The sequence below is a fragment of the Centroberyx gerrardi genome, chromosome 2 (genome assembly GCF_048128805.1).
Source record: "Centroberyx gerrardi isolate f3 chromosome 2, fCenGer3.hap1.cur.20231027, whole genome shotgun sequence".
NCBI lineage: Eukaryota > Metazoa > Chordata > Actinopteri > Beryciformes > Berycidae > Centroberyx > Centroberyx gerrardi.
Genome location: NC_135998.1, coordinates 23,622,140 through 23,766,318, shown reverse-complemented (window position 1 = coordinate 23,766,318; position 144,179 = coordinate 23,622,140). Strand labels below are relative to the sequence as shown.

The 144,179-nt window shown below is 41.1% G+C and overlaps 1 protein-coding gene across 3 annotated transcripts; it reads right to left on the bottom strand.

Annotated features, from left to right (window-relative positions):
- Window positions 1–26,926: 26,926 nt before the first annotated feature.
- Window positions 26,927–125,850, bottom strand: fibcd1b (fibrinogen C domain containing 1b). 3 transcript variants are annotated; one of them, XM_071924039.2, is made up of 8 exons: window positions 125,779–125,850; window positions 96,958–97,047; window positions 91,988–92,467; window positions 80,648–80,807; window positions 75,722–75,858; window positions 55,693–55,789; window positions 30,050–30,229; window positions 26,927–27,192 (listed from the first exon to the last, which is right to left on the bottom strand). In XM_071924039.2, exons 1-8 carry the CDS (start codon window positions 125,848–125,850, stop codon window positions 26,927–26,929), a joined length of 1,482 nt encoding a protein of 493 aa, XP_071780140.1. The 3 variants fall into 3 exon arrangements, with proteins under 3 accessions (XP_071780140.1, XP_071780141.1, XP_071780142.1); XM_071924040.2 differs by having other exon boundaries at window positions 96,964–97,047; XM_071924041.2 differs by lacking the exon at window positions 96,958–97,047.
- Between the last annotated feature and the right edge of the window lie 18,329 nt (window positions 125,851–144,179).

Here is a 144,179-nt window from a genome sequence, read left to right as displayed (position 1 = left end):
AGTTGTTTCAAAACCACCTCAGGTTTTGTTTCTTCATGATGATAATTTTCACAGCAAAAAAACAAGAGCTCCTGTAAAACAAATACCACAGTTCCATTATGAAGAACAAAATTATTCAAGTTCCATCAGCCAGATTCCTGGGAGTCATGAGTGATGCAAGAAAGTGCAATAAAGTGACAAACTCTCTAGGTATCATGCGCAAAATCAGCAGTGTGGCTCATCAGAAATTCCTATTATAGTTTGGGATCCAAAGGTGTGTGTGTGTGCGCCCTGTGCACAGCTGTGCAATCAAGGTGCTGGCAAGTCCATTCAAGAAAGGACAAGTTTTGCCACACACTTATTAGACCGTAATTTCTTCAATTCTATTTTTTATTCATGTTTCATTTGAAAAAAGAAGTATCAAGCGTCCCTTTCTTTAACTACTATAGTTTGATTTACCCTTATCTCACATACTGCAATATTGCTTCGGCTATCAATCTACTCAAAATACATTCTTTACAGAAGGGATATACTTTGAGCAACAGGACTGTCAATTACATATTCTGTCCTCAACATAAACGCATATTAAACCTGCATTTTTATTTACAAATACAACCAGAATTCCTTCCAATGCCTTTCAAAATGTACTTTTGATTGAATGAACAAGTTCACTTTTAACACTCATAGTTATTACACTGTAATAACCTTAACCCTCCCAAATTCCAGACTCAGTTCTCCATAAGCTTTATATACGATCCTGATTGAGGAAAACTTAGATTCACATTGCCAGTGAATCTACATCTCAACAATTTCAAATATGATGAACCAGACCGCTCAAAGACTGCACTCATTATCACACTCACTTCCCCTATGATTTCATCTCCTGCAATCTGGGCTATTTTAATTTGGTTTTATTTTATTTCCCTTGTCATTTTACGCATCTTCTTGTTGCTCTACCATTTTCCAACATATAGTATTCGACTGCCATTTGTGCCTGCTTCTCAGCTTTATTTTTTTGTTTATTTCTTTTGTTTATCTTGAGATGTTTTATAAACCCCATGGGTTTTTTAGTTCACCTGCACAAATTAATATGAATTGCATCTCTCTTTCTGAGTTAATTAAACTGAACTAAACTAAACTAAACTAAACTAAACTAAACTAAACTAAACATGATATCATAGATTAGAGTCTTGCTTCTCGGGAAATTATATTAGAACATTGTTTATCTGAGACAGAAATTAAACCTCGCTAAAGCAACAAAATATCTCTGAAACAAGCAGCTTCTTTGTAAAAAACAAAAACCAAAAAAACAACAATATTATATATTACATATACATATTGCTGTTGATGCTGCCAACATCGCACATTACGCAAAAGCATGAATTAGCTATAAGAATGCGCACAGCTACTCTGCTGTCTGCAAGCTGGTCAACTTCAGTGGGAATTTCAAGCGGCTGTTAAATTAACAAGTGAGCATAGACTTTGCAGCTATAGACCTATAGCAATTTTGGAATACTTGATCAAAAAAGTTTCCATGACATCATCCTAATTCTGTTTTTATACAGTATATATGCTCTGACGAGGATGCAGAGGCGATCACTACTGGTGATGAGAGGAACTGAGAGGTACAGTGCAAATTGACTCAATTGCCAAGCCTATGATGGGGCAAGCTGCATGAGTGGGGAGTGAGGTTGAGTACAGGCTTTTGTGATATCACACTGTGCCTATGCAGAGTTTATTCACTCTTATGCCCACAAACTAAATTTAGTTTTGGTACAAAGTACAAGTGACAGAACGCAAAAGCAATGTTAGTCAGATCGAAGTTAAAAAGTGTGAATGCTGTTTGCGAGGGACATACATCACTATGCATTGCTTTTGACAGGATTATCACAGAGCCTGGATGGGACAAAGATGCAATTGCACAGACCACTGCCTTAAAACTGGATCAAATTGACTTTGTTTTCCTGCTCAGGATATTTCAGCTCACTTTTGGCCTCACTGAACGTCTCTCCCAGGTCTTACAGAGCGAGACAGTTGACATCATGAGCAAATAGACAGCACCCTGCACGCTCTGAAGTCCACTTGTAGTGACAGAAGATTCCAAAGAATATTAGGAAGCAGTGAGGACAGTGGGAAACCACCAACAGATGCAAATGCCACCATGACTGGGAGGACTTTGAGCAGGGAGTCAAGCAGCAAGAAGGTGAAGAGGAACCAGGATCCCTGGTTTCCTACTGACACCTGTGCTGTTGATACGCAGACATGAGGAAGCTGTTTTGGTATGATTTTTGGTAGCTGCTCCATAAGCCACTAGGAGAGCTGCTGGAGCTGCTTATCAAAGATTAATTAAAAAGCATATTTCTCACTGTCTACAAGCTGTTGCAACTTATGCTCTCCTACTTATCAGAGAATCAACGGAGCGGTCTTTTTCCTATCTGAAAAGGATTAAAACTTACCTGAGAAACACCTGTTGGCAAGTCTCAATTAATCCTCTATTGTGGAAGTCCTGAAGTCTAGTGGGCAACTATATCAGGAGGTCACAGAGCATTTTGCTTCCTTGGAGAGGAGATTTGCCTTCCTCCTCAAACAGGATACAAGTCAAATGTTTTCCTTCTGCAAATCTCTTTCTCGTTTTGTTGCACACACACACGCACACACACACTCTCTCTCTCTCTCACACACACACACACACACACACAGACACACGCACACATGCACTCAGCATCCAGAGGTGCAAGTGAATTCAGAATTTTCACAAGGCAGTTTTATTTCTCAGCAGTCAAACTAGTTTAAAGAATCAAAACGGCTGAGTGAATAAAGGTTGAATTACCAATCTGGTCTGCAGAACTGACAGACTTATTAGCCACAGCAAGGTAGTTGTGTTTCATTGTACCAGTTGCTATTACTTGCTATTACACATCAGGGGAGCATTCAGTACAAATGTTTGCTTTAAGCTGTGTATGTTTCTGCAAATAGTTTGGTAACCTGTGTCTAATAACTTATCGCATTGATCAAATAATAATAACATATTGTCAGCCATTAGTCATTGCTCCACATTGTCCCTAGAAATTCCGTCGATTTAAGCAGTTTTGGGCATTTGGCAGCGTTAGTGATTAGTGAATTGATGCCCCTGCCTGGGTTTGCATTTAATCATCAGCTTGGAAACAGCTAATGATTAAACAGATTATATACTTTTTTTATATAACTGATAGGCAATCCAAGTTCACAAAGGTAATTTTTAGTTTTTTTGTTCATCAATATTCCTTTGTGATATTGATTGAAAAGCTTTCTTCATCTCTTTCGCTGTGCTTAAATAAAATAGTTGTATAGTTGTAAATAAAATAATATAGTTGTAAATAGTAAAAAGGTTGAAATTACGTCACATGTAAAGCTTTTTAAAACAAAATGTGGTCTTGGCTTTGAATACAATGTAGTCCTTAGTATTGCCTGTTTTAGTTGGTTCAGTTAGTTATAGACATCTTTATTTTCATATGAGATACACGACATTTCATGAGATATATGTAGGCAATTTTAATCGATGACTAGGCCAAGACCACCCGAGAGTAGCTTGTGTTTTCATGTCATGCATCATTAATGTTAACTGCAGTTGCAATCATTGAGTATTGTCTCACAGTATGTTTTACATATAACTAGTGTGTTGGCCACAAAACAATAACATTATTTTTCCAAATAGACTGTATAGGTTATGTCCATTGCAAAGGTTGATGTCAATCTCCTACTAAATGTCTAAACTTTGCAAGCATGTATTCAGAATTATGATCAAAGAGTTGCATTAGAGCTGTCCAATTATACTGTAGGCTACTAAATAAATTTAATGTACAGCCTTTGCAGCCAATCAGAATCAATTGTTTTCCAAGGCCATATTACAAAATTATAGGAAAACAGTTATCAGATGTTGGGCTATGAGTCCTGTGATAGCTGGCGTGCAAATTCTAAAGAAATTTAGGATGACCTTTTTGTCAGATTAGCATATTATGTCAACTAGATTGTGACCCCAGCAAGTTGTGACATTTCGTAATGACCCTGAGGCATTACACATGGTGTGAACAGATGTCAAAGATACACTTCTAAGGCTAAATGTTTCCCTCAACATGAAATGCAAAAGCTCTAATATCACAGATGCAAAGTTGCCTGCAAAAATAAATGTCATCTGTTTCGCCAACACTCGTGTAGAAATTTAACTAAAATAGATTCACATGCCAACACATGGTCTCACCTGTCAACTAGACACTGTTGACAATCAAACACAAACATACACAGATACAAGCACATACACGCACACATACAGATGTGACAGACAGTGACTCAAAATTAATTCTTTGAAGTGCCTGAAATGAAGTTCGAGAAGAGGCCCACTAAGCTGATGATCGTGAAATAGAAGAAGAAAGTTCAAAATGTTAAAGATGAACCACAAAGGACAGAACGATAGAGATGGAGGAAGACAGAAATCTGAAGATAAAAGCTAAGATTAAAGGGCTCTATTGAAGACAGACACTTTCCCTCCCTCTAAGAAAGGTGCAACCACCTCATTGATCTCTTTCCTTCCCCTCGACCGTGTTTGTATGTTGATTAAATGAAAAAATAATCTCCATTACTCCCATGGTGCTCAGGCAAGGAGGTCAGGCAAAATTCCTTCTGCTTTGCTTCTCATTTCTCTTTAAGTGTGAGTGATCGCTCCTTTCTGATCCCAGGGCAAAAACTTTGGGTAGAGTTTGGGTAGGGCAAGAAACTGTAGGAAAACCCAGGTCTAATGTGATCTGACTGCTGTGCTTGAGCTTTACTGGCCTTCATGTATTTTGGATGATTCCACATAGAGTGTGGCACAGACAGGCTGTGTGATTTAAGAGATCGGCACAGTGCCTCTTTGGTGCCAATATGGAGGACACATGGAACAGATCTGAGAGAGAGAGAGAGAGAGAGAGAGAGAGAGAGAGAGAGAGAGGTCCCCAAGATAGTGGTGTGAGACAGGGCTGCAATTTAAGTCCAACTTTGTTAAACATACAGTATATGGAAATGGATTAGCAGAGCAGTTGGATGAGTCAACAGCCCCTGGTTTTACACTACTAGACACCAAGGTCAGATATTTATAGTATGCAGATGATCTAATTATCCAGTCAAAAACCAAGGATAGTCATCAGCTTAACCTTAATATCTTATAACATTACTGTTGAAATTGGGCATTGGCAATAAACATACAAAAAAACACATATCATGATCTTTCAAAAAAGACCCAGATATCAGGGGAAAACATATATTTTTATATTGAACAGCACCCCTATTGAGCCCCAAAAATATGCAAATTTAAGCCTGACCATATCCGCAACAGGAAGCTTCAGTGAAGCTGTAAAAGGTTTAAAGGAAAAAGCAAGGAGGGCTCTATATGCCATCAGAAAGAAACTTTCAAATATAGACATTCCTGTAAGGATTTGGTTGAAAATATTCTATAGTGTAATGCAACCTATCGTTTTCTATGGGAGTGAAGTTTGGAGCCCTCTACACTACCTTGACCACCATCTATTGGATGAGAACCCAGTTGAGAAAGAAATTAGTTGCAGCTGCAAAGAAAAAAACCAAGCAATATATGTAGAGCAGAACAGGTTCCCTTTAAACCCGGCAGTTAAAAAGAGAGTTGTGGATGAATCTCAAAGTCCCAAAGACTCCAATACAAATCACTGCTGACCCAAGAGCTGAACTTGGAAAAGAGTCAATCAGTCAGTCAATGCTTTATTCAAACAAAACCCTGTTGTAATAAACTAAATTATGAAACAAGAAAAAATTGAACCATTGGCATGAAGAGACAAAAACTCAAAGTAGCCTGAATTGTAAGCTGGTCCCAAATAGAGCAAATAAATTGGCTGTTCATCTCCTCTCCGTCAGAGATGTTAAGCCATAGAGGAACATGCATTATGGTCGCTGTTGGGGGAGGTTGAGACAGAGATACACTTCCTCCTCAAATGTGAAAAATACTCCTCATTAAGAGTCTTTCCGTGCCAAAATTGTGAATATAATGCCAGAATACCTTCATCTTAATGATGAGGAAAATTCTAAATCTTCATGGGTGAAGGAGAAACAGCCGCTCTCGCATCCAAATATATCTCAGACTGCCACAAAAAGAGAGGGGATACTGAGTGATGGCATTCTGAGTGTCTTTTATACTGATGTCTTACTTTTGATCTAGCTCATTTATCTCTTTTTCTTTTTCTTTTTCTTTTTGTAATCACTTAAGTCATTTGGGGTGTTTTTTAAATACACAAACACTAGCTGCATCCACCACTAGCTACTGATTCTCACTCTGCAGTGGAGGTTCTGCGTATAAGAGCTGAGTATGCAGCAACCCAGATCCACTATTGACATAGACACAAACACACACACACACGCTCGCGCGCGCACACACACGCACACACACACACACCCACACAAAAGGAAGAGAAAGCATTGCAATTGCAATTGAAGCTTTGGCAATATTGTTAATTTTAACATTCATGCCAATAAAGCGTATTGAATTGAGAGAGAGAGAGAGTGAGAGAGAGAGAGAGAGAGAGAGAGAGAGAGAGAGAGAGAGAGAGACATAGAGACAATTAGAGAGAGAGAGCAAAGACAAAGGGGAACCCATTAATGGCCCATTTGCTACGAACAGTAACATATTCAAATGTTACTCATAATCAATTAGGCGTGAGCCTAATCTACTGTGCTAAATCTTTAATTCATCGTTTTATAAAGGAATTAACTTGTAATCACTGTGAGCATAAATCAGACCAGCGATGCAGAGCAGAGAGACATTTCACATGCCGAATATCGGGTGATTGAAGTGATTGGAGGAATGTGAAATCACACATTGGAAAGAGTCAAAGTCGCTCTCGCAACAAGACCCTCAAGAGGAATAAAATGGCCTTTTGAATTTGTTATTAGTTGTGGTAAATGTCAGTCAATAGAGTGTGCTTTATTTCAGTAGAAAGACTTAAGTTGCTGAGTGCACTTTAACTGATCCCCTTTCTCTCTCAAGTGTAATCAGAGAAAGACTCTCAGTATGGTGACAATCTGTCAGATTAGTCTTCCATTCTACTAAAGAAAGACCAAAGAGGGAACATCTGCAATTGTGGAAATCAAAGACGAATAAACAAAAAAACAAGAGAACAATTCCAATCAAACGAGGAGGTAATCTAACTTCTTTTCAGGTGCCTGATTTGCATCTGATTCCCCTGCAAACATTTAGCGTAATACAGTAAGTCAAAACTTAAAAAAATGTCTCATGTCCTAGTTCTCCTGACTATGTGAGGTAAAAGCAGCATGAAACACTTCAAAATAACATATCAAAGTAAACAAGGTTGTTGATACAAAAAGTGGAGCTTTTGTCTGTGTTAAACATCCCGTGTTGGGTTCACAGCCATAAGTGTTGTTGTTATTGTTATTGTTATTTTTAGTGTGTATGTGTATGCAAAAGAGAGAAGAGAATTAATAAGAAAGTGAATAAGTGACACAGAGAGAAAGAGGAAGAGAGAAAGAGAGGGGCACATGTGGACAGAGAGTATATACACATGAAACTATGAGCTTGGAGGGTGCAGAGATGAAACTGTACACGTATGTACACTGCAGCAGCACTTATACAGAAATTTGTCACTTAAACAGCAGCAGCAGAGTCTTATATTGGGGCTGAGCTGGCTGGTAATGCTGTTATAATGGCGTTTAGTTGAACTGTGGGGGAATGAGCCGAGAGTTACAAGGTGCTAGTATAAAGATTGTATGTGTCAACTTGAAGCGTTTGTGAGGCTTGTAAAGTACAAAGAACTCATCTCTGGTGCCGAGTTCACAACACAGTTTTCTCCCTTGTGCTACTTTAATGTTCCCCGGCTGAAGCTGTATCCCACCATCAAGCTGTGCACTATTATGTCCACAGTTGAGAAGGTTGAATGCGTTGGGGAGAAAAAAGGTAAAGATGGAATGCAATCTGGGCAAGCAAAATATGAACCAGTGAGTCACCAGAACTGCCACAGAGTGAGAAAAGTTCAGTATAATGGGGGAGAGGGGGGGTGGTGGTTCATTCTCCTTACTCTGTTAGCAGCCAGCAGCCAATACACAAAGAATTTAAACACTGCAATGAATCATCGGCACATCATTTATAGCATAAGCTGTCAAAAGCAAAGAGGAACTTGGAACTCCAAGCGCGTGCACAGCCAGTTAACGTCTCCAGCGTTTACCATACTGTGATGGCTGCCAGCAAATTATTGCGCACATAAGCGAAAATCACTCACATTGATAAAGCTTCTTTTTCAGCAGGAAAATTGTGAGCAGAGACACAAGTGTAATTAATGAGATCATTAGCTCATCAGATCTGATGGGTTTGTCACAGAAAGTGATTTCTGGTGAGTGTTGATGTCGTAAGCTGTTTGCCGTCGGCTATAACAACGTAACATATGCTGTGGCAATGCCCAAATATGCAGCGTGTTGCAAAACTAATAGAAACTGAAGTAGCTTAGCGTAGTCCAGTCTCATTTCCCTGTCGTTTAAGTAGCTCCCCACCCTTTTTTAAGTAAACATTTTGCATATATCACACTTAATCATGGACTGACATATTTTGCACCCTGTAGGCCATGTATCAATCATAATGGATGACACATGTTTTCTGCTATGGGCTATATGTAACAATTTACCCTTTGTTCAGTTCATCCAAAGCAGATGATGTAGATGACAACAAACATGCAGCCTTGGATCTGTTTGATAACACCTTACTGCTATTACCCCAGGTAAAGTTATGACTTACTGTAGATCCACTTAACATTATGATCAGCATAAAAAAAAATAAAACATCAAATCATCGCTGAAGCTTGAATCCTCATCTGGAAACTTAATTCTGGAATATTTGGGTTGATTAGCTCTGTGTGTGTGTGTATCTGTGTCCAAAAATAAAGCAGTAGCAAGCAAAACATAAAAAGAAAGCATCCACAACAATAGGAGAATATTGCAGGACTCCATGGCTAAGTATTTCTTGTTGAGTTGGAGAGTCTCCAGCTACACTGCTTTTCAACATTTCTTTGGTGAGTCGAGGTTGCATGCACAGAATACACACCTGTACACACACTTGATCTCCATTGTCGACTGCAATCCAACAACACAAGGCTGCGCCCATCTATAGTCTCCAATATCCGATTACCAAAATATATGGACCTTTGCTTCAATTCATCCCTTGTATCCCAAAGCAGCAGTGAAAGCCCTTTGTGTAATTTCAATAAAAGCCTGCTGGCTGAAACCACACTTTCCTCCCAACGTCCCTCCATCACAGGCTCTCACGGGGGTCTGCTTAGTTATTAGCCGCTGTTCCATATTTGTGTGGTGTCACCAGTAATAAGCAGGTTCCAGGTTACCTGTGCCTGTGTCTGTCAGACAGAATATTGGATCCACAGCTCACACAAGGCCCCGCTGGGACCTTCTACCTGCCAGCGGCATCAATTAGCCTAACGCACAATAACGCCACATGCCACAGGCGGAGAAGGGGCTCCTGGGTAGGAGCCCACAGACACCACTGCCTGGCCTGGGACATTTTCACACACATCTCCTTAAAGAATAGAACCAGTGTCATTTTATTTTTTTCCTATCACCATTAATGCCTAAGAAGAGTCTAAGCCCATTGATGTATTTGCCACATGAAGCTACTACTGACTGTTCTACTGCAGGCTTGCCTTACCTCCGGAAATCATAGGCCCATTATTTTCAAAAATCCATTAAAAACAGCTGAGAGACACACTGCTACCTTGACTAACATAATCCATCTTTTTAAATTATACGACTATTGTAATTTTTCTTAACATGACTGCCACGCAGAAAACGCAGAAAATACTGCATTTAATGGGGACTATTTTCACTTTTTCCATTAGGGCGCACTGTTACGTACTTCTGACGGCAGTGAAGAGGAAAAACTAAACTTAAGGCAGAGTGGGAGTCTATGTGGAGAGGCGCAATGATCTCTTCACATTCAGTACTGGCAGAATGGAACTACTTTTGACAGGATTGCAGCTGCAATGATTGTGGTGTTATAAAGGCATATTAGGAAAAAATACAGTAGTCGTGCAATTTAAAATGATGGATTACATTAGTCAAGGCAGCAGTGTGTCTCTGCAAGATGTTTTTAATAGATTTTTTGAAAACAGCGGGAGCCTATGACTTCTGGAGTAACCTGCAGTAAAACAGAAAGTAATAGTTTCTGACTGCCGTAAATACATTGGTGGGTTAAGACTCTTCATAGGCATTGATGGCGATAGGAAAAAAAAAGTAAAATCATACTGGTGTTATCCTTATCCTTTAACGGAAGAGAGGGAAAGCTACATATTATGATGCACATGCACACATACCAGAGCATGTGAGCAGACTGGAGCAGGAGCAGAGTGACAGTAACGAGGAATCCATTTGAACATTTACCACTCAAGTCCACTCTGGTTCCACTTCAAAATAAACAACTCGCACATCACCATAATAGGCTTCCAGTGGCAGAATGGATTTTGTATACATTTTACAAAAAGACACAGAAGTCAGAAGAAGTTACAGATGTAAGATCAAATTTGGTAAAATAAAAAAAATGATGAACAGGAGGAAGGCAAGTGTGTCAACAGAAAAGAATCTAAAAAGGCCTGATGGATGCCATGCAAACATGCCATGACTTGCCATGAAGTGCCATGTAGGACATAGTTCATACTCTTCCTTGTATATACACACATTTTACCTCTCACATACGGGATGCTTACCCATTCAAATGTAGTAAAAACCTTTGATATACACTACTGAATAACTGTGTATTAAACTCATATACACCACTGAGACCCCCACATATACACTATTGAAAACCTCTCACATACACTTTTGAAACTCTCATAACACTACTGAAATGCTCTTACATATACTATTGAAAACCTCTTACACGCACTACTGAAAGATTCTCATAAACACTATTGAAATGCTTTCATGTACACTATTGAAAACCTCTTGCATTCACTATTGAAGCATACACTAGTGAAATGCTGTCATACACCCTCTCTTAGATTATGGGGCAGCAGATTTCTTGGGGGTTATATAGTTATAACGTTTGTATGCTGCTGATTATATAGTTAGATTGTTTCAAATTCCATGATCAGGAGAGCAAGAAATCATTGCAGTATGGTAAATGCAAAAATACATTTGCATTACATTGCAATACATTTTGATTGTTCAATAACAAGGATCAGAGTTTGCATACTCTTTGAAGAGAAACAGCATATAAAGCTTCCTAAAGTCTTCCTTTTATTTAGTTTATCAAATCTGTTCCATCAGGTCACTTGTACATCTTAGATGTAACCTGAGCTTCTCATTTTGACCTTACATTTTACAAGGACCGCATTTTTCAAGGACTAATAAGATACAAAAGTAAGATGTTCTCATAGTAAAACATTTGAAAGCCTCTTGACATCAAATCCAAGGCAGACAGAGCACAGAAAAGGAGACAATTTCTAAAAGATCTATTCTAAGTGATAAAAAAAAACACTGAATTAAAATTTTAATTTGATTTATTTGTCTTCCTTCAGTTCAGAAGTAGAAGTGGAGCAAAGTCCTGTGTATGCTCAGTAAATCAATTTAACTTGCCATTTATATTCCTTTTGATTTTGAATAGAAGTGCAATACATACAAAACAATACAAATATTTGTAAACACCCATAAACACAGAGCTATCAATCAATGGAATAGACAATCCCACTGAAATACTTCATTGAATACATACATAATAATACATTGAATACAATAATTCTTCAGCAGTAATTTAAGTAATACACTTACGCAATATGCAAATTATTAATTTCACTGAGTTGAAGAATATTATTCCATTATTTCCAGCGGCTGAAGACAGTATAGTCCTCTGGCTGGAAAAACTGAAGCTTCCTCATAGACAATTAATAGGATACTGACTTTGTGGACTCATACATTTGTCATTTGAGCTCTTACAACCCAATGGGCTTTATGTGTTGGTTCATAACAGCACAGCTCCAGGTTTTCCAGTCAGATGACATGGACTAAACTGTCCTATAGTCCATTGGAAGAGCGTGGTGTTCCCCTTTCATTTGTCTACCAGAGAAATGTTGATAATGTTGACATAGAAAATTAAACAGTGATACTGTGGATGAGACTGTTAATGTGTTACACCAATCTGTAACATTATGCATAACTGCAACTCCCTGGAGTGTCGTTGGAAACATATACAAATGAATCTCTGATCTCCTGTACACTTCCACCCTATCTCACTCACATAGATCAATTTTTGATTCTTACATGCATATTTCTAAAAGAGTTATAGTCAAAGCCATTATGAGAACCGTAGGGTGGTTTATCGTCAGACAAGGTAAAAATGAAGCTTAGGTCTGACTACAGGACAGTTCCAATCTTGCCCAATGAGGGCAGTTCAGACTAAATGACTGGTCTACTTGTCATCCTGTTGGGAAGCTGTTCACCTGACAGGACAAAGGTGGCATTCACACACATGAAGAACTTAAATGAACTTAAATGAATGAACTTAAAAATGGATTTAGAGTTATTTTAATATTTCCTATATTTTCAACATAGTTAGTACATGTGTATAATTAGTACTTTTGTACTTTAACATTTATCTCTTTTATGGTTTCCATGGTTTCCTCTGGGGTAAATAACTGAGCACTAGGGGAACAAGCCAGACTGGACTTGTAGCCCCCAGATGAGTCTGTAGTAGTATTATAATATATTATATATTATAATATTATAAACATTAACAGTTGAATTCTATCCATAGTCACTATAAATCTATTTAAAATCATCATCTATATATAATGTGTATTGTGTGTTTGTGAATTACGTAAATAGCATAATATGTTTACTTTTGATCGAGGATCAGCTGTTAGCTACTGCAACATTTGTTACCATTATTTATTTTCAAATGTCCATTTGTATATGATGTGATATAATTTGTAATCTATGAGTTGCTAGTTGCAAGTTTATTTGATTGAATATTTATTTGAGACCGGGCTTGTATCCCCCTGGCCCCGAAGTGCTTGACGAATGAGTAATGAATCAATTTATTTGTGTGAAATCACCAAGCCTGTCTGTGTCTATCTTCTATGGAAGCGTATCGCATGCATAATTCAAATGGAAATGTAATATGTAAAATGGCCATGTAATCCTACATTTGAATTTAAATTTGCCACTTGTATGTGCAGTTTTTGGCTCAAAATGAAAATTCAAATTCAATAATGTCATTTGCATTTGACATTTCCTATACCAGTATTGACATTTCATTTAAACAGAGATTTGCACGCTTTATTTTTAGCTTTATTCAAATGATGATGCAAATTGGAAAATTAAAATGTATTTCCCAAACTGCATAGATATGTTTCATGTGGTTATACAATAATGGTATCAAAATTATAATTGATATGTAATTTACCTTATATGGTTTTGCACTCTCTAATAGGGCATTTTACATTTCATTATCAAAGACAATATTATGCTGTAAAGGTGGCAAAATGTAAATGGTTATCCAAATGTAAAAAGCGAAACAGCGCCTCCTGTCTTTGCCATTTAATACACTCGCCACTGCGCTGATTCCCTGGCAAAACCCATTAATGCGGGTCTTGCGTTGCGCAATCAGAAGTAGTTCACAACGTGGGAAAGGAGAGAAGGCGGGGAGTTCCGTGAAGCTGGCCACAATATAATTTCCAGTTCTGTCGCCGAAGTGCATAAGTGAGAGATGGACATGTTGGCAGTGAGATGTGTTACGCACTGGCCAGAATAACCAGAAAATTAGACTTCAATCAGAGTCACCTTGGAGCATTTGTTTCTCCTCCTTGGACTGGGGAGCCTACCCAAGTGGAGCAGAGATGAGGAAGGGCAATAACGGAGTGTAGCACAAGACTGTGCTTACACACACACACACACACACGCAAATATATACATATATATAACCAATGTAAACACTGTACAACAAAGAAACCGTGATAAAGATAATGAGCTGTCAGGATTGGAGCAACTGAGCAAAAAAGGGAGACTCACCATCTCCTGTCTCTGTCAGTTTACCTGTGAAGCAGCAGACATGGCTGACAAACACAACTGTCCCTTTTTTGGACAACTCTGCCACACTTACAGAAATGTGGATTAATGCCACTGTTGAGAAATATATAAGATTGCTCTCCCCCACAACCGCAGGCACAAAGATGAATAAGTAGTTTAAATCAAAACAAAAACACCTCCGCCGCCATATTGATTGAGCCCAAATGTTTATAAGGATTGGGATGGGTTCAGCTATTCACTTTATGCTGCTCCGCCCACTTTGCTATCTTCCGGTTTGAATGCAATTGTAATCATCCTTCTGGTTAAACGCCGGCTAGCTTGTCTACTTGCTTGACAATATGGAAACAATGAATGAAATATGGGAACAGACATCATCTAAACTGCGGTGATTGGATGGCGTAACAGTACAGCATCCATCTACTGGGTGGATGAGATACGAAAGTGTCCAGAAATAACCTACAGGGCCATTTTTAATTACTTTGTACTGTCCCATGGAGTGGGTGGAGCCGCTGTGAGGAACTGCTAAAGTGAATTGATTTGATCTAACTAATTCTAGCAAATTAACAAGTAGTGTGTTTTTTAGGGATGGGAGAGTTTAACTGTTTAAACTCAAGTGCGGTGCTAGTCGATGTCAAAACACACTAGTCGTTTAAAGTAAAATCATTGTCTATTAGGCTCATATTTTCATATTTAAAAGTTATGTAACTTTCAGTGAAAAGTTGTGGTTATATTTTCATCATAAACAAGATAAAAATACAAACAATATTTGTCTCTTGGGAGAGGATCATGGTGAAGATGAACTGGAGTTTCACTAATGAGCTGTGTCTGTCTTACCATTAGAGGATCTGCTCATGTTGTTATTGTGTTGATGAGAGCAGCTCTGTAAATTTGGCCCGCCGTTAGGCTTCCCCTCTGCAGGTCTCACTGTTAACAAAATCAATCGGATCAATTGATTCATGTTTCAATTCAAGCAGGCAAAACTACAAATATTAACGGAAACATCTTGAATCCGGACATATGAACTGCCTTGTTTATTGCTGCAATAGATCCAGTGGTTCCTCCGGATCCCCCTCCCACAGTGTAAATATATTGCCCCGGGTAAAAAGTGGATAAATAAGCTTGTGGAAATTGATCAAGATTAATTCTATCCCTGCTGTACTCCCAGTCAGCTGCGTAAAGACGGCACAAGATGGTAAAATGTAGGATAAACCTAATGACAAGCCTATACCATTAATAAGCCATGAGTTAGTTTCCATGAGTTTTTGTGATTGAGTGTATAGGCCTACGTTCAGTTTTGTGAATGGGATCTTAGCACAAAAACATCAAATCCAAAAACTTAACTCTTTGAAGCAAAGAGGACCATTCCTTATATTGTCAAAGTGGTGTTGAGGGTGGGACCGCTACAGTGAAACACTTACTGTCTAGCCTCAAAAAGCATTCCAGGGATCAGATTTCCCTCTTTAAATATTCAATACCAGATATTAAATAATATCTGCCTTGATTAATACAATACTAGATTGCAAAGACTTTTTGGATTGTCTGAAGTTGAAATTTCCTCGCCAAGAATTCACAGTGCTGCTTTAAAGTTATCAAGAGATGAAAATATAGGCAGTAAAAGAAAAAGAGGGATTGAACTTTCTTGATTCTGATATATAAAGAAAGATATGTCTGTCAGGAGGTAGGCCCGAGTAAAAAAGAAAGACTCACTATTGCCTCAGTATTTCCTCACCCATCTCCTTTCTCTCCATGGATTATTATGCTAATCAAGGTGCCGACATGTCAAGAGTTGGCACAAGCAGCAGTATGGTATGATACAAGGTGTAATAAAATCTCTGTGGTTTATCCCTGACATTTCCAGTTTGATATGACACCCCTGCAGAGCTCGGGAAGGAAAAGGAATTACCATAAAGCCAACTATTACTCTAAGAACCAAATTCATGCAAAAGCCTTGCCAAAACACAAGGTGATCTCTGTAAAGGACAAAAGACCACTATTAAGTTTGTAAATAGCTGCTGCTAAATTCCGTTGCACCCAAAAATGCTGAAGCTGCTATGACCATTGTGCTACCTGTGATACACACATTGGGCCTCATTTATCAATACATTTGTACATTTGTTTGTACATTTACGCATAAAATAATACAAACTAAAAAGGAGACATTCATCAAACGTTCAGAAGCACCTGTTTTCAGCTGTATTCATGTGTCTATTTTGATGAATCCCAATCATTCGGAAATTGGAAGGAGCGTTTACAGGACCTTAATTATCATAAATGAACATAATGGCACCGCATCAGACATGCCATATAAGCCACCCATAAACATAATTATTCCTGACCGAGATGGCATTGAAGAAAGTGAAAAAGAATAACTTGAGTGATGCAGAAATTGAGGTAATAGTGCTGCTGAAAAAAGAAAACAACAAATAAATACTCCTCCTGCAGCAGCAGTGGGATTATGCCCCACAAAAAGCTGACATATGGAAGGAGATCAAGGAGCAGATGAACGCCGTTACATCTTCGCAGAGAACCGTGCAAGAAGTTAAAACAAAGTGGTTTGATTTAAAACTGTTCACTAAAAAGCACACCGCAGCCTGCCAGAGGAATATCAAGGCAACGGGGAGGAGGCCACGGATCAACTGCTGCTGCGCTTCCCCAAACCAATGAGCACATCGATGCCATTACTGGGGATGTGTTGGTCCTCTGGCATTGTTCCAGATGGGGACAGTGACATCATGCCCAGCGCTGAAACTATTCACTGTGCAACTTGCTCAAGAGAAAAAGCCTAGGTAAAAGGTAGGCAAATGTCTCTCCATCTCTTTTCTTTCTTTTCTTCTTTCTTTCTTTCTTTCTTTCTTTCTTTCTTTACTATATTGCCTTCTGTATGCTGTGTAATAATTTGAGAAAAAGTGGGACATGTTCTCAAAGCAGCCTATTTAATGTCCAGTTTCATCAATAAATGTGAAAGACTTGACGTAAAAGACCAACTGTGGAGTTCACATACGCTTTACAGATGTAAACATACAAACAATTCAAACGTACAAAAACTTGAGTTTCTCGTGGATTAAAAAGGACTAAATCGCTTGATAAATGAGTCCCATTCTGTGCAGTTTAAATAGCATATTATGCCAGGCTGGACCTCTAAAGATACCTGTTTTTGTAAGTAGCTAGTCAGCATTTACTCCAGACCTACTGCAGATCTCAGCTAGCTGTCTGGCGGTGCCGATGTGTCAAATGACAGCATCTCTCAGAGACACATGCAGACAGCATCTCTGCTGCATAATTGTCAGGCCCTCTGAGAGGATCAAAAAACCCTTTGTGTGCTCACGGTGGATCATGCCCTTTGTTAACATCATCAGCTGTCTAAGCAACACGGGTGACAGAATGAAGGTGACACATCAAGGGATACTAAAGAGAGATCTCTGCGGCCTGAAATGCAAACAACCCATCAATGACGCACTATAATTCCATATACACATGCAAAAATACATGAACATACTGTTACTGTTGTTGTTGTTGTTGTTACTGTCATGGTGAGGAATTTGATAATGCCGAACAGACTTCAGATGTTTTCTCACATACACAGACACACACCAAGGCTCGGTCTCATGAAGAACAATTAGTGGGTAACAAGCTAACTTTCAGCGTAACCGTGGCTTTTTGGTCTCACAATGGTGGCTCACCTGCTCCAGAGCAGGTTTTGTTCAGCCTATCGGAGCCAAACATATAAAAAGGCTGCCTCCTCATCAATCAACTCCCTGGAAAAATGGCATCACCGCTCTAGAGAATCCTGTGGACAGATAGTACGGAGGGTCCTTCTCAGGGAATCCCTTTACTTTCCCCGATGATTTATTAGGCGCTCGGGAGGAGCACCTCTATAAGAGCTGGGCTTCATTCGTGCGATCCTTTGTTTGTTCATGTGTAACGCTTTTCGCAATGTGCACTGCTTAGTGGAATTACTGTATGCGCTGTTTAGGCCTCGCAGAGCCCCAACAGCCCTGCGTAAAGGAAATACAGTGTGAGCTAGTACACAACCAACTCAAGGCTGGTGTGCTGTACATCCAACCAGGAAGTAGCTTGGTGATTTTCTAACTATAGCAATGCATGTCGTCAATGCATGAATTAAATTATTTTGTTGAGTGATTCTCTTAGTTACAACAACACTGTGCTGACACTGCACTTTGGTGTTAACAGGTGAAGTTTCAAAGTCAACGCAGTTGTTTCCTGGCAATTTGCCTACATTGGCTGTAGAGGGCTTCTATCAAATACCAGGTAACTTACAGGAGTTGACTGTAGTTATCAATAATGAATGAAATTTAAAGTTGCATATTAAGTGTGCTGAAATTATTTAATAGGATTCTTGAGTGATTGGTCCAATATATGCAGTTTTACTATTGCTCAAATTTATTCATTATAATAGTTTATTCTTCTTGAGAGAAGAACATAAATGTTAAGTCCCATTCACATCTAGAATGCTAACTATAAAGTTAACTATAAACTATACATTGTTGCTCAGGAAATGAAGCATCACCGCAGTGAGCTTCCAAATTCTCCCGTCCCCTTCTTTCTTAGAACTTACATTTGATTGGTTGAAAATGTTTTATCATTGTCTCTGCGGCATCCAAAAAATTGAGAGATTGAAACCAAAATATAATTATAGTTATTGTTTTAAATGTTTTTATAGTTATCAGTATAGTAGGAACACAGACATTCTATTTACTTAAATCTTTTTATAGTTAAAGTTATCTTTATAGTTATTGTTCTATATGTGGATGGGCCTTTAGTAATCTATATCTTTCCCATACTTCCCGTGTGTGCGCATGTACAAGCACAAGAGGGTTTGATGAATATGATAACATGCTTGCATTTAAGTTATGGCGTATGGGGGAAAGACAGTTGGAAAAATAAACAAAAGAGAGGAGGAGAAAATGGTCATGGGAGATGAGTAATTGTAAGGAACCAGTGTTTGGTTGGTCCTGTCATCTGTGGAGGACTGAAGTGAATGATACTCTCTGTCCGAGGCTTTTTGTTCTCTACATGACAGGATAGAGGGCACAGTGTTTGTGCCCTCTATCATGTCACTCCCCATCATATTGCTCAGGTTTATCAGCTTTATGTCTCCCTTTATTCTGAGATTGTAACACAATAAGGTGTGACTTGCCTTCACAAACAGCCTTTGTGAGAGTTGACTTGACAACATTAGATATTTTGCACTGCTGCATTGTCTCTAAGGTTGTGCAATTTCCCCTTTCAGAGGTATAGAATTTAATATCATCAGTATCATCCCATTGAAAATCATCCCACTGTACGCGCACACACACACACACACACACATTCTACATCTGCCTCGCACACTGCCTGCATCAATTCCAACCCACTGAGTTATGCACAGGGTTACGCGGCCTCGTGAAGGACGCCTATTGGTGATGAATATGTAAATCATGTTTGATTGACAAGTTGACCACAGGAAGCCAAAGGTGTTCTGTCATGTTAGTAACACTGTGAACTTTCTCTGTAACATCTAGCTGTGAGCTCTCTGAACGAGAGAAAGGTTGACATCAAATGCAGGGTATTTAACAAGGTATGAAAGTCAAAATATATTCTTTACTGAAGTTGCTGGTAAAGCTGTGTGCTTAGTTTGCAAGGAACATGTCACTGTATTCAAAGACATGCAGAAAAATACAGACACATGTCTGCCTATGAGAAGGCAAAGATCACAATAATTGCTTGCCAAATTGCAAAAGCAGCAAGGAGTTTTTACAGAGCTATTCATGCAACAAATGATGGACTTATCAAATCCAGTTATGTGCTGGCTCACAAAATCGCCAAAAATTCATCAAAGAATGCTTAGTGGACTCAGTGGTAATAGTCTGCCCCAGCAAGGAGACTTTTGAAAAGGTTTCCCTCTCAACAGTGACAGGGTGTATTGAGGACATTGCGGAAAATCTGGAGCTGCAGCCAAAATGCAAGGTGGAAGATTTCACCCACCTGTCTTTGGCCCTCGACCAGAGCTGTGATGTGTGGGACACAGGCCAGCTACTGATCTTTATAAGAGAGATGACAAAAGACTTTGAAATTACAGAGGAACTTTTTTCAGTGCAGTCAATGAAAGGCACGGCGACATGGCGATACGAGGAGGTGAATGCATGCATACACAATTTGGGACTGAACTGGGAGAAAAAATAGTTGGTGTTGCAACTGATCAGTCTCCTAATTTGACAGGGAAAGTGTCTGCCTTTTAAAGAGGATTTAGAATAAAGTCACTGTAATTAATCCAAGAACAGAAATAATTTTTTCTGCATTGTATAATTCATCATGGAAGTGCTTTGTAAATCAGTGCTGAAAACGATGTGGTTGATGTAACAAAAATAGTCAACTTCATCTGGGTGAGAGCATTAAATCACAGGCAGTTTGTTCCACTGTTGGAGTGCCAGCATGCCAACCTGGGTTACCACACTGCTGTCAGACGGCTCAGCTTGGGCAAAGTGCTGAAAAGAGTGTGGGACCTGAAAATGGAGATTCAGGAGTTTTGTCAGATGGAACGAGAAGGCCTGAACTAAGCAATGACAACTATCTGGCTAATTTGGCATTTGCTGTTGACGTGACTGGCCTCATGAATGAACTCAAGTCGAGATGCACAGCCTAGTGAAGGCCTTCATGAGAAAGCTGCGGCTTCTCTCTCGGCAAGTGGAAAGCGACACATTCACCCTCCTCCCCACACTGAGAGAAAGGACCATATCAGCTGATCAGCGCAACAGATAAGCATCTCTGCTGCGTTTTCCCAACGATTTGAAGATTTTAAAGCATTGGAAAGTGACATCCTCTTGATCTCCTCTCCTTTCACGTGAAATGTGGATAATGCTCCCAGTGACACACAGCTCCAACTTATTGATCTGCAGTCTGATGCACTGCTGGCAGAGCACTTCAAATCAGTGCCACTATTCTATTCATCCCTCAAAGCAGAGAACTTTCGATCAACATACATGTGAACAGGTAGTATCGGTGATGAAATTCAACAGGTCAAGATACAGATCCTCTCTCACAGTTGATCACCTGTCAGCTGTGCTACGCATAGTGACATCAGAAAGTACACCTGACATCTCTCCTGGTGTTACCTTCTGTTAAGTCAATTTGTCGGGTCGTTTCCTCACGCACCCACAACCCTGCAATATGTCTAGCACTCCTATTGGTTTCCTAATGTAAAATATATCTGAATATTAACAAAATCCAAATACATCAAGTAGGATATTAAGTGTTAAGAGTCACAAAAAACAAAATTTACAATCTTGGAAAAATTTGACAAAGAAGCAATTTTTTTCCAAACCATGTCAATATTGGTGCCAATACAACAAAAGATTACTTGTGCTAAATACAAACAAAGATGTGGCATGACAAGACAATAGTCACCCAATGGTACAGGGCACGCATTACATGGGACAAGACAGAAGTGGACAAGACAGGATAGAAAACAGACATTACAAGAAGACATTCATTACACAGGACAAGACACTAAATTAGGACAAGACAATGTACAGGACAGGACGCAAAATGATCCAACCCTCTCTTCTTGATTGACCTCTGTCTGAGCAATTGGAGTGGTATTTAAACCAACTTGACAACACTCCACAAATAAGCAATCAAAATGTGCCCTGCCATTTCTGCACTCAGGTTTTAGGGGATCATCAAAGGAGACGGCACTACTAGAGCACACAGAGAGTGCCAAGAAATAATTTACATGCCCTTTGCATCTAGTGTTTCTGCACGGATAGAAACTCAATCATTGAGTTGTCATCTTTTTAACTATGATTTACAGAGCTAGATCACACAGGCGACACCACTCCCATGTTTCTCCAGGCAACATGCACCCTTTCCATCCTGGCTCCCATGAACATTAAATTGGTATGTAATGCAGACATTGCCATAACAAGTGCTTGTTTCAAACGGGCAACACATTAAGAGTGGCCAACGGGCCAAAATTGGCCTTGGTTTTGAAGCCAATGTGGAAGTCCTGGGAGACAGGGACCTCCACCCACCTAAAGTCACTAAATTTGTTTTTTTTCTCAATCTACAAGGAGTTATAGTTGCAAAAGCTAATTTAAATTCTAATTCTAATGTCTCCACTCATGTTGATTTAAAAAAAAAAGTGCCATTCAGAAGATATTTGTGTAAATTTCAGTGCAGCTGATCTGCATTATACTGTTCTTGGCAATGGCTCCGCACATTGCTTCACATGGGCCTCACCTTGACTCCACCTGCTCCACCCTTTTACTCTATTACACAGTCTCTAGCTTCAAAAATACATGTTGGCGCACAAAAATCCCACTTCCCAGGCTCCAACCAGGCAGAAAGGGAATTATTACAGTCTGTGAGAGTGGCTTGTCAGTGAGCTGAGGAGAAACAATTGTCATTAAGGAACTCATCTTTTTATCTGTTATTTTTTTCCAATTAATGTACCAACAGCATGTAGCCAATTCAATCTCCATTTGCCATTGTCCTACATAAAACTGAAATAAGGGCACAATATTTAAAGGTGCTGTAAACTCCATGGCCAGATTTTACACCACATTAATGGGAAGGACAAAGCCAACGTTTTGAATAAACCCATGGATAAGCAAAGGCACACCCAAAATCCTCAGTGCACAAATCGAATAGGCCAAGTCTGAATAGACAGCTCAAAAGTGCACATCTTAATCCGTGGCAGACCCGTGTAATTGATTCTGAATCGGCCCCATAGTGTCTTTACTTTTCACACCAAGCTTTTTGTCTAATTGGCACTTTATAGTCTTTGATGTTCCAAAACATTAACTGGGTTTTCATTCGATGGGTAGGAGGCTGTTAAGTGTTCACTGTGTTATTAAGCTTTATCAAATCGGCATTTTCAGATTAAACACAAACTCACACAACCAACATCGCTCCCATCAGCATGCATGGCTGCACAGAGAAAAAAACAAACATCAGGGGGTTCCCACTTATAAAATGTGAATGTTTATTAAATGTCGACAAGAACATTAAAACACAGTATCAAGATTCAGCAAAACAATCTATAGTACTTCACCAAGAAAAAAAAAAAAAAATGAAAACAGAGTTAGTTCTGCGCCTGAAGGACTGAGGGAATGGAATGATGAAGGGATGGGGGAAAAGTGGGAGGGGGAGGATGGAGAAGGCAGGAGTAGGGAGGGAAGCGGAGCAGTAGGGAGGCAGAGAGGTTGGGAGCAGGAAAGAGAAAAGGGGGAGCCAGAGATTTGGAGCTATGGAGCGAGGAGGAATTGCAGCAGAGGCTGAGGCGATTAAGGAGGTACACAGTAAGAAAGATAGAAGGGTTTGGGGACCTGGGGGGATCGATCAGGAGTGTGCTGATGCACTGTAATGAGAGGGATAACTCGGAATGATTAGAGCCTCTGATTTCACTCTTTTATCATCTCTTCCGTTGGAACTGCAGCAGAGAGAGCCACTGTAAAAGAATTCAGAGAGTCAACCAAAACAGGGGCGGGGCATGGCTAATCATATTTCTACACCTAAAGAACAGAGGAATATATGGCAGCAACATATACAGTGAGCACAACGCTGTGTTCAAGTGAATATTTCATAAGAAGGACAACATGTGGGAGTGTGTTTAGAGGGTTAAGGGGGTATGAGCGCAGTTCAACACAGTACCAGAAGGTGGTGATCCACTCTAATGGATTCACAATCACATTAAGTAATAGTTCATTATAATTATTTAAATCTCTCTGTTATCAACACAAATAGCAGGGAGGCAAATTGTACATAAGCATCACATTACTTCAAAATCCCAACAGAGAGACATACTCAGCCTCCCTTTCCCTCGTCTCGCTCATGCACATGGCACGTACAAACCGAAGCATGTGCATATATACGTACACACAGACACACGGACACACATACACACACGCACGCAAACACACACACACACACACACACACACACACACACTCACACAGCCACACGCACACATCTGCATGCGCTCTGACATACAGTCCAATTCCTTCTCCCTGTTGCTCAGGGAATCCATCTACCTCACACCAGTAGTTAATCCACTTCATACATTTCCCACTTATATCAATTTGCAACCACGTGTAAAATTTGCTGTATTCTCCCAAATTTTTATGTCCGATCTGTGCCATGGCAACATGATAAGTATTAATAACATACTGTGTCTGTGCTTTGATGTAGGAGGGCGGTGGCCGTAGTCCACCAAGACAGGGATTGTGTCTGTGGATCTCTATGTCCTCTTGTTATGTACAACTTCAAGAGTCCCTCAATATCTGGTCATGGATAGGTGTGTGTAGCCGAGGTGCTGCAGACTCCTGCAGCCTACACATACACACACACACACACACACAGGCACACAGCGATGGGAGACCCTTCCAAGCATCAGTGATGAAAAAAACATCACCGCTCATCCAGTGTCAGAGGTGTTCAGTGGAGCATTGTTCACCGCTCCACATGTTTACTCACTGTCAGCTGGGGCAATACCCTTTAGTACAGATTCAGAGTCTCCCAGTGCCACGGGGTTTTCCACAGCCAAGACGTCAGAAAGATCATATGTCCAGAAAAGCAGCCATAGCGCCCAGGGGTGCAAAATCTCTCCCACGTTGTGCCATTATCGTAGCTTGTCTTTGTGCTAAAGAATTGATTGGGAACGTGCTTTTGTAGTAATCACATCCCTTCCTCTTCACTGATGCTCGGCCTTCAGAGCAGCACAAGCCCCTCCCTCCTGTCATTCAGGCGGCAAAGGGAAAAACTCCAGTTCCGAATAGACATCTCTCCTCTCTTCTTTTTACCAGTGAATATGTCTGTGTGCTTGAGTTCTCATTGTCTTTTAGCATAGTATGAAAACAGCTTCACATGCTCTAAAAGTCATACACACTGTACAATAAAATCTACAGATATTTTTTTTTAAAGCTTTCAGTACATCTAAAGAAACTCGATGAAACTGACAAATGAAAAAAAGTTGATTCACCAACTGGAAAAATATTCAGAATTGCACTATTTTCATCCCACAGGTTACCTTTGTGTTTTCCTTTTTTTCTTCATAATACTGTACAGACAAACATTTTTTTTTTTTTTGTTGTTTTTGTCAATTTTCGTTGTTGTCGTGTCATGACACATTGTAGAGTTCCTATTCAGAAGAAAATGACGGCGGTTGAGAGCGTCAAACATTATTTTACAGCGACTTTTGCTCTGTTAGCGTAAGAAGAAGAAACTTTGTGTTACACAAAAAACAAAAACCCATGATAACCAGCTGGAAAGGAGAAGATTACAAAACAGAAGACCGAATCAGAGGTGGATGGGGGGGGCGGGGGGAGTGATGGCAAAAAATGAAACAGGTCCTCAACAGGTCCACAAAAATAAGATTAAGGGAGTAGGGATGGCAAAACAAGAAGTTTTTGATTCCCCATTCATTCCACAGGTTTCCTTGATAATCTCCACAATGTCTCCTCCTGCCCGGCACATAGGCATTACAGGCTTTGTTGTTTCGTATTAACTTTTCAGATGGAGTGAGTGATGGCCTGTGAACCATGCATCATGTTGTTTTGTCTGTCGAAGCTGCACATTCTAGTCAACTGAGTCTCTTTACTGAACTTATGAGGGAATTAGTAGTGTTTAGAGAACTCTCTCTCTCTGTCTGTCTGTCTCTCTCTCTCTGTCTCACACACACACACACACACACACACACACACACACACACACACACACACACGTAAACAGAGTGCTGGGTTACCATCTGTGAGTGCTGCATCAGTTGGCCAGTGCTCAGCTGGCAGGCAGATCAGACAAAGTGCCCAATATGCTCCCTAATGGCCCAAGTCAGATGAATGAGATCCTCCACTGTCTCTTTCTTTCTCTCATCTCTCTCTTTCGTCCTCTTTTTGGACTCTTATTCTTCCACTTTCTCCCTCCCTCCTTTGATTTATGCTGCCCCCTTTCCTTCTACTTCAACTCTTGTCAAATTGTTTCCTCTTTCTCTCTGTCTCTCTCTCATTATCGGAGGCACTGCACTGCCCTGTCACTGCTCTGCTGGGTCTCATTCACACAGATCAAGCATGTAAATGTGACACGTACCACTGTGTTGTCCCTTCTCACAGAATAATGCTCTTGTTCCAGTGAAACTCTATCCTTGCTGTGCAGAGGGGGAGGAGGGAGGATTTGTATCTCCTGGTTATATTTTGTTAAGGTTTTTGTCTCATTCTATAACACTCTACAAAGCTCTACAAAGCACCCCATGACTCAGCCACTGGACTTAAGGTCGCTCAGCCAACCCTCACTTCATTCACTGATTATACAACAATGGCCAGTGAGACTGGACCACAATCCAAGTGCCATTTCAACCACAGATGAGAGGTCAAAGTCACAAGTCAGGAGGAAGTCACCGGTGTGTGATTCTGTAGGGGATGATTGGACCTCGGTGTCGGATGGATGGAAAGTGAGTAAAGCTAGAAAAAAAATGTGATCCTCTTAGGAGCGGGCTGTGGGCTCGGCGCTCAGGTATGCGGTTATTGGGGTCATTGTGGAGAGAATGATCAAAAACAAGGGCATCGCCCTTAAGTCTCTTCCAGGAGGTGGCACAGAATAAGAGAGGGACCGGGGGAAGGATAATGAGAGCCAGCATGACACTAGTAGCCTAGAAGAGCCAAATGATGGAGGGACGGGAGCACAAGAGACATCAGGGGACAAGAGGGACAGCAGGGGACAGCAGGAAACAGCAGAGTCAACTAAACTCAAAGAGATATGTTTCAGTCAATAAACAATATCAAGACAAGTAACTACAGCCTAGCTGTCAGAATTTGTGGTTTTTCGTGTGTTTTAAAATTTTTGAACATTTTCTTCTTTTTTTATTTTCCCTCCTGTAACTTCCTCATTTGCCCTCAGGGTCGCGGGTGGGCCGTATCTTCATCTCGGAGAACTTGAGGGAGTACTGCCAGCCGGTCCAGGAGGACCACTCGATACCGTCGGCGTAGGAGGTGTGCTGACCGCGCAAGTACTGGCCGTTAAGGTTGGAGGTGTGGCAGTTACGGTACCACCAGGCGCCGTGGTAGAAGGAGGCGCAGTTGTTCTCCGAGTGGTCGTTATCCCTGTCTTTGGTAGTGAACTTCATTCCATTGTGCTTCAGCAGGGAGTCGCCTGGAGTAGGAAAGGATGGGCATTGGGGGATGGGATGGAGGTGTATGTATCAAGATATGAGATAGGGAGAACGTGTTTTTGTGTGTTTATGTGAAAAAAAGTGCAGTTAATCACATGGTTGTATGTACAGACATGCGCGGGCACACACACACACACACACACACACACACACACACACACACACACACACAGACACACACAGTGGATTGGTATTAGAGGGGTGAAAGAGGAAGAGAAATAGGAGTGGAAAGATAGGGAGACATCAAGAAATCATTAAGAGCAGTTGAGAGATTAAAGAAAAAAAAAAAAAAACTTCACAGAGCAACGTTTATTCCATCTCCTGGGCTTAGCTTAAGTTAATGTCTTTCACCAACATTCTCTTGCATCATATAACAGAAACCAAGAATTAAGCAGCAGACAAATCCACAACTGCTTTCTGATTCATTTCCAAATGGCAGAGGAATTTGCAATCAATCATTTCCATAAATAGAGGGAGATCAGAGAGAGGGAAATAAACCTCCACACTTCTCCACAGAGTATCGCTCTTCATTACCTAAGCATGGGGTCGAAATGCTTTGTAGCCAATTTATCAAAGGTTCAGTGGTGACATTTTCATCTTGCTCTTTTTAATAACACGTCCCTAATGATGCCATCAAGATGTCTGTGTCAGTTGACAGACAGAAACTTAATAGAAATGGAAAAAAAACATACCGAATGGTCTTAATCAGAGATGTTGATTTGACTCTTGCAGGTGGCGTCTAAGAATGATGTGATTTAGCTATCAAGGATGTTCACCTATTAAGTATTTTTGAGACTAGTGGGGAACTAATGAAGGGGTTTTTGAATTTTCAGTTAAAAATGTATATAACAAAAATACCCAAGACGGCATTCTTTACTGTGATCACTAGTATGACGGTTATACAATACTCCTGCAGGTATGAGGCACAGCTGAGCACTGCTGGTATCCATAATCATGACTAGTCATGCTTTATGGGAACCATCTGCATGGTTGAAACATGTCTTTGACCAATCAGATTGCTTGGCTGAAACTACCCATTGTATAAAGATTCCTTACTGTGCCTTCATTTAGCATAGATAATTCATGTGCTAATATATCTATAATTGATTTGCAAATTACTACTAAAATTTTTTTTACTGAGACAACACTACGGTTTCCTATGCAGTGGGTACAGGATTTGAAGAGGCTAACAAGTAAAATAAAGCGATCTACTAGCTGACAAAGTTTTCAGTAAATGGATGTTCAAAGAGCTCATGATGTTCAGTAAACTCCCTACACCCTCATTTCACCCTCTCTCCTGTTCTTTCTCTCTAAAATAGACGTCACACTGTGACCAGAGGTGGAGAGAGGGATGATGCTGAGAGCAGAATGAAAGTCTGCACACCAGCCACCAGGTGATGGCTAACAGCTCGTCAGGGCATCAAAAAGCCCTTAATTGCCCGGGATGCGGCCGTCCAGCTCCTTACCCTCTTACTCTATTCCTACCCTGCTCTCCATTTGGCATTACCATGGTAACGCACCAGCAGAAAAAATAAAAAATCTGACAGGCATGTCTGATGTTCATGTTACATGCCGCTGGAAATTAGGGGAGACGAGAGATAGTGGAGAAAAAAAAGAAAAAAAGAAACGGGCTAATGGTCTTGACAATGTGATGATGTCCAGCGGATGTAGAAGAGATGAGAGAAAGAAAACAGGGGCACTTAGAGGCTCATTTGCAAGGCGCTGGATGTCACCTTGGTGGCTAGGGGGAGCCGGCAGACTCCACTGATGCCCATTAAGATCCAGCTGCTCCCAGCCTAAATGAGCACCTGTCGGCTGATCGGAGATCAGCCACAGCAGAGAAAAATAACAATAATAACACTGCCTAGAGGGAAGCGGGGATGAGAGGAGGGAGGGCAGTTGAGAGAGGATGAGCATCCTGAATTTGACTGGATTCAAATGTCCAACAGGCAGATCAGTTCAAGGTCGGGTCCACTGAGGACAGGTCAGGAGCATTACAGGCCTTTTAGCAGACACCAGATCTGGGCAAAAACCTGTTTATGCGCACCATACATTTTCTCCCTCCTCTCTCCCTCCACTCCTTTTCCTTTTTAACTTTTCGACTTCTCTTCCACCTGTCCCCTAGATACCTCGATCCTCATTTTTGTTTACCGCTTCCTCTCTTCCCTTCCTCTCCTCTTCTCCATCTCTCACACCTGTCCCCTTGGTTCCTGCATCCTATTTTCCTCTACCCCTTCCCCCTTCTTTCCACTCCTCTTCCCCGCTCCATCTCTCATATCTGTCCCCATTCTCTCTGTGTTCTCGGAGCAGCACTCCCCAAAGGTTCTTTAAATTGCTTCTTCATTTCAACGGCAGGTTTTTGTTTATGCTGCAGGTCAAGCAGAGCAATTAATTGGGAGTAATTTAATCAAGGTGACAGGTAGCTGGCTTGGATCTGATGTTTGGGGAGCAGAGACACAGATGCTAGCAATCCCTCTGTCTGTGCAGCTGTCTGGATGGTTTAAGTGGACGCAAACGCTTCACTGTAAGAACTAGACACTCCCCACATCGTTTTACTGGGGGCAGCACAGTGGGGGTTCTACAATAGAGTCCAGGGTGGCCACTGTTGTCAGACTTGGTGTGTTAAACAGTTGCTCATTTTTATGCTGTTTTGTGCATGGACAAGCTGTGTTTTATCAGTTTGATGACATCTAGGCTGTGAGGATATTTCATTTTAAATGTTATTAGTTACATAGATAGTGTTCTCAAGCAGATGAATGATCCTCAAAGAGCAAACATAATGGTGCAAACGCAAGAATTCAAATAAAAGAATCTTGCTAACCAAATTCAACACTATACCTGCATTGCCAGAATAGTCTCCCACAGTCAAAGGGTATCCATCATCATCAGCGTCCACTGAGAATAGGCCCACTCCAAAGGTGCCATACTGGGCATACGCTGTGCTATTTTCAAAGTCCTCCAAGTCAATACGCAGCTCATAGTTCCCTTGGATGGACAGGGCATGGATCTGCTTCAGCCCTGCAGGGGGAGGGAGGGAGGGAGAGAGAGAGAGAGAGAGAGAGAGAGAGAGAGAGAGGGAGAGAGGAAGAGAGAGAGAAAGCGAGATAACCCATTAGAAAACGCTATTGCTGTTCCCAGTGAACAATTCAAGGCTATTTCAGCAGCCTCTCAGCCCCATACATTTTCTGGAAACAAGATCTAACACGTTTCCTGTCTCATTTACAGTCTCCCCTGCATATGTAGAATTTCTTTCCAAAACCAGATTTCCAAAAGTGTGTCGAGTGTCTGCTGCTTGCTGGGCTGAGTCTGTGCCAAGGAGCTGGAGGTCCAGCTGAATCCACAGTGAAAATTCATAGCCATTTGGAAAAAAAAGGTAACACCAACAATTACAAAATAACAGATATATAATAGCACAAAAGTCAAACATGGTACTATCTGTCCTGACACCATGGTACATGGTGGACACTAACTCAAGAACAACACACACTATCATACACCACACACACACACTGGGCTGGATTATCCATATATGGCATCGGGCGAGTGCCCGGGGACACCAGCCAATTTGTCTTGTTGGGGGGCATCACAGCATTCAAACCACAATTATACCTTTAAAAGTTTTGTCATATTTTCTTTATATATTACTCTCTGGCGGCCAAAATTAAACTTTGATACTACCCCCCCCCTCTTTTTTGTTTTATTTTTTTAGTCATGCTCTGTAATGGTTTGGCATTTAGTTTGAAAATTTGAAAATTTATGTTGGAAACAATGATTTTTAACATGATGTCTTTGATTTGAGTTCAAATTGAATTCAAATTTGATACAGTATAGCTCTGTGTGTAAAGCCTAAATTGGCATTTGTAGTCAATCTATGGTGTAAAGTAATTTGTTGGTTAGTACATTGTCTTATATTTGTCTGTAGTATGTGTGTTAAGCCTGTATAGTTTAAGTTAATGTAAATGTATGATCTTTATTGCCATAGTAAATTTAACTTTTTTGCGTGTAAAGTGGAAGGAGGGGGGCACTTCAAGTGAGGTCACCCTAGGGCACCACACTGTGTTAATCCGGGCCTGCACACACACCATAGGTACCCTCGATAGAGTAGATGATCTGATTACATTTCGGGGCACCCTGCTGCATAAACTTGCATATTAATGAGGAAAACCTGATTGAAACTACTGTAACTCAGTTTCATACTAATACCACCCATGTGTTATGTGAGGACAAGTTATTTTAATATATCATGGTGATTATGGCGGGACATTAGGCAGCTCAAGTCCATACAGCCTTGGTTGACAGTGATACTATACAACTGCTGTTTCCTGTGTTACCACTATCATATAATGAGATAGGGAATGATGAAGGTAAATATTTTTTATGATTACTTACTATCATACTGTCAACTGTATGAACATCAGCCATAATGTTAGTTCATGTTAGTTAACTTTTATTTTGAAAACATGCAAAATAATCAAAGCTATGCTGGCTGTCGGCAGCATTAAAGCTCTCTACAAGATGATCATGAATCTGGGTGTTTTTTGGACGATATTGACAAGATATTTTTCCACAATCTAGTATGTGGAGTCCATTTCCACAAATAATTTGCCTGACAGCAATTGTCTTTGGTTTGAAACAAGGTTTAACCAGAGAGGCTGAATAGCGGATGGCAAAGTAGCATGAGCTAGACGGTCATCCAAGAGACGCTTAGTGAATCTTAGTTGATTCCTCTAGTCTTCCAAGTCAGAAGTCCATTTGGCATTTATACCCCCTGAAAAAGCAACATCTAGATGAAACCTCCTTTTCTGTCACAAAGCAGACAAGCCTGTAACACTTAAGTAACCCTGAAGAGTCCATAGGGACTTCATGCTACCATTACAGAGAGTCAAGACATGTTGAGAAAATCAGCAATCAAATAACGAATGTAGGGCAAACAGGGCATGTTGTTGTTAGATAGAGTAGATTGTTGAAGAAATCTAAGATCTAAGAACGACCAAGAGATTCACCTGTGGCCTTCTGGTGGTCAAAATATGCCTCTAAAGTGGAGTCAGCGCTCACAGTATACATATGTTTTGTGTTCTGAATTAAGATAGCATTCATTCAAAACACACAGAACCACTGATAAATGTGGCCCGTTTAAGTTCACACCGCAGTAATGAAGTTGTGATCATCTCAATTCCCTTCAGGTCAGTAGCGTACTCTGTGAAACTTTTCTGACTGCGTCTAGAGGCAGTCCTGACAGAAGCTCAATAAAACAGACACCTCTGTAGGTCAGTTCTGGGGAGACACGGTTGCTGAACTCTCACAGGCCAAATTTACTGGCACACTGAGAGAGGTTCAACAGGCTAATTTAAAGTGATGCTGGCAGAAGCATTACCAAACAAGCACGTAATTCGTGATAAGCTGCGACCAGCTTGGCGCTTTGAGAAAGCATGGCGGCCACGTCATATTTTTTCTCTGTGGCTTCAACCAGGAAACTGAACTCCTGGTACAATATTAGGCTATTCATTTATAGGCACAGAGCAGACAGGAAACAAATCAATCAAATGAAGAGAAAAAAAGTAGGTTAAAATACAGCCTAAAAACATCAAGCAAAAAATCTATATAAGATTCCTATAGTATTACCATAGGGACATACATGTGTTTATAGTACTCTATAGTGAGTGACTGGGTATCATCATTCATTCATTGGTTTTAATCAGTAAACTGACATTTTGGCACAATAAATAAAGACATAATATGATATATTGATTTTCTATGTCTTCATTGTGTATAGATATGCCAAAATAGTGTATTAAGTCAAAGTAGTGCATTTCCACACTTCACAGATTCAAACAGCTCCGGCAAAAATAGACAAGAAGCACATGTGAAGTAATGTTTTTTGACATTTTTGGGACCGATCGACCAACTGGCCGACTAACCAACCAACACAGTAAATTATACTTGCAGCTATTAGGTCGCAGCTAAAAAGAGGTATTATAAAATATGAGTTGAGTCTCATTACTGAAATCACTCTACAGACACATATCTGACTTAAAAGTAGACTTGGAAGATGGTATTATTAGAACTGAATATTTCTCCAAATCCATCGCTTTGTAAAAATCACGTTTTTCCTAAAATGATCCAGCTAGGTCCTGAAGCCCCTGTGGACCACCGGGCAATCCCACAACTGCTTACAATATCTCACACAGAGACACAAACAAGCAAACCAATCAAAACAAAGGCATCAACAAAGATGTGAAACACAGAAACACAGCCAGATTGGAGGCTTGTCATCATTCCGTCAGACGCCCCAGATGGACTTTAATTAAGTTGCTCAGTCCTTTAGAAATTAAGAGAGAGTCAGGGAGAGTGTGAAATAGAAAGTGCCAGGGTTTCCATCCCTCCTTCCACACATCCGTGCCCCCTCCTGCTCCATGTTTTCCCCTGCTGCGTTCGACTGATAGCACTTCCAGGGCAAGTTTTCCTCTCCTGGGTTGATCAAAGATACAAGAGGAACGGAGTGACAGGCGGAGAGGAGCGGGAGGAACTCAACCTGGGACCTGACTCAGAGCTGGGTTTCATCACAAAATACAGGGCAGGAAGACAAACAAAAGTGAACTCAGCCTCAAGTCTCAGTTATACAGCCTTCTCCGATGCTTAGAAATGCATTCTATACAGTTGGAGTGTTTACATGGGGGGGAAAAAAAGAAAGAAATTTGAAAGAGTGCACTGATGGAAAAGCTTCAAAGGCTTTACGGTTTAGAATGAGGGTTGTGTTTAGAACTCGTAGAGGAAGTTGTAGGTTGGAATTGCTGGTTTAGGGATTGTTTTACTGTCTCTCCTCTAACGTGACAAGGAAGCAGCATGAAAGCAGGTGAACCACAGGAAGGAAGATGTTTGTTATGAACTACAACATTTTTTTTTTTTTTTACCTCCTGCAGCAATCATCGCCTGCACAAATAAAACACATACTCCTTTTTTAAAGCTTTCAAAACTCAAACTTACTTTGCCTAATTTGAATTCTGTCTTTGTCGAGAATTGCACTCTGAGAGCGCCTCGTCTGAAGTAGAGGGCTAATTTGACGACAAACACAGCTGAAACAGCCCATTATTATTCAGAGACAGAAGCTTGCAGTCTGGGCCCAGGCACTTAGTTTGGATTTAATCTAGCCCAATGGGAGGTTGATCCCTTTCTTTTCATTTTCACAGTGGATCAGCAAATTGAAGGTGGAGAATCAGTCATTCATACATTCATAGGCAGGTAAATTCATGCATGTCAGTTTCCAGTGCCCACATATACAAAAACACAAATACACAAGCATATATACAGGCATGCATGCACATATAAACACATACATACAGAAAAATCTCAACACATGTTCACACATGCATTCAGAGAAGCACAAATGGCTCATTTGCAGAAATAGTTTTTGTGTCACAGCCCTTTGCTGAGAAACTGGCAATCTACGCAAACACCTAAGGGAAAAGTACCCAGGAGAGATTTGACAAACTTCAAAAGAAAGACTTAGGATGTTTTCTCTTTGGAAAAAAAAAATGGAAATAAAATACCAGATGCGACACAACTCTATTTAAAAACTCTTTGTCTTCCAACTGCATTTACATAACTTTAATTCAGTCCCTAATTAAAGCCCTGGAGAATCTCTTCCAGAGTCTAACTCAGAATAATTAAAGAGGAAGACAATCGGAATAACAACAGAGACTTCCATGGTTAAAATCTAAATGCTCAGGTGTGGTTGTTTGTTAATTAAATGCTATTGTTAGGTTATTTAAACTGGGTTCTAATACAATTGAGGATTTTGAGGTGTTTTGCTTCAGTATTAACATACTGATTGCTCTGTCGGGAAGATACCCTTCTCTTCTCTCTCTGATTTACCATCTAAAGGAAGCTGAGCTGAGACTCAAATAACTCCTGTCCTCCTATGGTTTAGGTGAGCAATCAGACTCGGTATGAAACATTTAAAAAGGTGCACTTCTTTTATTCCCCTTATTCCCAGATCTGAGCCAAATTAATGCACATCTGAGAGTTATTATACTCTATTTGCTCATGTAACATGCATATCCTAATTTCAAAAAAGATAAAAAGATAAAAAATGTGGGACTTGAAAGTATTGGAGAAATATAATAGTAATGTGAGGATTGCTGTACAGTTGCAATGCCTCTGTCTGCATTCACTGTAACAGTTGCTATTGGTATTGGTAAAACCTCTGTCTGTTTCATGTGCGTGGCACCACCAGAATCTGAGCTGTGTTGTATTGTACATTCAGAATTCTAGCTGTGTTTTTTCTGATTTAAAATAGTCAAACTCATGATGGAAGAAGAAGCATTTCTATATCATCATTTCATTTCTGTATCTGGTGTGAAGTCTTCATGTTACGGTAAATGTGGGAAAATGATGGAAGTATACACTGACCAACTCAGTGGTGAATGTGCACACTAACAGGCTGATGTGAGTGAAAACACTATACTCTGTGACATCATAGTAGACTTTATAGTCCTGTTGTACATTTCCTGCGCCCCGATGACACAGCGGTTGCACATTTGGCCACCACAGTGCCATAGTCCAGCACTTGAAAGTCTGAACAAATCAAATAATGAATAATGAATGGGCGGCAATCTTCCTTGAACTTCATTATACAGAGAAAAGTCCATATGATACAAGCTATCCTATACAGGTACAATCACTCAATGTCCCCTAAAAAAGAAGGTAATCAAATAATAGCAGTAATTTCAGCATCTCATTTTGAACAATCAATGTGTTTACTGATTAGGAATCTCATTTGGAGTAGGCCTGATTAAAAAGCGGATCGATAGGGCAAAATCTTTAAGCATTCTCTACCATTAAATCATCCATGTCATTATAGTCTCTTTTACAATGTCAGCTAACAACAGTGTCAGGGTTGTTAGCCAGAGAAGAACAAGCAGCCTTCCATGAGTGTTAAAAATAGGTTTGAGGATGTCCAGTGAAGCTCAACATTATCCTCAGGTCCATCATTATGAATATTAGCACCTCAGCAGGCTACAACACAGAGAGTAGTCCACTTTACAGACAGATCAAAAACAGGCTGATTTTAAATTTAGAACACACTAATACATGTGGGAGCAAACTGTGGTTCGTTCCATGGTAATGAATTTCTGAAAAATGACGCAATAAAAATGATATATATCTGCAATTACCTTATTAAAATTGGGTCATGGTAATCCATAACTCATTTTTGGAGCTGTGAGGTTTATAGAGCAGGGGACAAATTTAGCTTGTTTAGAATATAAAGAGAGTAATTTGTCAGGTTTTTTTTTTTTTCTGAGGGCATGTTGTTTGGTGCCCAGAACTAAAACAAAAAAACTAAGCTCAAGCCTTCTTGACATTGATTAAACCATTACCACCAGAGATTTGTGTTGCTCAAATGTGATTTAACAGCTAATGAGACTGACATCAATGACTTGCGATTAAAAATGTAGAAGACCTCGGTGGGATGTCTCTGTGATGTCACTAAAAGGCCCAAATATTAATGATTTATTTGCTGTTATTTGAAAAGTATGTAGGGAAACGTATTGGATGCTTTTAGGGGATGGGCTGCAATCCTGTGCCCCCAGTCTCAGCATAGCACAGCACTACGGGGCATAAAGGAATAGAATAAAAAACAGATCTCTAAACCCAACAGAGAAATGATTACACTTCTCTCTGCCGCTTGTGACATTTTTCTCAGTTAATTATTCATCATGCTTTTCTCCCTCCGTGGCTGGGGGGCAGCTCCTGAGACTGTTTCAGCTGAAAAGAAAAAAAGAAAAACGAAACACTCTTCCATCTCCTCCCTCTCTTTTCCTTTCTCCCCCTTCCACGATGAGTCAGCCCCTCCCTTATTTTGTCCTTCTTTTTCTCTTTTCTTCTTGTCCCTCCCTCTCGCTCGATCGTTGCCATGCTGTTTTACTCTGCAGAGATTGTGGATGGGGAGGAGTTGATCCAACAAGGGGACGTGCCATCTCCATAGACAAGATAGGAACAGTTGCGGCGCCCTGTGCTACTGGGGCAGGCTGGTCGAGGGGGGTCTTTCAACACATGTCTACTGAAAGGCTGGCTGTCGTCGGCTCTCTCACTGTCATCAAAGGAGAGGCACACTGGGGGAAAAACAGAGACAGGTGTGCGCTGAACTCTCTTGCTTGCTGCTCCCCCGGAGCCAACTGTGACACTCGGTGGAGAGAAAAAGGGAAGAATTTTAAGATTAACTGTCACACCTTTGACATGTTTGTGCCTGTTTGGAAACTTCCTTTTGTCAATTACTATTCAAGGCAGTCAGTTTCCTTTACTCATCCCAGAGTCACTCATTTATGTGCATGTGGTGTGTATGTGTATACATGTGTGACAGATCAAAAGGGACATACAGTGACAAGGAAAAGTGAATCTTCAGAGGCTGTTTCCAAAATTGAGACGCTTTCAAAATAAGAGCTGCGTCTGTAAATTCAGGACCCAATTGGAAATGAGGGAATAAGTTTATGGATTCATATTCCAAAATTTCCCATTGAAAACTTGGGCCTTTTTGGCTGGGAATCTTCTTAACTGGAAGAATATCAGTTTCCATCCTTCACTGCATTTAGAAACAGCCATTAAGGTGCATGCAAACTATGTGCTGCTTTTTCAGAGATGTGTGGCACGTGGGTGGTTTAGTATCTATAAAGTGTAGAGATGAATATATATATATGAATATATATCTTTTAAACTCTAATTAGTGTTTCAGAAAACATATTTTGCAACAGTAACACTAATTACACTGAGGGATCCCAGGTGCTTATTGTGTGTCTGCCTTAATTATACCTCTCTTGACAAACACACGTAAATACACAATTGCAAGTATCAGCACAGGAATGACACTGCAAAATGGAGTTTGGAGTTTGTAACCTGGAAACAAGGGAATTTCATGTTTTGGAGCCTAAATCTGGCTTGGGAAACAGATAATGTGATCAGACTACTAATGTAGTAGTCACAGTTTTTTTTTTTTTTTAATATAACATAATGTTGACTAAGGATGATGTGATATAACAAGTATTACTGTTTTTATGCTTAGTTTTCATATTTATATAGGCTAACTTAAAGATTTAAGAATTCAGCATTGTTTATTGTGCATTGTTAACATCCATTTTCTAACATAAAGCATCACATGCAAACCACAAACACTCTGGAATCACCCTTTTTGTGGCTCGGCATAGTTAAAGCTATCCTCCTTTGAATGACAGGCAGCTAACATGTTTGTTTCCGAGGGATAATGTAATTTGCTTGCCTATTAAATATAGACCAACCCAACAAATGAATGGAGATATGATCATTTTCGTCGGCAAAAGATGGCTTCAACAACATGGTAACATATAAAGGAAGCCAATTGGTAACAAAGAATTTGGTATAGTTTCTAACCCATGGCTGACACAATGATTGACTCAGTGTCCCCATCATTAGCAAGCAAATAGCCAAAAAACATCAAGAGACATCATGACCTTTGAGGGTGCATGGCCTCAAGACAAAAAAGGACACCCTGCACAAATGTACTGTACTGTGTGTGTGTGTGTGTGTGTGTGTTTGTGTGTGTGTGTTTGTGAGAGAGAGAGAGAGAGAGGGAGAGAGAGAGAGAGAGAGAAAGAGAGAGAGAGAGAGAGACGCAGACACACACACACACACACACACACACACCAGTATACTACATATATAAAAGAGCGACAGAACATGTGAGAGCGAGAGAACATGTGAGACCTGAGACCGATTCAACTATATTCAAAAGCATTTCAGGAGTGAATATAGAATATGCTTTAGCTTGAGGAACATTTCAATGGTACTATTTGTTCAGTCGCAAACACCCAGTGCCATTCCCCAGGCTGAGTCTAACTTGGGAATAATGATCTTGGGAATGTTTGTTCACTGTTTGCCCACAGCTCCCTCATTACTGCTCTCAGGAGCCCCTTGCTTCATCCTTGAAGACAGAGGAATTTTGCAATGTATTATTAATACATATTGTTTCCTTTTAATCCTCTTGGGTTTCTGAAAAGACATAAGAGATGCTGAGCTGCATATTTCAGACCTCAAGCAATTTCACTGAATTAAATGCAGTTGCTTTAATGGGAGTTCTCTCCGAGTGTCTGAGATGGAGGTGGTTCAGGATGACTGCAGGTGCAGCAGTTTCCACTGTGGAAGATCTGTCTGTGTGCATCTGATGAATGGTGTGCAGGACTCCAGAAACAATATGAGCCTCAAAGAGATCCAAACCTAAGCTGCAATTCTGCCAGTGTGCTTCCACTAAAAACATCTACCAAAAATCTTCAAATTTCACAACCTCAAGTGTTGCTACATCCTCTCTGGTTGTCAGTTTGTACAGACAAAGTAAGATAGGAACACCAGGATCACAAATACTGCAGTTCAAAGTAAAGCAGTTTTTGTTGCAGTCCAGCAGAGCCATTAGAGTAAAGAGTGATTGAGAGAGAGGGAGAGAGAGAGAGAGGGGGGGAGGGGTGGTTATTATGATGATGTTTTATTGTAAAGTACTAAGTGTTGTTCCACCATGGAAAACACCTACGCTGTACTCCAAAAGACCATTTCAGCACCAGGGACAGCTCCCACTGCAATAATGTTGTTATTAATGACAGACAATATTTGTTTAATTCTTAATTGCTTAATTATACTGATTGTAGAGATAAGAAAGGTGAGCATAATGACTAGTTGCAATGAACAAAATTGTGCAATGAAGAAAGTATATTTGCAGGATGGAGCTTATAATGTAGCTTGGGCAATTTAATCTCATTTTATATAGGATCAACAACTGCTAGTGAGCTTGATTTGGAGCAATTCCAAAGGTCTACTCCCACTCAGACATACTGTTTTGCATTACCTGTGCATCTCTGCAATCCCTGTTGAATTCTGAGCATTTTCCCTTGTGACTATTGTAATGATAGTGTGTATTATGTTAATAGATGTTTTTAATATGTAACAATGCCTAAGCTGTGTATGCATCCTGTGCACAGCTGTGCATTTGTTTTTAAGGTGCTGGTGACCACAGGAGTGAACAATGTCCATAGGTAGGTATGTTCACTGCACACTAAATAATAGCATTATTTTTCGTACTTTTAGCATTCTTTTTTTTATTCTCATTTTCATTAGGCTATCAGCAAGTAAAGTTCGCAGAGCAAGGTTTGCTACAAAGCTAATAGGTGACAACGATGTGTAGTAGTGACAGTTCTGATTTACAATAGTGTCATGCATTTACCCCGCCAATCTACCACAGCTTACACAAGCACAGTGGGGGCACAAGCATGACAGTCATGAATACAGTGGCCACATGCATATGCACACATGCACGCACACATACACACACACTAGTTTCATATACTGGTTGCCACGCACATACAGATTTATGTTTTAGTCACTGATATGCAATAATTGTTATTTATTTCTCACACTTAATCATCTCTCTGCATGTTTCTTTCTTCCCCACCATCTCAGTGTCTCACAGGTAACACCCACGTAGACGTCCCCGTGTAAATTATTGAGGTGCTGTTATGATATCTTATGCATAAACCATGACCTTTGTTCTGAGAATTATTCATGCAGGCATAATTGATCACAGAAAAGGCAGTTAAAAGGGCTGCTATAAAGTGTGGAGTTGCAGTGATTGCTGATGGTAACAACGTATAGATGCACATACAGTTTGGGGTCTTATGTTGACAAGGGCAGAGAAACAGAGAGAGTATTTGAGAAGGACAGTGTGTGACAGAGAGTGTGTGTATTATTGGGCCTGGATCTGCTCATCCCAGTCAACTCCAGACCTTGTTTAAAGGCAGCAGTGTCCCAAACAGATCGATCCCACAGTCACTGCCGGGGCCCCAGCCCCAAGCCAGCCAACTAGCTCATCTAATTGGAGTCAATTGTTTGTGATAAGAGGGGCAGGGGAGACATGGTCAACAATATAACAAATTTATATCATCTCAGAAAACATACACACACACGCACACAGAGAAAATGTGAGCTAACCTCACTTAAGATTAATTTGTCTCATGCGAGATCGCTCCGATGTCAGTATTAGATTTCAGGTTTGCTTTCAACCTCATGCTTTTGTGTAACTAAATACTTCCCAATGCCATCCACCTGGCAAAATAAAGGGGGTGATTTTGCTCAAGTGGCAGTATCAAAGACATAAAATCAAATTAGATGAAAAAATGAGAGCCAACAACCCATCACATCTGATATAGTCAGAAATTAACCTTTGGGGTGGAAAGATTGAGTGAAGAGTGGCGAAGGGAGAGATGGGGGAAAGGAAGGGAGAGAGAGGCAGGTAGATAAATATTGAGAGATGGCAGGCCTTTTAGGTGGTAATTCAGGGAGAAGGCCACATTAATATTCAGAGGTGCTCTCAGGTAAAACAAAATGAGTAGAGCAGCTCCAGCATGATGGGAAGGACTGGCAATAGACTGAGCATAAAGATCCACTTGGCATGCACACACACACACACACACACACACACACGCACACACACACACACACACACACACACACACACACACACACACACACACACACACACTAATAGACAAAGGTTACAGTGTTAGCATGTAAGAGCACACAATAGGCTTAGAAAGCAGTAAGCCAATTCACATCAGATAATGTCAGCCTCATTAACAATAGGGGCAGAGTATAATGCATATAACACACGTGCACACATACACACATGCACACACAATATACACACAAGCACACCCACATACTCTCAAAAGTTTCAATTTTGGCATTACCCAATTCTTATTCTGCTCTGATGGGTTCAAGGCTTAGGGGAGAAAATGGAAAAGTGTGAAGTGAACTTAAAGAAGTGTTGAGCAGAAAATCTAACTAAGCACATAGAATGTGTGAGAAAGAGAGACAGAGAGAGGGTGGAAAAGAACCAGAGAGAGAGAAAGCCGCCATGGAGCAGGGCAACAAGGGGATGGAGGGGAATGTGGAAATGCCCCGAAGCCTTTGATCAGTGGCGCAGGCTGTGACATCATCAAAGCTGGTCAAGGGCAGCGTGATGGTCTCAGAGTTATTGCTAAGCCCCTCCCCTGATTCCAGGGTCAACATAATGAGTAGTAAGTGAGAGAAAGAGTGTCCAAAGAGAGAGCTCATCCTCAGCCCCTCTGGCACTTTTTGCTTATAATGAGGTTCCTAAGAGTTCATCTCTAATTATCCACCAGGCATCATTAGAATTCTATGGTTTTCTCCAAAGTCAGGCCACTCTCCTGCAAATATCAATACAGTCAATAGCAAAGCTTTTTCAAAGACTAGCCTTAGAATTTATTCACCTAACAACATGCACAAATGCCCTGGTTGATGAAATGAGATAGGTTGACATAAAAGCCAGATTGCAATAAGTAAAGAATACTGTACTCCATAACATTACGGCCTACAGCACTATTTGTGGGTACACAAGATGGAAAAATGTCCAGGAGAGTCTAGGTTTTCTCAAGGGTGGCCTGACCAAGGAAACCTAAGTGTTGTTCAGTCCACAGAGCTCTAGTGATGAATAAGGAGAAGACTGGTGTGTCTCCACCAGAGAGCCCATCCCAACAAGCTAGGAACCATTACTAACAGTGTAAAGGAGCAGTGGGGTGTCAGACCCATGTTTAATTCAGCAGGAGAAACATGCTCTTCATGGTTACCATTGCCTCTTCCAGCCCAAATCAGACAAAATGGAGCCTTATTCACCATGCAGCAGCACACAGCAGGGACCCCATGCTGCAGAAACGTGTGCTTATCTTATCTTAGTGCAAAAGACGAGGAGAGGAGACAAGGTGTTGTTAGATGTTATGAATTGTTGATCTATATGCTGCTTTTTTTTATAATGTGTGATCATGCATGAGCAATGTGGCGCTATTGTGTGCAGAGGAGCACCTTGTCGTCAAAACGTATAGTTACATGTTTTAGTGATTGAAAACCCTTCTCAGCAAGAAAGCCCCATTGAGGTTAATAGAGTAATTATGTGAATGAAGTGATTATGTGAAACAAAAGAGAAAGGAAATTACACAGAGGTATGATTGTGGTCAGAAGTGAGGTCCTTGGTGCAAAGTCCTTTCTCCCTCTGTCATTAGCAGATCCATTCAATCATCCCTCAATCAAATTTTCAATCACCCCATCTGTGCTCGTTCAACATTCCTTTATGAGCAGAATCTGCCCATAAATTTTTATACCTTCTGGAAAATAAAACTCCCTTCCCCTTAAAGAGCCTCTCTGCAGCATGAGCCAAACCCGACTTTGGTACCAGCACAAGTAGAGAGGTGGGGGAATATACCTGTAGGCTGGTGGATGAGAGGCATCAAATAAAGTGCCCGGGCCTTGTAGAGAGGGCTGAGAATTGCTCTGGTCCTCATACATATCGGAATTACTAGCGAATTGCTGCAAATTGCAGCTATCTCCACTCCAGCAGTGCAATCTCGTGCAGATGGAGTGTCTGCCAGGGTAGAGCAGCACCAATCAGAGCAAGCATAGCCTCCTGAAGGAAGCAGAGGCAGAGGCAGAGTTGGAAGCTGAAGCTGGGCTGTGTAAAAATTGTCAGGGCTGATTGGCAAGGCCTCAGCTGGCTGGCCGACTGGATCCCTGGCCAGCCAACATCAGTGTGTCAGACTCACTGAGGAGGCATCGCACTCCTGAATAATTGATTGGATATGAATGCGGTATTGGAGGGCCTTTAACTGAAAACACTTACATGTCCTCTAAATAATAGATTGCAGGGGATTGTAGTTTATATTTCTCTTTGTCATGCGGGATATGGTATCATATCATATCTTTCTGCTTTGCCTGGAAGCTGGTTTTCACTCTCAGCCCAATCAGTTGCCCGGCATGCTTTTCATTGAATTGCACTTCAGCTGGTGCTGGCATTTATATTAACATATGAGATGCATTGAATGTGCATCTACACATTTATCCACACTTGCATACAGTCTGAATACCCATATAGTTTCTTTAACAAGGCTTCCAGTTAGAGTGAGAGAGTTCAGCTGCCTGGCCCTATGAGCAGGGACTGAGTACACAAACATGTGGTCACACATGCATGCACACATACACATACTTGAAAAATCTCAAAAGCATATGCTTACACAGTACACCAGTATCATGGGCTCAAAAAGAGGTCCGATCTTGTCCCCATAAGGTCAGTGGAATGGACATACATGCGACAACACATGCATGCCATACAACCATGAGCAACCTTAGAAAGACTGCATTTACCTATTACTGCTGCATTTACATGGTATTTTATTTCTCCAAGGATTCTACTACTCTTTCAAAATATAAAGTGGATAGTTGGGACTAACATAATACATAACCAACATAAAGCACTATTCAAGTGGAGCCAATTATTATGGCAGTAATAGCATGAAACCTCACAGATGTTAAATAATACCGTTTCTTGCTGAAACACTCTTTTTAAAAGGGTCCAGGTTACACTGTGTAGTGGTAGGGGATTAGGCATGGTGTTAGCAAGCTGCTGTGATTGTAAAATCCCATGAAATAGTTTCTGGAATGGATTGTAAATCTGGAGGTAAGACTGGAGGGAGGCGATCTGCAGGGTACAAGCCCATAGGCAGCATAAACCACATGGACACGTGTGTGGGCAGAGACTGACCATCGAGAGCTGCCCAAGCCAAAATAAAACCATTTGTACCCACTTTCCTCATGCTAGGGTTGCCTGCAGGCCAGCCCAGTAAGTTCTGGATAACACTTGGCTTTACAATGGCCTTATTCCAGTGTATTGACTTGTGCATTAACCTAAGGGAAAGCATTGTAAGTACACAATATTACTGTGTAGGTACGTGATTAAAATCGCCTTAACACATAATGTACTTACAACTATGTAACAACACCGTTTTAATGAAGCCATTTGATTATTTTGCTATTCTATTTTGTTAATTGCTAACTGTTACATTATTGTCCTCAATACATTTATTTTTATTATGTGGGGAGTTAGTTAGTACATTATATGTGTTACACAGGATATTATGTCCTAATGATTATAGGTTATTGGCTGCTACACAGCATGTTGATATCCTACTTAAACATCAGATAATGGAGATAAAAAGAAAACTACTGTAAAATCATCTTTTTTAAATTATTTTTAGTAAAAGTGTGAAAGAATTGCATGATGCATGATGTATCTAGCTTCTTGTTTGAGAAGAGATTGTGTATATCAAAAGTGATTCCATCAACGCTTTGTGAAGCCTGCAGTGCAACGGAGACATGAAGACATGTGAGCGTTGAATGAATCATAAAGCAGATACTAGCTAACTACCACACAGTTGCGCTCAAAGAGCACACTGATATGTCGTGGGGTATTTAAACTGACAATTTCTTTCTCTTGGGGATGAGTCTGATGGCACCTGTCGCCAACAACTGACAAATTCATTGTTTGCTCCCTCAGCCAGAACAAAGCATTCTACACTCCTTCCACAACATATAATTGACAAGCGCTAAATTATACAGAAATAGCTGTTTGTGAGAATAATAACCAATGATTCTTACAGTACCATACAGCCAAAGGAATATGGGGACTGCTTAGGAGAAGCACAGAATTAAGATTTTCCCAACAAAATGATAGGAGTTTTTCAGGAGCAATGGAAGAGACAAACAGGATGGATGGTGAGAGACTGCGGGAATAATGGGGCTATTTATTCCCCTAACAGGAACAGAGAGAGTTCAAGGGAGACTGTGTAGAGCATTCTTGAGTGTTCCTCTAAGCTATGACCTTCCTGCAAGGTAGCAGCCTTTATTGTCTCCACGGCAGTTTTAAATCACCATCTTATGCACAAGCGGTAGGTGTGCATGTACTGTATATGAGCTTGTGCATACTTGCTTGTGTGTGTAGGCAAGGTGGTGTGTACATGCAGGCATGCAGGAGTGTGTTTGTGTGTGTGTGTGTGTGTGTGTGTGTGTGTGTGTGTGTGTGTGTGTGTGTTTGTGTAAGTGTAATAAAATACTACAGCCATGAGTATGGATTTCATACACTCTTGGTGCAATTGCAAAATTTTATTTACAATATTCTAAAAAAAAATGGTACTTGAAGTATTATTATTTGTTCAACAAATTCGTATGACTTCACCTGCAGAAATGCTGACATTTGCTAAGCAAACACCTTTAGTTAAGAGCTTTACTAATTCCAAACAGTCCTTTATTTTTATAAATTCTTGCAAAAGATCTCAGAACCAAACTCTTCATGGTTAATTAAGAAGTATATTTGTATAAGTGGCAACAGAATGTCTAATGGCTGGATTTAAAATTCACAAGGTTGAGTTTCATGGTCCTTGGGCCTCTGAAACTTACTGAAAACCTGTATTATAAATTCAGTAAAATTTTTGTTTTCAATTGTTGATCCCCTGAAAGAAAAATTCATCATTTCACTTTTCCCCTTCACCAGAGGGATCAACTGTAAAATACGCTACAGAACGATGCTACTAGAGCTGGTGAGGATTCAATGTCCTGCTCAAGGACACTTCAGCAGGACGGGTGCTTGCTGTGTCCAGGCCCTCTGGTTGAAGGGCGGTCTCCCAAACCAAATGACTGTTACCCTGCAATTTATCAGTGTCAATGAGAAAATAGGCATTGTTCTCTCAATTCTCTATGGCGTATAAGTGTGTGTGTGTGTGGGGTGGAGGTCAGGGTGTGTGTATATCAAGCACTCCATCTACAAATCTAGTCAAATAATCTTCCATATAATGTCTGCCCCTCTTCAATATTGACAGTGCATATCTTGGTGCTGTCTCCTCTCTTTACCTTTATCCCCCCTTTATTTCCATGCTTCTCTCTATTCTTCTCCCTAACAGCCTAATGGATTTTCTCCCTCCTTAACCACTGCTCTCCCTTTCTCCCACTCCAGTGTGCACTGGCTTAATCACTCAGACTTCCCTCCTAACATCCCCCATCTGTCACCCCTTCCAACTGCCTCACCGCTTTTTTCTGCACTCATCATCTCTCCCATTTTTTCCACCAATGCTCTCTCTCTAACTTTCTTAATGTCTCCGTGTCTTTCCTATTCTCTCTATGTGTATGTATGTACATGGAGACTGACACTGATATGTGCTGTGCATCCGAAGCCATTGCCCTTTGATGAGGCAGAACACTTATCCATTAAAGACTGGAGAAATAAAACTCCCACAGCACAATCGATCAGCGCTCCATCCCTCTCACTCCCCTCACCTGTAATTGGCGGCACTGACCCTTGACCTTGCTGCTGTCAGAGGCTGCTGCCAACCTGGGAGCAGATGCCAGGCACATATGATTGGCAGATTTTTACAGATGAACCTGTGGTGGGATCAGGCTTTGAGCAACATGCTCAAATGATATGGAGAGTGGAGGTGGTGGTTGGGAAAGGGGCATTAAGACTCCAGGACCAGGGAGAGAAAAAGGCAGAAGAGACAGAAGGGAGGCCTATGAATAAGCCTGTCAATAATGATAAGATGTTTATTCAGAGGCCCTTGCCTGGCTGTGCCGACCTTCCCTGGCCTGTTTCAACCACATAAAAATAAGTGTCCGTGGGAAAAAAAACCTGTGGAAATAAACAAAGAAAGACAATAGGCCCTCATCCTCACAGGAATTGGGATGTTCTTTGATTTGTGCTCTCCTCTGTAGATACAGACCTCTCTAGATTTCCACTGCGTGACAGGAATACAGATCCGCCCTCCAGTACACTGCAGTGTGGTAGAGGCATGCTGTGAAGGAGAAATGTGTTTATGAATGCGTTTATGTATGTATGTGTGAATGCGTGCGTGAGAGAGGGAGTGAGAGGGAGAACGGGAGAGCGAGAGAAAGTGAGAAAAAGACAGAGAGATAGAGGCATGAGGTAAACTCGTGGAGTGGCTCTGCGCAGTATGGCTGCACTGCTCAGTGTTTTTTCTATGTGTGTGAATCAGATGTTGTTTTGATGCTACTGGGTGCTGGCGAGGAGCACCTCTGTAAGAGCTGGACTCTGTGTGTGCGTTAGTGCGTGTGTTTGTTTGTGTGTAACACTTTATGTAATGCTCACTGTTTAGGGGAATTACTGTATGCACTGTTTATGCCCCAAGAGCCCTACATGAGGGAAAAACAGTGTGCGCTCGTACACCAGGCAGCACGGTAGAAGTCGAACAAGCATCAACCAACTCAAGGCTGGTGGCTGTACATCCACATACCAGGAAGGTGATTTTCTAACTGCAGTGTCATTGAAGTCAATGTGTGTAGTAAATATTTTGTTCAGCAGTTCCCTCAGTTACACACCTGTGCTACCACAGCACTTTGGTGTTAACAGGTGGAGGTCAGCATAGTTTCACTCCCACCCCGCTCCTGAGCGCCTAAAAAGCGCAATCGCACTTGTAAAAAAAAAAAAAATAGAGGGAAAAGAATCCAATACAAACAAAGGTTTATGCGAGTTTTTCTTTTTTCTAGGGACACCAACTATCGGACAGAATAATAGCCTACGTTAATCGATATGGGGATGTGGCTTCAGATACATCACACACATAAAGAGAACATTACTTCACGCATAATTTGTTTCCTACGTGAGATTAAAATGAATAAATGCTCGCTTTAAGCCTCCGTGGCCCCTTTTCATCACATCTATCCTTTCAATTCCATTGTGTGTGTGTTTGTGTGTGTGTCTGTGTGTGTGTGTGTGTGTGTGTGTGTGTATAGAGTGTGTTCTCTCCAGACTGAAGATGAATGGGCTCCCCTGCTGTGTGTGGCTCCTCTGCTTCTCTAAGCTCTGAGAGTAGCTCTACAGGCTGAGGAGTTAATTGCCACAGACTCTGGGCTGTTTTGCATTGATCTGAGAAACATGGGTAGAACTCCTGCCATGGAAAAGGAGATAAAGATACCGAGGGAAAGGGATAGGAGAGAGACAGGGAGAGATGGGGGCGAATGAACGATCGCGCAAGAGAGAGAGAGAGAGAGGCTGCTTGACAAGGCGTGTGTATGCGTGCAGGTGTGTGTGTGTGTGTCGATGTGTGTCTGTCTCCCTGGCTTCAGCGTTGCTCAGTGAGCATAGATCAGCAAAGTAAGTTAACAGGAAAGATATGCTTACATTCTTTATTTATCGCTTCGCTCCAACGTTTCTCTTGACACTACTACGCACTGATTTCTCTCTCTCCATCCATCCTTTCATCCCTCACTCTTTTCAGCCTGCCCTCTTGACGCGAAGAGCCCCTCTGTCGCTTAGGACTGACACAGACCGACAGACCGACAAGCCTGTCATCACAAAACGCCCATCTCCAAATTATAGTCATCCCGGCCGCCTCAGCCCCCACCCTCGCCCTCGCTCTTGTATCAACACACATAAACACACAAATCTCCCATTCTTTGTGGTTCACTTGCCTATAATCACATGTGCGTACACCACTCAGGGCAGGCTAAGAGCTCAATTATAGCACTCACATATATCCCACTTGTCAAAGGTGGATGGTATGTAAAGCGGTAAACACTGCAATTTCCAGCAGGATTTTATAGTATTTGAGTGACAGATGAGCAAAAAAAGACTGGAGGATCAAAAAAAAAGAGGGTTTACTTTTCTATTTCTTTTCAGTGGCAGTTGTTAGTGTGCCTTTAATGAGGCAGTCAGCCAGTGAACTTTCTGCCGCAACGAGACACTCATCACAGAGAGGACGACTTCCAGGCATGGCGGAAAAGACACATGGGTCCTATTACTCTGTTACCCTTCACAATGCAAGGGACCACCGCAAAATCTTGGTGATAGAACACACTCTGGGCGTCCTCGGCAGAAAGAGAATGATTGGACACTTGATGGAAGTAATTTGACTTTGTTGTACTTTATTTGTTGGTGCTGTTATTGGAATGGAACGATGAAAAGAGAAATAACGTCAGCTGTTGTTCCTATGTTATTGGGCTACCACTTTTCCTTCCTTTTTTTTTTTTTTTTAAATCCATTGGTTAATCACTAGGAAATTAGTTGGAGTGAACAAAAAAAATCAAGAGGGAGGGAAGGACAGAGTATTGGTGTTAATTGACAATTCAAACATTCAAAGTAAAAGCCCACTGGGAAATAACAATAGGGTTGCCTAGCAAAAAATAGACAAGAGGGAAGTACAGGGCAAGAAAACATGGACATCATATTCTAATGCACAACATCCCTCCCTAGTTCCATTGCTATTGCATCTTTAAAACAAACACTGAATGGATGTGATGCAGACATGACACTTTGAACCAACTGATATCTTCACAATAGTCTATTCTGGTGCAAGACTAAACAATCAAGGTATATACTCCAACAGAACCAGGACTAGGAAGGTTCTGGAAACTGGATTAAGTTCAGCGTGGCCTCTGATCTACTCAGTGGGCCTGAGTCAGCATTATCAGCAGTATCAGTCTTTCCTTTGACTTCAACAGAATTCTAATTAATCATAAGCCTGATCATTCAGATTAGGATCCACCTCTTAACGCCAAGCTCGGGCTTCTCAGTTTTGTTCGAAATGAATCTTTTAGCTGCAGTGACTTCATGTGATGTCCCATGTGATTACCTCTACCACTGCAAGTTGAACAAGTTTTTAATAAACTCTGCTCCAATTCTATTACAAAAAAGTTGTCTGTGGTACAATGACTGTGCTATGAAAAAGAATGTAGAAAAGCTGAATGAAAATGAAAGAATGGTGAACGTTGTTTTTTCATTGTGTATAAATAAACGGATGAGAGAGTTCAATTCAGCAGTTGGTGTTACAAGAGAAGAGTATTCAATTCCTATTACTGGGAGCTACCAAACACCCAGAGTTATATTTAATGCCATTGATTGAGTTGTTAACGCTCCATTGATTAATGAAATTGAACAGTGGCCAAGAAAAGAAAAAAGAGAATGTAAAAAAAAATCAGATTACACCTGAACTTCTTTTAAATGTTATTCATTAACTGAACTGTCTATTGGTTCTTTCAACCAAGCTTCAGTGCAAACACTTCTGGAGTTTCTACCTCATCTGAAAAGCTTGTCAAATATACTTGATTTAATAGACTCCCGTAAGAAATTTTGGTAATTATTTAAGTAATATTCTCTATATCATAAACAGTTCAGTGTCCACTGGTTCAGTTTCATCATGTTTCATCATGCACTTCTCTAACTTCCTCTAAAAAAGCCAAGTCTAATCCCTTCTCAATATAGACCCATTTCTAAACTCCCATTTTTACTTTAAGCACTAGAGAGGTTTGTTTATATAACTGATTACATGAACAAAAATAATTTATTTGAAAAATTCCAGTTTGTTGTCCATTCTAAAATGACTACAGAAACTTTACTGCTCTAGTAAATAAGCATCTTCTTTTAGCAAGAGATGATGGAGAATGATCTATTCTAGTTTTACCTGAGCTAAACGCTCCTCTTGACACTGTTGATCACATGTTAATTGTATTCATCTTAAAGATTTTGTGGAATTTAAGACACTGGACTTAATTGGTTGTATACCTCTCAGATAAGTAGTTATGTTTTACAACTTTAATGCAGTGTATTGAAGTCACAGGTCTGCAAATAACTTTTACACCAAATGCTCCACAATAATTGTAGCAAAAGTGAGTGTGCAGATTCTCCATTTGTGGCATGTAAGACACCATCTGATAGGCTGCGATGGCAGATTCGAGAAGTTGTAATCACTGAGTTGTACTTGTACTAGAAATATATATTATATATAAGAACAATTTCGACACAAGTTTGCATATTGTAAGTTTCATTCCAATAATGACTTGCACATTTGTAAATCTTTTCTGTGAATGCGAATTTATAGTAAGACACAGGCGTGTGAATTCTAACATACAAGTTCTCAGGTGTTTTGCTAAAATAATAACTTCATATTCCCTACTGTGTGAGCTATGATGAACATCATCTACATTGAGATGAATTATCCTCCTAACTGTATTTGGGACAAATAGCCCAGAAACAGAGTTGCTAAAATGTTTCCTCTGAATGTTACTTTGCTAATGATAGGTCTCATGAAAAAGAAAGGTCAAAAGGTCAGTGGAACTTTGGTTTTTTATTACAAAGGTAAAAGGCGGTGTCATTTTTAGGCAAGATTATACCACTGCTAGCATAAGAAAGCCATGGACAGAATAGAATATAACAGAGTAACAACCAATGTCATTATTTCAATAATATTTCATAATTCTGAAATACATGCAATACAACGCCAGCTAAAATGATACCTTTGACTTTTGGTTACAGTATTTTGTATTTTTGGTTTTCTGAAGCACTCAGCTAGAAAATAGGATACATAATTGTGTGCTAGGGTGCATGGTTGGAGCTGCAAATAATATAGACTAGCTGCAGATAATATAGACTTTAGGCCAGGAGAAGTGGGTTCTATTCCAGTGTCAGGTGTAACTAATCTAAGCCCTCACCTTAACCTCAAACTTTCTGAGCTAACCACTGCTAACCACATTCATACTTAACACTAAGCAATAAGCTAACCACCTTGCAACATGCAACCTAAGCTAATCATTTGACATCTCATCCACATACAACATAAACTCTGAAACTCAGCCTCATTAAATTTTAGTGAATTGCTTTTCCATATACAGCTAGGACATAAAGGTTACAACTTAAGTAATGTAAACGGAAATTACAACAATAAAGATAAATCACCAAACACCAAACAACAACACCACATTCTCCTCAAGAAGATGCTGGACACAAACATGTTCTAGTAAACAAACACATTGAGGTCTTAAATGACTTTAGACACAGTAGCGGTAGTAACAACATATCATCCTATTTCTGCTGGACTTAAATGCTGCTTTCAACACTACAGACCGTGATATTCTAATATGCCATCTGGAAAACTAGGCTGGTCTCTTTGGGATGGTATTAAACTGGTTCAGGACCTATATCACAGGCAGACAAGTCTGTATGAGCCTAGGAGACCAGGTGTCTAACAGATTTGACAGCAACTGTGGGATTGCCCTGCCCCAGTTTTATTCTCTTTAAACATACTCCTTTGGGACAGAATATTTGTCACTATAATGTCAGTTTTTGCAGTTATACACAAACCATGCAGAAATCCTGTTGAGCCATGGACACCTAATGCCCTCAATTCCCTATCTGCCTGCCTATTGGACATACATAAATGAATGTGATGAACTGATGATAATGAATGATGAATAACTTACTAAAATTAAAAGAGGAAAACAAAGAGACAGGAAATTTGAATCATTTTGGACACCTTGATTAACTCATCAAGACTGCCTTCTTTCACCTGAGAAACAAAACCAACAGTGCCAGTCTTAACACAGAAAGAAGTAGAAAAAATTATTAATGCCTTCCCACGTGGAAAAGATTAGTGTAATGCCCTTTTTACTCTCAATAGATTTCTTGATATTCCCAAGAAATCTACTGACAGTTCAATTAATTGAAAGCACTGCTGTCAGAATCTTAAACAAGAAATGAAAAGATTATCACTTATCACTACTGTCTCATTTGGCGAGCACTGGCTCCTTGTCTGTTTTTGAATTGACTTTATGGTGCTTTTCATTATGTATAGTGTGTCAGCACCTTTGTGATTGTTCCATCTTGCACACTAGTCTTATGAACTTTTAAATGTAGCAAAGGGGGCCAATTAAAAATAAAAAATAAATGAATGTTAACTCTCTCTGTCTCTCTCTCCCTCTCTAATTTTTCTTCTTCTTCTTCTTCATCTTCATCCTATTATTATTATTATTATTGTTATTAGTTTAGAAACTCTATAAATATAGCAAATATCCTAAAACGAAAGCAGAATTCAGAGGCACATTAAGATGGCGAGGAATGTACATATCTTCAGAGTTGGAGGGTGGCATTAGGGAGAGAAATAGGTCTGGACCAGGCAGATGCAATGAAATTCTTTCTAGGCTGCAGGCAAGCATGAATCCATTTTTCATTTTTGCCCTGAGGGTAATCGATGATGGGGGTGACGAGACAACAGCACCCTCTGAATAAGCAAGGGTACTCTGAAAGGTTCAAAGTGTCCTGCCGGCTCATTCAAATGCAGTCTGCTAAATCCTGAGCTTTCCATATTCCTGCCATGTTCCTATAGTGTACCATAGGGAGATCCAGGCAGCACTCTAAACACGTCTTCTATTATCGGCTGCACTCCGCAGTGGTTCAGGTCAGGCAGAAAGATGTAGAGGCCATTAATTCACATAAACACTACACAGCCTATATATACAAAGATTCCCATGTGTAAAAAATCATGTACTTGCGCTTAAGTTTAAGTTTCAAGTGTCCTTAATTTGTCATTATATTATGAGAGTGCATAAACGGAAGTTTGTCTTGGTATGAGTGTGATACAGTTATACAAATAGAAAAAAGAGACACCTTTCGTATACAGTATGTACAACATGCAACGTGCATGCAAGCTGAGCTACAACAGCTTATACAGATAGTTAATACGGTGTAATGCGCTGTTCCTAAAGCATTGTGTATGTGCTATAATGACCACAATGCTGATAGGAGAGTAATTCAGCTTTGGTATATTTGATGTGGAACTTCTATAACCTGCAAAGCACAAGAGTTTTTGAAGATACTCACAGAGGTGCAGCAGTGATAGTTCATTAACACACTGCCGCTCAGTCCAAACCTGTTTAATTTCCTCAGGAACCAGTATTTTCTGCTGTTTTTCTGGTGTTTTTATGTAAGCAGACCAGATTTGATCATCAGACATGCACCATAAGAATATGAAATAGCTTATTACCCCGATATTTTCCCCATGAATGCTGATTGGGCAATGAACTTTCTTGTTTAATGGCAGTTTTATTAAAGTTTATGAGCTAAGTTGTTCTCACAGCAATGAAAACTTTGTTTTGCATGATAATTCGTCATCGTTCGCCTTCTTGCCTCCTGCATCATTACATTTCACTGCCTCAATAAGCCATGAATGACAGTATTGTCATGTGAAGAGGAAATAGAGTACACCTGAAGAGCTCCTGGGCTCACGACTAAAAGGGAGCATCCATTTGTAAGTGGATCTGTCCAGACCAAGGTCAAATAGTTTCAACAGCAACATTTATGGAACAATCGAAGTGGAACCTTCACCCACAAAAAGCTTCCTTTCATGGCTCTTGCATGTTTTGTTTGCAGCTGCTCATTTGCTCTGTGTAGTGGCCGAGTTCTGGTTTGCTCTATACGGAGACTTTAAGGAAATGTGGTGTCACGATGGATCTAATGTTTAATTCATTAAGATGGAGGTCAGAATAGTAGGCCTACAGGGAAAATAGTAGACGTTATGAAGACATTAGAGACTGAGACCCTAGAGAAGTTGAATATGTCCATGAAGACAGCGATGAGTTTTCGCCCCGACTGGAATCCTTTCTGGTTTAGCCACCTTCCTCGGGTTCAACCTCACATGTGCTCTTTTGCAAAACTACTTTCTAGGGTTTGGCTCGCCATTGTATTGTGGGCCACTTTAATGGCACATGTGAGTCACACATTAACAAAAACACACGCACACACACATACACAACCCCCACCCCCCTTACCCCATACAGCCTGAGACACTTACCGAGCCAGTGTTCACCAGTGATCTTGCCAAATCCCTCACGGTAGGAGTCCCATCCTCGGAAGAAGTTGACTGAGCCATCCTCCCTGCGCTGGATCACCTACACAGCCAAGACAGCAAGGCCAGAGGTCATGGGTCAGATGAGATTCACCTCTAAGCCAGTGTCCCATCTTCTTCACTGATGAGTCATGCTAAGTCACTCTGCTGGGCGCTCAGCTCATCTAGAACTAAACTAACCGAACTCATAAACGCTTACTCCTTCACAAATGAATAATGCAGATGCTCTTCCCACTAAAAAGGCAATTTGTCGGAAGCTCATAAAAGGAATCCATTAAATCTTGACTGACTTTGAATGAAATCGCCATGGAATCTGCATACCTAATTGAAAGCCCAGAAAGGAGATGATATTCGTAATACAATAATCCTAAATATACGGAGAGGGAGATGAAATTATCCTTCTTTTTCTGTACCGTGAATCATGAAATTCTATCAAGCTAAGTGATGTGTGGAGAAATTGTGTGGAAGGTTTTTATAGCAACCCTTTCAATGTGAGAAACAAAATAAATATTTGTACATAGCTGATATTTGGCAGCAGTGTGTGTGTGTGTGTGTGTGTGTGCGTGTGTGTGTGATGACTGTGGTATCTATATCACCCAATGAAATACTCTATCCATGAAAAGTGCTGACATTCCAAGTGTCAAGCTAAGGATGAAGTGAAATTGGAAATGTGCTCCTGCAGAGGAAATGCATGCAAATGGAAAATAGAGTCTGGGGGTTGCAATGGTAAAGTTGTGTTTGTGTTGAAATGACAAAGGCAATTCCCTGAGACAGTTTATGTTCAGCATGACTGATCCCCTAACATACCGAAAGGATCCACATGGCACCAACAACCAGATTTGCTTTTAACATCCACTCAAAGAACAAAATCCAGCAGAGCAATGTCATCATCTTCATCCTCATTGTCTTCATCATCATTGCCATCAACATCACCATCATCATCATTATACCCCTTCACTCTCTTCCCTGAGATGTTAGGGATTCTCCTCCTTATCTTCCAAGAAGCCAGATTCCTCCTCCTCCCCTTATTCAGAGTTCCCAAATTCCTCCACCCCAAAGACGTCTTCCACCCTAATTTCGAGATTAGAGATTCCAGGTTCCTTTCCCGACCTAAATCCGGCCGTCAGATTCCTCCACCAACTTTCCAGAATTTTCAAGTCCCTCCCTCACACCAAGGTCCCTCCACTCAAGATCCAAAGTTGCCAGGTTTCTCCACCCAACGTCCAGAGGGATTAGGGATCCCTTCCTCTTCCTATTCAGATTTTCCAAGATTCCATGTCCCTTGCATGAGTCCTATCCCAAGCCAGCAACCAAACCCTATTCAGAGAAGACAGCAGCTCCCACTACTCATTTATCAATACACAGGATATGATGTTAATATCCTTTGTGCCATAATCCAAGGTGAGCATTCCTATGGAGGAATTCAGAGTCTAACAGAATGATATACTACCATACCAATGAGTACCACAGACTTAACCTCACTTGACCCCATTTCACTCTCATGCCACTGCATCTGTTTTCAATGCATCCTGGACATGAAATCAACCATACTGTATCACACCCAATCCAAACCCACCTGTCCTCACAGCTGTCCCAGTGACTTCTTTCAGTGAAGCTTATGCAGAGGTTGCAGCCAGCGGAGTGTTGCCTGAAGTTGTCAACTATCCATAACATCAAAGAAGCAAAGGGATATGCTTCAGCTGCTGCACATTCTTACCCCCGGTGCATTAAACCATCAGGCTAGTGGCCCAGTTATTCCTGTAAAGCCTGGAGCATCAGTCTATCACTTCCACAGAACTTTAATGAAGTATTCAGTTGTAACCCTGATCATTTAGATTCTTAACTCCTGACGTCAAGTCTAGTTTTCTTAAAGTTAGATCACTGAATGATAAGTCGTTTACCTGTAATGGCTTCATTTATTCTACTTGTCTTAACCTCCTTATGTTGACAGGCATATGGATGAATTGTATTCATCCATGTGCCTGCTTTTTACTCCCTACATAAAATCTGAATTTTCTTCCTTATAAGAAATACAGTCTCACTGGTAGTGGCTGTGTGGCTGCTATACAAAGGAATAATATTCAGTGTAACCCTGTGAGATTTGGGGAATTTGCTACTTTTGAGTCTAATAATTTCCAAAAAGAAACTATTCTATAGTTTCTGTCTAATAAGAAATGATGTGGTTTGATATTTGACCTCATAATCATTTTTTTCTCTGATATGTCAGATTGCTTAACTTTGAAGCTGGATGTTATTTGTGGAGATTTCAATATTCATGTATGTTACACATTGTATACAAATAATGTTATAAAATATTCATGTACAGGGCTGGAGTGGGACTCATTTTCACCCTGTGAGTGTCATGCTGCAGATCACTCCAGTGGATGGAGGGTTAGGGACAACTATGACTTATTGTGATTTTAATTGTGTTTAATTGTGATTTTTTACATACAGTACTGAAATAAGGGATTGACTTTATTTTCCCTCTAGCCATATTCCCTTTACATTGTTTTTCCTCCCATATCCGTTTAAATCTATCCAATAATAGTACAAATAATAACACTGGTGATGGTAGTAGTAGTAGCAACAGTTTTAAAATATGTCTTTGCAGTTTGCAAACTGCATTGCACTTCTAACTACACTTGGCAGAGCTGTAGCTGTCCTGTCCTCAGGGATCTGCCTGGCACTGCCTCATCAATAACTTGGCCAAATGGCAGACTGAAAAAACAACATCAACAAATGAGATTCTTACAGAGCATAACAGAACATTAATGATTTTTCACATTCAGTGCACTGTTGCATATCACTTAGATGGCCATAATATAACCATTTTGCACTTCAGAATGCAATAATTTATACATAGGCCAACAAATCCTTTCATGGCTCAGCACTACTAACATTGTCCAAGGCACATCACACGCCATCACACGCCATCACATGCTGCTACCTGTCTCATCATCATCATCATCATCATCATCTTCTGGGACCGCCAGCTGACAGCTTGTTTGCAAATGAAACATGTCAGTTTGACACATTTTGCTGTATCCTCTCACAGTGTTTTTTTTTTTTTCTGTTTTAAATCCATGCTTTCTCAGTTCCCCCTTTCTCGTTCTATTCTCCATTTCATTTACGATTCAACCTAAATTCTGCCATTAGTTGACGAACAGGAGAGCCTGCCACACAGACACCACTGGTCGCTTCACGCAGCAAGTTATCTTGAACAGTTTATTCCAGTTTATTAACAGGATTCTTCTTCTGGTTATGGGTATGGGTATGTTGTGTGTATGTGTGTGTGTATGTGTATGTTATATATTGTGTACAAATAATACATTGGCCCACTTTTTAAAATCTAACTAAATCTTTTTAATCTTATACAATGTTATATATTTAATATTGTAATGAGCTTTGACCTTATTTTACAGTCTGAAAAAAAAAAGGATTTATTTGTTGTTTATTTGTTTGTATTTATTTGTGCATCTTATGTTTTTGTTTTACATCCCTTGTTTTACATTCCTCATTTTCCATCTACCAAGATCTCATCTAAATAGAATCAGTCCTGTATGAACTCAGCAAAAAAAATGCTCAATTAATACATGCTATACTCGAATTATATTACAGAAATGTAAAGATATTTATGATTATACTTCTGCTGTTAAAAGAGAGTGCACAAATGAAGAGTTAAGTGTTTTTGTTTGTTTATTTACATATAAAGGAATCAATAATAGATTGAGAGAAAAGAAGAAAATAATATAAGTAGTTTTGAGTTTCTTTACCAGGAAAATTGAAAATGCTAAGATATCCTGATTTGAATGTCATTCACCAGTTGAACGCTTCATTAGATTCCTTTGAGCAAATGTTAGATACAATCGCTCTTTTGGAGATTGTATCTCATATGAAATGCTCATCATGTCCCCCATATTACACCAGCTAGACTCCTAAAAGAGGTCACGGTAGCTATTTCCCTAAATATTCTATCATAAACAATTCACTGGCTAATGGCTGTTCCATTACATTTCAAAGGGGCACTTTTCCAGCCTTTTCATAAAAAGCCTAATCTGGACTTTTCTACTCTCAATAATTGTAGATCTAGTTTAAACTCTCATTTATGTTTAAAGCTTTATCGAAAGATGTTTCTAAACAATTAACTGATTTCATACACAGAAATTACATATTTTAAAAAAAATCCATTCAAAACTGGCTTTCCTCAGAAATAAAATGTTATTCTTTTGCTGTCCAATGTTGTCATTCCACTTGACCTCAGTACCGTCCTTGCCAGTTGATCTCAATATTTTAGCTGATCATCTTAGAAATTTGAGTTTGCCTTAATGAGCCAATGATATCAGCTTTCCTTCTGAGTTTAATTTGATGGCGTAGCAGCCACTGTTGAGTGGACATTTATTTGTATTCTTACTCCTATCGTCAGCATCAAAAATAAAACAGCACTGACAACAATATAGAATCTCTCTGTATTTCTGTCTAAATATATGAAAGAGTGTGCATGTGCGTGTCTGTGTGTGTGTGTGTGTGTGTGCGAGAGAGTGTGTGCGAGAGTGTGTGTGTGCATGTACATTTGCGTGCATGTGTACAAAAAAGGGCCATAGCACTGCTCAAGTCATATTGATCCTCTATTGATCACAATCACTCCCACTCCTCTACACTTTCATGTTGTGAATATGAACCAGATTATACCTGTTTCATGGTAAATGTCACCTACCTGTATTTTGTTAAGGGCAACAAAACATCATGCAGTGGCTATGCTTACTGCACATGTGCGGATGATTACAATTTTAACCTGGTTACTCATGTAACCAAGTGTTGGGTCAACCCATGTATATGTCATAACTCTGTTAGAGTAATCCAGGTAAGATCAAACTCAAATTATGAGAAACCTGGTTTAGATCTGGCTTGCTCCCCATATTAAACAGGTTCCTGTGGTAAAGATCTTTCCCCTTTCAATTTAGTTTTTTGCCATTTGCGCAAACTCAGACTCACTAGTTGACACACAAATAAACTGTTTTATCACTGAGTCGCACATGCCTCTGCAGAACACACAGACCCGCGTTTTGACTGTGGAGTCGTGCACACTAAATTGGCTGCTGACAACATAATCCTCCTCACAGGTCGCTAATAATGTGAGACAAGTGTGACTCTTATATAAAGTGGTATAGGTGTGAACACAGTGTTTGCAAGGATTCAATATACTGTAGGTGCCATTAATGCTGCACAGCTTGACAGATTAGGCCGTGTGAAAGTTTTCTTTCCATTCTACATCTGTAAAGTCAAGCATAACCGCCCTCTCCCACCAATCCTGATTCTCTATCATCCATAATTGTTGGGTATTCTGTGCTGGCATCATCATTAAATTTCTAGGGCTGAGTGTATTTCCAGCAGCAACCGTAGCATGGCATTCTTGACGTCTATGATTCATTATGGTGAAGGTATAATTGCCTGTAACAGGTTATTTGTATCTAGAAGCGTCTAGAAAATCACACTGATTAGTGTTGGGATCATCTTTCCCTTCCCATGTATCAGAAGTAACCTGCTATTGTTCAATGAAAGAGAGAGGGGCTAGCTGGTGGGTGACAGGAATATTCTGTTAATTGGTTTATTCATGAAAACAGGTTATAAAAGCTGTATGTATACAGCTTAACCCGAATAAGACCTTAACTAGAGTCAATAGCTGGGTTACTCCAAAAATAGCTGTTGTGATTTTCAGTCATTTGTATCTTCATAAGCTGTTTCATATACTATCATATTGCCATTTGCACAGATCACCAGCTCCACAAAGCATATTTCACAACCTTTACAACATAATATCTTCATAATATCTATGGTTTGCAAAATACAGATATAAAGTGTAAACAATAAATAAACCTCTGTCTAGTCATGTCTTGATGAAACACATTGTTTTAGCTACAGTAAGATCTATGCCAGTGAAAACTGACCATTTACAAAGAACATTTGGAATTGTGTTCCAAAGAATATATTTAACTAATTAGCTAGCTCACTGAAGAAAAACACCATTCGATATCTTATATCAATTATTTTCCATTGTAGCTTGGCGTGTTTAATAAGTGATAGTCTCATGTGTAACAAACTAAATTAAATTGCATGACAATGAGGGTGCAAACTACTGGCCTGTAGCTTCGGGACCGATAAATATGTAATACTTTACAGTGAGAAAAGGGAAGAAAATCCAAACATTTAACAAGCAATACCATTACCATTGTTTGTGCTCTATCATTTATATAATAAAGCTAATAGATTTATTGTACCCAATGTAGCGCATACAATCATAATCACACCACACTGCACACTGCATCTCCCATCCTGTCAACTATGACCACTGCATGTCTTTCTCAACTTTTATCCCAAATTCATGACATTTTGTTCTGTTGGAGTCATTATATCTCTTATGGTAAATGTAGGAAAATGGTAAAAGTGTACAACATCAGAAAATTGAGAGCCACACCCTGCCTTAGTGTTTGGGAGGTTTTCATGCAGGCTGTCCCGGTTGAGCCGCATCACAGAGTGAGGAAAGAGCATCTGATGCCAATTTTTTTTCCACCAAACTGGTGTGTGCCTCTTTACTTTTGGAAGGCAGATAAGACAGTGCTGTGTCAATAGCCCATGTATTCAATGTAGATGTAGTTTGGCCAAGAAATTGATGCTTGATTGATTTTATATTTTAGTCCAGTAGTGGATACATCATAGCTTACACAACTCATTTCCATCCATGAGTAAAACAATGTGGATGTGCTAAAACACGTTTGCCTCAATCATCATGCTACAGATATGTATTCAGCAGGGAACTCAAGGACTGTGAGAGAGCCTAGCGCTACTGTGACTAGAGTTTTCCTCTCACATTAGCTGGGAAATGCACACATTTACCAACTCTGTGGAAAATGTATACATTTACCATTTTCCCACATTTACAGTAACATATGTTTCATAGCTTCTTACATACTGAGGGAGATTCCAGTTAGCTTGGCATGCTTATGTGTCCTTGTGTGATTGCTGGAAAACATTTTACTTTTGATATTGGTTACCTATTTATGTTTATGTGTTATGTGTTTATGTGCACCAGTTTGTGTCACTGTACATCTTCAGTTTTCCATTCAAAGCATAGTATTTAGTTAGTGATATCTAGTCTACATATTAATAACTGTAGCAATATCTCTGTGTTGTGTTGCATGGAATAAGAAGGAAATGTACTGCAGTAACGCATGACTCTGGAATTTAGACAGCCTCTGCAGGTTGACAGAAAGATGGTATTTATGCCAGTAAATTCTCATTGCAATAATAACCTTCCATCTATATAACTCACCCTACTTATCTTCCCCTTCTTCCCCTTCCTTATACTCCTCTTCTTCCCTACCCTCCATTTAGCTGAAATGGAGAAGACTGCAAATTGATAATGTTGTGTTAGAACATAATGTAGAGGTTTTCCTTTTCACCCACCCCTCTTTCACTTTCTGTCTCCTCTGTCTCTCCGTATATTAGTAGTAGCCCAGGATGCAGATGGATGCATAAAATGCTACCACAACCAAACTCCTCTCCTAGTAAATCACCTTTTTCATTCACACCAAAGGAACTCAGATGCAGATGTGGCTGACAGCAGCCAATTTTGACTCTTTATGAAATGATCTCAATCCTCTCGTTTTTGTTCAAATTGTCTGTGGCCTTTGAGAACAATGTCTCGCTCACATCATCACAGCTCCAAAAAAGTCAGAGTCTGTCTGGCTGCATAGATAGAGCCACCTGACATATGACAAATATGTCTGATAGGCTAGTGATGTGCTCTTTGGTAAGGATAGGGAATGAATGGCAGGATTGTTCCATTCACAGTCAAACTCCATCTACTCGTCTACAAAGAATGAAGCATCGCGTTAGTTCATGCAGGACACGAAAGTCATACGCCCCAGCTGTAATCAGCTGACAGCCCGCTGATCGAATCAGTGCTTCTAATCAGTCATACACCAATCACAGCCCATTCTCACATCAAGGCGGTCCATTTAAATATGACTCCCTTCTACACTGATCCTTGCTACACCAATGCTGCCTCACTCACCGCTGCTGCTGCTGGCAAAGCTTTGCCTCCACCACCCCAGCCTCCACCTTTCTAGTTCAGAGTCTTAACATGGCTCAAAGGTTAAAATTGTATTCACATGTCTTGCTTTGGGCCCACTCTTGTATACCCTGGGGGATTTTCTGCATTGCACTCCCTGTTTTGGCTTAGCATGCTGCTTGGCTAATCCAGGGAGCATCTAAAGAGCGGAGCCATCAGCGCCAAGCATAACTGTATTTCTATTTGTTGCAATAAATGGTTAAATCTATGACTACAGTGTTCCTGACTGAAATGCCATTAGGAGGAAAAACTCCTCATGTTAAATGTAGGTATACTTTTTATCTTCATTTCATTCACTCCAATATTTACAGGCATTAGAGCTATTTGAAGTTTGCCTTAGTGCCTCAGCTAGCCTTTCTCACATTGTAGGACTGGTCTTGATTCAACACAAATATAATTGGAGCCAGTGTTCAGTACAGCAGGCCTGTAATATTCTATTTATGTCTGCCAGCCTGAGATACCAGTGGTAGTCCAGCTACCTGCTACTGCGGATCACTGTGGCAGTGTGAAGGTGGTCACTGGTCAGACAAAGCAGAGCTTCAGAGCAGCATATTAGCCAGCAAGCAGGACCCAGATTAGAGTTAACACCGCTTGTGCTAGTTGCCCTGCCTACCTCCCCATCTAGCTTCCTTGTAAGACTGCAGAACCCCTCTCAGGTTTAATTGCCTATTGACCCTGGAGGTCAAAATGTGTATGTTCCCCGGAGACATGGACCAGCAGCCCACAGAGACACTTATCAATTCCTTTCACACACCATTTGTATCTCAAGATTGGAAGGCAGTGGTCTTGGCTTGGGAGGCGGAGGGAGATGGAGGATTTGGAGAATGGCTGACTATGCCGAATGTGTGTAAGTGTGTGAGAGGGGTATGTTTTTATGTGTGTATTGATGTGCATGTCCATGGTGTGTATTCATATAAGTCTACTCCCTACTCAGGTGGATCATCCCTGCTATCAACAGTTGGTACACTCTACGTTGTGAGGATAGGTAATGTAGGTTATAGCTCTCCTCCGTTACGAAGTAGTTCTTTATGTTTTTATGCCTGAAATAACGGAAACGTGCAAATCATCTAAGAACTTATAGGCCTACTACGTAGTGTGCCGAGAGGTGAATCCCAACACCATTCATTGCTTTGTTTAGTTGCAGACGACGTAATACTACCAAGTCAACCACAGGAAGGGTTCAGCCTACACTTCCGCTTTGGCTCCCTATTCTGTATATGTGCATGTTTGTATCTTCATATGTTTGTGTGTGTGTGTGTGTGCATGTGTTTGTGCGTGCATGTGTGCATGTGTGCGTGTGGGCGTGCATGTGTAATTATGTGTCTGTGCGGCATATGTGGGTTGGTATAAGTGAGTGGGTGTTAATTTTAATGCAAAGTTGGTGGGTACTACGAAAGGGAGGACTGTGCTGTTTCTGCTTCAGGCCCATTTTCACTGATGCGTGAAGAACATGCAAAAATATGCAGCCATGAGGCAGATAAGCGGGCAGTAACGCCAGCTCTTGCATTATGGTTACTCAGAGACTACATGCTCCCAACACTGGTCGGCACTGTGGCAGGACGAGAGGGGCAGGAAACAAGTAAGAAGGCTTCGACAGACACTAGCTCCACAGAGCGACATCCATCCGATTTCATCTGTAAAGATACAGAAGTCAGCCGCCCAGTCAAGGGTACCATGTAGAGAGTATCTGTGTGTTTATGTGTGTGTGCATCCGTGCACATGTGTACACTTGCATTTGCGTGTTCATACATGCATATGTGTGTGAATGCTCCCATGTAGGTTATGCCTGTGTGTTTATTGAAGCGTGGGTTTGAGAGTAATATCAAGCTTTGGCTAACACCTCACCAGGACTCTCTGCTGCCTATCTGCAGAAAGGCCAGCTGTCCACCCACACCCACACACAGAGACACACACACACACACACACACACACAGCTTCCACTGGGACCCAGCTCAACATCCCAGCTGACCAAACCTAACACCCACTGTCTGGCTAGAGGGCAGTAACTGATCTCTGTCAAGGTCACAGGTTGACAGACCAGTTCTATCTGGGTGTGGGGCAGGTGATGCTCCGCAGAGAGACACATGCTGTCCAGCTGAGGATAGCAGCTTTAACACAGCAGCCATTTTATTTAAGGCTTGAGCAAGGTCTGAGTATTTCAGAACACAAAGCGCAGAACCGTCCTCAAATTGAGCGACAGAATCAATAACTACAGCCTGTGTGTTTCCATGTTGATACACAGTATAGGATAGAGGGTAGTAATGATTCTGGGGTAGTTTCATTTTTCCTTTCATTTTTCTCTCGCCCTCCATTTTTCTCTCTTTCTCTCTGTCTTTCTTCCCAGTGTACGTGTTCTGACTTGATCCAGTTTCCCATTGCAGAACCTAGGCAATGAATTCTTTATACAGGCTGTTCTACATGCTCCACAAAGCCTAAACAACCCATCTCTCAGAGGCAACTCTTGCAGAATTAAGTCAGTATCACTACCATTTCTACAGCAGTCACTGAAGACAAACTTTTTTTTTCTTTAAAGGATTGCAAGATAAATAAAATAGACAGTGAGGAATAGGAAACTTGGTTAATTGTGCCAGCTCACGATATGGTGAGTGCTGTCATTCATTAGTTACTCGACTGTGTGCTGTCATCTATCCAAAGGAGGCACTTCACCGCAAATTGCTATTCTCTATTGCTATTCGCTGTTGCTATTTCTATACAGATTACAGTGAAGACCACTATTATAAAGCCATGTTTGATGCTGATGGATTCTGATAATTTACTTGGGGGAGAGTTGTTGATTTGAGCTTTTTTTTTTTTTACTAATTAAGATCGGCCTGGCATTTCCATCTCAACGTATACCGATCAAGATGGAAATGTCAACCAAACCTAACCGGTCATTAAACTGACAAACTCCCAATTTAACCTCAGAAAACAAATTATGAAGCGGAACAGAAGAGAACATACAGTCTCACGTTCACAGTGTTTCATCTCTCCACACGCCTTAATTCAGCATGCAAGCTTAAGCATAAACATTATGCTGTGTTACCTTCGGTTTATTTTTCTGAGATGGTGTTAAGGACGAATGCGAAATTATCTCCAGTCATCCAAAAAATAGAGCATCTTTAATCGATGAGATGCAAGTTGTCAAATTTACACCTAACGTTGTGCAACAGAATAGTTTGGTCTATCTCACCACCACACCTACTGTACCAACCTTTTCATTGGTAACATACTACAGCACAAGGCCAGACAGACCGTACAGAGAAAGGAAAACACCTTTGAGGGAGTGAGTGCTTGCTATAAGAGGTTTTGACAGAGTGTCAGCACAGGTCCATAAAGTAAGTATTGACAGTTAACAGTCTCTCCTACTTCCCCCCCCCCCCAGCCATGGGAACTCTCTGACAGGTCGTCAAAGCAGTGCACAATAAGTTTCATGACTATAACCCTCTGGTCATCTGTCAAAAAACTAATTCTCTATAAAGGAGAAGCCACAAAATACAGAAATTACTCAGCCACAATATGCATCCCCACATTGTGCAAACCTGCTAGCATAAAAACATGGAAGTATAGTCAAAGAAAACACATTTCATTATAAGCAGAAAACATCTATCATATTCTTGGGTAAAGGTGGAATGATGGAACGGTGAATCTGAGAAGTGGATGAACCAATTCAAGCCACAAACACAACAAGTAATTTCACATAATCTGGCTGTTCAGCCCAGCATCAACTGGACAAAAACAGCAAAAGAATTCCATACAGTTAGCTCAAGCTGGCCAAATAGTGTTAAACAAGCAAATCTCCGATCCTTAATGACCATCTCACCCAACACTTGCTAAAGGGCTATTCCACTGGCATGATCACATTAAGCTTCCTGTAATCTCTGCATTAGATGAAGGCTACTTAACAAACTGCTTTAAGCTCTTCAGCAGGCTTTCTGTCAACTACTGGGAGCCCACAGCCTGCAGAGACTGACACACTGACTGACAAAACACAACGCGAGGAAGCAGCAACATAGGCAGTCCAAAGCTGATTGGGGGAGATTTACAATCTGGCATGTGACTGAATGGAAAATAGTAAATGTGCCAAATAGCTTGTTAGCTCCTGGCATGTAAGCACTGTGAGCACACTGTGTTTATATGTTTTGTGTTTTGGCAGCAGATGTCACTCTGTACCATTAGGACTAATTGGAGATGATTGATAACACCTTCACAGTATGATTAATAGATCAGAGAGAGAGACAGAGAGAAAGAAAGAAAGAAAGAAAGAAAGAAAGAAAGAAAGAAAGAAAGTACTTAGGCTAATAGAAAGCTGCCACACACCTCCTTTAATGTGTTTATGATCACATTAAAGGAGGTTTAAGATAAAAACAGAGTGATGTGGAATTAAGATCTTGCTTTTTCTCTATTATATCTTTATAGATAGATAGCTAGATAGACATTGTTTGAGTAAATGCAAAAAATTTTATTACATTGTTACATTGTAATATTGATGATAGGGTGACAAATTTAACATTGACTGATAAAATCACTCATAAATCCAAGGCAGCCCACGGAATTGCTATCTTTAAAGAGAACTGCAAACATCTGTTTGTGAATATGTTTTATAATGAATATGTTTTATAATCCTATCAGAAAAAGACAGATGTGTTCTCAACACAGCAGCAGCGAAAGAGAACAGACGGAAAAACACAATCACCCACGCACTCCTTGACACACACACACACACACACACACACACACACACACACACACACACAGCTTACTTCATTCTCCCCATTCCTCCCAAATCCTAGCCACGCCCCTAGTGAATTTCTCAATTCTGGACAGTGTGGTAGAAAAGCGAAACTTCCATGTTTGATGTTTAATCTAGAGATTAAGGCATTAGCATACTGTACTTGAGAGCATGCATGAGCCTGCATACATATTGGGGAGGGGAACAGGTAAAGAGGAGATAGGCAAGGAGGAATGGGAGAGAGGAAGAACGAGATAAAGACATCCAAAAGAGTTTGAGCTGGGGGAGAAAGAGAAAGAAATGATAGTAGGAAAGAAAAAAATATAGTAGTTGGAGTGAGAGAGAGAAATACAAAACGAGGGTTGGAAGGAGAGAGAATTACAGGGACATAAAACGATGAGAGGCAGACAAGTAGTCTGCAGCACTGTTGCTGGGAGTCCTATTTGTGTGTCCCCCCCTGTGGCAGAGAGGGCTAATAAATACAGTGAATGTTGCTGCAACAGCCCTCGAACTGCTGCCTCACCTTCCCTCACACAGCCTCCACACAGCTCCGGCTAATGGTGCTCATGTCCTAAAGGTCATGACTGACACTACCTGTGACAACGCTACCACCAGACAGCTCATGCTGTCTGTCATCACCACGCTTATCTGTCTCCTCACGCCTGTTAGGATGCCCTAAGGACACACAAACACACACACACACACACACACACACATCTACACACACAGAGGACATACTGTACATGCACTGTGCAAACATAAATGTTGGACATGAACATAGACAGAAAGGCAAAGACCTTTTTGGCAAATTTACACTTGCCAAAGATGGCCAAACAATTTTGTTCCATCTTCCATTGAAATGTGTATGTGGGAACGATTGAGGGGTGTAGGATTGGTTTGCTGCTGAGCCTGGACCTGGAGTATTTCCTTATTGAAATCTAACCTTATCTGGCCTTTCCACTGCCACCTTGGAGCGGTCAGCAGAACATGGAAGATAGCGGAGCGATGACACAAATATCTGTAAGCATCTTTGTCCAGAACAGTGACAGAAGACAGTGAACATTTAAATAAACTCGAGCTCAAACACACTAAATCTGGTCGTTAGGAAAGCCGAGCTATGAACAAAACTCATAGATTGCAGTCTGAAGTTTTCAATTTTCCTGCCTTACATAACATTTACAGATAAGCCAACTGCAGAAACATCCAGGAAGTTTTTTTTTTTTTCAAACCAATAAACTAACAGGGAGTATGAAATATTGAAGAGGCTGTGAGGCGGACAGAGATACTGAAAAGCATATACAGTACTCTGGAAGGCTCAAAAGGCACTCCGGGCCTCTAAAGGGGCGATACAACATGCACACAATCGTACATTCAATCTCAAACTTTTACATTTCAGTTCTTAGCTGAATTTAATATTTGAGAGTGATTGCAGTACTTCTGATAAAAGCACCATTTGATAATGCAGTCCCACGCTGCACTCTGATATATCTACTCCCATTCATTATTTATACCTCAGTCATTTTTAGTCCCTTCCTTTTAACAAATAAAATAGTAATAATAGAAGACATTACCCTAAGCCGTAAGCCTGTATTCAAATGGAATTTGAAATCTTCCTTTCCTGAAACAGGTACAGGACCGCGGGCCCTAAGGATTACTTTATTTGAGTGAGGGGCTGTGTGTGTATACATATTTCAGTGTGTGTGTGATTGGGAGAGCCTGCAAACACACATGACTGCACATTTATATACGCATCGCACACTGTCACATATGCTTGTTGAGGTTATTTGGTACAGTACAATATATTCACCTCTGTAGAATGCACAAGAGTTAGGTAGAGTGTGTGAAGTGTGTGTGTTTGCATGTGTGTGTGTGTGTGTGTGTGTGTGTGTGTGTGTGTATTGGCTGGACAGGGATAGTAATAGCAGTTCTTTTCTTTTATTTTCTTTTGTTTAATGGAGAAATACTAGGCAACTGCCACTCAAAACCATCCACATCCACTGTTCTTTTTTGCTTATCTTCTCTTCTTGCCTTTCGGCTTTTCTTGCCCTCTTTCCTCCTCTTGTCTCTGTGTATATTGTCTCAATGTTTATATAATGGGCAGTTACATAAAGCCACCAATTTCACCAATTTCACAACTTTATGAAGCTGTAAGGCACACCTGGCCATGCATTATCAGTAGTCTAACTTGGGGTAACCAGAGAGCTTGTTAGTAACCACTTCTAGCTTCCTCCTGTTTATTTTTTTTACTTTTCTATGCACATCACATCAAAAGGAAAAAAACACGACAACTTTGTAGACATACATACGTATGTGATGGTAAGCATTGTATGAGTCATACTGCCCTGGAGGATGTTCTTTCCGGTGATTATGTGATTTCAGCGATGCCAGCAGTACTCAGTGCAAGCACCTCATACTCTGCCTTGCCATCTTACCCATAATCACAGCAAAGCACACCCTCTTAGTTATTATAGCTATGATCATGAATACATTTGTCTTTCCCCTCTCGAGTTTTGTTCTATTCACACAGACATCAGATTTGTCACACTGCAACTCTCGTCTGAGCTGTTTCAACTGCACATTTGCCTCTTACATCCTCTGCCTCTCTTCTTCTTCTTCTCTCTCTGTCTCTCTCTCTCTCTCTCTCTTTCCCTCTCTCTCTTTCTGTAAGAACCTGAGGAACCTGAGGGTTGGGGGTTGAGGGTCAAACCATTTTTATTTCTTCCTTTAAAACCCAGTGGACAAAATTGTCTTTTACTGTCTTATCCTCCTGAGAGAGAGTAGTTTTTGTCATTTGAATCTAAATACAGCATAGAGTAATATGCAGTATGAACAATCAGGGGGAAAAAAAATCTGCAGCCCATTCAGTTTTCAGTTTATATTGAGGAAACAAAATGATAGGCAGTCATTAAAAACAGACTTCTTATTTTAGAAACTGTGGGATTCCAGCAATTTCTTTGTGGGTGTTTGCTGGCTGTGCAGGTTGGGGCAGTTTGATGGTGCATCATACAAAGCATTATGGAAAACAGCTTATTTTCCTTTGGGAAATGGTGGAGAAAACGGATGCTTTTTGTGATGGCTGATGGCTTCTTCTTTTTTTCTTTTCTTTGTTTTTACATTTTCCGGGAAGTCAAGCAAACTTAGTTGGGTATCGCAACCGTGAAGCATAGATCATCTGCTCGTCTGTCACATAAAGGGAGCGCGCACACACACACACACACACACACAGACACACAGGGGCTATGCTGAACTTAGATATATAGACGTCAGCTAGGATATGATTTAGGGTTTGTGTGGCTTTACAGAACATGCCCAACACACTAAACATCCCACAAATGATCATACTGATGCTACAGCTCTGCTGATCGACAACTAAATCTACAGCACTGGCCTCCTCATGCCACCATTACTTAAGACAGCTGAATTATCCCTGAGGCTCCAAGGTCTACCATTTTACAGCAAAAACAATAGGACAGAGAGATCATATCACAGACTGCTATTCCAGGAAGGGGTTATTGGAAAATTCAAGCAAACACTGTATAGGATTTGAATCTCTGAATTATTGCATTCCTGTATTAGGGAAATAATGAAATTGCCATTCCCTTATTGCCCCTTCCCTTCTGTCTATCTGCCTCACTCGTTTCTCTCTCTTTCCTCTCTCCCTCTCTGTCTCTCTCCACGTCTGATTATAGTTATTTCATCAACCTTTCTCCTTTGTTTGTCTCTTCTGAGTCCCTTCTCTCCTCTCTCCTCCCCACCTCTTCTTAGTTATCCGCTCTTCTCTCGGTCTCGGTGCAGCGATCTCTGAAGCGGCGCCCCGTCAAAGTGTGCTTATGAGGCGCCAGCATATGGCTCATTCCTTATTTAAGCCCAGCAGTCAGCCAGACAGTGAGCCACTCAGCTAACCAACCATCCCTTCTCCCTACCTGCCCCTGGTGGATCACACCGTGCTGATCCCTTAATGAGGCTCAGGCATTATCACAGCGCAGCACAACACAGCAGCCAGGATCAGTTACGGCTGCATTATCACTCCAATCTGAGCTGCTATGCAAATCTTTTCATAGGATAATGTGTGAGTAGTGTGCATGAAAGCAGTTATGCTTACTTAGCACTGGTGCATAGTGCAAAAAGAGAGGGAAACACAGGCATAAATTCATTCTCATACTCACAAACCTTTCCTTCCCACGCACACACTTAAAGGATAAGGCTGGTGTTTTTTAATGCATTGCTTACCGTCAACAAATCCTATGAAAATAACAAAATTAGCGATTATTTTGTTTTGCCAACAAGTCTCGTCCATGTAGCCGGAGCCCAATGCAGCCATGTCTCAGTAGACATAGAACTCCATTGTATTAAAAAAACGATTAAAAACACGTCACAGAGCCATGCTGTTGCTCTGGGCAACATATTTCATCATCACGATGCACCGGGCCGGCCGACTTTTTCCTCAAACAACTTAATAAGCCGGCTGTAAACACGTTTGCGATCTCAGGAAAGTAGTTCCGTAGCACCGAAAATAGTCCCCGGCGTAATGAAGAATTTGTTCCCATTTGAATTTGATTTGGTAATAACTACAACAGCCTGACTTTTCGTGGTAACAGTTAGAGATTTTTAAAATTGAAACTATGTCTTTGTGAGCTGTGTTTCAAGGTTTTTAGCTTACAATTGGAGCCAATTACTTCTGGTTTGACGGCTAAAAACGATACGTGGGAAGTCAGAAAGTAACAGGAGTAGAGCAAACGCATTGTTGATTTTGTTATTTTCATAGGATTTGTTGACGGTAAGCAATGCATTAAAAAACACCAGCCTTATCCTTTAGCACACTTATTAACTCATGAGTGAGCACAAACATTTGCGTGCGCACATACACACACACACATACACACGCGGGCTTTTGCCCACTGACAGGCTGGTAGGTAGCTCTATTCCATCATGCTGTGCCAAGCACTCTGTCACTCTGTCGGTCTTACTTTATTTGATGATAGGAGGGTGTGACCTTGCCTATCTCACACAGTTACTGACAGTGATTGACACACACACACACACACACACGCACGCACGCACGCACGCACGCACGCACACACACACACATACTTTAAATTAATGATTCATGCCATTGTGACTGTATGTGTTTGTACTGGAGGCGGAACATTATCTGTGCAGAATGGGATGATCACACTGATATCAGCTATGGACATGAAGTGGTATTTAAGGTGTGTGTGTGTGTGTGTGTGTGTGTGTGTGTGTGTGTGTGTACTGCAGCAAAAGAATGCTGTATAAAGTTGCTTACCTATTAGGTTTTAAACACGCTGACAGGTTTGAAAAGAATTTTCTTTTTTCTTTTTGGGGAAATATGAAGAGATTTTCACACATTTAAGGAAGGAAAACTTAGAATGTGCATAATCAGAATGTTTAAAATATTGATTGTATAACCATCAAAATTATGTCATTTGAAACACTGAATCATTTTTTCACTGTTCAAAGGTTTCCTAAAGTGCAAGCGTGATTTGATAGCTTGTTAAAATAAACTAAAAACATACATTTATTTATTCTCTGTGTGGAACATTTTGCATGCAGCCTGCACCAGTTTGCATGACATGATGGACAGATGAACATTTCCTTAACAGTTCCTTGTGCGCACTCTGCAGCTCAATCCCAGAATAGTTTTTGAACCGTTTCCAAAACCAAGTCCTGGGTGCTTAACTAAAATGTTGTCACAACCTGTGAAAGTGGGGATTTGATGGATTTAAGTAGTTGAAACATTTCAAACTCTTTAAGTGTACAAGGCCTTCGTTCTCTATTAAGAACCGCACTGCTATCCCAAAGGACTGCTACACACACTACAAAGAGAAATAAATGGTTCTAACCAGCAAGATGCATGCATACACACTTACACTTACACTTACACACACACACACACACACACGCACACACACACACACAGACACACCAAAATACATCTCAACCACACTTCCAAATATAGATCAAATGGTTCTGTGTCAGAGTGTTTGTTCACCTCCCTGTCTTTCATTCCCAGCGGACACAGTTCTCCCAGTATACAATTTCCCTAAAACAACCATGTTTACTTTAGCAAGTGACAGATGTTTGATCAAGTAATAGAAAAAACACTCACTTAAACAAACTCTAAATATTATTTTCCATCACTGCTAATAATAATCAGATGCTGCTGGATTAGAAAGCCAAAATCCTATTGAAAATCCTACTGCACAAACACAAGATGTTACAGTACCGGAAAAACAATCATGTTAGACTTTCAGCACCTCTAATGAAAACAGCTCCTCTAGGTTTGATATGTGGGACAGTGACAAATTGGTTTGTACATTTAAATTGGAGCCGGTACTGTTATGAGCTGGTTGCATGTTTCTTCTGATCTATCTATCACACCAACTTTATCCAGGGAAAGACAACTCTACAGCATATACAGTCTGGTCATAAGCCTGCTAACCCCAACTCACATCCCCAACTATCTGATCAATTGCCATGGAAACTAAAGATGCACGCTGTCCTTTGAATCTCTATCTTCATTGTTATATCACTGTTGGTATTTCTGTTGTGTTGTGTCTCTCATTGTCTTTCACTCACTGTATTATAATAACATCCATTAAAACTTAGATTAGACCTCGTCAGATTGCTAAGTGAGTTTCCTAACATCATAAGTACAATTGTAATCACAGCAGGCGCTCTGGATAACAGTGTGCTTTGCAGAGCCTCGCGTATGGATGATCCTGACCTTTCAGTGAAATTGATGTTGCATTTGGGTGCAGTTTTCATAAGAGAGAAATGTTCAGTGAATCAGTCTTATTTTAGTGCTGTTTAGTAGATAGAAACAAATTTGTACAAGTAGACATAGTGAAAAAAGCCTTTCATTGCCTTCCACTTCTCCTGTTTTTCATTTTCATTAAAAGCCTGGTGAAAATGTAGCGGCTGAGTGAATGTCTGTATTTTAGATGAATACAGATATTACTGAAGAGCTTTGTGTGTGTGTGTGCCTGTGTGTGTGTGTGTGTGTGCGTGTGCCTGTGTGTGTGTGTGTGTGTGTGCGTGCACTGCTCTGCATGTGAGAGGAACACTGTGTGCGTGATTGTGTGGCTCTGACTCACAGTCCAGCCTCCTCCATCTGTGGTCATGTCACAGTAGACCTGGAAGCCTGCGGGGTGGTGAACGGGAAACACAGAGTAGATGCCGTCCTCCCTCTGACCACTGGCATACAGATCACCGCAGTCACGGGGACGCGAGCCTAGGGAGAGGTGAAAGTAGGGAGACATGGAGGTAGAGAGTAAATTAGATCCAATCTGGCTGCAAAAGAAAAAACAGAGCGCTTGGAGCTCCAAGCTGAAATGAGTAATAAACGGAAGATGAGGAGAACATGAGATTACACTTGTCAGACTCCCACTCCATCTCCCCAACTTCCACTTGCACCCCCTCTCCTCCTGCCTACAGCGTATCCCCGGAGAGGCGCACAGGTAAACATGAAGGAATAGTATTGGCCCAGTGCTGCAAAGTCACCCTGTCAAAATGAATCCCCAATGTGTGTGCTAAAACTATTTCCCGAATTGTTTCCCAAAAGGGTTGCTCTTGAGAAGAAAATGGAGGCAAAGAGAGAAAGACATAAGAGGGGAGAGGAAGAGCAGAGACTAAGCAGAGCATGTTTGTGTTGAGAGAGAAAAGAAACTAAAAAAAAGATATATTATAGAGGATGAGGTGGATAAGGGGGTGATAGATGACACGGCGGGACAAAGGACACTAAGTGCAACAAAGATTAAAAAAAAGTGAAAAATAGAGAGAATGCAAGCAGACTGAAATGAAGACGGAGAGGCACAAGGGTGGAGCAGAGACAGGATGCCACAGAGACAAAGTGAACACATATACGGCACAAAGAAATAGACCCGAGATAAGACCAGCTGCAGGGAAAAAAAGAGAAATGGAGAAAGACATGAAAGTGAGGGAGAAAGAGACGTACGGCCAGGTGAAAGAATACATAAATTTGAGAGATACAAGATGGACACAGAGAGAGAGAGAGTGGAGAGAGCATGTAACAGACTGAGTGACAGAAACAGAATGCAGGAAGAGCTGGTGCAGTGAAGGAGAGACAGAGGCAGAGGGCTTGTAAGCTACAGTAGGGCAAAGCAGCAGCACCCATGTCTACGACTGGGTAACTACAGTCTTACACCAGGGATACAAAATATTCCCCAGGAGGCGGGGAGAGAAAGTCTGTGATGAGGACAGGGTCATGGATTATGCATGCCGGCCTTCATTGGGTCAAACTCCTGAATTTAAAACAGCCAAGAAAGTTCTTGAAAAGGCCATATGAGACTTTTTTATAGTCCCTATCCGGTATAGAGTGTCTGCTGTCTATGAAGCACTTCCCTTTCCCCGGGTAAGTCTGAGCTACTGAGCTCCGACATTCATCATTATCATCATCACCCTTAAACGGCAGCATGTCCCCGTGTTTTTTTTTTTTTTTACATTTTTTTTCCTCATTACAGTAAACTGAACCTGTCTAGCTTCCTTGTGACAAATACTAAAACAAGAGGCTATCAGCAACCTAACAGCAATTAGTAACTACAGCAGGGCTGCCCCCAACTAGGCACCCCAGCCGAAATGTGGTGTTGCACACAAAATTATCATTCCAGACTACTCTATTTATATTTCCCCTTAGATTTTGATACAGTTTAATTTGGTTTGGTTTACGACATCCCGCTCCTAATGAGGTATGTGTATAGAGTGTGTATATTGTGTGTGTGTGTGTGTGGAACTTTTGAGGAGAGTATCAGCTCTGAAGGGTTTAAGCGATTGAGTATTCTGCAGCCACAACGTCTGAGATTCAGAGTAAGTCACCCTGACATTGTAGGCGCTGCACAGTAAGAGGGCCATTACGAACTGGATTCATTTAAACGCACACCTGTGTCCTCTCCTCCCCAGCTAACACTGCTCATTCAGTGGCAGCCATTGTAGTTGTCTCCAACCATGTCCTGCATCTATCCTTCGTTTGTAGTTTTGCTTGCTCTCCTTTGTTTTCAAATGTACTATGGTAGAACTGAATAATGTATATTTTTGCAAAAAAAAACAACCCACATCTCTCAAAGACCAAGCCAATAGTTTGCATTCTGACCGCTGAAAACAGACCAAACTTGGATTTTCATATGAAAATCGTCCATGTAGCTGGTGCCCAATGCAGCCATGTCCCAGCAGCCATAGAACTCCATTGTATTAAAAAAATGATTAAAAACACGTCACAGAGCCATGCCGTTGCCCTGGGCAGAATATTTCATCATCGCGATGCACCGGGCCAGCCGACTTTTTCCTCAAACAACTTAATAAGCCGGCTGTAAACACTTTGTGATCTCAGGAAAGTAGTTCCGTAGCACCGAAAATAGTCCCCGGCGTAATGAAAAATTTGTTCCCATTTGAATTTTGAACTACAACAGCCTGACTTTTCATGGTAACAGTTAGCGATTTTTAAAATTGAAACTATGTCTTTGTAAGCTGTATTTCAAGGTTTTTAGCTTACAGTTGGAGCCAATGACTTCCGGGTTGACGGCTAAAAACGTGGAGCCACATTGCAACAGTAGTGCAAAGTTGTATGCAACGCATGGACTAAAAAGTGGGACTCCAACAGTGGTTTCATCCAACTCAGGAACCCTGCAGTCACCGCTGAGAGGGGCCTCACTACAGTCAGCATGGACTTCAAATAACTTCTAAAATCTAATATTTTCTTAAGGGAATTCAATGCAAACAGTACAGGGACGAATACTTTAAATATTTACACACAGGCACCACTGGGACAGACAGGCAGTCAAAAAAAATATATATATATATTTAGTCATGCTTGTGTCCCATTCCTAAACACATATGCACTTTACATAGATTTAAGAATTCGATAATGTGAAATGTGAAAGGTATGCATGTGTGTTTGTATGTATGCATGTATCTATGTATGTGTGTGTGTGTGTGTGTGTTCGTGTGCGGGTATGTTTGTGTGCTTTGGTGTGTCAGTGTGATGAGGCAGACCAGTCAATATTCTACATAACCAGAACCTGGAATGCCTACCAAATGCCAGATCAAGACCTGTAAGATCAGACCAAATCTCCAAGATTATGCCAAGAATATACAGACTTATAATAGAGGCAGAGGCATTAGACCGATGTAGCGTAGGTGTAGTGTTGGCATAATGTCTTTCATTTAGGTGTAGTGCAGACGTCATATTCACATAGCACATGTCGGCGTGTAAAAGCACTACACCCACACCACACTAGATTTATTTAGTACATGTTCATGCATTTACCCATGAGGATGTCACCACATTGATAGTCATTTCCTTAGTAATGCCTGCTGCATATGTAACCTGCCTTAAAAATATACAAACCCAGGCAGAGTTCCACATAAAACAAGACATGACAAATAATAAATAATAAAAAAAAACATAAATAAATACATATATCATTTTTAAGCAGTGCATCCCACTGTCACCATCGGCTCTGACCAGAAGAAAGGAAAAGTAACGGACACAGCACTAAGATATGTAAAATACATAACAATAATATACTGTATATAAATGTGTACATTTTTAAAGGTGTGTACATTGCATTTTGCTCATTTACAATCAATTGATGTTTCCATTATGTTTGTTGTTCTTCTTTAAGTCGGTATAGCTGTGTTTGACCAAAAGGTAAGGCTGTGTGCTATAAAAGCATCAACTCGCCACTGGCCAGTTTTATAACATCCTCGACTCAATACTGTGTACTTGTACTCTGTCTGGTGTGTTTGGTGTGTTTCTTATTGTATTGACGTGTCTTACCGTATTGGAGTGTTTCCTATTGTTTTCATTTATTGACTGTGACGCCTTAAATGTACCACATTGCACCCACGTTTTCCCACAGGGGATGAATAAAGTTTCCTACTACAATACACAATTTTTATTCAAACAATGCCTGGATGGGACAGAGAGCAGGAGAGACTTTATCATGGACCCTGCATGGGGGGATAAAACGGAGTAAAAGCGCATTCCAAGATGGATGTAGTGGACTGAGCTCACTGAATACACACACACACACACACACACACACACATATACATACATACATATATATATACTGTATATACACTGTGTATGTATACATATATATATATATATATACACTGTGTATATATATATACTGTGTATATATATACTATATATATATAGTATATATATACATACAAGTCTTGATGGCTACATTAGGTAGGCGTTTCAATTACTGGTTTCTCTAGAATATTGACTGGTCTCCCTCATCGTAAATACCGCACCATATGTCTGTGTCTCTGTACACATGTGTGTGTGTGTGTGTGTGTGTGTGTGTTTGCACGCATGCTCATGTGTGTGTGGGTTTGTGACATTCACAGGAATCTACTAGCTGCCTCTCACACAAAGACTTGCACACTCTCCCTTTCACAGTCTCCCATTATTGTTTGCTGCATGCGGTACATGAGCAGCCTTCAGCCTGCACTCCATGGCTGCCTATGCAAAACAGAATCCACCAGGAGAATACTGTCAAGTGTATTCTGTCTGGTCAGAGGCCTTCCAAGGGGATGATGCCTCGGGCCCTTCCCTTTCAGCAACACGGCCCAGTGCGAGTCATTTCTCATAGACTGTGAAGAATTACACATTTCTACCAAGGACACTGGATAATGTGGACGAGATGTCGCCCAAGGAAACACACTGCTATGACCAGGACAGGCTGAGGTGAATGAGTGGGTGGAAAGATAGATAGACAGTCAGACAGTAGATCACACTGGAATATAATTTTACAGAAGAGTGGAGTCAGGCCAATAGATGGAGAGATTGCTATACAGAGAATACAGTGGCGGGAAGGCAAAGATATGGGTAGACAGTGATGTACGAATACATGTATATATGGATAGATGGATAGATGGAAGGACAAATAGACTGTCAAACAGAAAGATGGACATAGAAAGATACAGACCAGAATCTCGCCAGACTGGTACATGTAGTCAAGCTAAGCGTTTTCATCTATCATCTCTCTTACCATTGGAGCAGCCCTTGAAGCGGGCCCCTCTGACTGGCGCCCTCTGCAAGTCGGCCTTGACACGAGCCTTCAGTCCCACATTCTCCTTCTGCATGGCGTTAAGAGCATCGCTCACTGAGTTCACTACTTTCACCATGTTGATCTGGCTGTCTGACAGGAGCTGCAACACACACACACACACACACACACGCACAAACGCACAGTGGGAGAGAAGAATACACATGAAAATTCCAGTTACAGCTATTGATACTGCAGTTACAGTTAAGGACCATTACAAGTACACACAAGAAGAAACTGGCCTGTGTAGCAAATACACCGCATGGCGCCCCGATACCATTATGCACCATGGTGAATGTTGTGAAAAGGAGAGAGCAGTGTGGGAAAGTTGGTGATGAATGCGCGTGCCGGGACAAGGAGAGAGCAGAGTAACCTCTCTGCTCTGCTGTGCTCAGTTCCTTACCTCCAGCCCTTTACTTGGTGCTCCTCACTGCAAAAAGGTTATTCTCTAGTATTGCCCTAGTTGGCCAATGTCTATACACAGCAAGGCGTTGTCTCCACATGTGCACATACACTTGTGCACATGTCTGCACTTCTCTCTCTCTCTCTCTCTCTCTCTCTCTCTCTCTCTCTCTCTCTCTCTCTCTCACACACACACACACACACACACCAACGCACACACTCAGAAACACACACACACACCTGCATTGCTCAAAGTCATAGATATGGGGTTCAGAGTCTTCTCTCCAATGCACGGCTGTGCAGCTATATTCAGGTGTTAAAACTGCATTAGGCAGAAGCCCCAGCGGCCTTTCACTGGCCTCAATAAGTATGCAACACACCGCTGAGACATAGTGGGCACCACTGCAATCATATTACATGGGCACTGGGGCCTTTACACACACACACACACACACACACACACACACACACACACACACACACACACACACACATTCACATACACGTACGCATGCAAGTACATATGCAGGCCCACACAAACAGACACACACACACACACACACACACACACACACACCAAGGGAATGACCCATTTTGCACAGGAGCTGGGGAGGATGCACCAGAGACAATGGGGTTTTCTGCGCTGTGGATGTGCCATTGTGTAGGAAGACTACACGTTTATGTTTGTGTGTGCATGTGTGTGTGTGTGTGTGTGTGTGCATGTGTGACAGAGAGAGAGCAAGAGAGAGAGAGAGAGAGAACGACAAAGAGAGTTAGAGACAGAGGGAAACAGAGACAGTACGTATGTTTGTGTGTGTGTGTGTATGCGTGTGTTTGTGCGTGTGTTTGTTTGTGAGAGAGAGTGTGTGAGAGTGTATCTAACACAAGATGAGATTGAGTCAGTGGAAGTTCAAGTGCTCTGTATCTTCTTGTGTGCAAGTATGACATAGTGAGTCATCAGTGTTTTGATTTCATTGGGTGAGCATATGTGTGTGTGTGTGTGTGTGTGTGTGTGTGTGTGTGTGTGCCTACATACAGTAGGTTTGATGTGGGGTGCAAAGGGAGGGACAGAAGAAGGGGAATGCTGTCCGCAGGCTTATCACTAAGCCAAGACTGACACATCAATTAGGATCAAAATGTAATTAGCTCTCATTAGACAGCCTTTCCAGTGGCTCTCACAGTCAGTTACACCACTATACTTAACATGATGGGCCCTATTTTAGTGAATAAAGGTGCAAGCAAGGCGCTGCCGCACTTGGGTGTGACCAATGGATTTTTAGTAAAAAGAAAAAGAAAATTGCAGCAGTGCCGCACCTGTGGCGCAGTTGTAAAAAAGGTTGCATTAGGAGAAATCAGTAGGTGTAGTAGGTGCTGGCGTCTATTACAGCCAATCAAATCAGCTCCTCTCATTTCCTTTCAAAGCAGCGCTCTCTCTGCCATGGCACACTGACAGACCGGCTGCGCCAAGCTTCTCCCAAGAGGAATCTGGGAGGTGCAGAGTTGCAAGGTGCACCCCAATTATGCCGCCAGTGGCAAGATGATGTCCCTTTTGAAGTTGAATTCATATTTCTGGAGATTGGAATAGCTGTCTCCATGTTTTCTGTGCATAATGATGCACATCAACAGTTTTATGTTGGAACACACATACATGATTCATACACACACACACACACACACACAAAAGAACAGGCTTCTTGCTGGTTGAGTTTCACTTTTTCAAATTAATTTTTTCTAGTCCAGTATTTATTTCATGTTTTGTGTTTAAACATAATTGTATTTCAAAGAATTTACTTCAATCACAGCTTTGGAGTAGTAGATTAATTTATGCTGAAACAATAATGTGTGCTCTCCTTGGCCTGAACCAGATGTTCAACGTGTGGAATCTAGAGATGTGTGTCCTGTGCTGGTGCAGTGGCGCAGAACTGACAGGAGTCGCAAGGCTGGAGCTGGTATGTAAACAAAGTAAATCCTTCACCATCTATCTAATGCAACAGATTTGTTAAGTGCACTTTTGCAGTGCTGCTGTCAAGCAATTTGATGCTGGGTTGCAATATTAGTTTTCATTTTCTTTGTTTGATGCAATGCCATGCTAGCAAATCCTACATGCCACTGTTGCTAACTTTTCACCCCCCACTCCCCATGTCAACAGCGATTAACAAATCTAGCAACTTTTTGGGAATGGTATTATGTTGACCCTCAAAGCAGTTGGTTTAGCTGATGCCAGTGAGGTCTGATCACAGCATAACCCCTTCCTCCGCTTTGAGCCTGTCAACGTGATCCTTGGTCTCATAGTGACACACAGGCTTCCAGCGCACTGAGAGCCACTGTCCAGTCAAGTGGAGCCCGGGGGAGGGAATGGGAGAAGAGAGAGGAGCCGTCAAAAAGCTCTCCCTGTCTTTCCTCTCCCTGTCTTTCCTCCCCCTGTCTTTCCTCTCCCTGTCTTTCCTCTCCATCGGTGTAGCACCAGCACAACACAAACCCTGAAGCACAGTAGTAGTATTCCATCACTTCACTAATTAACTCCATGTCACCAATATGTTTTGAAATGCAATGAGAAAAATGACACTAGAGCCCGTATACAAAATGTAATATTTAAAAACAAGATTTTATCAATATTAATTAGGATATAAGCAACATTATACTTTTAAATAATTTAACTAAATTAACTATTTATTTCGTGAAGACAACAAAAGCACCAGAACTCAGTGTGATCTTCTCCTCCCAATCCAGGCATAGCCATGTCAGATTTAAGAGATGAAAGGTCAAGTTGATGAGATAATAATAGAATAAATCTAGTTAAATTAATTTGATAAACCGTGATAAAACATGACACATCCTTTTTTTCTGCAGATATCGAGAGCTTGCTGATATTGATCTCCATAGGCTCTTAAATACTGGTAAGTTTATGGATTTACTCTTCCAGTTCATTTCAAATATACCACCTGTGGTTGACCATATAAATATTTCTTCTGAATTTATTTTAGTTTATTTTATTAAACTGTGTTACACAGTGAGAATACTTAGTGGGTGGTACATGGAACATTTCCAAGCCTTTGAGTGCATGTCCAACCAGAGAAACAGTCTTGTTGGAGCTTTTTGAACTGGCTGGCTGGATGACAACCCTTTGGCAGACTACTTTGTTGAAACTCTATGAATGGGTTGACTTTGAAAAGACTGCTACACATATCAGGTTAGTATTCATTCAGGCTAATTAGCAGATGGTTCTTGTTCCCTCAGATATGTCCCGTTACTCTGCTGAAACTCACATTTACCCATGATGTTAAAACACAGAATCTAATTCCTCATTGCTCATTCAGAGACTGACCTGTTGTGAAAAGGCTACTCCCAGTTGAGCTCAGAATCATCCTAGGAGAGGACAGTTCCCAGAAATTGATCCTTCCAGATGGGATGTCACAGTCTGTCAATGAACTTTCACAGGAGATTAAGAGGCAGTAGGCTGGAGGGGAACTCAGGTTTCAATTCATGGATCCTGAGTTCGGAAATGAATTCATGAACTTGATCTCAACATCAGATGTCCAGGGTGAGGATACAATCAAGGTAATCTTTCTGATGGCTACGACCAGTCCTTGTAATCCTGTTGCACCCTCCCTGCTCAGATGTTGCCACCTCCTGCCTCTTAGCTGACTCCCCATCCTTTTCATCTTTTGGTAGCTGTGATAGTCTTCTCCTGAGTCCTTCTCCTCTTCAAGATCCTCTGAATGGCCAATTGTCTTTCCTGTGAACGGTTTCTCCTATGATACTGAGCTACAGCTGGACAGAGCTAACTCTGCTCAGAAAATAGTACTTTCTGGAATCCCGACAATAAACTCAAGTCTTGATGGCTTGTCAGAACAGATCATCCAGCACAAAGTGTAGTTCTCTATCTCTAAGTTTGAGGATGTGGCAGAAGCTCTTGTGTCATGACATCTGTGTTTAGGAGAGCCCGCTTCAGCCACTGGATACCCTGGATGGAAGGCAAGCTTGAAGTATAAACTTGGTAACTACCAAACAAAGCTTATGCAACGTGGATGCCCAGACATGACAGTGAATGCCCTAAAGCACAAACCAGATGGCAAATGCAGTCCTGCGTACGGTGTTAAGAAGCCAAAAAAAGCTGAAGTGAGCTACTGCCCCACTTCTCCCTCACCTGAAACAGTAGAGACTCTAGACAACATATGAGTGGCGCTCCTCTCCAAAGTAAAGTGAAGAAACAGTGAAACAAGAAAAGGTGACATCGATGATGGACAGGAGCTTTGCACAAAGAAGGTAAGAGGTAGTTCGAGACTCACCCATGATTGTGGATTTCAAACTAGGGGGCCAGCTCTCTTTTGAGTGAGTGAAGTAGGTGAATGCATGTATGAAGGAACACCCCACTTTTCCTCATGTTTGCACATCAAATCTGTCTCATATCATACCGACAGCTATGATAACAATGGAAAAGCGGCAAAGAAACCCTATATCGCATGTCATATTGCATCACAATATCTATTCACATATTGTTTATTTCTCCCATAGTGTGCAGCCCTAATCATTATGTTGCATGTTCTTCCTGGTCTGCTCTCCCTTTGAATGCATTAATGTCAAGCAAGAATTCATCCTACCTGAATGAAGACCCTGAGGGAATAGCTGGTAAGTTAATTTGCCTTTTATATTTACTAAGAGGATGATCTCAGTTGAAAGTAATGGAATTTCCCGTGTGGCTTCTGTTCTACAGTGGCAGTAGTTTGCCTAGATCCTTAGCAGTTACATAACATTTTGAGAGGTTGTGGGTGTCACTTTTCCACAAAAGTAATATTATACAAACACTCACCGCGCCTCATGTGAAGAGGAAAAACACCTGGTGCTCTGTGCGTGGTAACCATAGCGACAATGCACAGCAGTGTAGTCTACAAGATGCTGCTATAACAATAGCCAACTAGCTAATGTTTGCATATGTTTTACATAGCCATATATAACCACTGGATTGTAAGGTACGTGCCTGATACACCCACTCTTGCACTGACACTTTGCCATAAAGTTTGGGGAAATCACAGACCACAAGAATTAACTGTTCCTACATTTTTCAAACTTAGTGACAACAGAACAAACTCTCATTTCACTAGCCAGGCAACATAGCGTCCATTGATTAATCAACTGTGTGGTGAAACTGCGCTGCGGTGTCAAAAAGTTCTGGACAATTCAACTCTATCTGAGCAGGCGGGCGGGTGGGTGTGTGCATGATAGGAGCACAAACGTGACATTTTCACGAGAGCGAGCCCGCGTCCCGCTCCACCTGCCAATCCACCCGCTCCTCCGCATCTCTCTACGCACCTTTCATTAAAAAAGGTTGAGCACCAGGCGACTATTGCATCCCGTGTAAAAAGCCCTCAAGACTCCAAACTGTGATGTCATCTGTATGTAAAATTGGGGGTGCTCCATAGAGAATCAATGGGAGACTGATATTGTAGATGACAGAATGTTTGAGGTTTTATACCCACATGAGCTTTATTTGACAGTATTGCTATCAGCTCTGGTTGTTCTCTATCAACTGATTCTCTATTGAGCAGCTTCAAATTTAACATCCAGATGACATTACAGTTTTGGGGTCATAGTTTCCTAGTTTCTGGCTTTGGCAGAGAGTTTCTGATGTGTAGAAGTAGTAGGCGACAAGATGGACTCAGGCGAAACTGAAATTGAGGCCACTTCATCGAGTTTGAAGTCTGCTGTGTGGCAGCATTTGGGGTTTCCAATTAAGGAAGAAAATGGCAACAAAACTGTTTGTGAGCATTGTATGAGAGCCTTGCCTTGCAGGTAATACTAGCAACATGCTGCACCCTGTGCAACATCACAGTGAAAAACTCCAGTCACGTATTTGGTTAAATGTTGTGTTTGAGTCTAAATAGTCTAATAGTCTGGTTTCAGAGGTCGTAAAAATGTATGTTTCTTCAGGCTTACTTGGAGATGAATGAATTTTATTTGAACTGCCATTAAAAAGTTTTACATTTAGCTTACATAAACCTGTAGTCACCCTGTTTATGTTTTGCACCTGCTTTTGTTTTGCCTCAGAAGTGCAAGGGGATTTTTTCATAATGATCATCCTTCAGATTTTGCTCAAAATATTGTGCTATCATCGAAATGTAAACCCTGTATTCTGTATTATTGTGAACCGAACCATTAACTGAACGCATTGTTCCATTCCTACATTTTACTGTTCTACAGCATCACTGTATGTAAATGTATGTGCAAGAGTGGACCTTCTTATTTGAGATTGTGAACAGAAACTGTGAAAAATGAATGTGTCCATCACCGGAGAATCAAAACAGATTGGTCCTAAACCCACTCCAATCAGATTCCTCCTGCTCCACACCTCAGGGGCATGGGGAACAGTTCCTCTCTGAGTTGCGGGGTGAAACTGTTCTCCAGGGGGCTGCGCTGCACACAGAACCATTACTAACAGTGGCATAGTCAGCTCTGTGTCATCGTATAAATCAGAAGCCCTGGCCACAGGCGGCCAATAGATCACACAGTCACACTGGGGTGTCAGGGAGAAACAGCGGCTGCGCATACTGCACGCCTCGCCTCCAAAGAGGAAATCAATCACCTGAAGTCTCTATGCTGCCAGCACCATCTCCACTTAGCCTTGCTGCCTGCTGCGCTATGCCACCAACACCACAATAGACAGCAGTTAGGGGGCCGGCCTCTTTGGTCAACCAATCAGCACTCCGCTACCTAAGGCCACAGAAGCAAAACAGACCAATACCGTGAGTGTTTGAGTGATTTCTTTAACAATATTGAACCTGAGCTGAGGAGCTCTGGCTAAAAGAAGGGACTGGCAGAAGGGGAATGTGTTTCATTGAGTGAGCTGTATGGCTGCCAGCTATGAAATCTATTCAATATAGACTAGAGAGACTGAGTGTGATGGGCCTAAATAAAAACAGCATGTAGTGTGAACAATTTCATGCACATTTACAGTATGTGTAGTCAATAAATCAATGTGGACAGTGCGAAACTGAATGGGTGTCTAATTATGTTTTCATCCAAACATGCACTCCGTCTTACACATACAGGCAAACATTCTGTTATCTCTCAGAATGAATGTGCAAATTGTTGTCAATTTCTTGCATTATGATGGGCATTCCTTCCCCCCACAGCCTAATCAGCAACAGTCTTCTTTAGACACCGTGCTAGATATATACAACAGTGTGTTTTCTCACCTACCCTCCTCACAGCTGGCACATATTTAGAATTCAAAATCACCATCGGCACTATTTGCAGGTAAATCTAGGTATTACTAGGTTCATGCAGTATAAAGTCAAATTAACGTGGTCGAGCTGGCATTGGATAATGAATGAAAGTGTTTTGATTTTGCTGGAACACTCTTATTTTTGTGATATCTTTAACGAATGCCATCAATTTGCATCCTTTGGCCTTGAATTTCAACACAATCTGAATTCATAAATTACTTGCAATGGTCAAACCGTGGCTCCATCTCTGCCTGGTGCACAGAGCAATAATTTGAAATAGCATATCAAGTCTTTCTCTACACCCTAAAAGTAAAAGTTCTAGTCCTGAGAAGATCTGGAGTCTTGGAGCAGTACCCCTTTTGGATTTGTGAGAGGAATACAATAACCCTAGAATATGAAATTCTTTTTCCCTCCTCATCTAATAATCAATTCCAACTACAACTGCAGCAGCGAAGGAGAAGAGAATCATACGCAACAATCCTCTCCTAGTTTACAAACATTGTATTCCCTCTCTCTCCATGCTCTGTAGCCGAAAACAATGCGCTAACAAAACAAGTATGTCATTTGTGATAATTCATGACCTATTTGGCTCTAGGAAACCAAATATAAAAGCCTAATACACTTTATTGATTATTTCAAACAATGCATCGTGCTCCCATCACATAAATGTTAGATCTTATTTTTTTTTCATACAGATGGAGGAGATGTTTATCCTGCATACTGGGTTTACTTATCATAATGCAACTTTGTCATCAATAGATGTAGACAATGAAAAACAGCCAATCTGGAAAGAAGGATTATCATTAACGACATCACCAATCTGGGAAACTCTGTCCTGAGTCCGACGAGCCAGCACTGATCTCAATATGATTTTGAGATAGACATAGGTGATCGAAAAACAGCCAATAGGGCAAGGGGCCTAAATTACATCAACACAAAACTCCTGAGTCCAACAAACCCTCATTCATGCTATGCAATTTTGGGATCAACAGATATAAACAATCAAACATCTCAAACATCGTAAGACAACTAAATACGCTCATATGCTTTGGGATGGGACGGCATCACAGATGAATAGGAAACTCTCTCCTGAGTCTGATGAGTCATCACTCTTATCAGCGCAACTTTGGGATCAATAGATATAGACAATACAAAGGGCAGGGGCATAAATGACATCAACACAAAACTCCTGAGTCCAACAAACCATCATTCATGCTATGCAATTTTGGGATCAACAGATATAAATAATCAAACATCTCAAAGTGACTTGGGGATCAATAGATATACAGTAAGATGATCAAAATAAAGCCAATCAGGAAAAGGGGGGGGCTAAAATGACATTACTAATCAATAGGAATCTCGAACCATCACTCATATCAATGTGACTTTGGGATCAATAGATATAGATGATGAAAAGCAACACGATTTTGTTTTTTTTTCAAATTTCTGGGACAGACTGAAAGATTGGGAAAGAGGGAAGGGCTTAAATGACATCACCAATCAATAGGAAACCCTCCTGAGTCCGATAAGGTATCACTCATGACAGTGAAACTTCGGGATCAATAGATAATGTCTAAAAAACAGACAATCAGGAAAGGGGGAGGAACTTAAATCATCAATCGATAGGACACACTCTCCAGTCCGACGAGCCATAACAAATCTCAATGCAGCTTGAGGATTGCTCTCCTGAAGGTGACAATCTGTCACTCATGTAAATGCGACTTTGGGATCAAGACAGCCTATCAGGAAAGTGGGAGGGGCTTGAATGACATAACCAATCGATAGGAAAGTCTCTCCCGAGTCCATCACTCCTGTAAATGCAAGATTTTTTTAAATTTCTGGGACAAACAGACGGACGGACAAACCAACCTGTACTAGCTGCTGGTTGCAGATACAAATAAGGAGATCAGAGGGATACTAATATAAAAGAATGGAAAACATTAATTACATTTTAGATGCAAACTTGTAGACAAGGAGTCAAATGAACATTGCTGAGTATAAAGCTGGGAGGAGTAATGATGGCTATATTAATAATTTCTTCTCTGTGTGATGAGCTTTGTTTTACACACAGGCAAGCACACATTATCAAAGTGGGTTTACACACAATTGAATTGCCTGTATTGGGTAAGGGGAAATTTTAACATTAGAAAGGCAATGGGCTAATGACACTAGCCGTTTTTAAATTAAATGTCTCCAACACTGTAAATGCAATGGTCTCGTCCTTCCTTTTACTTTACTTTACTCCTTTTACTTTCCTTTTACTTTTCCTAAATATTTGGACTTTAAAGGCCTGCATTTTCAGAATTCTAATATACAATTTGAAAAATAAATACAAACAGGTTTTGCAATATCACAATTTACACCAGAACAACAGTTTACAGGATGTTGGCACCCCGGTGTGAATGTCTCTCCCTCTCCTCCTCCAGACAATATTCAACACTTGAATGACCGGCGCAAAACTCATCTAAACCATTTTCACACATCTGATTATTCATATGCCTTTAGATCAATAGCCTTATGAATATGATGAAGACTTTGGTGAGAGATCAATAATTGTGGCTGTTGTAACTATGGAAAGGTAAAGCTCTCACCTGAAGTAAAGCTCACAGACAGAGTTTTACAGCCGAGTTAAGTAAATTACAGCATGGCAACAACAAGCAAATGGATGCGGAGGAAGCACTTGCTCTACTACTAAATCCTGACCCGATAGAGTCTGATGGGGGTTGCGACATTTAATTGGATTTGGATGATGGCACACGATGGCACAGTTTGGATAGAACAGACAGGCAATGCACAATCCGGTAGACTGCCTTCACATAATGTCCTAATGGAGACAGAAGGGCCGACTCGTTACACAAGAATGAAAATCACCGGTAGAAACAACAGTTGTCTTTGTCTTTGCAATTTGAATGTGTTGACACGCGTCACGCTGCCCTCACTCCAGGGAGAAGCCGCAGTGCCGGGCCGATGTAAAAGGAAAAAGCCCGTGGACAACTGCTTGAAATTCAACCAATTTGTGTGTGAGATTTGGTCATAAAAACATCCGAGGTGTGTGGGTTGGAGAATAGGAGGACTTTTTTTTTACATTTAGTTCATCTTAAACATAGTGGTTATTGCTTATTATATTACACTATAAGGAATAAGAGGAGAGGAGAGATATGTGAAAAAGTGCATTCCAGGCATTTAATTCGCTATGAATCAAGAAATGCTTCTATAAACCTTTTATTTTGTTAATGTTAATCTTTTTTTTGTGTTTTTGCTTGCCTGTAATATGTAATGTGTGCAAGTAATAGGTGTAATAGGTGTATATATTTCCCCTGTATCAGCTGTAATGTCAGGGGTTCTGGGTGCAGTTGACTGGCCATGGAACAACGTCCAGAAGTTCTTAGGCGACTGTGTTCTTATATGCACTGTGACATGCTGTTACAGTGCATATAATATGCTGTGTATGCTTGTGCATCTGACAGTGTGAGCAACCGTTGCCTATGTCCTACATTATTGGTCATTATCATTGGTCATTATCATCATCATCTTCCTGGTGTAATATTGTGCGTCAGAAGAGAGAGCTCTGACCTTGGTGTTTTTTTCTCTGTGACCGTACAATAATGTGATTGTGTCCCATTGTGTCTTGTGGCATTTGTGTCATTTTGTGTCTCACCTGTATGAGGCGTCCCTGCTCAGTCTGCAGTGTGTTTAGGTCTTGCCCCAGGCTTCCCTGCCCCCTGCGTAGAGACTCATAGTCCATTTTCAGTTGCCCGGCGTGGGCTGACAGCTTGGCCACCTCCTCAGCCAGGCTGACGAGCAGCGCCCGGTCCTGGCCCTTCACCGACTTCAGGTCGGAGTCGTGGTCGGTCAGTGAGTGCAGCAGTGACGTCTGCACGCCCTCCAAGCGCAAGAAGTTGCTGTTGTAGTCGGGACAGTTAGGATCGATGAAGATGTTGATGCGTGAGCCATCGCCCCTCTCCACAGTGACCAGGGCGTTGGCTTCGTCCTGATTGGTCGAGATGTGTGGTAGGCCATCAGACATGGGCGGGGCCTGGTAGTGGTTCATAAAGAGGATGGTGCCAGTTACGGTGACAGCCAGCAGCACAGCCACAAAGAGCAGGATAGTGCAGAGCAGGTAGCTGCAGCTCATCCTCTAGAAGCAGGAACAGAAGGCGAAGGAAGGAAGGAAGGAAGGAAGGAAGGAAGGAAGGAAGGAAGGAAGGGAAAAATAGACAGTTGTTAGAACATCACAATTGCTAGAACATCAAAAATGTTGGAAAAACACCTGGCCTATTGCTAAATGAAATGAATTTCACCCTAAATTCATCACTGTGGATATGTTTACAGTGCCAGATGCTTCCTACCTCAATGATATAACCATATCCCCATCTGTCAAATCACAGTTTCAAATGATTTACTCAGCAACAGAATGCAGATTCCTTCAACTGTCAGACTTGTTTAACATCAATATTCTCCAAAACTAAAGCAAACGAGACAATTTCTGTCTAAACATTCGCTATGTCATTTGAGTTTCCGTAGTGAGGGGTGTGTGTGTGTGTGTGTGTGTGGGTGTGGGTGGGGGTGGTGGGGGGGTGCTGGGGCTCCTAGCCTGAGACTCAAGTGGGAAGAGCTAGCTTCCCTCTCCCCACTTCAGAGAGAGGAAGAAAGACAACAAGAACTCAGAAAAGAGAAAGAGAAATGAAAATGACAGACAGCCAAAACAAGTGAGAGTAGGATGCAAATGAATGAACAGAGCAGCGTTCTCTCAGAGAAAAAGGCAAAACTCCACCAGTGTTATAGTGTCATTAACTGTGTGCTATAAAAGGCCTGCATGCCTTTATAATCCAGCGCCATCTTGCCACTCAGGACAGGAGAAGCAGCAGTGGATAGCAGAGAGCAATATGGCCTACCTATGCATGATTAACGATGCCTAGCTCCCCTGTATCTTCCTTCAAATGAATCAGCCACTGCTCCTGTTTTTCGCTGGATGATGTGCTCTCTGAGAGAATGTGTGAGCAGATGTGTGTGTGTGTGTGTGTGTTTCTGTAAATGTCTTGGAGTGAACTTAAAAATCCTGCACTTTCAAAGGATAGCTTGTTGGTTTGTGTGTTTGTGTGTGTGCGCACGCGTGTGTGTGCATGTGTTATCTGTTAGTATGTGAAAGCGTGTGTGAGAGCAAGCTAATTAATATGTAAATTGGCCGCACAAGCACAGTGAACCATACTAATAGACAGCTAATGGTCTGCTTTATGATAGAGTTTTATGGCTGCTTTAATCTCTGGGAAATCAATTGTGTCTTCCAGGAAGCACTCGTGTCCACTGTGTTTACCACACTCTTTGGGCAGATGAAAAAAGGTCACAGCAATGAGCTGTGTGGGTGTGGGCCATTACGTGCCTTTGAAGCAAAAATCCACCATATAACAGAAAACCTACCTTACTCATATAACCTTAGATGGTTCTGTACTACACAACAAACCTAGACATCTGTGGAACCATCAAGAGGCAAATCCTTCCACTGCCAGTAAATTAATATTGTCGACTGATAGAATGTGAACTAGAAAATGTTGCCAAATCCACATAAATTCATCCTGGGTACAGTCACTGTCTCCACAAAGAATCACTGTCATTTCAGTCATTGAAAGACATTTAGGCTGTCTTCCTCTCAAATGAGTTGGAATCTGTGTACACCTGTTCACACACACACACACACACACACACACACACACACACGCATTCACAATTTGTCTCCGGTATTGTGATTCTAGTTTGAAGAACTAGCCCAGGTTCACAAGTCTAAAATAATAGAAATAGGATATTTGAATTGTATATGAGCCTGGATTGTGTTTACTGGAATTGTGAGAGTATGTTTGTGTTTGTGTGTGTGTGTGTGTGTATGTGTGTGTCTGTGTGTGTGTGGCTGTGTGTGTGTGCGTACATGTGTACACAGTTTCCAACTCATTTGAGAGAAACAGAGCCTAGAGGCAGATTGCAGTGACAGTGGTTCTATGCATGCCAGCGGTGTCCAGAACACAGGGGCCGCAGTAAATTTGGCTGCCAAGAAAATAACACTGGGGGTTACGGAAAGAATCGCACCCCCCAGAGAGCACAATCTGGCACTGCCACTGCCATACACATACACACACACACACACACACACACACATATGTATATGTACTGTATGTATACATAGAGTACATACACAGACACCACCATGTTTCTTCCTTAGCTGCAACAGAAAAGCATGACCTTAATTTCTGATGCACATGCAACCAAAACATGGTAACTTGGATACATACATACACACACAATTTGCCCACAGACCTTTCCTGCCAAATACTGGCTACAGACGTGCAAACACATGAGTGCATTGCACATGAAAAATTATGAACATTGCTTCTAACAGCACCATTCCATTTCCTCCAGTTTTTTTTTTTTTCACCCAAATGCATCATCACAGAAAACAGCTCCAGGGGTGTATTGTCACAAATAACAATTTTTTTTGTCTCCTTGCTTAAACTCAACATGTAGACACTGACTGCACTATAAAATCTCTCTCTGCATGCCAAGCAGTGTTTTTTCCTGTACGTGTTGAGTGCAGGTGCAACTGAGTGATTGTGTGAGTGTGTGTGTGAATGTATGTGTGTGTGTGTCTATGTGTAGGTGTGTGCGCATCTGCTGTACATAAAGTGTGTATAATGGCCTCACCCTGCAGAGTCGCAGCAGTGAAACATTAAAACAGTTTCATTGAGCTCTGTCGCCAGCGGGCCAAGACGTCGGTGAAAGCCATCTCCAGCACCACACTAAATATTCATAGCTAGGATCCTGATCATTGACTTAATATGGAGAGGATTTATGATGGCCCGGTTATGCTGACAAAGGGACACACAGAGCTAACACATACCTAACTCGTACAGACAGGGAGACAGAGAGAATGGACTGGAAGAAGAAAGCGATACACATAGTGTGACAGTGAAGAGAGGAGGTGTAGTGGCTGCCTTGTTTAATTCTTAGATGGTGAATAAACCTAAACTACAACATCAACTCCCTTGTCCCAGCATAATACATGATCTCTCTCTCTCTCTCTCTCTCTCTCTCTCTCTCTCTCTCTCTCTCTCTGTCCCCCCCCCCCCTCTCTCTCTCTCTCTGTCCCTCTCTCTCTCTCTCTCTCCCTCTCTCTTTCTCTCTCCAACTCTGTAGTAGTGTTATGACACTACGAATGGAACACACACACACAGCCTCTTAACGCTGTTTTTGTAAATGAAGCTCTCAATCTCGCACTGGGAGTCCAGTCTGTAATTAGTAGCTGAGTTTCAAATCCTCTCCTGTCTCCACACATGCCACACCATGGGATTTGAGGGGACAACGGGGGTATTGGGATAGATAGATGGATAGAGAGAGAGAGAGAGAGAGAGAGAGAGAGAGAGAGAGAGAGAGAGGGATCCTCCCTATGGAAATGATGTTGTCCTCCCACGCAGCAGCGTTGGCAGACAGATCTTGGACGAAAGGCTTTGTCTGCTCATTAGATAAGCAGGGAAACAGCAGGAGTCTCACAATCTCTCTCTCTCGCACTCACACACACACACACACACACACACACATATGCTCACACACACAGACATACAGTATATAGCCTATATATGCACACAAGCACACGCAAAAACTTATTCAAACACAAGATGAAGAATTCATGTTGACGCCACTCCAACCAACACACACACACACACACACACACAAAGACACAAACACATACTTCAACTGTCCACCAAACCCACAGTCAGTTCATCCAACTGGAGCTTCAGTAACAGATTCACATCAGTATTCAATATATAGCTTCTTCCAAAATTCTGCTCTTCTATCCTGCTCTTCTTGCAGTCGCAGCCACGATCACTCTGCTCCGTTCAAAGAATCCGGGGGCCTTAATCCCATCTAAAGCTCGCGTGTTTGGGCCCTTGAGTCGAGGTTGTGCCATCACCGCTGCTCGGTGGCAAAATGTGATGTGTAATATGCAATAATCCCTCACACTGCCATCACCAAAGCAGTGAAGAAAGCGGATTGTGATGAGAATCGTCAATGATACCTAATCCCCCATGCAGGTGAGCAACTCATTATTCATAATGTGCTCCTGTTTTTTTCATTGAAAGGACGGCGGAGGAATGTATAAGAAGAGCGAGAGATATATAAAGATGGAGAGAGGTAGGGATGGTGTATACACTGCAGTAGGTGTGGGGCTCTGAATCACTCTCTGTTATTTGTTCCAGGAAACTCAAACTCAAACTCTGATTCGGGGAGATCAAATATCCCGGTGTAGGTATTGGGTTTCAGATAGCGAAGAACTCAATAAACTGTATTGTCGGTATATGGAAAAAAAAAAATGGGGATCTAATATCTCTCTCTCCTAACAACTCTAAATTCTCCTAACTTCATTTTTGTTCTGGGGATCAGACATTAAGATACATCAATAATTGGATTACAATAAAGCTGCTAATGCAATTATTACTGACAAAAATGAAATGCATTGTAATGAAAAGTTATTCTGTTATTGTGATATCAGCCATGCAACAAAAGCGTATGTGTGTTTGCGTGTGCCTGCATGTGTGTGTGTGTGTGTGTGTGTGTGTGTGTGTGTACGTCATGGTGACAAGCCCTTACCTTGGGTGGGGTCTCTCTGGCAGTTTCTGAGTCTGACCAGCGGTGTTTGAGCTGGGAGGAGCTCGGCACACACTCACAGAACGTCTGCATGGAACAAACAAACAGGGCCACCAATGTTGGCGTTTGCTCACAAATTCAATCTAGCACACACACACACACGCACACGCATACAAACACATAGGCTTTTGGGTCTGAGTTCAAATAAATGAAATGAGTATTGCTCCCAACCCATTTTGTACAGTCTATAGTCCCAACCCTCAAATCTAATATCGAATCGTTGTTAATGTCTTAAATCAAAACTAAGAGATAAATGGTACTGTCACTGATAAACAGAAAATAACTGCAACCACCTACACACATAACAGCACATTGACATAGATGGATATGAACAGACATCTGTACATCTCAAAGGTATTATTGAATTCAATAGTTTATGACAGGCTCAATGTGTCTTCCCAGACATGGCTTTGTGAGATTCTCAGTACACATTTTCCACTGGAAATTATAAATGAAAAAGGCCATTTCAATGAAGTGAGTGGGTACAGCATGTGTATGGAAGCAAGTATTTTTCTTCTCACATACAGGTGAGTGTGGGTGTTTGTATACAATATTCAAACATTATATTTTGCAATACGTGTGCTTCTGGGTGTTTGTGCGTGTGTGTGTGTGTACGTGTGTGTGTATGTACTTCTAGCTGTGGCATAGATAAAAGCAGGGCAATTATGAAAGTGTTGGCTTTTTAACTGCTCTAGGAGAATACATATCGTCCCTGACCTTAAACACCACTGCTCCCATCGTGAGCAGTGGTGTTCAATTGCTCAATTAGCCTGGGACAATAACGCCCACACAAAAGCACATGCACACACACACACACACACACACACACACACACACACACAGACACACACACACACATACACCTACTTAAGATAAGGCTGGGTCCAGCAAACACTAGCAATGAATGTATCAGAATGCATTCTCGGTGCAACTGAAGTGGTGTGAAAAGCCTTAGTGTGTGTGTGTGTGTGTGTGTGTGTGTGTGTGTGTGTGTGTGTGTGTGTGTGTTAAAGTGTGCACGTGTGTGAATGAGACATAATTTTGAACAGTTGCTATATAAAACTGTATTTTGTAAAGCCGTCAACAGCAATATAACAACACGAATCTGATGTGTGTGTGTATGTGTGTGTATGGATGGGCATGCGTGTGTGTGTGTGTGTGTGTGTGTGTGTACACGCATATGTGTTTCCACACACAGCGGTTGACTTTGCGCGTGTTTAGACAGTTTTCACTGAGTGTGAAATGCTGTGTATGCAGCTCACACATTCATTGTTATGATGGCTGACCAATGCTTCACCCCTTTGCTCTAAGCACCCTCTTCCAATGTGTGAGACAGGCAGCAAGATAGAAAAAAAAAGTGAGGGGGGGGGGGGGGTGGGGGGAGAGAGAGAGAGGAAGGGGAAGATGAGAAAGAGATGGAGGGAGGTTTGAGAGAGGTGTGCTGAATTCTAATGAGCAGCCTTAGGGCCAGCGATAGAAATCCATGTCTGTTCTGCCTAAAACATTGCAGCTGTCTGCGCCTGCAGTGTGCAGAGAAGCTACAGAGCTACCATTACTAAATAAACACAGACTCCACAGTGATGGGGCTAAACCGACCGACAAGGCAGCTACACATCAGTGTAACTGGGAATGTATTCATAAGTGTTAAAAAGTCAGTAACGCGAATAGGCTGCGCATTTTTATGCTGTTGTACACAGGTGTGCGTGTGCACCCATACAGACACAGATAAGGACACAGCACATACACAGGCAGACAGACAAAAACGTACACATACACAGAGAACAAAGGTTGTGTTTTGCAGCTGCAACCCACTCAGATCCCTGACACACTGTCTTCCCATTACAATGAGCAGCACGTATCAGGGCTTTAGTCCGCTCATCCCCCTGCCTGCTAATGCCAACACTGGGGTTCTTTGCTGCCTGTACACATGCACACACACACACACATACGCACTCACAGTGACACACCGATATCTGTGGGGCCTCCTGTTGGCAGTAGTCCCGGTGTGGGCTTGACTGACTTGGCAGTGTTTGTCTAGTCCTAATCTGGCTCCACAAGCTCCACCAGCGGAGAGGATTTACACTTAATAGAATATTTGGGCTTTTTATTGGTTGGACCTTACACACTGAATCCTATCTGATGAGCCACGACTTAGGAAGACAGGAAGGGCTGAGGCTTATTACCTCCGCCAAGGAGGTTATGTTTTCGGTGCCGTTTGTTTGTTTGTTTGTCTGTTTGTTTATCTGTTAGCAGGATTACGGAAAAACTACTGGCCTGATTTTCATGAAACTTCGTGGAAGGGTGTAGCACGGGCCAAGGAAGAACCCATTACATTTTGGAGCGGATCCGGATCCGACTCACGAACAAGCAATAATAGCACGAACCTTGGCGGAGGTCTGCGCTCTCCGAGTGCCCTTCTAGTTAGAGTGTGTATGTGTGCATTTGTTGTAGTGTACCTGTTTGTTTGCATGTGTGCGTACGTTGACACATATCATCAAGGGAAGAATACCAATAACATCATCAACAAGAATATGTGGAGAGTTAGAAGGTGTCCTTGGAATGAATTTGCTCACTTCGCCGAGGAATACCTGTGTGTGCGCGTGTGCGTGCCGGGGAGTTTAGCGAGGTGTGTTTAAGCTTACTGCTCACTAAGCCGATAGAGTGGAAGAGGCTTTGCACACATTCACTTGTGGGCTTACTAATCATTTAGCAGGACTCACGGACTGCTAAATGACGAGACTGAGACTGACAGAATGATGAAGAGAAGGGGGGGAGGAGGGGAAAGGAGTAGGGGAAGTGCTAGATAGAATAAGAAGAACAAAAATAAGTTGAGTGAAAAGATTCAAAATGTAGCTCATTGTTAATAATTTGAATAACTTTCACTGTGTCCTTCCTAAAAACAAACCAAAAAACACAGGGTTGTTGCTTGGCTTGCTGGACATGATGCAAAGTTATTACAGTGCCAGCATCTTTATTCTGTTCTGCCAGCCACAGAGAATTGGGCCTGGATGTTTTTTGAGGACACCGCTATTGTGGATGTGATGGGCAGCACAGCAGCTTTTACTGACTTCAAAGGAAGTATTCCCTTAACAACTGGTGGCTGATGGCAGTGCTGGACGCTCGATGGCTTCTGGATTACTTGGCCGTTGGCACACAAATAACATTTCTACAGGGAACCAGCAGTCTCATTGTTGCGTATAGGTAAAAATGAGAGTAATGAGAGTAAATGAGATGCTATCAGATATTCTATGACGACAACGTGATTGATTTTTCTTGATTTTCATATCAGTTTTATTTCATTTTATTTGACTTTATTTTATTTCTGCGTTAATTGTTTTTAGTACATTTTTTGAGGGTATTTTGTCAATTTCCACATTAAGAGCATCTCTTCTCCTCTACTGATTTGTTGCATCAGCTCAGAGATTAAAATCAGCTATTTCAGAGGTGGAAACAAAATATTCTCTCGACACACCTTATCAAGATCGCCCTATGGCCGAGGGAAAATAAACAGATATAAACAAAACACTGTTTGAGCAGGCAGTCAGATGAGAGGCCTAGAATGGACAGAAATCCACCAAGTGAGCTGATGTTTCCTTTTGTTTTGTTCTGTGTTGCTGCAGTTCAAGTAAAGGCCAGTATGGTGCTAAATATGGGCCTCTGTGTTTATGCTTGTTGCAGCTGTAATAGACCAAGAAAGCATTCACAGAAAGTAGCATTGTATTAGCACAATGTCCTCAGCTCCACGGGCCAAAAGGGTCTTTGTGTCTCAGAGGAAACTCAAGCATTGTGGGGTTGTTTTTTTTTTCAAGTTAGAATCGAATGTGAGTGTGAATGTGTTTTGTGTGTAGCTGCGTCTGTGTCCATTTGTGAGCACACATCATTTACAGTGCAAATTCACAAAACACAATCAGCTATAACAGCCAAAATGGATGCTATGCAAACACTAGAAAAATGCTTTTCACCTTCAAAATAAGACAGCATGCAGAGAACGGAGAGGGAGGAGAGGCCTGCGGGAAACCAAGGAGATGAGTTCAATCCTAAGAGACAAATCACCCGCTCCACCCTCCACTGCATGTCCTTGGTGCTCACACTGCAATGGCCACACACAGGGAGAGAGTCTATCACCCACTGTCCCTGAGACGCACACACTGGGACGCAAAAACACATCACCCTAACCTCTAACACAAAACACACCGGTACTGTGAGGTCAAAATGGCAGGTGTGTGAACGTGAAGTTGAAACAGCAAGATTACAAGAGGAGAAGTGATTATATTATACACCTTAACATACAAATTTACATGACATAAAAATGCAATGAGGTTGTTTGTTCATTTATTGATTAGTTGTTCCTAAATTCACGTATGAAGGTTTTTTTATTTGATTTGTTCTTTTGTTCTACATGTTCTTTTGGCTTTTCATTATCTGACGTGAATATTCATTAGGGTTAGGGTTATCTGATAATGTGAGTATTCATTATTTGTTGTGGTCATTTAGTAAGAATTTATCATTAGATGTGGTCATTTATTGTGACAGAAAATGTTCCATATTATATGGTCACCTCTCTTCTGTCAGACACTGATGGTCTGACTCTGCTCTCATTCACCCTCCCTAATCTGCTAATGTTCATCTATCAAAGCCCTACACAGTCAGGAACCCAACCATGTACCACATGTTCCCCCACCCTAAAAATTTAACTTGTACTGTATGTGCAGATATAGGCCAAGAAAGTAGGATTTGAGTATGATTGTATAAAACACCAAAAACATAGACATAGATGCATCAACCACAGACATAAATAGATACACATGCACACACACACACACACACTCACACACACACACACACACACACACACACACACACACACACACACGCACATATATCCAGCAGGGCTGTGTTCTAATGGTGGAATATAAATGCAGAAGCAGCACTTCCGTGACAGTAAAAAACATTTTTATCGCACCATGAGGGCCCTTAAGACAAGAATGCCCACCTTGCTGATGCTGCCTCAACACACACACACACAAACACACACACACAAACACAAACACGGGGATATCTGTGTTAAAAGAGTGCACTCCTTTCACATGAAATAGCAAGGCAGTAATTACGATGCTATTTCCTTTACCTTTGTCAGGAATAATCAAAATGATTCTCATCAAGGACGCTTCACATCTTAACTTTGCATGGCTGCCATGCCTTTCTCCCTCCACTCCAGCCCTCACTTCAATTTCTCTTTTTGAAATTGCCAACCACTTATGGTTCTGATTGCAGTCGCGAGTACAGATAAGTGCACAAACACACAAGCACACAAGCACGTGGTAAGTACACACAGATCCGCACACACACACACACACACACACACGCATGCCATTTAAAGGACAAGATGGATGTCCGCCCCACAGCCTTGCTATTTTAATAGCAGAGTGATGAGAAGGCAGACACTTCCTCTAACAGACAGAAATGAAGAGCCACCACCTCTTAATGTATACATTTGCATACATCACCAGCAGCGAGACATACAAATGCTCATAAATAATACATGCATGATATGGAAACTGCTGCCTACACTTTCATGGTACAGCTACCTCGCAGACTGAGTTATGGCTGTAGCTCAAGTACACTGTAGGGTGGTCCGGAGGTGTGTGTGTGTGCGCGTGTGTGTGTCTGTCCGTCTATCTGTCAGTTTGTCTGTCTATGTCTGTCTGTCTCTTTGTGTCTATGTTGATGACTGTGTGTGCGCAGGGGATACCCTCCATCTTGCCAGACTGACCTTGGCAAAGAGAGCAGATTTTGATGCTGATGGTGCGAGACGAGTGTGGTGTTTGCTCATTTGCTCACACTGATTGTGTATATATATATATGTGTGTGTGTATGTGTGTGTGTGTAGTACTTTATTTGTGTGTGTAGCATTTAGTAGTGTGTGTGTGTGTGCATGTCTGCGCATGTGTGTGGCGCTGTCTGTGTAAAGTATGTGTTGGTTGAGTGGTATTGGGTGGTAAGTGCTGCGTGTTCGCTGCCTCCCTGAGGAGAGGTCTTGGTACAGTGGATATTGGTCCTCTAAGGTCATGGGCTTCCATATGAACTCAACTCGCCCATCATCCACACAAGCTGCGGTATCGCCCACTACGCTTTAAAAGAAGCAGTGTCCCCTTAACCTATCGGGTGCAATATCTCGCCTCTCGATGCTTGCTATCCTGAGAAAGATGAAGCACAAAACAGAAAATGATGAGGGAAAAAAAAAGAAAAGATTCCTTCATTTATCTCTTGCACTCACTCACAACACAGCAGGACAGCATTGCTCCCAAAAGGCTGTGTTCATCAATGTCAATGGAAAGCTGTTTTTTTCTAAAGTCCTGAAACTGACTTTCTCTCCTTAAAAGTGAATGTGACAGTGTTCTCTCTAGCAAGATGTTTCTATTTGTAAATTGCAGTAAACAGCTGCATTAACAAAGGCAGCTAGCACACCTACAGTACCACCACTGGTAAATATGAAAGCAAATTTCTCAAAAGGTCTTCACTGTCGTTGAAGCATTCTGAGTTGGTATTCAAAATAACCTTTTAGGAGCAACGGTCAGTGAGTGCAGTGCGACAGGATGCTCGCCTCATGCGGGGGCCTCTTCATGCTGACTGCGGGGGTTTGATCACTGCCACTGAAAGGAATCGGCACTGAGGAAATGTTCTACTCCAGCCCTGCCGCTTGAAAATGGGATCATTTCAGTCTGTGTCAATAAATGTTTTATTTGGAAACTATGGTAGAAAAGTTTATGCTACAAGGGGAAGGGGTATAGCAACTGATAGTGTTGCAACTGCCAAACGATGTAATAACTTTTCAAAATATAATAAAGATGGCCCTCTAAATTAGCCAAATATGTAATAAAAACCTGTTAATGTAATAAATTGCTAAATAATGTAATAACATCAAATTATTATATTAACCAGTGATTATTACTTTATAAGGGGTGTAACATATTTTCAACTGTTGAAAAACCATATGACTTTCCCATGTAATGACATGTTTGTCCACATGTGCACACATGTTTTATCACATGTTATCATGTTATAACATGTGGAGCACCTGAAAATGTTCCAAAACCATATTGCCCATGTGATGTGATGTGATGTGATGTGATGTGATGTGATGTGATGTGATGTGTTTCACATGGTGTTTTTCCACATGTGAAATTCATGTGGTTTTACTGTAAGGGTAATAACAGATGTTATTACATTATTAGTCAATAATAACAATATGTAATGTAATAACCTATAAGAATTAGAAGAATGTAATCATTTGAGTTATTACTTTATTAGTCAAATATTATTGTTACACCATCAGCTAAAAATATATTGCAACCTTTATGAAGTGATAATAACTGGTTAATGTAATAAAGTGATGTTTTATCCAGCAATGTATTACGTTAACAGGTTTTATTACATTTTCAACCCATTTAGAGGGACATTTTTATCACATTTTGACAGGTTATTACAATATCCGGCAGTTATTACATTATCAGCTCCTACAGGGAGTGCTAAAGAAACATCCAATCTGTAACAGTCATGCCTCATTTTAACACCATGGTCCAACTAGGAAAATAGTTGTAAAAGCCTTAAAGAGAGGAGAAGAGAAATAAATGAAAGAGAAACAGAGGGGACAGATATAAAAAGGAAGCAGGACACTTTGTTCTGGAAAGCTAAGAGCATCTTAAGTCAATAGGTTGAATCCTCAGGAAGTGGCAAATATCAGAGCAGAAGCAGTGCCATCTCTGTGGCTTGCTCCCTGGCTGCTTTGTAAAAGGAACTGCCACTACTGTCATCTTTCCATGAATGCAGTAAGGCAAAGTCAAAGAAATGTAATCCAAATGAACACTCGGAAGAAAGCAAAGACTAAATCAAAGTAGAGTGACTGCATAAATAGACCCAGTTGTGAGTGGTTAGCGGGTGCTAAACAAAAGTCACGTGCCAGGAATAACAGACAGGCTACTTGCTATATTTACTCTATTGGAACTGTTTAATGACTCAAACTCACTTTGTGTCTTTCAGGTTTTTCATACCAACTTGCTACAAAATCTGCAGCCAGGTTCATATGTTTGTAGGAAAAAAATACACAAATGTATTCTTATTGTTGTTTTTTACTAGATCAACACAGCAGCACTAGCTGAGAAAATAGTGGATTAAACAAGAATAGATTCAAGATGGTAAGAAATCTGTATGGATTCATAGAGTTGAATAAAAATTGCCACTGGGACATTGATGCATTTCTATTGAAACTTTCAGACCACAAAACTGCATACCGTAAAACTTCAATTAAAAGCTGAGTCCCAATTAAACGCCGAGTCCCTTTTACTGGCCGGGTGTGGCTGCACGTTTTGACAAATAAAGGCCGGTCTCAATTAGAAGCCGGTTGCCATTGACGCTGCGAAGCAGTTTATTTATTTTTTTACTTGCATTCAAACATCAGTCACATTTGCTGATCGCCATGGCGGCACAGAGAAAAAAGTACGACCTGAAATTCAAGCGGTACGTAAGGCATTCAGCAATTTATTGTTGTTAAGATGGTATAACATATCCCAATGATTTAAGAGGCAATGTGGTCTACCTGATTTTTTTTTTACATGCAGAACCGATTTGTTAAAATCTTTTTCACACTCTAAGTGCAAATAAAGGTTGAAATAACTACGGTAACCAACATATTTTTTCTCCATCTCTCAAGCGAAATTTTTACGGTATACCGTATGTGTTAATAATATTACAACAAAACACATAGACAGCTTCATAGGCCTACCCTACATGTCTAGCCTGCACAGCAATCATTAGGGAGGATTTTGGCCTTTTATCAATAACACAAATGAAAAGTACAACCTCTTGCTGCCATAAACTTTTTTCGGCTTTCATCCTTTCTAAGGTAGGCTACCGGTATTTTGATACGGGGCTCTCTCTCTCTCTCTCTCTCTCTCTCTCTCTCTCTCTCTCTCTCTCTCTCTCTCTCTCTCAGTGCATGAGGTTGGCCTAGATGCGCTGTCTCTCGGAGCGAGATCAAATGAATGATTCGTAATTGATATGTTATTCTATAGCCTAATTTTTATACAAGTAATATTCATACTGGTTTAAATAAACAATTTGATAGAATTTCCCATCTTTGCTGAGCAAGAGTTTTGTGCGAAAGGCCGGTTGAGTTCAGTGTTTGAAGCAAATAAAAGCCCGGGCTATTAATTGAAGTTTTACGGTATGTTTTGTTTTGGCTAATTAGCCTATGCATGGCCCCAAAACCCATGGGAATCCTTACAGTTTGCCAAGTCATAAAGCAATAGTGAGTTGAGATGCAAACATGTTTATATGGTGGTCCATTCTAAGAATGTTCCGCTAAACATTAAACTTAGACACACAAAAAGCATACTTAATGCAGTTCTCTGCTGACACTTCCTCTGGAGTCACAAGATTAAACCACTTCATTAGTGTCTGGAGAGACAACAGACAAGAGATGAGAACGGCAGAGCTTCAGGAGAGAGAGAGAGGGAGACAGAGAGAGTAAGAGCCTGCTTTGTTAGTGTTGGAAAGAAACACTTTCAAGACAGTAATTATGATGCAGAAAGAATGTAATTATTTTCCCAGAATGCCAGAGGGCTGCTAGTGTCTCCTAATAGTGATGGGTGACAATCTAATAGACCACAGATGTTAGTAGTGCATGGGGCTTAATTGGTGTTTAAGCCTAAGTGGTTTGTCTGAACATATCCAAGCTCTATTCTAAATGTGTCGGCGCTGCCTGCCTGTGCACCCTATGATCCTGGCTGACATGATCTGACAAATTTGATCAAAGATAAGGAGCGTCGCTGTGCATCTCACACAATCTGACAGCTTGGATTAATAAGCCTGGAGTTTATCATGGGTGTTTTGAAAACTGCTTAAGCTACTCTCCTGTTTCTCGCTTCCCCAGGGATTCTCAAACTGTTTCATTTCACACCCACAAACGGATTGATGGCCCGCGACTGAATGCGATTTTGTTGCAGATGTTACAAAGTACCAAAAGTTTCTGCACTGTAGGTAAAGAGATAATCGTGAGTGACACATGGTATGAATAATGGGTGTTATACTGTACATTATCTTGATGAAAAACTTTTAAATTAAATAATAGTGAAATTTTAGATAATAAAGAATTTTTGTCATTTCTGCTTTATTGGACAATGAACACTATAGAGAGACAGGAAAGATGGGAGAGGGACATGTAACAAACGCCCTGGGCTGGATTCAAACCCAGGATGACACGGTTACATGATTTGCACCTTAGCCAACTGAGACACAAAGACATCCCACAAGAGCAAAATGAAAGTATTTTTCATCCACTGGAGCCTCCAACCCTGGAAGCAAGGACTCTCAAGGAGTCCAGGGACCCACTGTATCCTTGTGAGAACCATTGTGCCAAATATTAATAATAATTGAACAGTGCATGCAGTAACAAGGCACAAAACTATACTGTACAACAATTACTATGGTCTAGCATTGCTGTAACAATAAAACCTGAGAGGTTATTCTTTACTGTGATTATGGGTACGACGGTGCGAGGTGCAGCCGAAGTACAAATTCTGCCAGTAGGCCTACAGGACATTGTTCAGGGTATTATGGTTATTATACAATGGTTACCAAAGCATGTGTACTGTCTGAAAAGTTTCCTCCAAAGTAGTTTACATGCAGAAGAATAAAAACAGGAGAAAGCAATAAGGAAAATGTCACTAACAAGCCGTCTGGTTACCACAAGAATTGGCATAACAACCAAAGAAAGAACATGTAGCATTACCAGCACGGGCGGAACAAATCTTTGACCAATCAGATCACTGTTCTGTGGTTGCATGAGTGCTTTAAGTAGGCTACAGTAGACAAAAAGATGGAGACTTTATAGAACAATCCAATAATATGGTATTGAGACATTCCCTCTATCTATCTATCTATCTATCTATATATCTATCTATCTATCTATCTATCTATCTATTTATCTATCTATCTATCTATCTATCTGTCTATCTATCTATCTATCTATCTGTCTATCTATCTATCCAATCTCACCCCCAATGTCTTTTCTCACATGGGTCAAAGTCACAGGCCAAATGATCCACTATAACGGATAAACCACTTTGCACCTTGTTTCTGCTTTTCCCAGGGTGCTAGTGTGAACATGGCTTTATGGGAAATGAAGTATTCTCTGTATAACCCCTGGGGGAGAACTGCAGTGATGAGTTAAAATGTCTGGGCTCCTAATGGAAAGGCTCGGTCGTGAGAACAAACCGCGAATGTTTTTTTTTTTTTTCTTCTTTTCTTTTTTCAAAGTCTCTGTCAGCTCACATTTGTGCACAGTCCCCTGACACAGTTACTTCCCTTCCCTACTACTCAGCCACAAAGGTGATTCAAGAACCTTCGCAGTCAGATTGGAATCATAATTCCATTTTATTAGTTCCAAGATTTTCATTTTGTAAGATGTATTATTGAAAAGGCTCTTGAAAGCACATTAATATGACATGGAATGGCATTTAGAGTCACCCATTACAACAAAGTGATGTAGCTGCAGCAGCGTCAGAACTCTAATAAGAATATCGGCTTAGAAGTGGAGTGTGGGTTGTGTGGCTGTGGCAGATGTGCCAAATGCGTTAAGCAAGCTGACCTTTATTCTAATAAATGTTGTAGTGTGGGGGTTCTGTACACACACGCAATCCCCCCCACCCCCACCCCCACCCCCACCCCCCACCCCCATTGCTCTGATCAGCATTTGACCCATGACCTAGCTCACATCCAACTTCTAATTGTGACAAGCCACATATGGCAGATAATCATTCTGAATAATCTGTTGCCATGGAGATCGCTGACCGTAATGACCACTGATGCCCCCTCTTCATGTCCGGCTGCGTGGTTGGAGGCAGTTTCCCCTCTTTGCCCTCTTAAAGTGCTGGGGATTAGCGACGTACATTATCACTTTAATCTCCTCTTTAACCCCTTCAATCAAACCCTCCCTCTCTCTCTCTCTCTCTCTCACACACACACACACACACACACACACACACACACACACACATCCGCCCCCACAGAGAGATGGCCACAGCCACTCTGCCCAGAGCAGCATATGGCCGCGGACAGACGTATGTTTCACTGATGCTGCACAGACATTTTATGAGAGCGTAATATAAACATAAGATTTCATTCTCTCAGTAGAGTCACCCTATCTCAGTAATCCACTTCAATCCCATCTACGTCAGCCCCTCTCAGTGTCTCTGAGTGTATCTGTATTGCACTGCAATGAGTGGAGTTATGAGCGTGATATTAATACGCCAAGCTACTGGTGGGCTCTTACTCCATCTCTCCATCTCTCCATCTCTCCATCTCTCGTCATGTTTACTGTAAAGACTTTATTTTGATACATATCAAATGGAAACCAGAATTTACTGGTGGGATATCCCTCCAGATATCCCCAACAAGCTGTGTGAACATGAAATGTAGAATTGCTTTGAGTCATAATTAAGTGGAAATGGCAAGATAATTTGTTTTGACTTAAAAAATCTGTTGACATTTAAAGTGAGTCAAATAATGAAGAACAGTCAAAACACTGCAAAAAAACCCACATCAGTTTCAAATTACCTCGCTATAGCATAATAATAATTTTGTTCAGAAAACAGTGGGCATTTAAAAAAGATGAACACTGCATGAGCCACATTACAACAAATATACTCCGCTTTTGAAAAATGACAGGGGACCGGGGGCAAGTTACACTACAAAATAGTATATGGAGCAGTAGTCTATTAGTTTGTCAGGTTGGTTTAGTGATGTTGTCTGGTGGGAGTCTACGCCACCACCATCCCCATGACCTTTGACCCATCTCACTGCAGGCTGACAGCAGCTGTCACGCAGCACACGCTGGGCTAAAACTGAAAACCACAGCGCACAGCAAAAACATCACACCCATCTGAAAAACATCATCATCATCACTTTCTCTGCCTGCCTGGCAGATGACAGACATCACTTTGACCCTGAGGCGAACGATGTCAGCCTATCAGGGCAAAGGTCAAAACCCGCAAGACCCCGCCTCTTTGCCTGCTCCTCCCCCTTGCCCTCTTCTCCTCCTACATCCCTCGTCATCCTTTTTCTCCGACATCCACTGCCCCTGACAACCCTGCCTTATAGTGCTAAAGAGTTTCTCTCTTCATCTTCAACACATTTGCAATAAATCAATGTGAGCTGTGGGGCTGTAGAAATGGTGTGAGTCTGATTGATTTCTTATGTTAGCACATTACTGGGGCCTGTGATGGCCAGACTCCATTTCCCATTACAGCGGGAATCAAAACAGAGCTGATTCCCCCCATGTGGTACGTCCTCTACAATCACAGTGCTTTGGCCTTTCATTTGTGTGTTATTTTGTGGGTGCATGTGTGTGTGTGTGTGTGTGTGTGAACGTTTAAGGTAGTTGTGTTTAGAGAAAAAAGATGCGCTGGATGGATAATAGTGATTATGTGGCACTTATTTACTGTTACCTTCTAGTCCCAGATGCAATGCCCTCAGGTTTTTATCTCTCACTCCAGCTGTCTCTCCAAGCCCCTCTCTTCAAATTCTCTGGACTTCAACCCAGATTTTACACATCAGTTTTTCTCACTGTCTTGCTCTGTTTCAAGTCCATCCCCATCTCTTTTTGACTCAATCAATTAGTAATTGCATCTGTACGGAAGATTTGACTAAACGTGGCAGACAAAATGGCTGAAATCCTGCACAGTACTGACAGTGGGGTGTTCAGGCTAAGGGCTTTTACAATACCAGTAGACTACCAACAGAAGTTTTGCACTGCTTGATTATCTGACCACAGGCCTAGAAAATATTGATATATGATATCCAATGCAAATGAAAGTAAGATACGGTATCTCATGGAAGGATTACTTCCTGTGTTTTTACTGCAGCTCGGAGATCATGTTTCCACTAGAGGTTGTAGAACTATTTGCATGATGGTATTCATATATTTTGACACCAGATACAACAACAAATCAAAAGCAATGTCTCGCTATCGGCACAACTATCTAGAGAACTTTCGTGAGATCAACTTTATATGCTATCATTTGCTGACGATTTATTTTCACAAAAATGTCAGGAAAAGAATGTCTGTATTATAAAATATTGGAGAAGTTTTTACATTTACATTTATTATCATTATTATTATTATCCCCACGGCACAGCCGAGGGCATCCAGGGCAAATTCAAGTCAGGCAGTCACTCAGTCAGTCAGTCAGGTAACGCTTAGTGAGATGATGCGCTTCGTGAGATGGCCTCTAGAGGGCGTCTGTGGCTAAGAGATGCAGTGTTTCCCATACAGAGGCCCAAAATCAAAAGTTGGTCAATGTAGAGAAATGGATCTAAATCGGTCTCTAATGCGCCTGATGTGCATCACGTCATGTTTGTCATTTGGAGATGCACAGACAGCAGACCAGCAGTACTGAACTCAATCCACAGAGTCTCCCAGTGTGAAAACAAAAGTGAAACTTAACATTCCACCATTTGCTGAACTCGCCTGTGTCAGTAACGGGATTTGTAAACAGTAACCCGATAACATGTCTTCTGCTGCCCTACAAACATTAACGGTAGGTAACATATAGCCCACTTTGTGGTATTTAAAGCTACACTAAGCAATTTTTTCTGACCACTAGAGGGTGACAGCAACCGCAACACATTTTGTAAACACACAGCAAAGCTACTGGGCGACGAAAGCCCTTAAGGACAAACTGTGCATAAAGGCTAATGGCTAAAATAAACGTACCTACAGAGAAATATCGCTGGTTACCAGTCCGGCTTTGCCAGATCTTTCTCCCGCTGAAGGCTACATGTCCCATAATGACAAGTGAAGAGGTAGGTAGCAAGTTTACTAGTTGAAAACGTTTAGTCGCTAGCTTTATCGATTCGCCTTTTCTCGGGCCGAACGTGACAACAAACTTTAGGAAAGAGGTGAAAACAACAACACAGCTGGGGCCTATACTACGAAGCAAGTTCAACAAAGTCAGGGTATGTTTGAGTTAGCCGGCTTCACTAAACCTAACATTGGCGATCCTGATAACCGGTTTCACGTAGCTGGTTATCAACTGGCTCTGCCAACCCAGGATTTACCTATCCAGCTATGAGCGCATTCACATGAAAGAGGCGGGGTTTGTAACAAATAGCCAATCACTTGCAACATGGACAGATCCAGATCAGACAATTCGGATAAGATAAGATGAAACTACTGATCCCCGTGGGGAAATTAGATAGTTGTGCAGCAAAAGTAATATGATTCAGTGGGGAAAAGGACATAGAATATAAGCGCAAAACTATAAAAATAAGTAATAGCCTAAAAATAGGCGAAAATAATAAAATAGGCTAATCAAACAATAAAAGCCATAAACAATGGACATAACCGCAAAAAGTAAAAGTTGTTTCTGCTTCCAAGGCTAGAGAGGATTACTGGAGGAACTGCCCCGTCATTAGGACACAGTGGGCATATTTTTCATTGATAAAATAGTTTGTGGACACATTGAGGCTGTAAAAAGATTTTCTATTCATAAAGTCGGCCTCATGTTCTTCGGGGCTGCGGTAATGGAATATGAATAGCCGACATTGAACCAAACACTGTTGGAAACAAATTAAATAAAGTCAGCGCAATTAATATATGCAACAGTAACTTTAATCCATCAATAATATGGTCAATTAAGTAGCCTACCTGCTATATCTCTGATATAATAAGTTATCATGGAAAACAACGTGATTCTACTGGTCTGTAAACACGTCACCCTGCGAACAGCACTTCTTACTGTCTGTTCATTCAAAAATAACAGGTTTCAGTTTTTTATTGGGATTTTCATTTGTATATTTGTCCATATCGGGATCCTGTAGGAATGGTGACTCCCTGTTTCCAGAGAGCTGATTGGTCAGAAGGCGGGCCTTTCATACGTTTTGATCCGATACCCTGAACTTAACCTGCTCCGGAGCAGGTTAGCCGTCCAGCATAAGTTACCATGGTGATCTACCCCGGTTAAAAGTGAACCACCTTCGTGAGACCGAAAAGCCAGGGTTAAACGCAAAGCTAGCTCGCTAACCCCAAATCCTGCTTCGTAATATAGGCCCCTGGTCCGCGTGTGGCTATTTGTTTATATCATTACGTCTCACAGAAATCTCCATGTAGCACACGTTAGTTTCAGGATTGGTTACAGGGTCTGAAATCGCTTATTGCAGGTTTAATTAACGTTAGTGGAATTATTTAACCGATAACTGTGTCGCAGTGCTTCAGTGCATTGTATTGAATTGAACTGAATTGAATTGAATTGAACTGAACACATGCGTCGTGGGTCTGTACAGGATCTGTGCTTGTTTACCACCCTACCACTAGTAGATTATAGGTTTATAAGTTTAAATGTTTGCGCAAGTGTGATCTGCACCCTGTGTGCAGGGTGGGGTGGGGGGGTGGGGTGATATTTGCTACCGCGGAAAATATTGCGATATTCGCGAAATATCGTGATATCGGCCCAAGCCGATATCACCCAAGCCTATTTAGAATATCCATAACAGAAAAAAGTCTATGAGAGGTCTTTTGTACCTGGCACAGTTGACCTGCTCATTAAAGCTAGATGAATCACTACAACTGCACTAACTGTCTTGTATTGTGGCGTTGTTTTTGAACATGTTTGTGTGGGGTGAGGCTAAGATGACTTTCCAGTTTAGGTTGGACAATAAGATTCTATTCTATTCTATTCGATTCTATTGTTAGCCACACAGCTATGAAATAGTTGTAAATAAGTCTATTAAATATTTTACATTACATGTTGTACTTGACATAATAATGCACTTAAAGCACTTTGAGAATTTGCACTTGCTGAAACACAGTAACAGTACTGTCATGCAATGAGAGAATATTAAAATAATATTTTTTCCGTTTATGATCCTACCTTTAAAGAACAGAGCACATTAATATGCAAAACAAAAATACCAGACACACCAATTGTTTTCAATGGCCACCTTGCCGTGTCTGCTCTAACCTCTGTTTGAGTTTGGAGTATCAACAGAGAACCAAAGCAGCTTTGGTCAGTGACTACTGACCAAATTCAAGGCAAAAGTACTTTAAAAGGTAATAGAATTTTTCAATAGGGCAATGTTTATATGTTCGTCCTTGTTAATTAATATGTCTATTATTATTCATGCTTTTAATCAGGGTGCTCTTGTGAAGCTGTAGGCTACAGACAGTGATTGACATCAGAGCTTGATAAAACTTTTCATCAACCGAATACCTTGACAAGCAGCCAAGACTTGAATGAGGAAATCCTAATTAATGAAACCCAAAGGCTTGCTGTGCTATACGACTGCAAAGTAAGTGGAAAATTCAGCTAGTAGCATACAAATGTTGAGATGTATGAACAAAATATGAACATTACAGAATGTCCTTGTCTCCACAGATAAGAAGCAGACTGTATGTCACCCTAAAACAGGCCAGCTGTAGAAGTGCAGGTGCCAATGCGACTGACACTTCAAGTCTCCCACCTACAGTGCGCCACGGAAGCGTCAAATTAGGAGTGTCACATAACACGTCAGTTATCATATCCAGGGCAGTCAGGCCTATAGAGAAAAAAAAATACTGTTAAAGCTGCAGCATCCTCCTCTTCTGTTGATCACTCTCCCAGCTGTATCAAATGTGGTTTTCTGTTCCCTTCATTAGAAGTTTTACTTAGTCTATGGGTAGGTACTGTGGCTTTAGTGGATTAGGAGCCTGAGTACAATGGAAATGCACAATTGTAATTTTGATGTTACACTTTACGGAAGCTATTCCAACTTGTGCTCACTGAGACTGTTGGCACAGCACTCAGCAGTCAGGAGTTCTAACTCTTTTTTGCACAGTATATTATGTACACCTACTACTTGCATTGTATTATTACATGCATACACAAATGAATGCACTAGAATGAAGCCATTGTTAAGGTAGTCAGTTGACTCCTACCGCAAATAAGAGAGAATGTTTTCAATGTTTTCATCCAACATTTTTTGCACAGTTGCCACGCTCAAAAAATCTCTACCACCCTTTTTTCACCCTTTTTTACTTGTTCTTGTGTAGTTTTTTTCTGTAGTTGTCTTTTCTGTACTGTACTACATGAAATGAGGAGTGCGTGTGTGTGCATGCGTGTGTGTTTGTTTCTCCACAGGACGTGTCCTGTCCTCCACGCTGAACGTTCCACAACATCAGCAGAAACTACCGGTCTGCCATACCTTACATTTCCATATCCAATCTCATTCAGACTTAGGTATTGCAGAGAGGTGCAGATTTTCACCAGAGGAAACAAGACAAACCAAATACAGTAAATATGAGCCCCACTACTGCAGCCAAAGCAGAGGGTCGGGTATTGCCCTGACATTGTAAGCTAAAAATGTGCAAATAACAGAGTGTGCATCAGACATAGTGCTTTCATTTCCTGCCAATAAAAAACACAATCCCGATGATGTAGCGGATAGGCAGACATTTCCGACAACTTTGATACGTTTTATTATAAAAACAGGGCCAAGAATCATAAAGTGTTTCACCCAGTGACAAAAAAACTATATGGCCACACAACACATTGTCACAGTATATTTGTTCATATTGATCAATATTGATAATAATCACGATACGCATTTAATAATGCTCCGCTTAAAGTTTGAACAGTATTCTGCTTGACTAAACTCTGAAGAAACCAGAGAGTTCATCACAGTTAAATGATTTATTATCAGAGGCAACTGGTTACAACACATATATATGTACAGTAAACATCAGTACCAACGTGGCTTTACATTTACAAACAAGGCAGTACAAGCCAACCTATAACATTGGCTTATATAATATAACATTCCTTATATTAGTCAACAAAAACCGGCATGCAAGGCAATTTTCTCTCTATCTCTAAAGCCATTTCCCACGATTGTTCGTTGCTTTAGGTTGAGCTCCAGCATTGCTGGCAGTTGAAGGACTGCTAACAGGTTGGCTAGTGTTCAACAGACAACTGAGGCTAGCATGATACAGCAAACTCATACTTTGTGCACTCTGTGGGAGGTTACCTTCTCATTTGAAGGAAGAGGGTGGTGGGGTTTCCCGTTGTCAAGGTACACAGGCAAATATTTAGGGTAAATATTTTCTCACTGAAAACAAGGTATCAGTTTGAAATCTAGGCAAGCTTGATCGGAGAGCAAGCTTTGCTGGCAAGGCTTCAACATCAACCAATCAGAGACAAGAATCAGGCGACCTATACTCAGCCCACAATAATGGTCCAAATGCTACTAAATAGTTGACACAACTAGGAAATAATAGCTGTGATTCTTTTTTCTATAACATTTAATCTAGCAAGCGGATGCCAGAGGAGGCCAGAGCCATACGCCTGTAATACATGTTATCCAAAGGATAACCTTGATAAAATGATTAAATTATTACATTTTCAGTAGAAAAGAGGAGGCCGAGATGAAATTGATGGCAGTAGTATGCTATTTCATTCATTTTCACTCCTTCAACTGTCAAATAGCCCTCTTACTCATACACACTGCAGCTTCAGGCTTAAGATATAAATTTTTTTCAATATGATAGAGGTTGTGTGACCCTTCTTCTTCTTCTTCGGGGTCACTGTCACCGTTGCTTTCCTTCTTCGACCTGCTCATTTTTACATCTCGCTAATCTAGATCCACTTATCATCACTTACTGTACCAGTCTTCTCCAGTAACTCACTGTCACAAGTCACTGTGTGGTGTTGTTGTCTTGAGTGGGTGTGCACCTCAGCAATGTGCAAGCCGCCAATTTTTGCCGTCAGATTGGAGATTGGCTGTTGGTGTTTTGTTTATCTGCGACCCAAAGACTATTTCTGCTGTGTGACTGGCTGTTGATGCAAAACAGAAACCGAAAATGATTTTATCTAAACTAAATCCCAAAACTGTATCATCACTATCGTGGCAAATTTTTCCGTAATCGTTTTTGATATCGTTCTATCACCCAGGTCTACTTTCAGCAAACTCTCTGTCTTTCTTCTCCCTTGTTCTATTCATTTCTTCTACTTCCTCCACTGTCTTTCCAAAGTAGGGAGGAGAGGAGGAGATTTTTTTCAAGATCCATCCTTCTTCAATGTTTTTTGATTGATTTGATGTTTGAATCATTTAAAGCAAGGGCTTTGGAATAACGGCAAGCCGTGGGAGCGAGTCCTTAAATTCCTCATTTATTCAAATGTGCCACTTTTCCCCCAGCACATCTGAATAATGGCACACAGTCTGCCAGATTGAATTTTTGATGATGAATAAATTATGGATGTCGGCGGGTAAGTCTGTTAATATATTAGCCATGAGTTTGTCATAAGTGTTTAATAGGATAGCTGAAATAAATACATCACTGCATCTCTTTGTCTATCCATCTCCGTCTCTCTCCCGCTCTGTCTCTCTCTAGTTCTTAATCTTTCTATGCATCCCTCCATCGTAGTCTCTCTCCTCAAACTATCCTCATTCATCATTTTCTCATCTTACTGCTTATCCTCTGTCACCTGACCTCTTTTATGAGTTGTTTTTTCTTCATTTCTCATTCTACTGATCGCAGATACAAAAGCTTGGATCTTCTTTGTGGTCCAGTGAACAAACATTATTTTGCTGTGCATGCTTTCCTTATTCTGGTCATCATTGTCCTGACATGTCCATTTTGACATGTGAGCAGCTGTAATCAAAACATGGCTGAACTTAAAATTACAAAGGAAGGAATTGGACTGTTGTGGGTGGCATCGTGACACATTTCCTCTTAGGCATGTTAAGAAGAAAAGTGCCTGTCCCTGAGCCTACGCATCCATGTGAATATGTCCATGCAAATTAACTCATTGAGATTTTTCCGCTGTATTTCACCAAATGCAGCAATAAAATAGCAGAGCAATCATTCTTTTTCTGCATCCTATGCACAGATCAAGAATACGGAGTACGAAACACGGTTATGGAGACAACAAGGGCTTCTCAGCCTTCATCCCTCTAGTCAATTAGCGCTGTTATTAACCTTGAGACACCTGATGGCGCCTGGCCCATAATGACGCTATTATGTTTCTCCGTTAGCTTAACCAAGTCATTAGCAGGTAAATATATGGAGCCAGTTTTCTGAAGAAACGACTCCATTTGGCTCTGAGGAGAACCAATAATGTGATTTGGGAGAGACTACGAAGTAAGAGGGAGTTACAAAGAGGCACAGCTCAATCACAAGGGCTTTGGCATTTTAACACCAAGATAAGGAGGCCTTCAGTACAATAGCAGTTGAACAGATGCCACGCTCTAGCATTACTATTTTAACAATTGGCTCTGGCTTGCTGCCAAACTGCCTGTATATTACAACAGAGTTTTATCAAAGCGTGTTTGTGTGTCTAAACTGGTTATGTTGGGTTAAAACTCTACCTTCCTCTGTCCTATACTATTCTTCTGCTCCAGATCCTGTGGCCACAGCAGACTGGCTGCTTGATTAAACTTCTCCATTTGTCATAAATTATTCACTGGATTCCACAGTCTAATTAATTCCTTATTATTTACTGTTCAGACTCTTCGTCCTCAGTCAGACACATAACCCATCACTAAAGGGAAGTGTGTGTGTGTTAGTATGTGTGTGGGTAAGTGTAGGTGTATGTATGTGATTTGTTATGTGTGCGCGCTTGCATGCATGAGTATTTGTGAGCCTTGATTAATGGTGAGCCCAGGGAAAAAAGAAAAAAAGTCCATCATGTTGTGGGCAGTGTGTTCCTCTAAAAGCAGGCGTTAGGCCTAATCTCACATCTCTATTTGATCGGACTCTAGCGCCACATGAATGGGAGCTCTATTACTCTCAGATTGAAATCGCCAGGAGGAAATTGGACACTTCTCACTGCAGATATGGAGATAGAGCCCAATCTGTCAAAGAAATGGGCCTGGCTAGTTGTCTATCAAGATGATTGAACTCTGTAACACATGCACAGACTGTTTCTCTCTCATCCCTCTCTCCACCACTCTAGCTCATTTCCTGCCCACTCTTTTCCTCCATCTGTACAACTCTCATCCACCTCTCACAGGTGATTTCCAATGCATTTTTAATGAAGATTTAGCAGGGAATTGAATGAGAATAATTGCAGATTGGTTATATTACAGCTTTTCAAAGTACAATAATGGGTAAAAATCCATACTTTTTATTCTTTACTTTGGATTGAAAATAGTTAACTTGTTTATGTTTTTTTGTATTTTACCTGCATGATTCCTTCCTTCTGTACAGATATGCATGCAAGCAATGCTGCATAAACACACACACACACACACACACACACACACACACACACACACTCACACACACACACACACACCTCATATTGTCTATTATCTCAGGCATGCATGGAGGGGCTGCATCCTGCAGATGGAAATCTAATGCCTTAGCCTGCCCTATTATCTCCCTCTCTGTCTGTCTCTCTCTCTCTCTCTCTCTCTCTCTCTCTCTCTCTCTCTCTCTCTCTCTCTCTCTCTCTCTATCTATCTCTGTGAAACCCTGCCCTATCAGGTCAACCTGCTGACATATCTGTCAATACAGGCTCTGTGAGGTACAGTATAACCTTGCCCTGCAGTGCCTTCTTGGTGCTCCCTGCGCAGCTTTACTTTCTTACTTTCTCCACATCCATTCAATACACAAAGACACAGAGATGAAAGAAAGTGGCCATGTATGCATGTACCCCCCCCCCCCCCCCCCCCCCCCCCCACACACACACACACACACACACACACAACTTAAAACATGTGCAGTAAACAAAAAACAACACAATTACCCTGAATCATGAACCAATTAACTACAATTAGTTTCCATTACAGCTCTTATTTTGGATATGAATGAGCCCTTGGTGATGCTCTGGGGCCTCTGTGGCGTGCCTTGCAACCAATCCAAGAGATCCAAGAGACACTGGAGAAAGTTTGTCTTTCCTTCAATAGCAGTGTGTGGCATATCTTTGATAGCACCCCTTTGTGCTATCTTTGTGCGTGTGGGATTTTGAGCAACTGGCAGATATCTGCGTCATCTTGCAAAGGGAGATGGGCCTTTAGCTAGCCTGCCGTCTGCTCAACACTGATCTGGAACCTGCGCTGTGATTCATACTCTCCATTCCTCCCTTCTCCTTTCTCCCTCATTACATATTACTATTTCCCTTACTCCCTTTCACTGAGTATACTCTATCTCTTCTTTTTTTATTCTCCTGGTTTCAGACAATCATGTTGTCATTCTTATTCCTGTCCTTTCTTTACTCTCTGTCTTTCTCTCAGGTCCTCCTAGGCACCTTGCCGCACCAGACGTCTTATATGTAAATGCCCTAATCCTTTGTGTCAGAAAGGGATCTAGAAAGACAGAAAATGAGGAAAAAGATAGAGAGAAGAGAGTGAGGGTCAGATAACAAAGGCAGACAGAGGAAGAACAAGGCCAAAGGCACGAGGGACATCTGCCGTCATTTATAACCTTCAGCCTAGCAAAGCCCTGCTATGTACATTGCACAAAATGGCTCCAACTGTCTACAGCAGAAACCTAGTGTTCACCAAACCAAAAAAATAACATGCTCCTCCATTAAGGCACTGAATCACTTTCTATGCAAAAGCTCTCTTCACTTACATAATGAGTTCACAGTAATGGCTCGTTACCACTTTGATCCACCAACACACTCTCCTCTCACACCTCATTCCAACAAAAGGCCTACACTCTTGTGAAACACTTTTTTGTGAAACCCTTAGGTTTTGATCCTACAACTGAAGAATGCATGCATAATTATGTAACACCTATGTATTATATAAACCATTTAAATGCACAGATATGTGTCAAAAGCTTAAAAGCATCCAGATTGCTATTGATAAAAAAAAAAGCAGAGGAGATTAGAAAAGCATTTGTGTCTGAAGATAGCATGCCCACCTGAAGATGAAAAATGCAGGGAAACAAAACGAGGCTTTGAAATTCATAATGGTGCATGCCAATATTTTGAAAGGTGAATTGAAAGTGCCTGCTGTTATGAAGAACAGTAGGCTATCAAACTGAAATCAATATATTTAATAACTCCCCCTCTACCTCTCACCCCCCCGCACACTGTTTCAAGATCAGCATGGGTTGATATTAACACATACACACACACACACACACAAACACACAACTATATCTGTCTTCCATATAACTATCACCCAACTATAACACTAACACACAGACTGTAACTATGACACGCAGACTGACATGGCACGATTTGACAGATCTCTCCTGTGAGAGTCACCTGTCACAGCAGAAGTAGGATGTGATATTGTCACTGTCGGTATACAAGATCTCAGATATGAACTACTGGCCATGGCAGTGGCTCAATAACAAAACATACCAACCTTCCAAACTGCAATCACCACCTCATACTCACATGTAGCTGGAGGCAAACAGAGACAGAGTGGCATGCATGCGCACATGTACACAAACACACTTGTGCAGAACAACTTGCCTGCCTGTCAAAAACTCATAAAAACATCTCACACTACAGGCTTTTTCGGAAGTGTCTGCATTAGTACAGACAAACGTGCGCGTACACAGGTGCACACACATACACACATACAGTAGAAAGAAGATTGAGGGAGTATTTCTACATATCAGTGCATGTATCAGCTGTATGTTCAGGTATGTGATCTGGCAGAAAATGTATGCCGCCTTTTCTGTGCTTGAAAAGTTTGCTGGTTGGTGTTTCTCCTATCCCACCCAGAAAGGAGCAGGGGAGAGTGGAGCTAAGGTTGTTAGAGTTGCACTGCTGCCATGGCAGAACCCCCCACAGGGAAATCACAGGCCCAGTGAACCAGGAAGCACTCTCTGCTCTGCTCTGCTCCAGTCCGCATGGCCTCCCTACCTCTAGCCAGCTCAGCAGGTTCATTAGCCTGACAAGGTTACCCAGAAAACCAGCCAGCCCACATCACACACATATAGAGCTGCAGTCTGCATGCTGTTATAATTGAATAACTGTTTCACATGTTGGAAGTGCCTAGCAAAGACAGGCGTGTTCTCATAAATTATACATATTAATTCTAATTATACGTCTTATACATCTCAAGTATGTGTAAAACATACTTATATGAAGTTACAGTATATATTTTAAAATCTGTAATTATCCTAACCACTGAGCAACAAATACTCAATCGGTATTTGCTTATACTCACAAAATATGATATAAGGGAAGAACAGAGGAAGAAGGGAGAAATAAGGATGCAAGAATTGATGTGTACATGAAGGATGGCTGAGCCCTCTATTGTCTGCTTGGTGTGCCACATTTACCATGTGTGGGGGCGAGGGGTATTACAGTGAATTAGTGCAGACTGATAAATCCTGGCAGAAGTGATTGTGTGTGTGTGTGTGTGTGATAGTTTGTAAGCAGGCAGGCCACAGCTGTATTCTACGGCATTCTGCTCATGCACACACAGTCATCTCAGTTCTTTGGAAAGTTCTGAGTTCTCAGAGTGTTATCGATTACCTCCAACCCATAGAGTGGGCATCCCCACCGGGCCTCGATGAGTTCTCAGCTACACTGTGTGTGTGTGTGTGTGTGTGTATGTGTGTGTGCGCGCGTGTATGCGTGCACATGTGGTACAGAGGAGAGAAAGAGTATGTAAGAGAAAGAGAAAGATACAGACAGAGGTATAGGGTTTGTGATTGGAATAGTGTGTTTGTGTATTTGTGTGTGTGTGTGTGTGTGCGCGTGCGTGTGTGTGTGTGTGTGTGTGTGTGGTATATATATATGGTTTGCAGTTGAAACCAGACAAGTTGCAAAAACTCAGTTCAAGAATGATTTAACAGTTTAAGAGACTGATACCATTGTCGCAGCTTAACAGCCCTATAAGAAATCTAGCTAGCATTCCCTAAATCTCTTTTTGTGTTTTTGCAGAACAATATTTAGTGCTGTTTTTCATCTTTCTTGTGTGGAATTACATTTTCTGAATGATCTAGATGCAAGAGGCAAAATGTATCATTGCAACCAGTTAACCGCCTACACATCTGGCTTGAAATTTGCCAACTGTTTTCCTTCTTTCAATCTAAACCTCCTCTTATTGATATGAAGAACATGACTGGCAGCTATTTTTACTCATTTAGAATTTCTGTTTCTTTCAATGTTTCACTGCATTATTATTTATATAAGTTATCCATTGGAAACTTTAACTCATGGTGGCCAGGTTTTTTTTCTTTCAAGTGTCTCATTTTACCCACAATTTAATGCACATCTGACTATGTATGTCAGTTTCAATAAGAAAAAATAGATGTCTATGAAGTCTGACTTTAAATTGCATTTGAATCTATGTTTCAGTCTATCTAACTGGCACCTGTATTAGTTGTCATATTTGTTACAATGGGACATGGGTGACAGCATACCTTCAGTAGCAAATCAAATATACAGAATAACCAGAGAAATAACATATTTACATACATACACACAATAACAAAACAAACAGTGGGCTACTAGAGAACTCTCTAACTGTGTCTAAAATGTGTCAATAGCACAAGATTGGAGTTAAATGTTTGCCATTAGTTTAAGACTACACAGAGAGAGAGAGAGAGAGAGAGAGAGAGAGAGAGAGAGAGAGAGAGAGAGAGAGAGAGAGAGAGAGAGAGAGAGAGTATTTATGTGTGCTAGCACCATACCAGTGCATAAGAGGGAGATGGACAGTAATGTGGGGAGGAGAAGAACAGACAGCAGCATTCCCCATTTCCCACAACCACTCATCTCATCTAATACTCCAACACTCTCTGATCTGGGGTGAGTTTTGGTGTAATGGGACACGTATTGCCTTTTCATCCTCTATAACCTCTTGATATCAATCAGAAGTATTTACCCAACATATTAGACATTTGTGAAGTCCTTCAGATATTTTGTACCAAGAATAGAGGTGAAAATACTGAACAATTCATCTCATCATGTATATATTTGATGACATTTGCGTGCAGTGACCCAAAACATTTTTTCTGGCACATCTGGTGATATGGGGCAGTGAGTAAGTTAATATGGGACACATATTTATTATATTAAAAACCAAGACAGATATATTACTATTCATGGGGCAGTTAATTGATTATAAAAGAGACAAAGCAGCTTGTAAGTTTGTTTTCAAAGGCTAGTAGGTATGTTGGACATACAACAATCCATACCAGGTGGATTGCAATAACCTGCTATGGTATAGCCTGATATCACAATATTACTGTCAATTCTGAAAAAAATAACTTCAGCTTAGCATTATCAATTGACACAAATTCACCTGTGAGGCTTTGTAAATCACCAGAAATATACCACAAGCACTTCATAACTAATTTTATGTAACTCCTATTCATTGTGTTTGAAGCAAACCACAATGACACAGCCTGGTCAACAACCGTTTCTGTTGATGACCTGCAGCATATAACCAGGTTTACCACTTGTGGCCTAATTAGTTTTGAAGTCAAATAATATTTGATAGCAAACACATTTAGCTCTGAACCGTTTTGAGGAAACTGCTTGGTTGTTGCATATTTCCAAAAACGTGGTCTCAGAAGAAGTAGGCTAATAGGGGGCAGCATATAAATTGTTAATTTCTACAATGTATAGAATATGGCAATCTAGTCTATTTATCCAAATCATATTTCCTAACCCATGTAAAAACATGTAGTTCTCTCCCTGCTGTTTAGCATTCTTACATACAGTTAAATAGGTCAGTTAATTGGTTCTTCAGCTGACTCAGTATGCCAATAGTTGCACCAGACAATTTGAGGAAATATGTAGGCTATTTCATAGTACACTATCCCCCGAAAACACTCCTGATAGCCTTTATTCCTTCTGGCTTTCTGCTTCCACTATTACATCGGAACATTTTTGTAGTGGCATTCTTTAAATTTTCACATAAACACCTTTACGTTAAACTATTAACTCCTGTCGCATAATAACTGAATCCATCCTCACTCTCATTTATCATAAGGCGACAATGGAAGTAATCTGCACCGCTTCATGTTTCCAGAGGCGCCAACCCTTAAGATCAGTGCCCCCGACATATAGGATTCACTGTTCCAGGTTCCAACCCCCCCCAACCCCCCCCCCCCCCCCCCCCCACCCCGTATAATCCTCTCTGGAGGGCCTTCAATAACCCTCTACTGACCTTGTGAAAACACACGGACTATTCCCCAAAGTGATCTTGCCTAGCTGCAACGCAACGCACGTCCGCTCCCGTCTCATCTCATCCGAGCGGGAGATAGACTGAGCTTCTGAGTGTTAATGGCAATTGGGGGATTCTTGGGCGATGTTTCAACACTCCACATACTTCAAATAACCTACATTCTCCACACAGACAATTTAAGTATAGCCTAGTCTATGTTTGAACAAAAATGGAGAAGATTTGTTCAAGCAAGGTGCAAACCGAGAAATGCGCAAAGCACAATCGGCCTATTCACGTTGTCATTAACCTCTTAATATGATTTTTTAATTATTCTCCTGCAGTTCATCTCTCAACATATTTGTGAACCAAGTGACAGACACGTTCTGGTCTAAGCTTTGTATTACAAAACTAGCCTGGGGATTTGGTGATCTACGGGTGGGTTTAGACATTGTGACAGGAACAGAAGTGTCAGAGCCGGGGGAGTCGGGAGAAGCTCATCTGCAACTGTCTCCACAGTGCAGAGAGTCGCCCGAGAGCCACACAGCCAAACTCAGCGTGTTAACACTGCACCAAGCTCGCATATGCACCACTCCTCTAAACCCATAGCCAGTAGCGCATCTGTAGGTTGTGTGCAAATACCTGGTTTTTATGCCGAGTCCCATCTTCGAGTTCAGAAGAGCTGTTCATGATTCCCCATCGGTCATTTACCATCCTCCGGAGAATCTGTAGACCAGATCCGCCTGTTTGTTCCAGGCGACAGAGGAGGAAAGCGCTCTTTTCAAGTGTTTCCTTGCGATTTACTCCATAGAAAAAAGGGGGTACTAAGCATTCACTAAAAGGAAGGGAGGCACAACTTCTGCAGCTGTAGAAGGAGCACCGGTAACACTACAGCCACACACACCGCGAGCTCAGATTACGCACTTAAGGGAACTTAAATTCCTCCCGAGTGTCTTCTGGTTATCAGACCGTTATTCCAATTGTTAAGAAAACGACAGTTGACGGGCTCCTTCAGATACTGCGCCTTGACTCGCAAACTCATCGAAATAAATGTGGATTTACGGAAATGAAACCCCAAAATGATCCCGAGAAAAGAAAACCGGGTGCAGTCTTTTCTATTCCAGGAAAAAAAGGAATCGAGGAAAATCTTCTTTGCCTCAAATTGCAAAGTGCAAACTGAGCTTGTTCTATCCACTCCCGCTTTCAGAATAGTTTAAGAGATGCCAGGTGTCCAGTTTTGTCTGAAAAGGTACGGATAGGATACCCCACCGCTCGCAGAATTGCCTCGTCCTTGATTCCCGTTTGATCGACCAGGAGACTCCGGCACCGAGGCAAGGGGATAAAACCTCCTTTACTTGCCCTAGTTTACAGGCTGATCTGCATGAAGAGGGTATTTCACAGAGATGGCTTTTGACAAGAACGGTGCAGCGGGGAGATTAGCGTGCTCCGCTCGTATGCCGCACGGGGCGCTTCGTGCCTCCGACTGTCAATCAATGCGTCCCTTCTGAATACGCGCGGCGCGCTCCACGCCAGCGGTCCGTCCCTGTGCCGCCCTTCTCCCTTTACGCGACTGCTGTGCCACTGCCACTCTGCCTGGTGCTTCACTTCCACCGCTCCGTGGACCCTCCTACCTCCCTGCAACCCAAACAGCAGCAGATTGTGGCAAATGCATGCGTGATGTGTGGCCTACATGCGATTTAATGGGTTGATATAATGTAATCCTTCCATTCATTGGAATCAGATTGCTGATTAAATCAAGCCTATAAATCAAAACATCTGGGAGGAAACAAAAACATGTGTTATATGCAAATCTTCTTGATTTTACAACGTTTTGCCTAAAAGATTACCATGCCTTAGTCTGTATGACACCTGGCTAGGTCTGAAAATACACCTCTCACACTGTCTAATTATTAGGTGTGATATCACTAAAGCACTTATAATTTCAATGACAGGATTGAGGAGGGGGTTCTTACAAACCTGTCAGGGCTGATTTATTTGGGAGTTTGAAATAGAACAACCTCACTAGAGAAAGTTGAAACTGAATATTTAACTCAAACAAAAGCCTCATTTATTTCAAAGTTACAACAGAATTAATCAGAGTCATAATCAGTCACTTGAATGCCTCATTACAAAAAATGTAGGAATTTATCTGGGTGACACTGGTGCAGATCCTTAAACAATTTACAGTACAAACACAGTACACACTAACACAACGACTTAAAGACTTAAAATACAATGACAGTGCAAGACAAATGGTATCTATCACTCTCATACTGTACATTGAACACTAAATATTTTTGCTGCATTCAAGCAGCAAGGCAATGTAGTCCAGTACCACATTACCCTACTGAATGAGGTAGGATTGAAAAGAATGAAAATGAGAAGAATGAGAATTCACAGAATAAATTATTTGAGAAAATACAGGTGATCTTAATCTTAGTAGACCGGCACTGTCCCCTAGTTTAACGTTTGTGTAACAATTTACTGACTGGGCAGTGTTGGTAGTTTGCTTACAGTCATTGCCCCACTCAGCAGTACATGCAACATGAGCTAGAGCTTGTCCTTGGAACAGGACGAGGCAGAGCTATACCAGACTGAGGATGCTTTCAGTTAGGCCTGCTGATGTGTAAAAGTGGACTGGGATTTGTATTTGTTTTGAGGTGTTGGGTTTCAGTGACATACCGGTAGTTTGGTTCACATCTGAGCCATTGAGCTCCAGGGGAAGATGAACTGGTGGTTTCCTAAGAAGTCAGTCCTTATCTCAACACTTTTGAGTGTGCTCAGCTCCAGGTGATTAGCAGCTCGCCAAGACACAAAGCATGACACCCCTCTCCTGTACATGGACTCATTACTGTCAGTGATATGGCCCACAGTGGTCATGTTTTGTGCTCAGTTTTAAGTAGTTTGATGGACAGATGAATAGAGGTACAATCGTGGGCGTACAGGGACTAAAGGAGGAGGGAGAATACACATCCCAGTGAGGGTATGCAAGGCAGGGTCACAGCGGCACAAAATGCCTTCTATCAGTCAGCAAGTCTAAGATCCACCAGCAGACTGAGGGTGTGTTGTTAAGGTGGGACAGTTTGCCATGGAGCAATTATGGGATGGTCATTAACACAGAGTTAAAATCGCCAAACAGGATCCTATTATAGGAGGCAGTGGTGACCAGGTGTTCCAACACAGCATGTTGACTGTATCATCCACTGAATTATTCGCTATTAACTAAGAAACAATGAAAACCTTGAATACATTGCACACAAAGATTACAGTTGTTGAGCATGTTTGCTCAACAACTGTAAAATTGGGTGACACATGACTTCCTTTGATCATATTCATAGACATTGCTAAACGACTGGGTCATCTATCAAATGTCAAAATGGACATATTGACTTGTGCTTACTGGAACAAAAGGCAGTTAACACCAAATGTCTTTTTACCCCCTGAGGTTGTGGTTCCTATTTGATGGAGAAAAAAAAAAAATCAAATGTGCAAATAGTGCACTGTAAGCACAAACTGCAGGGGTACTCAATTTGGCCTATATCCTTGCGGGCTATTGACACAAATTGTAATAATATTGTGATTTCCTTCACAAGGAATGAGCCGTGACTTTAATATCAAGGGAAGAGGTGTCAGGGAGAACTGCCAGATGTACAATGGAGCAGTGCCATTGTAGCTAGGACCTAGGAGGCTACAGCTGGCTGCTGGCACACTTGGTGGTGGTCATGTCTTGGCTCGGTCTGTGTGCGTGTGTGTCTAACTCTGGCCCCGTCTTAGCCAGCTGCTGCTGTGTCCAAGGGTCACGAATGTCACTAAAACCTGCTGGAGACATTCAGAGAAAAAGGAGCAGTCTCCTGGGAGGAACCGTTTCTCTCTGCACTTATGCCAGAACAAAGGTGTACAGCCTTTTCTTGGCTGTATTTCAGAGTTTCAGTGTGTTTTCATGTCCAAACGAGCATGTGTGTTTTCGTGACGTTTTGTTCAAGCTCGGCACTTGTTTCATCATTCCTGTCTGAGATTTTTCCCCTTGGCTGTGTTTTTGAATTTTCATGCATGAAGTGGCAGCAGGACAAATGCACAGAACTGTGAAGAACCAACAGAGTGACCTGCCCTTCCCAAAATGCCAAGCCTATAATTTGTAAAAACGATTGAGTTAAAAACAAAAAAGACAGGAAACAAAGAAAGAGTGCGTGAATATATGTTTGCAGAGAGACAAAAAATGGAAACAAAGGATGAGAAAGATTATGAGTCACATAATAGACAGATGTAGAGTAGTATTTAGCAGTATTGGAATAGGACCTGAGATGCAGTATACATTTTCAGAGAGTTTATCTTTCTATTTGTGGAGACACACAATGGGGAAACAGAAAGGTTGCTGAACAAGTGTAGGAAGACAGCTGTTCCATAGATCACAAACAGTTATTTTATAGGCTACACAGTTAAACTCAATAAGAAACATGTACGCACACACACATACATACACACAAATACACTGGCACACATACATATACATACACATACACGCGTATGCACACAGACACACACATACGCCCACAAACACACACAGAATAACGGTAAACGTAATCAAAGTGTCAGTCCCTATACTCTCATCAAAAGAATTCAGTGAAAAATCAATAGGGGACACAAACAGAGGCTGTGGAGGCTGAGGGAGAAGTCTCGGGTGTTATTAATATATAATGATGGTCTTTCTCAAGGATCTCCAGAGGAGGGGCAAAGCGCTCACACCTCTGAAGTGCAAAGTCAAAGGCAGTGTTGCATCTCTCTCTGGCTGCTCTGTTAATTCCCTAACTTAGCCTAGGGTTAGCCATGGGTGTGGGACATGATTGAGGTTACAGATACATCGGCTTCTTTACAGAGCTCTTCACTCTGCCCTCTCCCTTTTTCAGTTAGAATATCAACCCTGTGGGGCAAAGCTATTTCATCAACCACTGCACACACACACACACACACACACACACACACACACTCTCAAGCCTTGCTTCTCTCTCTCTCTCTCTCTCTCTCTCTCTCTCTCTCTCTCTCTCTCTCTCTCTCCCTCTCTCTCTCCAATGAGTATATTGAGTCTGGTCACAGATAGAGGTGACATTTACTAATGGGGGTAATTAGACTTAAGTCTGGGAAATGGAATTACATCAGTGGTGGTGGTGCTGATGATGATCACAACAGTGACTGTAATGATTATGACACAGAAAATATGGTGGAAAAAATACAAGGGTGGCTCGGAACATTTTATGACTGGATTACCCTCTCCTTTACTATCTTCATTACTGTCTCCAAGCTATTAGGCCTGATTATGCTCTTTATTTATAAATCTCATTTAAATTATGTGAGATGGCTTACAATATTTATAGGATGACTCATATTTTGAGCTCTGCTGTGGTCATCTCCTTCTTGGCTTCCCTCCTCCTCACTGAGTCGAGTATTGTGCTCATTGGTTGGCAACTTTGATTCAGGTGTACAATTCAATAGCTGATGCTGCGTGACTCATGTATTCTATGTTTTCTTACTGTCTCTGTCTCGTTTGAGCTCTGTTTGCCCATTGGCTCCCATTCAGGGTGTCTCTGTGTGCCGACTGGCTGTGTTTGCTGAATGGTTTGTAATTATCCTCAGGCCTCCCTTGGGCAACGCTCCTGGACACCTCTGCAAGCATACTGCTCCACCCACCAATGCGCCCTGTCTGACAGAGCTAAGAGAGCAGCTGAAGAACTGGGAACAGACACGTCATAAAAGAAATGTGCAAATAAGTATGTAAGACCTGTGGACCAGAGGGAGGCTTATTATACAACCCGCCTGGCATTTAGAAACTAACCAGTCTGTGTGCTGTTTCCCTGCTACCTCCCCCTCCTCCTCTCTAATCAGGCCTTCCCTACTTCTTTTCTCCCGTTTCTTCTTAGCTCCTCAATCTCTCTCCCTCTCCAGCCCTCTTGTGTTGCATGGCATCAAACAAGCTCTCCTACCAATAGCTCACAAGTATGTAATCGTTTTGCCCTCTCTGGGGATGTAAGTTGTTTAATGCTCTCTTTCATGCAGGGCCAAACTCCCAAAGTGGTTCAAGTCCCATCTGTACCTCCTTAGGGGGTTGGGGATAGAGCAGGCAGGAGGTAATCCAAAAATGCTTGTTCTTGTAATGTCTCATAATTCCATTCAGTCTCCTTACCCCCAGCTGGGACATCCCTGTACCTGTTGTGTAGCCCTCAACCCCCCAATGTGACTTATTTGATTTCCTCTGAATCCCTCCACAGTTCCAAACCACCTACGGCTCTCCTCCCCCAAGGACACAAATATGAACTATGATACTTTTTCAATAATGAAGACGGTTTACTCCTGTCTCCAGAGACAAATGCAAGTGCTACATTTGGTGTCTCTGCAAAACTTTTGCTTTGGTCTGTATTTTTTATTTATTTATTTTTTACATCCAAACATAGGTATCTAAAGCAATCATTGTACAAATGTGCAATGAAACCTTGAAGTTTATGCACAAATGGCAAAAGTGGCAGGATTCCTAGGATTCCTAATATAGCCAGCATGGCATGTCAATATTCTGTAGTTGTAGGGGTGAGAGAGCATGCCATAGTAAATGTTCATCCTCTGAGCACTACCGAGAATTTAACCTGCCCGGAAGATACACTAAGCTACCGTATTTCCTCTAATATTGGCCTGGGCCTTTATTTACCTCAACTGCAGAGGGTACCAGGCCTTTATTGGAAGCAGGCTTATATTAGAGACAGGCCTTTATTTCTAATTCCCTCTGTTTGATAAGTATATTTGCTCCTATTTTAGTACGAAGCCTGCTTGTTTTTTGATCTGCTTCTGTTATGGTACGTTAGGTAGACGTTTTTTGTTACTGCAATGCATTACGATAATTACGGTAATCGACGACGGCATGCTCCAGAGACTTCCGCCGGCCGAGCCGTCTTGTGGCACTTGTACGTTACTACAAACTACAGTTACAAACAGGCACCAGGAGTTTACCAGTATCCACCGTTGTTTGCATGTAAGCTGAAGCTAACTGAAGCTAACTGAACCTGGGCACCGATGTGTTCCCGGTGATCCGGCCGAGATTTCGGCGAGGGTCCGGGGCTTGGATCGGGAGGATCAATGCGGGCCGTGGGCGCGGTGGAGAGGCAGCGGCGGAGAGAGGAGACGGACACGGCCCAGCCATGTACTAGGTTTTGACCTAGTTTTTTCCCCCGGCCTGTATTTGAGGCCGGTCTTTATTTGTTCGTGTCGACCACGGCCCCGGCCATTATTGGATCATTATCGGCTTTTAATTGACTACAGGCCACTATTAGAGGAAATACGGTAAGTGTTTTCTCAAGTTGACCAATGTGGAAGGGTCAGTAAATTCTAAGAGAAATGGCATCCCTTTTAAAGTAAATCCCAGAGCCTAAGTAATAGGATTTTATTCAAGGGGACTGCCATATATCTTCCACACACATTTCAATGGAGTTGTCTTTCAACCTGCCTGTCTCTTTATATCAATATGTAGTGTTTTGTAAGACTGAATGGCAGGGTAAATTAGACAATCATATAGATTATTTCTCTTCTGTAAAATGTTCACATTGCACATTTCAATATGTACAGTATATCTATTCAGGAAAGAGTATCACATATTTTCTTCATCTGTTGTGTTTTTTAACTTTTGTTTTATGTCTCTAGTGTGTACTGTGTGTTGTATTTTCTATCTGAGGCCAATTCACTAAGGCAAATTCCAGTTACATATGTACTTTAGAGAAATAAATAGATTTTGTTCCTGATTTGTCAGTCAGCTTGCCTGCAACACACTGACACTGCACATTTGCACTACCATAAATAATACCCTTTGCTCCATGGAAGCAGGAGGCAAAAGAAGAAATGTTGGGAGGGAATGCAGAAATAAAACAGAAACAGGTGCAGAATTTGAAGAGATTGAGAAAATTTTCTGTTAATGCTGATACCAATACCAATTTAATGTCATCAAATTAAAAAAAATCTCCTTACTCACAGCTAAAGCAAACACTGGTTTAGAAATAATCTCCAAACAGTTCCAATTTAAACTATTGCTGAATATAAAGAAAGTCTAACTTCACCATTTTCAAAACAATCAAAGGGCTCTACTTTCGTGAATCAATGGCGCATGGCACAAAGCACAGTCAATGGCGCATGGCGTGAGTGCACAGAGCATGGTGACTGATGTTTGATAATTTCGTGGCCATGCAGCGGTGCACGGCACACCTGTGGCATAGTTGGAGGTTGGATTACGGCCGTGAGTCATTGGATCCCAATATTGGCCACTTGATGGGCGTGCCACTGAAATAACGTAGGCCGTGTCCCGATAGATGTTTGACAAGTGCTCTTCTTCCCTCAAACCAAATGTTAATTCATTCATTAATTATTCATGGGCTAGTTACTTTCATCTGCCATGGACAAAAGGCTGATTGGATGAACACACCACCCGTTGGGCTATCTTTGGTTTCTCCAAATTTCACACTGGAAAAACATGGCGGCTTGTTCAGAAACTTTCTATTATTTCACCTAAACAGTCCACCGAAATCTGTTTCTGAAAATATGCATGAGGAAATTCTTTAATGATCTGTAATTCCAATAGTTTTCCATGTGCAATGCAAAAATATAGTTTCTTGAAATAAGTGTACATGTTTTCTGAGCAGACGTGATATTGATTTTAGGGCTATGACAAAGATGGAAGTGATAAATACCGACTTTTGCCCCAAAATGAGCGTATGCAAGATCCAGATTTGAGCATGAGATCAGATTTGAACACACAATAGCTTGATGGAACAATGAGTTGCATTTTTTTGTCTTGACTCATCAACACGCCTTAAGTGAGATCAATGGGAAATAAGGTGTTCCACTGGGATCATTGCTGGGTCCTTTACTCTTCTGCATATACATGTTATATTATCTTTAGACATAGCCTCAGCTTCCACTGTTATGCAGATGACACACATTACTATATATCGGTGGAACCTGGTGAGGCCCCTTCACGCCTTCAGGCCCAAATCAGTGAAATTGAAGGTTGGATAGCAAACTATTTTGTCTTACTCAATGCAGACAAAATTGAACTATTAGTATGTGGTCCAAAAAAGCATAAATCCAATTTTTCTAACCTGGCATTAGAAACTGTGGGCTGTGTAGTTACACCTCAACATTGCCAGAAAGCTAGTAGTGACTCTTGACATCTTCCTCAACACCCATATCAAATACATTTCTAGTGTTCATGAAATTTTATGACACTGCGGTGAACAACCCATGGCAGAATAGGCCTGGATTAGGGTCAGTCAGGTGAGAGAGACTCTCTCCCGTGGTACTATGGTCATTCAAGATTCAAGATTTCTTTATTGTTATTTTTTCTTGCACTTACATACAATTAAGAATGAAATACCTAGACCTACAGTGTACATAAATAAATTAAACTAGAGAGTTAAAAAAGCTCTTATAAAAACATTCACAATACACACAGTACACACACTCAATACAATGCCAAAAAAAATAAAAAAAATTAGCAGTATATTTGGAGGGGAATAGCAGCATTATACTGTAAATTGTCTTTGTCTATACAAAAAGTGTATGGTTTAGTGTGAAAAAAAAAAGAAAAAAAAAGAAAATGTTTGTGAACCTACCAAGACAGGAGATGAAATTCTACTACTTCACTCAGCTCATCCCAATGCACTTTCAGGTGAAGCCAAAAAGAAGACTGAAGATAAAATATAATAATCATAAATAATGCTGTCTTGCTGCTTGAAATACTGTATCTATTGCAACTGGAAGCGGATAGGCCAGGGCATTTTGTCAACCCACTGAATCCATTCCTGGCTAGAGAGAAAGGGAGAGAGGTATCTTGATGGAAAGGGGGTGTGTGGGTTGAGTGGCCATGGATGAAAGAGACTCAAACTCTTTCATCTACATGTCTAGAGATAAACCGTCAAAAAGGTACAAATTATTGAGCTGCAGAGCAGGCCAAAGGTAAAAACAAACTGATCTCAAAAAATATGTTTGGCATTCTAACCTGAATCTCTGTATAAAAAGAGCAATGCTACAACTTACAGAGCCAATAAAGAATGGATGGCTGCCTTTTGAGTGATTTGATTGATATTCGGCTAAACAGGCTATATTTGGTTAATGTAACTAAGTAAGTACATTTTAATGATATAGCACCTCTTAAGGCAAAGTCATAAAGTGAGTAATAAGTAAGAGTAAGTAAGATTTAATCCGTCTGTCTCTAGTATATATACTATCTGTGTGTGTGTGTGTGTGTGTGTAGGTGTGTGTGTGTGTGTGTGTGTGTGTGTGTGTGTGTGTGTGTTCATTCAATTGTGAGTGGTTTGAGTAATTTTGTGGTTATGGCTGGAGTGTTTTGGGGCCACAAACCCAATCTTGTTTAGGACCGCCAAAAGCCTAGGGTTGGCTCTGTCACTCAGCCATATAGTGTTTTGTTTATTTTTGTTTCACAAATAATAAAAACACTGCGAAAAAAATAGAGAAGAAAAGAAATACAAACTGTGCAGTTTAAAAAACCCCAGGAGCTTATACAAATGTCTCACTCCAAAAGACAAAGATGAAAAAAAAAGATTTTTGATTTGAGTTTGATTTACATTTACCACACATTGCAATTTTGCTTGGGCATTCACATTTGCTACCAATCTCTTTAAAAGCCGTACTTCACAGAAAAGATTTGTTAGATTGGCCACTTTGAGCAGCAGAATTGAACATTCAGCCCCACTCTTTTGTCAATAGAATATTCTATCCTCAATGGCATGGGGGAACAAGAGGGCAGGGCAAAACACATGCAAGTGACTTGGATGTGGTGAGAACAAAAACACTCACATTCAATCATTAGAAAAAGGAGTCTTAGGCATCTTCTGGGGTCAAATCTGTGGGGAGACAGAGCGAGCGTGTGAGTTACAGCGGTGTGGGCTTCGCTGCCCTTTATCTGCTCTCCCTGCTTGTTTCGTAGGCCTCCAGGATGATTGCTGATGGGCTGCAGCTGCGCTTGAGGGCCCACGGGTTTGGGCCATTATGTGGCTCTGCCCTACTCTCTCTGGTGTCCCAGTGTGGCAGTCGCTGGCCTTGGTGCTGAACCTCTGCCGGTGCAGAGCCCTGGGGAGCGCCGTGGGTCCTGTGTCCTGAGGGCAAGGGGTTTCGTCCCCGCCATCACACCTCATAAATAAATCAACTAGATACCTTCATCAGCCAGAATCCCCTCCTTGCCCTTCAGAATTTATTTTCAATCTAGATTCTAGTTAATTCTTACAACACCAGACACTTTAAGAACCTGCACTTTCCCTGACTCAGCACTACCTACTGTCAGTTCTCCTTAAGATACAGAGGATCTCTACTGTGAAATACCTACATTCACATTGGTAATGAATCTACATCTCTCAAGAAAATTTAGATTATTACATCTCAGGATCTGTCTTAGAACCTATTGATGGTTGGTTGATGTTTTCCTTAAGTAGGTCAACATACAAATTCTTTCTAACACTCCTTAACACAGCTTACATGATAGCATTTTCTGCATTTTCAAACTTATTGAAACATGTATTTATGTATGAATGTATGCATGTATGTATTTATTTAACTTGTTGTTCTGTGGTTTTATACCATGTTGTGTTCTTGATGTATGTATATATACATAAGTGGGAGTAGGGATGGGGGAAAGATCACAGAACTTGATTGAATAGGTCCACAACATCTCCGGAGAGTTCAAGTTCAAGGTCCATTTATCTATATAGCCCTTCATCACAAGCATGTCTCAAAGGATTTTACAAAGAATGAGCATACCTAGGACTAACTAAACAATCAATCCCAGAACAAAATGATGTAATACAGTATGCAACACGAAGGCTATGGCCTTTGTATTTTTTCACATGTAAACAGCAAAAACCCACATTGAATTTGATCTTTTTGAATCAGATACAAGCCACTTTCATATGTGGTTTTAAATGTGATTCAAATTGTATTGGTGGACATGTGACAGTTTAACCGCTGTGATCGGATTCAAAGTGTTGTTTTCTCCTGTGCGACACTTTTTTTGACGTCATATGCTGTGACTCGAGCGGTAAGCGACATAAATATGCAGCAACATTGCTAACAACAAATATGGAGAGTTGGAAAAAAAAACCTCCTCCGTCACCAGCATGGTCTAAAGTGCCGTAAATAGTAAGATAACAGATAACTAGCCATCTCTTGGAGGGACACACAGAGGAGTATGTAATGGTCAAGTAACAATAAGCAAGGATTAATTCATATTCAAAACATAAAGACTACTCTTGAGCACGATGAGAAGACTGAACATCTGCACATGATGGAGGATGTTTGAAGATGAGCAGGTCGGCTACAAAGGACTGTCTTCCCTGAGGGGCCGCACCACGGAGGAGCAATTAGCGGAACTAACATACAACCACTGATATGTTCCCATGTTACTTCTTTATATAAGCAGACATACTACATAATTGATTAGCAGTATAATTACCAGTGGCTAACAGAGAGGTAATGCATATATAAACTGTGACACTATGATAAATTATGCAACAATGTCATTCTTGATTCATTAATAAGTGCTTAATCACTTATCAGCATATTACTGAATAGTGACTAAGAGTAGTGAGTAGAAATGGACAGGACAGGACACAGTAGCCACCTAATGGTACAAGACCATCATTACATGGGACAAGACATTCAATTATCACAGGACAACATACGGCATAGGACAGGACACAAAATCATCTAACCCTTTCTCTGATCTCGTCATGACCTGTTCTCAACTTAGCGACTTAAAAATTATATGACTAGTCTGCAAGCTTTCATTCCAACCAAAGACTACACCAGGTGATTTCACTGATTAGTTCCTCCTCTCTGGTTGAAGGTGTGCTCATCTGTTAAATCACAAGCTGTAGTCTTTGGTTGGAATGAAAACCTGCAGACTCTTGCCCTCCATGGCACATGGTTGCCCATCCCTGCCCTACGACAACAGACACATCTTAAATTCTTTAGCTCTACTCTTGCACACCTAATTCAATTGGTCCTTAATTGAATCAGATGTACAAGAGTAGAGTTGGTCATCCTACAGGATGGGGAGGACAGCCGTGGGCCTGTTGTAGAGAACCTTGTTCGCTGGTGTGCGGAATCGCTCCTCCAGCTGAACGTAGCAAAGACCACAGACTTGGTGGTTGACTTTGGACTGGTTGGAGGTTGACATGGTGGTTGACTTAGACCATCAGGGGCATGCTGTGGAATGGGTTGACAACTACAAATACTTGGCGACAATAATCAATGACAAACTGAATTTTGACATCAATACAAAGAAAATACTGTATGCAAGAAGGGGCAGCTTCCAGGTCGATAAGCGCATCATATCTCTATTTTACAAATCTTTTATTGAGTCCATTTTAACATTTTCATGAATTTGTTGGTTTGGTAACTTGAGCCTAAGAAACAGAAACTGTCTCAGTAACACTGTGAAACTCATAGGGCAACAGTAGGCCTTTCTCCCTGCGCTGTTTCACAGACAAATCACAGTCAGATCCATTCTCTCAGAGTGACCGCCCTCTGTACCTCTATTTCCAACTGCTACCATCAAGTTCTTGCTATAGACTCCCCAGGATAAAGAGTAACAGGTTTAAGCATTCATTCATACCCACTGCAATTACTCTGTTGAACTCTAAATGTGATGATGCTGGACTCTGAAAGCTGGTCTGGGTGTGTGTAGGTTTTTTTATTAGTTGTTATTAAGTTTCAATCAGTCGTAAATATTTTTTCAATTCAAGGAAGCACAATAGACTACAGGCTGCATTTCTTTACTCAGCACCTCTGCACTTTATGAATGTATATCATGTTATGTATGCATGCCCATTTGTTGCTGTTGTTTTTATGCTAGACTGTGCAGCAATCAATTTTCACTCTGAGATAATAAAGATAAACTTTGAACCTTGTACCCTCATTATAGCTTGAATATACCCCAAAATGCAAATGTCTTCCCCTGTCTGCAGGATTCTTAGGCTACAGTAGTAACCATTGAGTGCCTGCATATATGCATTAAGATAGTGAGTACCATCAAAATTCTATAAAAACAAATTTTGCAAGGAAATGTGCTGCACTGATTCTACAAAATGGGTTCCAGGGGAAGCTGTTACCGAGCTTCAGGATGAAAGGCGGCTATCCAACATGGCGTTTCTATGTGACAGAACTATGTCTATGTGAGCATTTCAGTGCTCTGAATGTATAATTGCAAGGATGCTAATTGGTGATCACAAATATGCATGATGAAGTGAAAGTTGTCCAAACTAAATTGCATTTGTGGGTGAACCAGCTGCAACAGAAAAACTTAACATACTTCAATACACTTTATTGGATATTTCTTATCAGTTAGTGGCAAATGCACCCACCAACACCTTCAACAGAACCAGATACTTGCACAAACAGAACAATTTCATAAGCAAAGGTCTTGCAATGAGTTATAACTGCTAATGTTTTACTGTCAAGTCAGCCTTTGTTTTGTAAGAATAGGGCTCATTTTTGTTTTGTTTTTTTCCCCAAATGGTGCATTTGTCACTTTGGAATGAAACTTTTCATTTGTACAATGTATAAAGTTCCTCAAAAAGCTTAAGATTAGCAAGCGGTTCAGTCTGTGTAATCTTTGAAGGTAGATTCAGTATGATGAGGTAAATGACAAAGATATTTGGATAGAGGTGATGCTCAACTCCTGAAGGTAAATCTGAAATAATCACAACACATGTTGACGTCGATCTACAGTCTTTGGCTTTTCTGATCTTCACACTTTCTTAAAATCTCTGCCATGAATGATGGATACGCCGCACCTCTGAGCTGGTCTTCAAGCGATATTTGACTTTGGCTGAATATTTTCACTTTTCAGCACGTACACCTCCAAGAGTTCAGGAGCGGTGCATTAAAAAAACCTGAAAACAGTTTTTCAAAGTAAAACATCGCCTCAATAGGATTCTCTCAACCTGACTGTCTGTTGTTAGTGTGTCTCTCCTTAGTGCTGTTGATAGTGTATCAGTGAATGGCTCAGGTTAATGAAACCACGCCCAAACCCCAAGCAGGAGGTGCTGTGATTTGAGCCACAGCTGCAGCCATACACTGATCTCAGTGAAGTGAAAGGACTATTCATCACTACATTGAACATTGATGCAGATGGTTTGAAATTCTGGGGATGATCCTTTTGCTCTGCATTTTGTTCTTGCGTGCAGCATTGAAAAGTAACTATTGTAAGTGTACTTACAATCGTTGTATGGAGAGTATTCCATACTCTACTTATAGGCTATTTTAGGTACTTGTACTTTCCTTTTAACAGTATACATTTAATCCTTTACATTTCGAAGGCAACATCTGACTTTTACGTTTAGTCCACTACATTTATCCAACACCTACAGTTACTAGTTAACTTAAAAAATGAGATTTTGTGTCAAAATATGTGCTAGATAATGCAATATGTCAAACTATTAAAATGTCCCTCTAAATTAGTAATTCAAAATGCAATAATATCTGATGTATTACATCAGTCTGAAGATATTGCAATGTCTGGCATTTTATTACATTAAGAGTTTTTATTGCATTTTTGACTCACAGGACCATTCTGACAAGTTATTATTGTAACTGGCAATCATTACATTATCAGCTGTTACATCAGTTGTTGTGGACAATAAAGTTTCGTAATCAGAAATTACAACACCTCCAGGTATCACTGCCACCACCTTTGTGTCTTTACATGATATGAATGCTAAAAACAATGGGCTGTGCAGGCAGATTAACTATGCAGAAAGTGAAATAATCCAACTAATGTTAAGGGAAACTTGTTAAACAGATGCAAGGATCCCAAAAAATAACAATAAATAATAATATCAAAGTCTATTAAACTGCCAGTTTAACTCAAGACAATTCTGTTATGTGTTGTGCCCCAAGCATATTTTTCTGCATTTTATTCTGTTGCATATGAAAATAAACAACATATTCCTCAATTTGTTCAAATATTTGAAACCAGATTTAAGTCTTTTTTTGATACAAAAAATCTCACAAACAAAACAGATTGCAAGTTCAGTTGATTTTACTGAAGTATCAATGCAGATGCAGATGTCAAAGCACCATTCAGTGTTGTTAAAATCCTTCCTTGTTGCCCTGCAAGATGGTTCTACTGTTCATTGAAACCTCAGCTGTAGTGTTTAATACAAGTCTGGGCTGGTGAAGTTAATCCGAGTCACTGTCGTCCGACCATCTCCGCCTCTTAGCAGCAACCTGAGCTCCAGAGGTCGAGGGAGCCGACTCCTCAGAGGAGCCGCCATCTTCTGACCACTGCCTCTTCACTGGCCTTGCTTCAACAGAGACTGCTGCCTCACCAAGGCTTCCCTCCAGACTCCTGTTAGGAGATACAGCAGGTTCAGAAGGTGGAACCAAAGAGCTTCTGTTGCCGCCAAGACCCAGTTCTCCAGACTGATCCTGAGGTAGCTGCTGAAGCAGCCGGTTGTTCCCAGTAAAACCTCTGGTCCTGTACTGGGAAGAGTTGGTTGAGAGGAAGGTCTGGAGTTGTACAGAGAACTGTCATCATCATTAGACTCTTCTTCCTCCCCAGACAGGAGGCTCTCATAACTAGAGTCGTCACTGGTTGCGTCAGGCAAGTCCAGGAAGATCAGAAGTGGAAGAGGCAGCTGCCAGGCGAACATATCATGAAGATGAATGATGATGAAGATGATGACGATCATCATTAAGGACTTGCTCCTCCTCATCATCCTCACTGTCCTGTTCATTAGCTTCCTCATCTTCATCAGAGGAGCCTGCGTCTCCATTGCTGTCTAGGATGATTACAGGGTTTTCATCATCATCATCAGAGGAGGAGCTATAGAGAGGGAGATCTCCCTTATCTTCATCACTGTCAATGATCCTGGTGTCTTCATGAAGCCCTTCAGCTGATCGGAGCCGCCTGAGGAAAATGCCACAGCTCAGGTCACTCTAAGGACTGATGAACTTGTATCAATTAACAAGACTAGGTTTACCTAGTGTAAGCCGAGCCATTGATGTCTCACCTCCTCTTGGCTTTCGCACAGTACAAGTATAATATGTGTTCTGTGCTGCCCTCTGGATTGTAATGATATACTATATAAGTGGCACTTTGTACAATTTTAAAGGCCCATTCACATCTAGAATGAAAACTATAAAGATAACTATAACTATAACAATTTTTAAATCGTTAACCCTAACCCAAATCAGAATATTACATTGATTCAATCACAAGCTCTTGTTCTAACTGACCAAAGTTTTAGAAGATAGTTAATTAAAAGTAAAGGCACTATCTCTCTTCCTGATTATGTAAACTGTGGTGATTGTTTAATAACTCGGAAACAGAAGATATCCTCTGCCTTTAATAGAAATTTTATTGCTGCCGGCCATATCTTTGATAAGCAATATAAGGACAACCCTCCTGATGAGCAAGGTTCTTCTGCTTTAACTGATCTGACAACTAGACTTTTTCAACATAACTAAGGGACTTCCCCCAGGCTCACTTTTAGGTCTTTTGTTGTTTACTATATACAATGATGACATTGTCTTGTCCACTGGCAACATATTTACATTACAAATGATTACATCTGTACATACATAGTTGCTAGATTCTGTCTGCCATTAGCCTCTTATATACAATATATGCTAATGACAGTTTTCAACTCTCATGCTGATTCTATACAACTAGCTATCAAAAACCTGCAGCTCACCTTCAATGCTCTATACAAACCTCTTATCAGTCTCAAACTTGTGGTGAATGCTGATAAAACGTAATATATATGTTACTCTCAAACGCCAGAAATATTAATTACAGTGACTTGCACAGTGGTTTGATCAATACTCTTAATGGTGCTCATATTTAGGTATATAAACCGATGACAAATTTATTTCTAAGACCCGCATTGCTACATTTACAAAAAAACTGAGAATGAATCTTAACATTTTGAATAGAAACAAGGTTTGTTTCTCCATGTTCTGTAGACAGAAGAATGTGGAAGCAATCGTTCTCTCTGCTTTAGACTGTGGTGATGTGATCTATAGACATAGCAGTCTCCATTCATAAGCTCCTAGATGCTGTCTTCCATTCGCCTCTTAGATTCATATGGTATGGTACTTATCACTGTATTTCATAGCATTAGTTTCTGTTTATTTATAAAGCTTTTCTCAAACATTTACCATTATATCATACATGTGATTGACTGGAGAGTCTGGATTTAAGCTGTTCTCAGGGCTGCAGGTTCTTTGGGTTAACACTGACCTGGAAAAGTCTGTTTTTAAAATTTGTGCGCCATATATCTGGAATCAATTGAAGCATACCATGAACCTTGATTCTTTGGTTGCAAAGTGACAATTTAAGAAGCTGATAAAGAACCTCATTAACTTGAATTGTGAGTATTTTAATGAATGTTTTGATTGATGGTTGTGTCTCTCTTTTTTGTGTCCCTCTAAACTCAGCACTCTCATGTACAGTTGTGAAGAAGGCTGTTAACTACATGGTACAGGTAAAACGTTAAACACTAAGAAAATAAAAATACATAGCTTATGCTTGACTAAGTGCAACACAGGTTATACAGCCATTGGTCTGTCATGTTAGGGCTTTATGTATGCAGCTATATGGGACATTTAATGATTTTCTCAATGTGGCTTTCATTAATATTGAGATCACACCACTGGACTGAGCGGAAGCATTCTGAAAATTAGAATTAAATTAAACGAAAAATGATTAGTGTGGTAATTTTAATTCACTGATGTTGTCAATGGGTTCCTATGTGACATCATCAGTCAGCATTTTAAATTGGTTCTCATTTCTTTTGCTGAACACTGCTCACTTTGAGAATGTTTCCATTACCTCCTCTCTGACTCCAGCAGACGGTAAAAAGGAAAATTTGAAAATGACTTGAAATATCAGTGTGTAGCCTGTCTTGGATATGCTCAGAGAGTTGGTAAAAAATTGTGTTTAGAAGAGAAGAAACAGATTAAGCAGATTAAGAAGTTACATTATAGTTAGTCACAAG

Coding starts and splice junctions, on each gene's coding strand:
- fibcd1b (XM_071924039.2), bottom strand. CDS start 125,850: ATGGTAAATGACCGATGGGGAATCATGAACAGCTCTTCTGAACTCGAA. Junction 75,859..80,647: donor CTTCAAGGGCTGCTCCAATG/GTAAGAGAGATG, acceptor ACCTCTCCCTAG/GCTCGCGTCCCCGTGACTGC. Junction 27,193..30,049: donor AGACTATTCTGGCAATGCAG/GTATAGTGTTGA, acceptor TTCCTACTCCAG/GCGACTCCCTGCTGAAGCAC.